Below are 119,193 nucleotides of genomic sequence, written 5' to 3' on the forward strand. Positions count from 1 at the left end.
GTAGACACTACTACTGATAATAATAATACCTTGATGAGTTGGGTAACTTTGTGAGACAGAGAGAAGCTCAGAGATGCCAAGAGACTTGTCCAAAAATACACACTGTAATGATGACAAAAATTTATAGTAACAAATTTAAATTCCTCTCTTTTAGCCATGGTTTCCTTGCAGCCTCCTACCTCCTTTAAGTTCATTATCCCAAAAGACCTCCTCAGTAAGACCACAGCCTTGGAAACTAGACCTTATAGAGAAGAAAAGGATAACCGGCAGGCTGGAGATCCAAGGAAGAGTTGACAGTGAAGCTTGTGACTAAAGGTAATTCTGCTGACACAATTCCCTCTTCCCCGAGGCAGGTCAGGCTTTGGTTTAAAGCCTTCATCTGATTGGATGTAGCCCGCCCACACTATGGAGGACAATCTGCTTAAATGAAAGTCTCAATGTTAACCTTATTTAAAAAGTACCTTCACAGCAACATCTGGAGATGTTTGAGCAAATATCTGAGTATGGTGGTCAAGCCACATTGACACATAAAATTACGTCTCACACCAGCAGGGGGTTTTGTGGAAAGAAGACCAGAAAGGAAGAAGGAGAGGGGACTCAGACACCCTATGGGGGCATTTGGCCAAGAAAAGAAAAGCACTTTAGATAAATGAAAGAAACATCCAGAACAGAAGATCTGGTTCTTCCTTTCACTCTCTGCTTGGGAGCTACCAGGCAGAGCCACCTTGCAGGACACCATGACGTCAGGACAGCCATCTCAGAATAAACAGGGTGTGGTGTGGTGTAAAGCCAGGGGAGGCTTAGAGGGTTGGCCCTCTCCAGCTGCCTTTGGTTCCTGCGGGTGGCCCAGAGTTGGGCGCTGTTTAGAGGGCCCGTCGGAGCAGGACCATGTGGTTCTGTACAGAAGGCTGCAAGAGGTAACAAACCATTTGGGCTGAAGCTGAATGGATTCACTGCCAGGCTTCACAAAGGTCTAGAGGAGGTGGGCCTGAGTCAGCCAGGGAGCCCCAGACCTCACCCAAGCAGAGACAGAGAAAGAGAGAGACACACACAGCAGACCTCAAGTTTCACGGTTGCACACTTCATATGCAAGCACCGGCAGGTCAGTCTGCAACCAGGTAGATCAAGGGGGTTGCTTCTGACGCCAGCATTGAACTGGGTCTGTGCCTCAGGGCCCCAGTGTTGCCCTTTCATCATGAGGCTGCGGAAACCACACCCCGGCGCCATCTTGGAGCGGAGTCGGGGACGGTAGGCAACACCATGACCTTAGAGATTGTATGTTTTCCACCCAGAGAGACTGAGAAGTCCCTGAAGAGTCTGTTTAGACCGTTGGCTGAAATGAAGTCTAAATTTCATAGAATGTAAGTCCATCTTTTATCTATGGCATGAGGAACTGGCATGAGGAACTAGCTTCGTTAGATATGGCAGTTGGTGTCCGAACCGACGTGTGACCTTGTTATATGTGTTGGGACCTTGTTATATTAGTCAATGGTGAATGAGGAGTGAAGACCAGCTCTTCGCTTCTCCAAAGCTTCATTCTGACCCCCAGGCAGTGTCAACATGATTAACAGACACTCTCTGGGAGCCTCTGTGACCACTGACCAGCTCCTACCGGCCTTGATCTTGCCTTCTGACCACCCCCTTCTAGGGTATACCTAACTCTGAGGTCAGCTTAGACTAACTGAGGGAAAGGACACATTCATCATTCTTGGTACAATCCATTGCTACATTCTGATTACTTTTATTTTGATAAATTTAAAAATTTCAGAAAGGTATAAAGAATAATATCACACATGTTAACACTATCGAAAGCAACACATAAATGCTAAGGTTGCTTTCAAATGTTTTTAAACTTAAACAAGAGCCAAACATTCCAGATGAAATCACTGTTCCCTTTGACCATTATCCCTAGACCCATTTCTTTTCTACCCAGAAGCCATCAGGTTCAGGCATTTGATGTGGAGTCTTCTAGTCTGTTTAAAAAATATGTTTATACACGCAGTTGCACACATCTGTGAAAAATGCAGAATATTTGGTATGTGGTTTTGAAATCTTACTAAAGGGTACCCAAATGTATATATAGTCTGATAACTACATTCTCCACTCAATCTTAATGAGACTGCATGTTAATCATTCTAGTTATGTATGTGCTGCATTTTATTTGCTGTCTTATTGATGGACATTTAATTTTTTTCTACTTTTTAAATTGGTAGCCAATATTTCAGTGGATACCCATGTATGTCTCTCTAGGGCATGTGTGAAGAGGGGTGGTGCTGGCTTCCTTACATGTGTGTGAGGTAGTTATCACACTAGGGGATCAGTAACCTTCGAATGTGTCTGTCTCTGCAACCAGACCAACATCCCTTGAGGTCAAGGGCTATGTTTTATTCATCTCATCTCTGTGTTGCCAGATAAATGATTAGAGAGATAAATGTGTCGAGATAAATGATTGGACTTCATTAGAGTGAAAGAAGTGTCTCCTGGTTTCCCAAACCAGCTTCCCCCTTGCCCTAGCATGATGACAATAAAGGGAGCTCCCTGCCACAACTTACGTGTGTCACTTGCATTGTCTCATTTAATTACCACAACTTTGTGAGATATGCCACCTTACCAGTGATAACATGGAGGCCCGGAAAGGTGAGTTCCTGCCAATACAAAGTCGTTAGAAGTCAAGGCTGAGATTTGAACCCAGGTCTTTCCAAATCAGAGCCTGTGGCCTCTTCGTTCCCTTCGGCTACCTCTCCAACAGTGGGATTGGCTCATAATGAAATGGTCTGATCTTTTGCCTTCACAAACATGACATCAGCCTCAATAATTCTCTCCTTTTGAACAAAATCTTTTTTCCCTTAGAGTCTGGGGAAATCACCTTGGTTAATTAGCCCACAGCTTTGAGTAATTAACCCGACTCTTTCTCTCTCGGGCCTTGAATGTACAGGTTAGAATCCTGAAGTGTTAGTGGTTGCTTTGGTATCACTCAGGGCAACCTCATAGTTCTAGAGGTGGGAAAGTGAGACCAAAAACTGAGGAATTGTGCTCAAGGTGACATAGCAAATTAGAAATCTAGCTGAGGTCAGTACCAGGTCTTCTGTGACTGGATCTGCTTCCCTTTGATCTGGCTTTTGGATTATCTGATGAGGCTGCTCTTCTCCACCAGGGAGGAGAGCTGGGTGGTGCTTGGCTTCATTGCCTCACTGATTTCCAGGGCAATGGGCAAGGGCTGAGGCCATGAACAGACATCATAGAAAACCAAGGAATGTGCAGTCAGTGAAGTCCAGCTTGGAAAACACCAGATGGAAGCTCCAAATGATGCTGAATCCACCAGATTGAGATCAGAGAAGAAAACCTCCTTGACCACAGAGGGACTGTATTTGCCAGGGTTGGCTAACTGCTGTAACAAACAACCCCGTGAGCATCCTGACAAAACACTATAATATGGTTTGCTCACGTCACGGGACAGTGCTATTGGTGGATTTAATCTCTGTTCTGTGGAGTTGTTCGGGGAATCAGGCTCCTTCCACTTTTGGAATATTTCCTGTCTACACAGCCTGCAAAGTCAATGTCCAGGCTGAATAGGGAGCCAGTGGACAGGCAAGGTCAGTCAAGGGCAGAGCTCGGGCTAGAGCAGGCATTCCTGGCTCCGTGGCCAGGGGCTGGTATTTCTATCACACTGCCTCTCAGCATTTCTGATCCTGTTTGCTCCTCTCTGGAGTGGGAATTATATGGGCTGCTCTACCCATCCTCAGCATTATGATTTCAAGGACTAGAATATGTTTCATGAAGGGGAGCGTGGACTGTAGACATAAGCGTGGCTGTAGGTTCTTTTCTAAATGACAAAAATTTGTAATCATCATGCCCACCCCAGCCTAGAGACCTTCCTCTTTGGGCCCTGAATGTAGACAACATATTTGAGAAACACTGTACAAGAATGGAAGGACAGTTGCAATGTGACCATGTAGGACACGGTCACTCTCACTGAGTCCAAGGCATAGGTAACATCTTCCCCCTCAGGCAACGCTAGTGAACCCAGGCTATGCATGCATTTTGACACCTCTGCCAGCTCCTCCTGCCTGCATTCCTCAAGCTCACATCTGCAAGGACTACAGCACCACTGGGTCCCAACAGGGTGGCTGGTTGACCAGAGCTTGCAATTTGGAATCCAAGAACTCCGGATTCAAGTCTTCATTCAAGTGCATAGTGAGCTCACTTTCCTCATCTATAAAATGGGGAGAATGACTTATATGGTTGTTTTAAGAATGAAATGAGCTCATTATGAAAACTGCTTAGCAGGTTGAAAATAGGCAGCACTCAGGAAAGCTGCGGTTATTTTCATGCCAAATCCATTGTGCTAGTGATAAGTTCTGGGCACTGGCAGATGGGCTGAGTCAGACCTTCACCTTGTGGCTTCCCTGGTGGCCCCATTTTGGTGAGCGGCCTTTTGCGTCAGTGTCCCTGCCCATCCCAGTTCTTTCCCTGAATCTTCACTGGCTTGGTGGCAGCCCAAGGACTACATCTGGCCCCAGTGAGGCCAGATCCCCAGCCATCACTGCCACCCAAAGTCCCGTTGGCTGGATTCGTAGAGCTGGGCTCCACCATCTTGACTACTGAGGCAACAGAGTCTGAAATCTAAAGCTTTTCCATGGTCTTTACTGTCTGGCTCATACTGACCTTCTGATTCTCATTATAATGATAATCTCATTATAATGAGTCTCAGCCCATCAGGACTAAAAAGCAGAGCCTGAGGCAAGAGTTTGGGAGATGATCCTGGATGCAGAAGTGAAGGCAAGAGCAGAGTGAGACCAGGAGGAAGGCTGGCCGACCTAGGCCTTGCTGTTTGGTTCCTGCTAGGACCCCTGTGGCTTAGTCCCACTGGGGTCCCTTGAGAAGACATGCCAAACACGCCTCCTTCTGTGAAAGGAAAGAAATCCAGGACATTCATCCAGTCATTCATTCCTGTCCTTCCTTGGCTGAGGGTCCCCAAGGCATGTCCCATCTCTCACTTTGAAACTGTCCTTGTGTTAGATGGGGGCGGCTTCCCAGGCTATGAGGAAAGTACCGAGGCAGATAAGGGGAGAGGCTGAGAGGCCATCCCATGGATCTGCAGCAGCGCTGACATCACGAATGGGGTAGGGCCCTGGAATGTCTGCTGAGGCCATGTTCCTTAGCAGGGCTGTTTCCCACTCTTGGCCGTTTTGGACCAACAGGAACCTTGTGCCGTGCTAGAGGGCTAGGTGCCAATGTTACCTTCCTATCTGAAGGAGCTTCCCTGTGGTCACTCCTTCCCATGATCCCATGATATTTTTCTTTCCTCGAACCTTTTCTGGCAGCCTGGCCAGTGTAGATTAAAGCCCTCTAGCTTGTGCATGTGTCCTGGTGTTGGGATCAGTTCAAAAAAGACCCATACCAGACTCGGGCTGGGCTCATTACAGAGAAAGAGGGTCAAATGCCAATGCCAGTCCAGGAAGCAAGCACCAAAGGAGTCAGGCACAGCAGGCAAGGCAAGCAATGAACAGAATTAACCAGGCAGCAAGACTGGGTGCTTAGGGCAAGGCCAGCAGGTCTGCTGTGATTTCCACAAACAGTGTCGGGCCAGTGGGAGGTTCTTTTGGGAATGCACAAGTGTCACCTCCTGGTCCTGCTTTGCCGTTTCAAGGGCACTTCCACTCCATGTATGTGGGTTCCACTCCCTCAGCGTGGCCACACCAGTGGTGATGTCTATTAAAGTTTGGGAGAAGTGATGACTTCCATTCACACCCCGTGAAGATGCATTTCCACTGCCATAGCTCATTCCAAATCCCTGATGGCGATGGGATCGTAGAACTTGGAAGGAGGCTCTTTTTTGAGTTTTGATGCACAGGCAAAACAGCCTGTTGTAGCCCCTGGAATTCTGGAGACTCTGGAATGCAGAACAGCTGGGCAGTACCTTCCTGCGCCCGTGGTTCTCCAAGCTGCCACTTCTGTCTCAGGCCAGCCCAGTAGGACCAGGTCGCTTGCACACAGGGCGCATCACCCTCCAGCCCTTGGGCTGGACCTGGGGCTGCAGGTGTTCCCTCCTCACAATCCCCATCTCCATCCTCCGCATTGCGGGAGAGGCAGCAGGTCAGAAAGAGCCGGGGGAGTGATGTGTTGGGTCTCTTCTCCTTCCAACCTGGATCCAACAGTAACTAACCCCCTGGCTTGCACGGTGTCTACTGTCAGGTTCTGCACTTCCCGATACTGGAATGTGACAGGTGGAAGGAACATGGAATTTACTCCTTCTCACGACAGTGGGCACCTGCGCTGTGTGGGCTGGCTCCAATGCCTGCATCTATAGCGTATTGATTATACTCATGGGTCCTAAACGATGAGGTTCTAAACAAAACACTCTGACCTCATTCGCCTTAAATAAAGCTCAACAGTGTGGTTTTGACATCCCCTAACCTTCCCATGCTTAGTTTCCTCCTCTGGGTGCCGGGTACAGTGATATCACTCACCTTACAGGATGCCACATACTGTTTTCTGACAAGGAAAGCCGAAACTGGGAATGTGTGTCATTTTCTATCTTTGAAATTGTTCTTGCTTATCTTTTTGTTTTTTTTCCAGAAAGATTTGTGGATTATACAGAAAGCAGGGGATCCCTGGGTGGCGCAGTGGTTTGGCGCCTGCCTTTGGCCCAGGGCGCGATCCTGGAGACCCGGGATCGAATCCCACATCGGGCTCCTGGTGCATGGAGCCTGCTTCTCCCTCTGCCTATGTCTCTGCCTCTCTCTCTCTCTCATTCTCTCTCTCTGTGACTATCATGAATAAATAAAAATTAAAAAAAAATACAGAAAGCAAAACCAGACCGCTGGGATGAAAAAGAGAACAGAAACTGGGAGAAGACACTGGAAGGATTAGATTCGACACAGACCTGAGCCATGATGATTGGAGTTAAGTGGGCAATGAGTCCGCCCTTACCGTCCTTGCCCCTGAGACAGTGAGGGGGCACATGGGGCACATGCAGTTCACTTCCCAATCACAGCATCAAATACACATTCATTTGCAGAAATGAATTCTTGGCAGTGGGGAGGGGGCTGGATGCAGTAAGAATGTATTATGTGGGTCCTTTAAGGGTACATGGCTTAGAGTACAGTTCATGGTGTTTGTATGTTCAACTTTATTAATGAAAAGGTGCTGAAGGCGTGAACCTTCTGCGAACCCTCCAGAAGATCTGGGCACTTTGCCTTTAGCAACTGAATGTCTTTTTTTTTTTTTTTTAAGATTTTTATTTATTTATTCATGAGAGACGAAGAGAGAGAGAGAAAGAGACACAGAGAGAGAAGCAGAGACACAGGCAGAGGGAGAAGCAGGCTCCATGCAGGGAGCCTGACGTGGGACTCGATCCTGGGACTCCAGGATCACACCCTGGGCCAAAGACGGTGCTAAACCGCTGAGCCACCCAAGGATCCCCTAGCAACTGAATGTCTTAAGAGGAAGTCGCAGCATAAATGAAAGGCAAATGCAACTCTTAGCTGTTTAGTCTCACAATTAGCTGTGATGTACTTAAATTTTGGATTTCCTTCTCTCCTCTGCCTCAAACTCTTCCAGGGAGCTGCCACCTGACCCAAGGCACGTGGCCTTGCCTGTCTGTGCTTCCTCCTCAAGGAACTGAGCTCATTCGCATTAGTTGCAACTATGGGTCAGCCAGGCAAATGTCTACCGGCCTTTCCTTTGTGTGAAGGGTGGCTCTAGCGGGGAGAAGGGGCGTACTGTTTGCTGAGCACCTACTATCTGCCAGACACCTTCTGGGACACTTGATTCGCACTATTGCATTTATTGAAATCACAAAGTAGTTACTATTACTTCTGATTTTGGAGACGAAAAAGCTTTTTAAAAAAAGATTTTATTTATTTATTCATGAGAGACACACAAAGAGAGAGAGAGAGAGAGAGGCAGAGACACAGGCAGAGGGAGAAGCAGGCTCCATGCAAGGAGCCTGATGTGGGACTTGATCCCAGGACCCCGGGGTCACGCCCTGAGCCAAAGGCAGATGCTCAGCCGCTGAGCCCCCCCCCCCCAGGGCGTCTCTTGTAGATGAAAAAACTTAAAGCCCCGAGAGTCACCCAACTCCACCAAGCTCACACTGCTAGTTCCGTAGCAGAGCCAGGGCTTGAAAGCATCAATCGATCGATTGATTCATTCCTCAGTGTAGCACAGAGCTGTCTTCCTAGCCAGGTGCTGCTGATGCAGAGTTTGCTAAGAATGGACTCCCACCTCCAGCACCCCCAGAGTCTGGTCGGGGGGGCCCCTCTCCTGCTTCCGTGTCTAGTGGTCTTGTTATAATCAATCTCCAGCCTGCACATTAAAAACATGTATTATACACACACACACAAAAACAAGAACAAAAAACAAAACGAAAAACAAAAGAGCATGTGTTGTGCGATGTCCATGAAGTCATTTTTTTTTTCTTTTTTTTTACACATACACAGAGAGGGGGGGGGGCAGAGACACAGGCAGAGGGAGAAGCAGGCTCCCTGTGGGGATCCGGATGTGGGACTCGATCCCGGGACCCCGGGGTCACACCCTGGGCCCAAGGCAGGTGCTCAACTGCTGAGCCCCCAGTGTCCCGGTCGTGACAAGTTCTTTTCTTATTTGGGTGCCATTTGTCCCATGTAGGTTTCAGCACGGACCCTCCTTCTCCCCTCTGTCACCCAACAGGGGACGTCCACCTTCTCTCTGCCACTGAGATTTCTCTCCGCCCTACAGAGACTCTGAGCCCGAGCTCCTGTCCCTGCTCGTGATCCCATCTCTCTTCCTCTCAAAAGACGCAGCGCTCTCAGTTTCTTCACTATCCGATTGCCTCGCGGAGCGGCACTCTAAGGATGTCATCTATTGAGTGAGGGCCATTCTCTTTCGGGCTGGACCTGCTTGTGACCTGAGAGCCCTGCCTGAGAACTTCCAGGCAGTTATGGGAAATTGATACCATACCAAGGAAATCTTAGGTGTGCGGCTACTGGGCCCAGCACTGTGAACCGTGGACGCGGTGCTGGAGACGCAGGGTGACCGCAGCAGGACCCGCTGGGCCCAGCCGGGCCCTCCTGCAGCTTACAGCTCCCCAGTGGCCCTGGAACCAGCCCCGTGTTGCTCTCAGTTGGAAGTTCTTTGCTGCCTCAGGACTGGGCTTTGGGGCGGAGATAGGTGCTGTCTCAGACCCAACTGTGACGCTCCCCTGGGTGTCCAGGTGGAGTGCAGGCCCCAGCTTCTGCTGAGCCGGGTCTACCGTGCAGACCAAAGCCCTGGGGCCTGCTCCACCCTCTCCTCTGCTTGGTGCTTAGAAGGCCTCGACCGTCAGCAAATAGATATACTTCTTTTTGGAGAAGCTCTTGAACCCACAATTAGGTGACTTTAGTTTATGATGCTTCTACCGTCCCTGGAAATTTTTCTCTGTCTCTGTCTTTGTCTCTGCCCCTGTCTCTGTCTCTTTCTCTTTCCCCTTTTCCCTCCGTGTCTGTCTCTCTCCCTATTATTTCAGTAGATTTTTTTAAGTTAATTCATGAAAATAAAAGGCTTGATAGGTCACTAATTTCACTCACTTCCCATCAACCCTTGAGAAATGATGGTTCTCAGCGTGGTGGCGTGGAACAGCCTCTGTCCAGCGTTGGGAGGATTCTCTCCAAGTGACCACATGTGTGGAAAGTCCCTGGACGAGTGACTTTGGTTGGAGACACACCATGCTCTGCCTTTGAGATGACTGATATTTATGGTGTTTTGCCTCTAACTATCCTGCTGGATTTCTCCCAATCTCAGCCCACAGCCTCTCCCTCCCGAGGAGAGGCTGCTGCCCGGGACTCTGGATAGAGCAGTTCTCCTGCTGTTTCTTTAAACCACAGGACAAGTGATGTGGGTGAGCAGGAACCGAATTGGAATCCATACCGGTTGCATGACCGTTCTGGGAAAAATCGCTGCTCTGAGCTTATTTCCGCTTACAATGATGATATCTAGGGGCAGAGTTGATGCTCCACGAGTTAAACAGAAAAGAAGGCGAGGCGGATAAGGCCTGTTTGCCAGTCTTCCTAGCACGTTGACACATTCGGTTAAGACGGAAGGACCGGGAAACCTTAGAAGGGCTCTCTTCTAGGTGCTGGAGGTACAGCAGGGGCAAACACATAGGAAGGCTCCGTTGTCACGAAGCTTCATTTCTAGAAGTCACACCCACCAAGTCAGGTGGGAAGATGTGCCGTGGAGAGAAGAAGAGTACAGGGGACGGGAGGCGTGCGTGCTGGGGCACAGACTTGCGCGTGTGGGGTGCACCTGCGTGTGTTGGCGTGGGGTGCTGAGGGAGGGTCTCACGGAGCAGACGGCTTTGGGAGGTTGCCCGAAGGAAGTGAGAACGCGGCTGTGACATGTTTGGGGGCAAGAGCATTCCAGGGGAAGGTTCCGAAGCGGGAGAGCGCTGGGTTCGAAGAACCGCGGGCGGGCCCGAGCTCCTCGAAGGCCACCAGACGGGGGTGCGTTCAGGGAGGTATCACGGGACAGAGCACCCAGGGCTCCCAAGGCCGCTGTATCGTCTCGGGCTTTGCTGGAAGCCAGAAGGCAAGCTCGGAGGGAACGAGGTGATGGGACTCAGCAGTTTGGGCAGACGGCTCTACACCTCTGTGGAGGGATGGGCCGATTCAGGGAGCCAGGCCCTGCGGACCCAGGGCCCTTGGTTACGGTCCCCATGCCCCAGCTGCTCGGGGTCGCCCAGCGGGATCACCATCCCAGCCAGGCTTGTGAGGAGAGGAGAAAGTAAAAACAGTAGCAACGACAGCCGGAACCAGTTCCCATTTCCAGAAGGGCCTCACTCTGTGCTGGAGGGTTAGGCGGTGGGCACGACGAAGTGGGGGGCTGAGGCGCCGGGGACAAGTCAGGGGAGCCAGCAGAGGAGGGTGGAAATTGTGTGGGCTGGTCCGTCACCCCCAACAATGAGGGGTTAGTGAGGGCACGCAGGTTAGTGAGGAGAGCGCACGGCCACTGAGCCGGAGGAGGGGCTGGGCCCTCAGACTCTGCGTGGGGGCCGGTCACCCGTGGGCCAGAAGCCTCCCTGTCCCCCCTCCCCGGTGCACATGTGCCAGGGGATATATAAGCAAGAGGGTCTGCAGTGTCGACCTAAGGTTTGGGGCCGTCGAGGGCGAGACAAGAACAGAAGGGATGGCCTGCCGTGCCCTGCGGTCCCTGGGCAGGGTTCGAGCCTCTCATGGAGCAGAGGATGGGGGTGAAGGCGGAGAAGGTGACTCCTTGGGTCCCCAGCCACGTGAACACATCCCTAGGAGCACCTCTTTGGGTGCCCCTACTAAAGCCGGAGGGGACTGCCATCTGCTGGCGACTTGAGGATCTTACCCTGATGCTCGGCTTGGGACCAGGGCCTCTCAGCTTTGGGGTTGGGGGGTGGGGGCAGGTAGGGTGGGCATCTTCTCCAGGCCACGTGCTGTCCATTTTCCTCCTTCAGATCATCACAGCTTCTCATCGGCGTATATCTTCTTCACCCTAATTTTAGGGATGCGCAGAAAAATTCAGCGACTGGACCGAGATCATCGAATAATCGGACGGCGAGATTCAAGCTCAGCTCCGACTGCGAAGGTGATTACTTCAAAGAAGTCAGGACAGCGTTGGCTATGCAAACTCCGAAGGGTTCGGAGGGCACTGGCTTGCGGCAGGTGTTCCTCGCGTGCCGAGCGGAAGAATATTGGATAAAGGAGTAAGTGTGCGATAGATGCTCCCGAGGCGCTTGGCCTAGTCGGAAGGCCAAGGCCGCAGTCCTAGGTCTGGCCCTTCAAGGTCAGGTGAACCTCAGAGAAGTCATTTCACTGCTCAGTTCCTTTCCCTGCTGCTGCAAAAGTACCGGCTACTGCGGGAGCTGCTCCCTGTGACTCTGTGTGTGTGTGTGTGTGTTTCTGTAACACACTGACATCTATTTTCCTGTCGTGCTGAGGTTGGAGTGATGCTCCAGAGAAGAGCCCTTGCCTGCTTCCTTCCTGAGCTTTAAATTCACTTTGTGGGGCAGGCGGTGGAGGCAGGAGGACCAGGAGTGAGCCCTCTGCTGGCCACTAGGAGGCCACACCCGCCCGAAATCCTGGCGAGGGCGGGGGTGGAGGGGGCGCCTGTGCGGGCGTCCAGCACCCCACTGAGGCCTTAGGACGCGCAGCAGGAGCAAATGCCTTTCTAGTCTGGGAGGGAGTCTTCTAAAGGGCAATGCTGACTCTGTCACTCTTGCCCTAAACTCTCGTCTGCACTCAGGACCCAAGGCCTTCGGGGCAACGCCCGCCTCCGCCTTCACCCTTCCCATTCTGCCCACAGCCTCGCCTTGGCATTGATCCCATTCTCACCACAGTAACTTCCAGGGAACCCCCCGGAACACCCCACCCTAAAGTCCGAGGAGCGATGCCTAGTACTCTGAGACCCTGAAGCCCTCCTGGTTCCTGGGGCTCAGGAGGCTTTGACTCTAGCCCTGCACACCCCTAATGAGACAACGGAGCTGCGTCTAGAAGACACCCTGTGCAGGAACTGGGAGCAGTTCAGGAACTAGGACGTGGACCTGGAGCAGCTCTGTGGGACCCCAAGTCCTATGGGGTCTTCCCTCTAAACGTCTCCCAGAACCATATGCCCCATCTCCACGACACCATCAAACCCCATCGAACCCCATCACCTTTCCCCTGGGCCCCTTCGGCACCTCTCGTCTTGCAAGCTGCAACAAAAAGATGGTTTAAAGAAAAGCTATGAGCATAATCCTGCCCCGCTTCAAATTCCTTAGCAGCTTCCCATTGCACTTAGAAAGAAGATCAGAATCCTGATCCTGGACCAAAGGAACCCCCAGGACCAGATTCCTGGCTTGCTTTCCGCACAGCCTGACCTCAGGGCCTCTAGAGTTGCTCTGCCCCTGCTTCCCCTGCCTTCTTCACTGGTTAGTGCCCACTTATTATTTGGGCCACGATTCAGATGCCCTTGCTCAGGGAAGCCTTCCCGGTCAGGGTCGGGTCCTCATTAGATATTCTCAGTGTCTCGGACTTGCTTCCAGAGCCTACCCTCTGTTTGCTTGTGTGACGCAGTGGCCGTTGCCAGCCTCCCCCGGGCATGGAAGCTGCACGAGGCCAGGGCCTGTGGTCATTTTGTTCACTTCGCGCTGGGCATCCGGGGGATGTTCAGTACTGACTTCTAAACGGAAAGGGAAAAGAGGATGTTGGGAGAAGAGAGGCAATCAGCACAGCCCACCGGGAGCCCCCACCCCACGCTTGGAGTTGCCAAGACGTGGTCGGGAAGAAGGATGGCGCCGGAGGGGCAGACGGAGAAAGGGACAAGGTGGGATCCCCTGAAGGATGGGGAGGTGTGGGCAGACCCTGTGGTTGGGGTGGGGGGAGCCAGCCTCATAGGCTCCTTGATTTGCATTCCTCGCTCGAGGCGGAAAGTCCCGCTGTGGGTATCAAATGGGCAAAGTTCCAGTTACGTGCCCTGGCTTCCACGGGAGGAGACAGAGGTCCCCTGTGGCTTCCGTGGAGGGAGGCCTGCGTGGAACTCATGGGGAGCGGCAAGCAGGCGGCTGCAGCCGTGGTGCCAGGAGCCCCGGGAGAGGCAGAGGCTGGGGGACTGGGTCCCAAGGGGCCGGCGTAGGTCCCAGGGTGGCAGCAGCCACGGTGCGGAATCACCCTTGGGCCTGGAGGCTCATTGCAGGGGCCGCGTGCCCGACACCGGCCAGGCGTTGTGCCTCTGCCGGGAGGGCGACTGTCAGCCGCCCTGACGCCTGGAGGAGGGGCCGCGAGGTCAGTGCCCCGACCCCTCAGCTCCCCAGCGCCCCGCCTGCAGTGTTCTAGCACTTTCCACCTGGGTGGCTAGCCCAAGACTTGAGGGTGCGGTACAACACGCGGAGGCTGGCCCTGAAAGGGCCAAGCGGGGACAAGGGGACAAGGGGGGTTGGAGGCAGGGCAAAGGGCAGGCCAGACTCCCCGTGTCCGTCCTCGGCCCAGAGCTTCCAGGGAGGCCGAAGTGGAGGAGGCCGTTCAGGAGCCCTCGGGGTGCTGGAGCTTGCTTGGACGAAGCCAGAGTCGCCGACAGAAGGACCGTTTGAGGACCGGCGAGCTCGTGCCATGGGGGCCCCTTGAACCCAGCTGCACAGCCCTGAGCGGCTTGGCTCGGGCCCTCCTGCCTGCCCAGCTCTGGGTGGGGGGCACCCACGACCCCCCCAGGGCCCGTCAAGGCCTCCCGCCTGCTGGGGCTCCTGCACCAACCAGAACTGCACGCCGCTGTGGCTCCTGGACCTCCTGCCTGCCCAGCCCCGGGGGGGGGGCACCCACGACCCCCCGTGGGGCTCCTGCACCAACCAGAACCGCACGCCGCTGTGGCTCGGGGCCAGTACGTTGGTGCCCCTGGTCTCGCTGGAGGGGCCGGGCGGCCCGGGCTTCCGGCTGGGGGCTCGGTGGCTGCCGGCGCCCGTGGTCGGGTTGACAGCGCGGCCGGGGTTGCTATGGCCCAACTGCAGGCAGCGAGTCTTGTGATCTGGGGCAGCCAACTGTGTATATAACGTGACAGCATTTATTAAAGCAAGATAAACTCGGCAGCAAAGGATCTGGCCCGAGCCATAAATTCTTCTCGTCCTCACATCTGAGCCATCACATTCCATTTGAATGAGGCCTATCAGCCCAAACGTTTCCTTTAAATCAGTCCATTTGCTGAAAATCTCTCAGAGGATCAGCTGGGGGTTGCTCCTCCCGCCCCCCAGCCCCCACCCTGCTCGCAAAGACGAACGTGTCCTGTGGGGTCCCAGCCGGCTATGCCGTGTCCCCTGGGTACAAACAGATGTGCTGTGCTTGGGGGGAGTTCCCGCCCCGCCAGAGGCATTCAGGCCGAGTCTGGGGACACCGGGGGCTCTGAGGCCGGGACGCGGAGATACCCCTGACACACACTCCTTCTGGCTCTACGACCTCGGGGTTGTCGGAGGCATCCACTGGACCTCCCTGCCCTTGATCATAGCTCACAACACACACACGTTTCCTCGGGGAAGGGGGACTTTTCATCAGATACCGAGGGACAGTGAGAATACTGGGGTCAGAGACCGGAGTCGAAATCCTAGCTCTAGGATTAACTGGGGGTGGGGGGTGGCCCAGGGCAAGTCATTGCACCTTTGTCAACCCCAATCTGTCACCGACAAAGTGATAGTAGAGACAGCTAACACCTGCTGGCACCTGCTCCACCCCCGGCACCATGTTAAGGGCCGCATCTGGATGGGTTTTTTCTTTTTTTTTCTTTGAAGCAATGCTATGAAGTTAAGAACTGTGAGTATCCCCCACTTTACTGATTAGGAAACTGAGGCACAGAGAGGTCAGCGAATTAGGAGTTGGTGGAACCAAGATTTGAACTCAGGCAGTCTGCCTCTGGGCATTTTAATCCCTGCTGGATTATCATCTCCTCATCTCCATCATGGAATTTCCAGGAGGTTACGTTAGAGGACGGATGTAAAAGCATCTTTGAAACAACAAACTCTTGGGACACCTGGGGGGCTCAGCGGTTGAGCAACTGCCTTCAGCTCAGGGTGTGATCCTGGGGTCCTGGGATCGAGTCCCACATCGGGCTCACTGCATGGAGCCTGCTTCTCCCTCTGCCTGTGTCTCTGCCTCTCTCTGTGTCTCTCTCATGAATGAATAAGTAAAGGTAAAAAACAAAAAAAAAAAGAAGGAAATGACAAACTCTTAGTCTTGAAACCATTGAACAAGAAGCCGAATCTGAAGTGGTAACCTTTCCCCAACTTCGTTCAACTTTGTTCAAAAAAGTGCTTTCTTCTTTCCCAGCCTGTAGCCCTCCCCCCTCCTTCCCCTCCCATCCTCCTCACCTTCCTTTCCAGCATTCCTCTCCTCTGTTCAAATACATTGACTCTGGTGGAATTTAGCATCAACAATGAAAGGCAAAACAACAGCTGAATTTAAAAGTACTTGTGCTTTTATTAAAAAAAAAAAAAAATACAATCAGGTACTGTCCAGATGTGTTTTGGAAAGGAAGATCTCTTTAAAAATTCTTAGTTTTCATCATCATTATTATTATATTAATAATATTAATCATATCCTTAAAATCGAAACAGTATTGCTTTTCTGGTTTTTGTTGCATGAACTGTAAAAAAAAAAAAAAAAAACTGGGGGACGGCCTCCCATGACACACACCAAATCACTGCGAACAAAAATAATGATAATTATACAGTTTTGTGTAAAATACAGCTGGTTCTAACACAAACTACCACTGTACAGCCTACCCCTCTCCTATTCCCAGAGCCACCTAAGAGAAGGACAACCACCGTGACGCCGCCACTGGAAGATTTTGCTGATTCAAACAACAAAACAGACACCTGTGGAGACTGTTGTCTTTGGTGCGAAGGAAGTACTCGCAGAGGAGGTGAGGCCATTGCTCCTGCCATTGGCCCCGGTGATCCAAGGTCAGCTTTAACTCCTGCCAAATACCCGGTGTGGCTTGATGGTTGGACGGGTTGTATTGAGACTTTGGTAAAATTTGCTTCTTTCTCTGGGCCCTACTCCTCTCCCACCCAGTAATTGTTCCTGGAATTTACGCCCGTTTGCGCCTGCCTTCGAGATTTCGGAAGTTGCTGGGCCTCAACTTCATCTCAGCAAACTGGATTGAATATTCGTGGCCCTTCCAGTGGAACCAGTTAACGCCCTGTAAAAAAGAGAAGACCTCCAGATTGGTTTCCACTAGTCCAGGTGCTCACTGACTGTTGCCGCTTAGTTGTTGGGAACAAAGGGAGCTCTGTTTCAACCCGACCATTTGTTAGTTCACAGCTGTCTCTTGCATCTCTATGGATCTGGGCCGTGAAAAGTTGCAAAGGAGCGGCCCGAATCCGAGTCCATGTTTTTTTTTTTTTTTTTTTTTTAAAGATTTTATTTATTTCTTCATGATAGTCACAGAGAGAGAGAGAGAGAGAGAGAGGCAGAGACACAGGCAGAGGGAGAAGCAGGCTCCATGCACCGGGAGCCCGACGTGGGATCCGATCCCGGGTCTCCAGGATCGCGCCCTGAGCCAAAGGCAGGCGCCAAACCGCTGCGCCACCCAGGGATCCCTGAGTCCATATTTTAAATTTCAGTCAGAAGCCACCCGCATTTGCATTGAGCTGCCGTCATGAGACAAAATGGTGGCCCATGGAACTTGCCATTGGTAGGAGTAGGCGCGGGGGGAATTCAGGTCACGATTGGAAGTTACAGGATTGACTAGCTATGTGCAGGGGAGTCTCTAATTCACTCCTGTGGAGTGTTTTAATAAAGGTTTCTCCGGAGTAGCAGGAAAAACCTAGGGGGGACACAAATCTTACAACCTGATAGATGGAGTTAAATCTTAAGGCTCTTACTTGAGACATAAATGGTCTTGAACAAGCTGTGCCCATTGTTACTTTTTTTTTCCCCCCATTGTTCCTTTTTGCATTTCTTTACAAACCTTTCTGGGGCTCAGTTTCACCACCTTCTCCCTCCCCTGCTTAGGGTCTGATAGGGCCAACCTAGAAAGGATACTATGAGGATGAAATGAGTTTGTAAAGGAGCAATCATAGTGCTGGGCACATTTTAGGTGCCAAGTATGACTTCTCTCATCTTCAGTAGGGAAAAATATCCTTGGAAACTTGGCCAAAGATTTTTACTTATTTTATTTTATTTTATTTTATTTTATTTTATTTTATTTTATTTATTTTATTTTATTTTATTTTATTTTATTTTATTTTTTTATTTTATTTTATTATTTCTTTTGCTCAAGAAAAGATTATATTTGTGTCTGGGCCCCTCAATTCCACATTTGACTCTTCCACAGAGTCTACAGATGGTAGAGTCTCCCCATCAAAACTCACAAGGCCCGTTGCCCCACCAGAGGAGGGAGGTCTACTTCCAGGAATGCTCCTATGAGGCCACCACCTCATTCTCTGACCCCTCTCCTCCCTAAGCTGAGTTGGGCTGTGAAGGGACATGGAGGAGTTAATGGCTGGTAAAATGCACAAAAATAAAGACATTTTATATGATTCCATTTTCTTTTTGGCAATCATTGATCTCAGGTAGTCTCAGAGTCTGACGGGGAGGTGGGATTGGAGAATGGCTGGTGCACCCCAGGAGCAAATGTGCCTGTAACTACTCAGTTTGGGGGAAGTACTGCAGCCTGACAGCTTGGTCCCTATGCTGACTTCCTCCGCCCTCGGTCTTCCCTCAGACGGAGGTGCAGAGCTGCAAGCAAGCCCTCCTCGTTCTATGCTGCAGCCTGAGGCCGGAGAGGGAAAGTGACTTCATGGAGTCACAGCTGCCAGGGCAGAGCCAGAGCTGGGACAGGACTCCTGACACCCCTTTTTATGTCAGTTCGTTCTTCCCATATTGGATGGGAGGAGGTTGGAAAAAGAAGTTTCTTTTTGGGCACGCGTTTATGTTTGCTCACTTTTTCCAGAAGGACTTTGTATCACTCTGGTGGTAGGGGATGAGGAAAGAAAAGTGGTACCATAATGCTAGAGTGGACGCGTCCTGGGGGCAACACAATAAAGTGGAAAAAACACCCCACTCTTGCCCCCACTTCACCTAGACGGCCTCCACTTTTATCTACTTTTCCTTCTGGAGTTCAGACCCGAGTTTTACCTGAGGAGAGCTTCCTGTGTTTGGGATCCACATGACTAGGGGTTTCCCCGGGATCTTCATGTGTTATCATGTGCTGTTTCTAGGATTTTACCTGACTTGCAGTGTCTACGAGGTTCCTCCTTTCTGGGAATAGATGTGCCACCATGTCCCAGAAGTGGCTGCCCCCAAGTCTCGGCCAGGACCCAGGGGCTGGGGTGCCTGCCTGTCACCCACAACCAGCTTCCCAGGCCCTGCCCCGGACTCTGAAAGTTCGCTCACCTGACTGTGGTTGTTGTCCCCATATCTCCCCATCAGGTTGACACGGTGACAGTTCTTGTACCAGAAAGCCCCCTTATAGGATAGGGCACAGTTGGTGATGGCTGAGTCCGTGTCCTTGTCGAAGGTAGAGAAGGATCTGCCATTGTGGTAAGCCATGGAGTCACCTGTAGTGAGGAAATATGGATCTGAGGAATCCCAGCTGGGGTTTCCTTGTGGGCTTAGAAGGGCAGGACCAGGGTGGCAACTGAAAGATCCTGGGGTGGCTGGCCTCGAACTTTGGACCCAGAATTAGTATCAAACACGGGACTGGAAGGGCCATAGGCGTGCCCCCCAAGGACTGATTTCTGCTAGAAGCAGCATCATGGGGGTAGACAGAGGCTTGTGGGTGGCTTTGGAGGGTCCAGCTTTCACTCCCTAGTGTCCCCTTGCACACGTCAGGCCTCCTGTTGAGCCTCCGAGTTCTAGAAAATGGAGCTAGCACATTGGTTCTATCCAGCTCAGGGTCCTGTTGGGACCCTCAAGGGGTATGAAGGTAGAGTGGTGTGCATGGTAGCTGTGATTCTTGTTACTTTTATCATGGCTTTTGCATTCCTTTACACGCTGGCGCTCAGAGAGCCAAAGGCAGGACTGACATTTTGAAGCAAGGTACAAAGGGCCTCATTGCCTTTTCACCGAGGAAGCGACCAGGAGCAGGTAAGTAAGGATGAAACAAGATGCCCTCCTGTGGAGAGCCAGCTGCCACCAGAGGATGCAGCTTTACCAGGGCTCCCTTTGTGAAGGGGCTTGGGAAATAAATGCAGAGAGGGGGGTGGAGGTCGCATTCCTGCTGCGCAGAGGCTTTGCTTCCTTCCCATAAGGATATCCTTCTTGCCCGAAGCCACTTCACTCAAAGAGATATTTATTGCCAGGTAATAAAATGTCAGAATTCTTTGAGGGATGCAAGAATGTAAACAATTTTGGCTCTTGGGTCTCTCTCTTCACTACCAGCACACTGGTCTCAAAAGAGCCCGGTCTCTCCTTAGACTGAGCCTGGCTTTCAGCAAATCTTTATCTGGAGACTCGGGGCTCAGAGAGGTTAGAGAAGTGCCATAGCTTCTGTCTTTTCTCTTTGCATAGACGTAACTGGGCGCACCCCAAAGCAGGTAAGGGTGGTGGGGGTGGGGTTGGGTGGTCATACCGTCAGACCTGGTCCCTCCTCGATACCAAGCACATCTATCTCCTGCCTGTCTGCCTCCCCCTGTGTCCACCTTGGGCAACTCATTCAACTTTTCTGGGTCTCAGTTTCCTCATGTGTGTTCTAGCACCATCTTCCTGGAACAGTGTCTGTGAGAATTGGAAAGGGATAACGCTAGTGGAATATTCCCAACAAGGAGATGCTACCTCATAGGCCTGAATGCATGTGGCTTCCTTATTAATTTCTCCTCTATGGTGAAGCCAGAAAAGCACACAAAGGCACTGCAGGTCAATGACATCTGCAAGATCTGAGCTACGTTGTGTATCACACAAGGACCGCGAGGGCCCTTGGAAGGGAGTGAGCTTCTGATCGTCGGGGGTATGTGGGTTAAGGCTGGATGACCATGTGGCAGGGATGTCTTTGAAAAGATGCAAGTGGGTGGGTGATGGAGTGGACTGTCTGCTACTCAAAGTGTGGTCCATAGACTAGCAACATCCCCAACAGTGGCATCGCCTGGGAACCTGTAAGAAGTGCAGAATCTTGGTGTGTCTGCACCCACACATTAACAGGATCCCTGGGGGTCAGAGGTACACAATAAATTTAAATAAATAAACTTAGATGCACTGGATTAGGTGAGTATTCAGGCCCCCAAGAGACTGCTCATCCATCTAAAGTTGATACCTAAAAATGGGTGAGAGAAAGATATATTTTTCTGATTCCCAACCCAACTCTGTGTTTTGGTGACCAAAATCTACCCAGATCTGTTTAGTTGCGGTTCTGGATAAGGATTTCATAAGGATTCATTTATTTGTTGATCTGATAAGTCAATGGATTGATCAAGGAAACAAGGGGGGAGGAATTAGTTAAAACACAAGGAAGGCTTTTGGGGTTTCAGAGGCCCGGAGTGTGCTATCCCGTACCTGCAGTTCCGCTGTACCCCTCCACCTTCAGCTTGTAGCGAGTCTTGGCATCCCCCACGCTGAACCTGTCATAGACGGCGTAGGCTGTCTTCCCGTGGTCCCGCAGGTCTACCCGGAGCTCGTACTGCCCTTGGGCTGTGATTTTGTGTAGATTGTCCAGCCCTGGGGAGGACAGGCAAGGGTTACAGAAGAAACCCAAGTGACTGAGGCTATTGTTTCTATTCCATCCACCCTATAGGAGCAGCAGTTGGGCTATAAAAAGAGGTCCTTCTCACATAGACCTAGGCTTTGCACTTTGGTCTGCTCCTCGATGGCATAACAGCAGATAAAATATAGGGTGCTTCTGAGCCTCAGGTAGAATCAGGTTGACACCCTTGCCCTGCTAGCCTCCTAGGGCATTGTGAAGATCAAAGGAAATAAGGTGGAGAAAGCACCTTTTAACCTCCAAAGCTTCTTGCAAGAGAGAGGCAGTGGATGCTAACCGGGTGGACATTCCCCGGCCCAGGTACCAGAACACAGAACAGTGCTCCTTGCAGAGAGATTGTTGAAAAAGTACTAGATGCATGGATAGATGGATGGATGGGTGGGTGGATGGATGGGTGGACGGATGAGTGGATGGATGGGTGGATGGATGGGTGGATGGGTGGGTGGGTGGATGGATGGATGGGTGGGTGGATGAATGGATGGATGGGTGGATGGATGGATGGATGGGTGGATGGATGGATGGATGGGTGGGTGGATGGGTGGATGGGTGGGTGGATGATGGCACTGAAGTGTTGTTTGGGGAGATTTCAAGTTGCAGCTCCACTGTTTATTGGCTAGATTCCTATGGGTATGGGACTTCATCCCTCTTTTCCCATGTTCAAGATGGGAATTTTGTACCTTGCACAGGTGCTACGAGGCTCAAGGTTATGGCTATAAGGCCCATCTCAACACCTGGAGCCCAGAATGAAAACAGTTAATAACATCAGTGAGGATGAGTCTATAAGTGGTTCAGTGAATGACTTCAGGCTAGACTCAGTCTGGTTGTTGGCTCGCCCAGGACCAGGTTTTTATTTTTAATGACCTAAAGAATTTAGAGTCTTTTCCATGGAAGAGCTGATATTCCGTGTCTACTACCATAACTATTGTTCCCTCCTGGTCTCTCTCTCTCCTATGGGGCGCTGTGGGTTAGGAACAATGACAAGGAGGGCAGAAATGGGCATCAGGGACGCAAACATGCAGGGCTGCGTTACCAAGCCAAAATTCTTCTCTGCGGTCCCCGAACCCAGCAGCGTAGGCTTTCCAGTTGCGATAGAAATCCTCACGTCCGTTCTTGCGCCTCAGGAACACCTGTAACATAACCAGTGCATCAGGGTGCGCTTTAGCTACTGCAAGAGAGAGAAGGCATCTTTTTGAGAGGAAGAACATCAGACCAGTCCCCGGCTTTGTCTGTGTAACTCTGGGCAGGCCACCTCCACGTGAAAAACAGGGATTAAAAGTACCACCCAGGGGCCCCTGGATGGCTCAGCGGTTGAGCATCTGTCTTTGACTCAGGGTCCTGGGATGGAGCCTTGCATCTGGCTTCCATGCTCAGCGGGGACCCTGCTTCTCCCTCCCTCTGCCCTCCTCCCTGCTCGTGCTCATGCTCGCTTGGGCTTTCTCTCTCTCTCAAATAAATAATTTTTTTAAGTTTATTAATTACAAAAAAAACCCCCACTATCCAGTTTGAAAAGTAATGAGACTGAAATAATTCATGTAAAACTCTTAGCACAGTGCCTGCTAGATAGCAAATGCTAATTAATCCACATAATGGGCTCTACAACCGTCATTTTTACGCATCACAGAGTCTTCTGAGGATCAATCAGATAAATTACAAGAACATTATTTTCTCCTAGCTTTTATCCCCAGCTTCTTTCTCATTCCTTTGTTTAAGAGATGGCTCCTGAGCATCTCTGTGTGACAGGCACTATCTTGCAAAAACCTCAAATCCTGGGTGTGTCTGAGTGCACGGGGAGGACCTGTTCCCCTCCCCACCCCTACTGTGCCCTCCACCCCCTTGCCCCATGCCCCATGCCTGAGAGCCCTGGATACTCACGATCCATCCACCCCCATCGGAGGTCATGTCACAGTAGACTTCCAGAGCCTGGGCCTTATCACCATTCAGATAAATGGTGTAGAGGCCGGAGGTTGTGTCTCCATTCAGCATTGCTTGGGAGCAGTCTCTGGGGAATGGGTACAGGAGTCCAACTGTGGGAGAAGAAGGAAGAGTGACCTCTTAGACTAGGAGGATTGGGGTAGGAGCTTTCAAACTGCAGCTCCACTGTGTATTGGCCAGATGCCTATGAACCAGCACTTACTCTCTCTGAGGCTCTGTTCTCTTGTGTGCACGATGGGGATAAGGCCTATTTTGAAGGGGTGCAATGAGGCTTTAGAAGTTAGGGATATAAGGGACCCAGCTCAGTCTCTTATATTCATGGCAGTGGCTGATGAGCTCAGTGGGAGGAGAGCTAAACCACGGTGATGAGTGTGTATCAGGCTGACCTTGATCTACCTTGAGCAGCCAGGCAGCACCTGGTGCAGACCTAGGTCCTGGCAGGATGGCCGGGTCTCTAGCACCAGTAGGAGGCGTGCTGTGGATCAGGACGCTCTCCTGGGCATCTAATAACAGTGCATCCCAACTTCTTCAGAGGATTTGGGAGCCAAAGACAAGGAATCTCATCCCGAACTTGCCCTCCTTTGCCTCAGGACACTGGAGAAGTCATTTAACTGCTCTGAGCTTGGGAATCTTAGAGGGAGCAAACAAGAATGTCTGGGGAATCTCCAAGTGCAATAATGTGACCAAAAAAAAAAAAAGAAAGGTAAAACTTGATAGAAATGGATGATCTTGGGGTCTGCTCAGCAGACGGAACAGAGAACTGTTGGTTCTGATCTGACCTGACCTCCTCCTTGTACTACCCCTTTTCCTGAGGCTGTACCATTAGCTGTGTCCTTATTTACCTCCCGGCTCTCGTCTGGGAGCATCTTTAGGGCAGACTCATATTTTTGTGTTCCCAGCACCTGGCGTGAGGTCTGGCAAGAGAGATTGTTGCTTCTGCACCTCCCTCGGCAGGTGTGTGCAGAGTGACTTGAGTGAAGGGTGAAGGGCAGGAGGCAGCTCCGGGATGCACTCTGTGTATCCCATGGTCAGGGCTTTCCAAAAGCCAACTCCTCCCTTTCTCAGAAATGCATGCTTCCTCTTAATTCCCTGTGAAACCTTGCCCATTTGCCATCTGCAGAAGACACCCGGTGGCAGAGTGCAGGGCTGGTTCTCTGGGCTGGGACCGCTGAGCCGAGATCTGAGTCTCACTCATACTATAAGCATTTAGTCATTGGGAGCCTCTCCTTCTCCCACCAGAAACCTGGGCCCTGATTATTCTGCCAGCTTGGGTGGAGGACTGTTTCTGCTTTTGAGCATGGACAGACTTTGTAAAGGCTGACATGCTGAAGGGGAAGAAAAGGGACACAGCTTACAGTGAGCCCTGCCCCCTCGGCTGGGAGTTCAGATACAACCCAGGGACCTGCACAAGGTCCTTGTGAAGAAGGGATCCTCGTGATCCCATTGTAGATGAAGGAACTGAGGCTTGCAGAATGGTGGTAACTTGCCTAAATCACCCAGAGCGATGGGGGAGACGGGGTTTGTATCCAGATGTCTCACTACTGGCTTTCCTTCCCGTTCACCTCGGGAAAGGGAGGCCCTTGCCCTCCTGCACCCACATTCCTGGGCCTTTCAGGTAGTAGCAGGCATTGAGCCTTTTAATGGAAAAATTCAGTCATAGTCAGAGGAGAAGTGGAGGTTTGACTTAGTCTCACAAAGTTCCATCTCAAGGCCCTGTTGCACCCTGAGTCCCTTACTTGTGGTAAAGCTGGTCTGGACCAGCTTGCTCCTCAGGGGCCCATTCAACGCTTGGATCTTGGCCGTGTAGTGGGTGGATGGGCTCAGCTCTGCCAGGTTATAGGAGGTGGTTTCTGGACCCAAAATGACTTCCTAAGGGCAGAAGAAAGAATATAATAGTTTTTTTTTTTTTTTTTTTTTTTTTTTTTGTCACTTAAACCCTCAGGGTATAGCTGATACATGCATTCATTCACTCATCCATTCATTTCTTCATTCAAAAGAATCCACTGAGTCTCACTGTGTGTCAGGCTCCATGCTCACTTCTGGGACATCAGAGATGGGGAGAGTGAAGTATGAGCAAAGGTCCTGAGGCCAAGAGAGGCATTAAAATAATATGCAGAAGTAAGGACCTACCTCGACCACAGTTTGTTTCAGGTGGTGGAGTGGTAGAAGAAGTGGACAAAAACCAGGTTACAAAGGGTCTTAAGTGCCAAGCTGTGGAATTTGAAGTTTATCATAAGGAACGTGGATTCCCCAAAGGTTTTTGAACAAGTGAATGATGTGAACCAAGAAGCTTAGCTTTGTAACAAGATGAACCACACAAATGGCAAAAGGATTAGATTTTGAGACCTGTCATATCAATGTCCCTAATATGGATCTTTTTCACAGTCCTCTGGGAAGCTTTAAAATAAAACAATGCCTGGCCTCCATCTCAGACGGGCCGCATCGCCTAAGGGCCAGAAGTGGAGCTTTGCCAAGTGCATATTTAAGAAGATTCCCACACGATCCTGTTGCAGTGACTCTGGGGCTCTCTTGAGTCAGGGGTGATTGCAGGAGCTTGGCAGGCATGGCGGGAAGCTGAAGCTGACCCTAGAACAGAGATGTCCAGGAGAGGCATGCATGCCTCTCACTACCCCTGTAGTTTGTGATTGCTCACTGGGCTGCTCTCCAGATTTTCCTCCTTTTCAAATTCTCTTTCTAGCTTCCAATGCCTGTGACTTCACCTTTTAGCAGATGACCTTGGTGTCTTGGTGTCTGGGATTGGAATCCAACCTACACTGCTGGCAAACCTAACCCAACAGTGCTGTCTGCAACCTGCAAACACAGCCGACAAGGCATAGACAATAATGAGTCATGTCAGGACCCTGTAAGGTTCTCTTGCATCTTCATGCTGGGCTGGTGAGGTTATCCTGATTCTTCCCATGAAGGGTGGGGGGCTGACTTTCAGAGAAGCTGAGGGACTTGCTCTCACTCCATATTTTGTTGGTGGCAGACGTTAGTCTCATCTCCTGTCTCCTAACATCCTGTCTAGGACTCTCCTCCTACACCAGGTTGATTCTCTTGAGTGAAACATGCAGATTTGGGGATTGGACAGGCAGAAAGGTTAAGTCAGTAAGCTGACACCAGTGACCTTTATGTGGCCCCCAGGTCTGGTCCCTGGGGAAGGATCAAGTCTAAAGCTGAGTTCATTGAATTACTTGGGGGATACAGTGACGGCTCAGCTCTCTAGGCTGCTGTGCAAAGTCCTTTTCTAAGCAATCAGGGTAGATTGAAATGAGGCTCAAGACTTCAGGTAAACACAGTCCTAGAATGCCTGCTGGGAAGGGACTTTCAAGATTGGTCAATCCAATGCACTCATTTTAGTGAATCAATGCACTAGTTAAACATGGCAGATTGGACATGCCAGTTTAGCTCTACTTTCTTCTGGAACCCGCTACAATGAGAGTAAAGGGATAGAAAGTACAAGTCCATGAGGATGAAGTGAATGACAGATGAGACACAAGCATGCAATGTCAACAGTATCTTGAGAGATGGGAAGGGAGTCATGGAGTGACAACCCCGGGGGGCGCAGAACTCAGAAGGCTGGGGGATAACTGACTGAGTGGGTGGAGCCAGTCAGAAGCTGGTTGATGAGTGCTGCTGAGCCCAGCAAGTTCAGGAATGGAATTTTTACGAAAGCAAAGACGCCTTTGAAGGCCAGTGTGGGGCATGGGTGGACAGAAGTTTGTTTAAAAAGCTTAAATAAAGAACAGACTCCAAGCTCTCCCCAATCCCCCCCCCCCCCCCCCCCACGGTGTGGATGACTGGCTTTCCCTCCAGATGAAACAGTGAGGTTAACTCTCTGGAGACATTGACCAGAAAGAAGACTGTGGATTCAAATCCACCAGGTGGATGCACTGGAAACAGAAGTGAAGGTATGTACACAGTAGGGTCTCAGACTCTTCCTCTGATTACTCTCCTGGCAGCTTGTTTTGAAGGGGTTGGAAGAACTCCAGGGAGGCGGGTTAGCTCCAGAGAAAAGGCTTACAGAACTGCTACTTGAAGTCCCCCAACAAAATAGCTGGGTTCTTGCCTACTCACTCTATGGTGACCCCCATTAGTTGACAAGGCCTGTGTCTGCAATCAGAACTCCCAATAAGCTGTTTTCATTCTTGGCTCAAGTACAAAAGGATCATCAGACATTGGGTGGAAGTCTCCAAAATGAAAGATAATAGCAATGACACAGACAGAGAAAAAAAAAATATAGAAGAAGAATTTGGAAGAGACATTATGAAGGGTGTAAAACAAAATACCAGTTAACATCTATTCTTAGAGATAAAGAGAAGATAATGATACGTGGAATACAAACCATACGCTAGAGAAAGGTGAACGAGCAGGGAATAAGTAAAAGATCTTGGACAGGTAAAGAGCGATGACTAAAATGAAAAATTCAGTAACGGGTTCAGAAAATAAAGTTTAGCGGTCAAGTTCACTTGTATGAAAGGAAGGGCTAAAGTCATTTCAAAGAAAGTAAAAGAAAAGAAGTTAATGGGGAGAGAATACAAATAACAATTGCTGTAAATAGTATTCACAGTTGATGTCCTAAGAATGTGGTGACGTATGTTTCAATACGTAATGGAACTATGCCATCTGCAAGATAGTGTATATACGGCAAAGATGCTAAAGAGGCCCTTGGCTTCTGCTCAATAAAACATTAAAGGACCACGAATCCAGCTCCTAAAATGTCCTTCAGTCTTGTGAGCAGTGGTTCTTGACCTTGGCAGGCTATCAAAACTGGAGTCTGGTTAAAATGAGACAGGGAGGCTGGAGCATATGATTCAGAAGACCTGGCATGGCATCCAGTCCCTATTAATTTTTTTTTTTTTTTCCAGCTCCCTAGCTGTGCTGGGATGGAGAAATAGCCCCAGGGTAATTCTTCTCTCCTTTGAGGGTCATGTACAGGTTTCAAACAGCAGCGGGGAGTTTATAGACTTCAACATACCTTGACTGTCCCATCCACAGATTCATATACCAATAGGTAACCGGTGACAGATGCCCGGGGGGGTCTCCAGGTGAGGAGGGCAGTTTCTGACTGAACCTCAGTGGCAGTCAAGTCTCTTGGAGAATCAAGGTCTGCAGAAGATAAGTCATCTGTTATCAAGTATGTCAGCAACTCTAGGACAAAAATCCCTGGCTGGGTTATCAGGAAGCCTGGCTTCAAGTCCTTTTCCTATATGACCTATATGACCTTGCGCAGAACCTTTCATCTGTAAATGCGGAGATTGAGTCATGTGATCTCCAAAGACAATTCTCTGTGGTTTGTTTCACCTGAAGGGCCAGGTTTTCCTCAGCCCAACATACTTTTTTTTTTTTGGAGACCAACATACTCTTGATTGGCCTTGGGTGGATTTGCGGAGAAAGACAGAGCTGTGAACATCATCCCTAACCCCCTTGCTCCTCAGTAAGCAGATAGATGAGTGCAGATATTGGTGTTCACCTCTGCTGAAAGGATGAGTATTTCCCCATTTGCTGCAGTTTGTAAAAAGATCTCAATGTATAAAACCCAATGGACATCCAGGAAAATGTGCCATAAAATCTTTCTCTTAAAAATATTTCCCTGCCTAGAATATGGATCATTAAATACTGGGTTTAGGGCCAACGGGGACTGGTTTTTCACTTAAAAAGGCCATCCTCTTAAAACTGTTTCCTAGTCCATGGGGAGAATAAGGTCATTTCAGTTCAAAAGGAAATGGTGTGTGTCTTAAGGTCCTGATTGAGTGGGCGCTGGTGAATTGAGCTGGTGCTGACATCATCACATTGCAAGGATCTGACTTAGGAAAGAAGGCTTGGAGAGCATGACCGTCTAAGAGGGAGGCTGTGGGTGGGCGTCTTCGTACCTGTTGTGAACTTGGTGGTGATGATTGAGCTCTTCTGGGGCCCTTTCTCTGCAAAGATCCTCAGTGTGTACTCGGTGGCAGGCTCGAGATCGGTCAGGGCATACTCCACCGTGTTCCCGGACACTGTGCGTGTAATTTCTGGCACTAAACATGAAATACACACCGAGGTGGTTACCTCTCCCTGTGTGAGCCATCAGCACACGTGGCACACGGCGCACACATCTACTTCCAGCGGAAACTTTCAGTGACCCTGAAGAAAAGCAGGTCTGATTTCCGACTCACACCCTTGCCTCTCTCTTGAGTGCTCAGCTCACATATAAAGGATTTATCATATGGAGACTGGATTTTTCCAGGCACAAGAACAAGAGGAAGCTAACGAGGCTAGCGAGCTAACGTCTCCAAGCCTCGGGCTGCCCAGATTTAATGCGTCCCGTTACATGGTCTCCCCTCTTGTTCTCTTACTCTCGTATCCCTTTATAATTTGACAAATGTTGTGTTGAGAACCACAAAAATCAGGCAGACACAGACCCACTACAGCCTGGTTACTACCTCTCAGACCTATTGGGTCATGTCCAGTGGTGGAAACCAAAGCACGGTGCTAGATGCATGTGTTTATTTTCTGATCTCAGGTGACTGACCAACTTCTCTGGCTTGCGGAGGACTGAGAGATTTCCCAGGGCATGGGGCTTTTAGTGCTGGCACTGGGAAAGCCCTGGGTAAACTGGAATGAGTCCATCATCCTGTTTATCTTCTATGAAACCTGCTTTCCTGGACCAGGCCCTTTTCTAGATCTGCATCTTCTGGTTCCATAATCCCTGTGAACTATATTCTGATTTGCTGTTGGTGTTATGACATCAGCTTCCCTGACTCTAAGGAGTTCACTCATTGGGAATATTTAATAATTGAAGAGATGAATGAATGAATGAATGAATGAATAAATAGAAGAGTAAAAAAAGAATAAACCCCCAAATCTCTCTTCTCTCGTTCTCCAATTCATTCTATGCTCATAAAGAACTCTCTGAGGTTGAGCCCAGGGAGGAATTAAGATTTTCAGGGGCCCCAGGTATGGGTTATGGCACCTCCTCATGATGTCACTGCAAGTAAAACAAAACCGAACCATAAAATATGAAACTTACACATACTTTGGGATTAAGATAGTAAAGTCTTTGTCTAGGGTAGTTCATTACAAAAGCATGAGTTCATTCACTGAAAAGCAGTATCTTTCTCCTCTCTCTTACTTATATTTGATCTTATGTTTTGGTGGCCATGGAGTATTGCTGCCCTGAATAAGTGTCTAATAGGCTAACTGAATAAATTAATTAGCATAGATGTCTGCAAAGACAGGGAGAAATAATTTCTGATTTCTCAATCTCATCTGTTACAACTGGCCTCCTCTGTAGACCTTAAGAGGCCCGGGCTCCCCAGTGCCTCCTGAAATAGCCTGTTTAAGACTCTGGGAAACGAACTAGGGGTGGTAGAAGGGGAGGAGGGCGGGGGGTGGGAGTGAATGGGTGACGGGCACTGGGGGTTATTCTGTATGTTAGTAAATTGAACACCAATAAAAAATAAATTGAAAAAAAAAAGACTCTAGATTCTAGGGATCCCTGGGTGGCGCAGCAGTTTAGCGCCTGCCTTTGACTCAGGGCGTGATCCTGGAGACCCAGGATCGAATCCCACGTAGGGCCCCCGGTGCATGGAGCCTGCTTCTCCCTCTGCCTGTGTCTCTGCCTCTCTCTCTCTCTCTCTCTCTCTCTCTGTGACACTATCAAAAATAAATAAAAATTAAAAAAAAAAAGACTCTAGATTATGAACTCATTCTTTGTAAGAGATTGGGGGAGCTGCCTAGAGAGGAAGGCTCACAGTGACAGGCAGGGAGACTAGCAGGAGAGAGGGGACGGACTGAGGAAACACATGCAGGCTGGACATGTGCCCTTTTTCCCCTTTAAATGGCCTGCTGGCCTCCCTTGGTATAACCACAACATTGATGCTCTTCAGTTGTCAACAAGCAGAGGAGGATGGCCACCCTCTGGCCAGGCCCCCCACGTCGACTTACCCAGCCCCTGCCTTCAGCCCATGATTCTATTCTGAGGTCGAGAGCCACAAGTTACCCATGTATTTTTGCCATCCTGGGCCAACATGACAGGGAAGAGGGATAACTGCATGACAGACACTCCTCCTGGTGGCGAGGGTCTTAGACATGACCTTACCTCTCTCCCCTGTGTAGGAGATGACATAACTGTCCACAGGGGCAATGGCTGGCTGCCACATGGCCAGGGCTTCCGTGTCGGTGACATTGGCTGTCACCAGGCCAGATGGGCCATCCAGAGCTGCAAAGAAAGATGATGACATGTTGGAGAGATAGGCAGTCATGGGCTAGGACATCAGACCACAGCTGATCTGCTGTCTCCCTGCTCCTGGACTCCTGGTGTTGGGACACAGTGCCTGCTGCATGGACAGTTCCAAGTCCTGAGTCTGGGGCCAGGACAACCTGGGTTTGAGTCATGATTCCTTCCCTTGCTGGCTGGGTTATCTTGGGTCTCTATTTCCCCACTTGTAAAATGAGGACACTAATTCTGTCTGGCTTTACCCTCAGTGTTGTTTTGATGCTCACATGCTATGATAGGTGGAAAGGAGCTATATAAACTGGAAAGGGCTGAACACATGGTGAGGGTTGTCATTATAATAGTTCATACCACTTTTCCCAGTGTAAGAACTTACAAAAACAGGGAGCCTTAGAGAGTAAAGGCTGCTGGAGGCTCTTTTGGGCTTTGAACGATAACTCTAGGTAGGTGGCTGGTGGGCAACAGGGACCCAGGCCCCAGAGGCTGGCAGTCCCTGGTTCTATCGTAGCTTCTCGGGCTAGTGTCTGTGTGCCCTTCTCCAAACCTCATTTCTTCAGGTATCAGAGGGTGGCTGCTAGGATGAACTAGTCCATGTACGTGTGACGTGTGCTAGGGCAGTGCTTGCTCAGGGCAGCTGCTGTTCTTAACATGACTATTAACATTGTTGGAGTCTTAGATATGCCTCCCAGATGACTTGTACAGACAAAGAGTATGGGCCTGTTTAACCGACCACTGCTAAGACCTAACATCCCTTTCTCAGAAACGAACCTGAATATGACTATTATCCTCTTGCATTTGCATTTATTACTCAGTTATTCCAGAACAACGGCCCTGGAAGGGTGGAGGGCAGCTGTCATCAGCTCGTTTCAAAGATGAGGCTCCTGAGCTCCAAGAGATGTGAGAAGTAGGAGAAGGCAGAGTGATTTTGGGAGCCTGCATGGTCTACTCCAAGCCCCTTCCTGCTTGAGCCTGCCTGTACAGAATCTCCTTTAAATACCAAGGACAATGGGCCTCGGGAGGAAGTGCAACCAGCTTTTGCAATCGGAGAGTCCATGAATGAAAGAGTTCTATGGGGGAAATAAGGGCCTGTGTGGCAGGGCGGAGAGGACTCTGGGTTCAGATGGGATGTTTTAATTGCATATAATCAACTTTTTTCGACTATTAGGATATTTTTAAAAATTTCCTATGAGGCCCATTCTTTGGATCCCTTAATGGATTAGACTGGATAATTGGTCGTCTATCAAAGGATAAATTGTTTGGAGACATGGCTGCCTGAAGAGAAATTTTCCACTTCATTCTGCTTCAATGCAATTCATTATTTCCCCCTCCTTACAGTATGCTGCACAAATCAGGTTATAATAGGAAAATAATCCTCTATTTTAGAAGAACACAGGGCTTGGAGTGAGACTGACCTAAGTTCAAATTTGCTTCAGCATAACTAGTAAGTGGTGTGGCCTAGGCCAAGGTATTTCATTTCGTTGGATCTCAGTTGTTTCCTCTGTAAAATGGGAATGATAGTAGCCGTATTAATGGTTTAAATGCAAAGGGTTTAGTTACAGTGCCCAGAACACAGTAGCCACTCAATCAAGTGTAATTACTTTATAGCTGTCACCATTGCACGTCTATGTGATGCACCTGCTTGAAAGGATTCTCTCAATAGGCAGGGAGGGAAAGAGGTGGATCAACGGGCACAGTCATTTACATGTACAGATGCTTTACATATATCATTTCATGTGATTCCTACAGCACCCTCCAAAGGAAGCAGAATTGTACCCGTTTTACAGAAAAGGAAACTAGATCCTAGAGAAGTTAACTGACAGCTCAGGTATCTAGAAGTTGTAGACTTGGCACTTCAATCCAGGTCAGTATGACTCCCAAATGTGTGCTCTTTCTTCCACACTAACCCAAGAAATGAAGGCCCAGGGAGGTTAAGGATGAAGTCCAGGCTACCCTGCCCATAAGAGGCCAGGGACAGGCCAGAAATGAGGTCTTTGGGCCTCAAACTCAGTCCCATTTTCCACTAGGATTTCCCAAATAAAAGAGCTTTTTTCCAGCGGCTGAGTCATGAGCAATTATGTGGAAGGTGGGAAAAACACCTGTGGTGAACGATCCTGAGACTGGTTCACTTTCCTCGAAGCCCTTCATGGCGATGACACTGACAAGGTACTCTGCTCCGGGCAAGAGCTTCATCAGCCTGGTCTGGGTCTTGGTTCCATCCACATTTACCACTGAGGATGTCCCTGGAACATGGCAAAAGCAAGATCGGGAATGGTGAACCTCACTGAGATTTACCGTTGCCCCAAGAACGGGTGTATCCTATTTGGAAATGAAACTGTATCTTGATCCAATACCATTTTCTTGACTTCCTCCCATTAGCTCCTACCCTCTGGCATAAGCGAAGAGGTCTTACTTTTTGTATAATGCTTTTTTTCCATCCATGCAGATGCCAAAACCCAAGCCAGGAGAGGAAAAAAACATGAAGTCACAATGTGCTAAAAATGGCAAGTTTCCGTTCAGTAGAGAGCTGGCATGTTTTTATTTATTTATTTTTTCCCACAAAGAGTATGAAAAGCTCACTATGTAATGTATATTGGATATATTTAACCCTTTGTCTTAGCTTTGGAATGTACAGGCTCCCTTACTCGCCGAGATTCTACTCTTCAAGGAAAGAAGACGGTCATGGTCAAGTGTGGTACTCTTATATTTGCCAAAAAGGCCACAAGTTATATTTCAGGACGAGTTAGGAGCTTACATACCAGCCGGCCAAACTTCCGTAGAGCTGCCACAACATTCCTCCAAAGAGATATCAACCATCCCTTCTGTACATACTTCCGCTTGCCAGGATGGCTTTGGGCAGATTTGACTGTGCATGCCCCCTCCCCGCCACCCCACCAGGGTCTTTGTAGCCCCCGGGTGCTGAACTAGGACTCCCAGTTCTACTACCAAAGTCACAGCTCCCCATCTGTGGGACAGACAGATTTTGAGACCAAAGGGTAAAACCCCACATGCAAGCAGGTCAAGATGAGTTTCTCAGATGAGTGTGCTCAGATGTATTTAGAGTCTCTGCCATTGAGTGAAAACAACATCGGAGTCCATTTCTCATGGGAATTGAGAGGTTCAAGGCTGGAGAGGGTCTTCATAAAATGACCCTTCACAAGGCAGTTCTTCCAAAGATCTTACAGCATTTTACAAATGAAACCTACAGAGAGGGTCTCAAATAGAAGGAAGTAACTTTCTTTGGTTGTGTTTGGGAGATGGGATTATCAGAGGCCCTTCAGGATCCCACTCAAACAAACCCTCCAGGCTGCTCCTCCCCTCCTGTCTTGGAGTGTCCTACCTCCTGCAATGGGCACGTAGGTAATCCGGAAGCTCTCCACCTGGGCTGAGGGCGCCATCCAGCTGACAGTGGCCGAATCTTCAGTGATGTCTGAGAAACTGATCTCCTTGGGAGAGCCCATGGCTGTCAAGGAGAAAGCACAGGAGAAGCCCAGAATTAGTCAACCATCTTGCTCCTCAGAGATTCTTCCTGGATTCCTTATCCAGGAAACCTCAGCCTCTAGAGTTTGTGTCTGAGCCAAGCCTTTCAGATGGAGAATACGGTGATCTGCGGTCAAGTTGTGGCTTAAGAGAAACTATTGCTCTCTCATTCAGGTAGAGGGCCCAGAGCCTGAGAGCAGCCATTAGGTTTCATTCAAGTAGGATGCTAACACCACAGCTGATACCTGAGGAAATGAGTCTGAGCTGTGTCACAGCTTGGGACAATATGCCATCCTACAATTTTTCAGTTTTAGCATTTTTTCCCCCAAACCTTAGCTTTCTAGTTCCTTTTATAAATGATACCAAGAGGGATCCCTGGGTGGCGCAGCGGTTTGGCGCCTGCCTTTGGCCCAGGGCGCGATCCTGGAGATCCGGGATCGAATCCCACGTCGGGCTCCCAGTGCATGGAGCCTGCTTCTCCCTCTGCCTGTGTCTCTGCCTCTCTCTCTCTCTCTGTGTGACTATCATAAATAATAAATAGAAAAATTAAAAAAAAATTTATAAATGATACCAAGACTTGACAATTATGTAGTTCTTTGTAACCGATAAGGATTAATCCTCATTGAGAAACCCCTGAGTAGAAGGTATGGTTGTAGTCATTTTACAGAGGAGGAAACTGAGACTTGGTTCTCCAACACACGTGGTTGTGGTGTCACCTTTCTGGGTCCCAGGACTGCTGCAGCAGAGCGGTGCAGCGTGGGGATCCTGGAAGTGACATTGACAGGGAAACTGACCTCGACAAACCCATTCCCAGAACTGGATGGAGGTCCAGAGCCAGGTGAGCAAGCAAAGGCAACACCTCTGCGCGCTGGGTCTACCTGCAGGGAAAGCCATGCCCACGGGACAGTTTCTGCTACATAAATACCTTCCCCCAAAACCCAGTTTCCGTTGGCTCTCCTCTGTGTAGTTTTTGGCTTAGCTCTTTGCCCTCTTCAGCTGACCATGTTTAACCAGAGAGATCAGGAAACAATTTTCAGGTCTCCGGGGAGCTCATTTCCTCATCTTTTCCCTCTCCAACCCACGTTGATCATTAAGTTTTAAAGCCCACAGCCCCCTGGGGGAGATGTTTTTCCCCTCTTCATTTTGGATTCTCTCCTCTTTTGGCTTTCTTCTGTGACCTTTTCTCCTGGTCATCAGCCTCTGTGGCTGCCTGGGGTTTTGCCCTCTCCTTGGAACCAAGCTTTGGAAACCACAAGGGCTCTGGAGCCTGGAAGATCTTGATTGTCCAAATACCAGAGAGGGCGAGGGCAACCGGAGGCGGTTCCCTTCACTTCTGTGAGCCTCCATCTGTCCAGTGGGAAAAGTGATGCCCACCTACAGGAACAGCTTCAGGATTAGCAGAGCTCATGGATATAAAACCCCTAAAAGAACCTGGCACCGAGTAAGAATTCAGTGAATGCGATTGTTCTTTCTTTATTTCTTTTCCCATATAACTCTTTTCCCCATGGGCTACCCTGGATTTTGAAGTATCTCCCAGGAAAGATCTAGATAGGCTGGCTGAAAAAAAAAACAAAAACCAAGAAACCAAAAAACCAGCGAGGTGTGTAAACGCAGGCACTGTGCTCTCCCACAGCTAGCCTGGTCCATGCCGCCTTTCGCTCCGACTGCAAACCTCAGCACATTTTAGATGTATCTTTGTGGACACGGCTTTTTTTCTCTAGACACCAGGCTTTCTCATCTACAAAACAGCAGTAAGCTCTGCCCGTCTTGGAAGTCATAAGAATTAGTAGCTTCATACATCAGAGTGGGATGTGCTCGATCAGAGTGGTGGTAGGAAAACAGCTATGTATAATAACCCAAAGGAATGGCACCGTAGTGATGGAATTCTAGGCTCAATGGTGTGGAATTTTTGGACGATAGGCCTCCCTAGGTGTGAAAAACTATTTGTTATTTTAGCATATCTCCTTCTGTCATAAATAGTGCCCATAAGTCTCCAGCACCATCGTAGAGGAGATGGTCAATGGGAACATGAAGATAGAGCCCTACACAGCAACTAAACCCTACTATTGAAAAGTTGGGAAGACCCAAGAAAGGTGATGCCTGTGTCTTCCCAAGTGGGCGCTTGGTTTTCAATAAAAACTCCATTAGGAAAACATTTGGAATTGGTAAATGTAAATTGCTTCTATCTGCAATTTGCATAAAACGTTGCCTCCTCAAATCTGTAGCAAATGTTCACTGCTTTAATTATGTGGCCGTTGACAACCATTTTTAAAAATTTATTCTCCTTCCCACATATTTTTACTGAATATGTCATATGTCCAAGGTCCCATATTAAGCTCCAGGGGACAGCTACTGTAGCCAGTATGGTTTAAGAGCAAGGATTTTGGGGTCAGATTGATCTGGGTTTGAATTCCATGCTGACCTTACTAGCTAAAAACGCCTTACCCCCGTAGTTCTCAGTTTCCACATCCGTGAAGTGGGGCTGAATGCGGCACCCACTTGGTCTGGCCGTGTCATGGCGAATCATGGAGATGAAAGTGGGTCAGTTGCCCTGCTGCATGTGGCAAGGAGTGCATGTGTTTATGCTTCATGGGAGTCAGAGCCAGAGGCACCGAGCATCAAGAGCCTGGTTCACGTAGAAGGGAAGGGAAGATTGCCAAGCAAGGGTCTCTGCAGACCTGCTGAGTCAGGTCCCCGGACACATTGCCATTGTAACTTGGTGGACTGTGGTTTCAAGTGCATCTGAACTGGAAATGGGCAGAGGAGTTTCAAGGTTGTCTGGCTAGGAGAGGAACAGTAGGATGGGCGGGGCACATAGTGGGAGTTGGGAAGAAACACACATACGCCAGAGCATGGAAGTGTTCCCCTGAAACGATTCTAAAAAGCGTACAGATTTATTCCTGATTTTGTCTATTTGTAGGGACAAGAAAGTGCTCATGTTGACCGCCTCTGTAGAGAGGAACTAGGGAGCAGGGACAGCATTGAACAGGGACTTTGCTCTATATCCTTTTTTAATTTTTGAATTTTGAACCAAGTGGCTCATTAAAAAGATGAAATTCATATAAAATCACCCAACCATAATAATAGTATTGTTACAATGGATAAGGAAACGAAGCACATGACATTCATGATCTTATTTAAACCTCATGGCTGAATTCTGAGTTAAATTTTACTTGCCAGATGAGGGGACCAAGGCTCAGAGAGGAAAGGAGTCCTGCCCAAGGTGACACAGCTGGTGGAGCGAGGCTTAGATATATTCCCAGGCATGGGCCCAGAGGCTCCAGGCCAAAGCACTAGGTCTGCTGCCCTATGCTGCCCCCAACCTCCGTCTCTGCCGCCAGGCACTCAAGGCTGGCAGCTTGTGCCCAGGGAGTGAGAGAATCTGCAGCAGCTTTTATGAGGACAAAGAGGAACAGAACATCTCAGAGAAGGGTTTCCAACTGTGTGGGGGAGGAAAGAGGAGGAAGGATGGAAAAGACAAAAGGGGCGCTTTGTGAAACTGCTCAGGTGATGGTGGAATTAGACGTATGCTGTCTGATGGAGTCACCTGTCCTGTCCTGTCCTCTCCAAGTACCGGAGCAAGGGGGTGCAGGCACACGTGTATACACACACGGGCACACGTGCACACACACACACACACACACACACACACACACTTCTCCTTGGCTGTGAAATGTAAAGCCCCAAAATAAGACCTTAAAGAAAAGTCTTTCCAAAAGAGCAGGGTCTCTTTTATTTTTCCTTCTTACTTTCTTTCTTTCTTCCTTTCTTTCTGTTCTTAACAACCAAAAAAAAAAAAAAAGAAAAAAAAAAAAGCTCTTGATTATTCATTCTCTCTCTCTCTCTCTCTCTCTCTTTTTTTTTTTGCTTTAGAACTGCAGGACCTCTAGCAAAAAAAGATTGGCAAAACAAAATCAGTGATCAGAAGTAAACTTTGAAAGGCAGTGTTTATAAACCAAGGTCAAAATCAGGTTCTGTCTCTGATCTGGAGTTGTTTTATGGGCAGCCACAGGGAGGAGGAGACAGGACCGGCATCCCAAGGATAGGGTGTCCGAGTTAATAAGAAACAGGGTTTCTCCTCTGACTGAACTGCCGTCTGCACTTCAGCCTTCCCTCCACGCCCACAGATACTGATTATGGTTTCTGTAGGTGGCTTCTCTGAGTTCAGCAGGTCCTGAGACTTGACATCACAATACACCCAACTCTGGGCAAAGAGAAGGTTTTGGCTAATGCTGTGCTCTATGCCCGTCAGAGATGGCACGTATATATATTTGTTGGTTACCTGTCATCCAGCCTGCTTACATTTAATAGAATTAAAATAAGTTGGTGTTTGGGTTCTACAGCAAACCCGGCCATGTGATGCTAGGCAAATCACATCTTCCTGGGCTTCAGGTTCTTTATGGCACAAACAGAAGAGGCTGAGCTGGGCTATACCCTTTCTCAGGTCCCTTTTACCTCTCTCTGTGCTTTTGTGATTCTTCCTTCTGATTCCTCTTTGAAGCAGTGGTCTCCAGGGAATGCCATGCTTCTCTTTGTCCCTTAGTTTCAGGAGGGAATTCACCCCACCTGTTATATAGGTCTTTCCCTCTAAAAAGTCCTGTTACCAATCAACTTTCTTTTTTCTTCTTGAAACAACTCATATGGGAAAGGGTTTGCATTTCCCCCTCTAGTGCTTTTTAGAGTTGCTATGAGTATCTATCGTATAAAATCATGAGCTTCATGAAGAGCAGCCTGTTGACCTTGCCAGCTCCCTCCTTTGATCCTTCCTGAGCATGGTACTGATTATTCACACATAGCATCTGATAAATATTCATCTTTATAGGTGGAGGTACCACTTCTCCATTATCCTCTGTATACTGTAAGGTCAAACATTTGACCAGAGGTACTTCTACACACAAAAAAAGGACAAGATAATAGGGTGAAAGAAGGCTCTTTGGAATTTTAAAAATGCAGTAACTGTAATGATGATGATGTATTAATGAAAATAATGAAAATCCAAATAGCTTTAATTTGCTGAGCCCTTGCTCTGCACCAGATCCTCTGCTATGGGCTTGCCACGAATTATCTCATTCAATCCTCACAATCCCATTAAATAAATCGCATCACACTCTTCTTGCCTAAAGGCTTAGCCAAATTGTCCACACTCACACCGTCTATAATTGAAACAGCTTGGCTGCATTTGAAGCTCTTATTATTTTGCTGCCCTGTGAAAGAAGACCCCCAAGTCCCGACTTTTCTCTGTTATCTCCTGTTTATGTACGATACCTGTTGTTGCTATGGCACTGACTGGTTGGGATCGCCTTCCACTGCTTATTCCATAGAGTTCAATTTCATACTCAGTGGCCTCTCTGAGACCAGTTATGTCCCTGGTTCGTTCGGGGGCAAGTAGGGTTATTTCCAGTGGCTCAGACTGCTTTTTGGTATCTCTGATTTTGAGAACAAAACTGTCGAAGACCCCCTCATCAGCTGTCCAGGACAGACGGAAACCATCTGGGGTGGCGTCTGAAACCAAAAGGTTGTCAACCTCTGGCTCGGCTTCTAGAGGAGGAGAAAATGGTGGGAGGAGGAGAGAGAACATCATTTACCAGCCTGTGCAATCTTCTTCTTCGGTTTGGAGGGGGGGTGTCATTAGGCAGTGGCCCTGGCTCTCAGAGATAGAAGTGTCCTGAGATACCGAAAATAAAATTATTCAACACAAACAAGGAGAAGGGAAAGATGGAGTTCACACATTCAGTACAAGCCAAGTGGATGCTTGCATATGTGAGTTTTGTCTAAAAGCGATTCTATAAATCCACATCTGGACTCAGCTTTGGCCCCTCCCAGCATTATTAAACAAGTTCAAAGCCAGTAACTTGTTTACATTTGCTGTCTTCCAATGGCTGAGTGCCCATCCTCTGTGAGACCTTTTTCTTTTCTTTTTGAAAAGACAAATAAACCCGTATTAACGATCTGTAGAGTTGCCCATGAAGATACTGCTGGGTGTATTTCCCTTGATCCTGAGCAAAATGGCTTTTAAAATTTTATAAACGTTATGGTCTTTTGCTTTTTTCTTGGAACTTTTGTACTAAAGAAGGCTCCTTCTCTTGACTTTTTTGCTTGCCTTTTAAACCATTAGATAAGTGTTCAGACAGTAGACCTGAGGCCCAGAACCTCTTGTGCTCCATACTTTGGACCCAAGGCATTATCTTGGATTGCCTTAACTAGACAAAACTCAGTGTCGAGGTAAATTTAGAGCTGAGTTTCCCAAAGTGTACTCAGAGCAAACTATTCCTGTTTGTTCTTCTTCCTTAAAAGGCACCCAATACCAAAAAGGTTTGGGGAATACTGCCTGGGTAAGTCCCTCTTGGAGAGACACATGCACATTGGGATATTCTGTGAAGCCTTGTTGTCAAGGATACTACTAAACTATGTTTAACTGAGTGTTTCCAAAACTTATTTGAACATGGAACTTCTTCACCAAGGAGGACCTTTGAATATCCTATGGAACTAGTGAACTCTAGAAAGACTTTGGGAAACACAGGTTTCTGATTGTTAAAGTTGTTAATGCTATATGTCTCTAGGAATTATTATTAGTCTTAAGAAAATTATGGATTTAGTCTGTGTCAAAGAATCTCTATGACATTAGTGTTTACCAGTACAATAGGTTCGCAGTAGGTTTCCAAGAAGGAGCCCACCTGGTAAGTTTATCAAGATCACAGCTGAGATTTTGAGGTGGCAAATGCTGTAAATAGGTTTTTGAAATATACTCATTGGTATATTTCTTTTGAGAAGGCTGAAACATAGCTGAGGACCAGCCAAGATGTGCACAGAAGAGGGTGATGTGGAGTAAGCACAAAGAACTGTGGACAAGACATGGTCTAAAGGATTTGGGAGGCCAAGTGGCAAACATTTCGACCTTCTCATTTCTGGAGTGGGAGAAGAGTGCTCGGTAGAGACATAAGACAAGGGGGAATGTGGGTGAGGGGAAGACAAAAGAGCAGGCCACAACTATGGATTATGTAGAGAAAATGGACAAGGATGTTAAAGCCATGGTGATGAGGTAGATGGATTACACAGAAGAGAACCAAAGAGGGGAGAAAATGGCTCACTTGAATCCAAATACCTGTAACAATCTCAGCCCTCAAGGGCTTGGTTTGGTGCCCTTGGCTGAAGCCAGAGACCATAACCTCATAGCCAATGCCAGTTATGAGGCCTCTAAGCTCCAATTTCCTCTGGGTTCCTGAAAGTGTGAATTCTTGGGGGTCCAGCAGCTTCCCAGAATCCACCACCGTTACTAGGAAGCTGTCAAAGGCATTCTCCGATGCCATCCAGGAAACTGTGAACCCGTAGGGATTAATGTCGGAAATGGTTAGGTTTTCCAGAAGGGGCAGGGCCTCTGAAAGAAGGGAGGAGTGAAAATAACTCAGGTTAGCAGCAATGACCCTGCTGGGATAGCACAAGTCTCCATGAATACCAAAGATACCCAAATCAAACACTAAATGTGTTAAATTCTCAGAAAATGAATATTTAGTAAAAGCTTATTGGGTGCCAGATGATGTTATCTTGTATCAATCTCTCCACAGGCCTATGAGATAGACATTATTCCCATTATGCAGGCAAAAAAAAAAAAACCCTGATTTCCAAGAGGTTGATTGGCTTGGCCAAAGTCACAGAGCTCGTAGGTGATAGAAGCAAGGCTTTTAGCTGGGTCTCATTCTAAAAGCCATACATTTTTCCATATAAAACTGGATATCTTTTGTTGGGTCTAAAGCCCTTTCTCTGCTTCCCACTGTCTTCAGGTTGAGAGGAAGGAAATAGACTCCCCCCGCCCCTCAAATATGCTTATATACTTCCTTTTTGGTATACTTCATATGTTTCTATTCCAGTCCTAGTTTGCATTTTGAACTAAGGTGATGAGGCCCATTAGTGACATCCTCATAAGCTGAAATAGAGGGAGGGAGTAGGATTTTTTCATGAGTCAGAATTAACAAATCATGGTTGTGACCCAGTATGGAATATTAGGACTCGTTAATTCTTTTGCTGTTTGTTTTCCTGGATAAAGTCAGGAGATAAAGACAAGTCTGGATCTTTAGTAACTTCTGATGTCATCTGTTCATTCATTCACCAAACATGTGTCCCGGGCACTCGTATTTCTTAGGTGCCAAGGGGTTTTCAATCACTGAGATTTCCCAAAGGACTGAGCTCATTATCAGCTAAGTGCCAGCACTTTCCAATTGACAAGGCTTCAGGTCCATTCTCCTATTGAAGCCTCACAATGACACTGCGAAGTAGATATTGCTACCTGTCCCTTCACCCCCATGACATCAAAGGAAACGGAGGTCAAGGACTTATCCAGGATCATATATCTACTGGATGGCTAAGCTGACCTCCTACCCAGCTATCTGATTCCAAGCTCAATGCTCTTTCCACAACCTAAGCCAATGTCTAATTGGTCAGCCCCATCAGGGCTGGCAGGTCTGGAGGCGTAAGCAGGATCGATGAAGAAGGTCCAGCGACTCCCCTCTAGCAAAACAAAATGTGATATCGGTGAATGTGTTTTTCATTGGAGGGGGCATGGACCTGGGCATTCCATGACCAAGGCTGCTTCAGCTCCACCTCATTTAGAGGCACCTGCTCCATTGCTTCTAAATAGAAACTTTCAAAGAGATAAATGACCTTACACTAATCCCCAGAGTCTAACCCATGGAATGTAAAGACAAATGTTTAAAAAAAGAAGATTTTGGTGACTGAATGAACAAGTGAATGAATGCCCTCAACCCTGCTTTCATCTGAAGCAGAGATTTAAATTTTGTTGTGGCTTGGACGTCCTATATATATTTAACACACTTTACATTTGTTTTGAGAATTTTTTTTTTTACCATGTAAAGATCTAAAAATCATAACTCTATCAAAGGCAGAGATGAAATTGCATACACTGTGCAAACAGACTTCTTTGTCTGCAAGACAAAGATCTCAAGTTCTGTTGCTGAGTTTTGTTTAGATAAATGGCGCCTCTTTTGATAGCTAGCCTCTTTGCACCTCCACCCCATCAAAGCAGCAGGTTCCAAAAAAAAAGGAGGGTGTTCAGGCTAATTAGTCAATTAAGGCCTTATTTATAGTCATTCATGTTCAGCCTTTTTTTTTTTTTTTTTCTTTTTAAAAAATATGCTTCTTTTAAGACTCAGGGTCTTTTCACTTCAAGGATTAGCTGAGACAATGCTGTAACCAGATCTGGGATTCCCAAGACCAGCACTCCCAGCCTGCCTTTCATCTCTCTGTTCTGTGGGAGGTCCTGTGAGAGGGCGACAAGTAAGGGCCTGACTGACGGGATCTGTGGCTGGCCATTCCTCTCCTCCTGCTCTTCTCATTGCTTTGGGATGCAAGAGAATAGAAGTCCCCACCTCTCCCTCCCCAGCCCCACTCAGAAAGGAGCATGTTCTGCATTTGAAGACTCCTCTGAATGACTAAATTCACAAAAGCATGGAACAGAAAAAACAACCACTTTTTGATCTCACATTAAAACACATCCTCTGTTCTCTTAAAAAAATAAGAAGTCACGATTTCATAATAGTAGTTGCCTGGTTTCTATCTAGACTTGTTGCTTATTTTTAAGAACACCACTCCCTTCCTCCCTTCCTATTGCTAGGAAATAGAGCCCAGGAAGACGCCTGCTGGATGCCAGGCAGGTAAACTCCATCATAACCATTTAATTCCTGAGACAAGGGCTGCTGGAATCAGCTGTGGGTGTCCATTCTTCATTCATAAGGAAATTGGAATTCAGGGCAGTTAAGCACCAGCCAAGGTTATGCAGCTAAAGAAAGATGTGGGAGAAAATGAGAAACCACTCAGGCCTGATTTCAAGACCCTCATGCTTCGAGGTCATCACGGCTGCAGTCAATTAAATATTTAATTGAACGTATTAACAAGTCTTATTGGCAGCAATTTAGATGCTGGGAGAGGCCTGGTTTAATGTAACAATCAGAAGGCAAAGCCGGTCTCCTGAAAATTATCATTAGTGGAAAGCAAGAGACTTCTAAATATTTGTCACGCCTAGAGATTTGGTAAATCAACACCGTTCGCAGTCTTTGCCATTGATTTGGGATAATCTCAGGCAAGAAAATGGAAAGCCATATCTTTTTGTAATTCTTATGTAATTCAAAGAGAGGTTAGAGGTCAAGTTCAATAAATGGGTAAGCTTTAATTAAGTTTGGATTTGTCTGCTATCCCAGGTCAAACTTTCAGTAATCTGTTGTAGGTGTTGATTTAGGACAAAGTTTTTGTTTTGTTTTGTTTTTTGTTTTTGCTTTTTGCTTTTTTTTTAAAGCAAAAGGTAAATTACTGCATTTCTGGGGCAGGTGGTTTATGAACTGCCTTACATAACCTGATTTATGGACAAAATTCCTGCTCTTGGCTGTTACTAACTTAGAACTCATTCTTCAGCCAGAATCACTAAAATATGGATCAGCCCATATAGCTAGGCAGGGAAATCCCTGGAAGCTTTATAGAACTGTCAAGTACATGGTCTCCATTTCTCACAAATGGCTGCAAAATACCCCTTTTTGCAATAGGATCTGCTCTCTCCAAACTTAAACGTTTACATTTGGAGTGAAGACTGTATTTGGTGCCGAGTTTCCCTTTAGAAGGCCTGTCACATTTCCCTTCCCCGTTCCCCATCTCAGAATTCTAAACGGATAAGTGGACAAGCAAGAACCTCTGAATGAGTACCTGTCACGACAAAGGCAGTGAGGGGTCTGGTGGGGTCCCCAGCCCAGGTGGTCCCTGCCACACTAACGTCATAGCCAGTGTTCTCCACCAAGCCCGTGATGTGAGCGTGCTGTGTGTCTCCTGAGACCGTGAATTGCTGGGGCTCATACAGCGAGTGAGAATCGCTAACATTGACAACAATCTTTGCAAAAGGCCCGGCTCGAGTGGTCCAGGACACGTTGAAGCTGTCGGGAGTAATATTGCTAAGGATTAGCGTGCCCAACTGTGGCTCTGGCTCTGAAGGGAAAGGGGCATGGGTAAGAGAGAAAGAGAGAGACATTATTAGAGGAACCGGTGGATTTTTCCAGAATGTAGCCATAGGACATGAAAGTGCCAATCCCTCCAAATATTTTCAGAAAGGTCGTATATTAGGCTGTGGCTACACTTGCATTGACTAAAATGCTAGAGAATACATTGATTTCCCTGTAGACATCGATGTGCATTCCTTGTAAGTATGTGTGAAGAAAATTAGAATGGGAGACAGGAATAATACAGAATATTAAGGGTGCGTTTCTAAAGTTTGCAGTGGGGCACTACGTGCTCTAAGAAAAATAGCTTTATAGTGAAGTATTTGTGGATATTCTATCTCGCTCTAGAGATTCACAAAGCACGTTAGCATTTTATAGCCTCTGAAATGCTGGTTCTGTAAAGAAACTTACTGAATTTTGTGTAGCCCAGAATTTCACAGACTTACTGATCAATGGATACTCTCTCTGAGAAATATTCTTTGAACATCTCAAGGAGCTGAGCACATCTTAGAAAATGCTACTTTGAAGTTTCCTTATTTAGTGTTCTTTTGATCTATTTGGATTGTACAAATTAAAGGCTAATACCCGCACAAGAGAAATTCTCCACAGTGTTTAGGAATCTAAAGGTCTCCTATATACCTTGGGGAAATCTGCATCCTACCCGAAATACTGTAAAGTAAAATGGCTTTCATGAATTTCCTGACGAATACAAAGTGAAAAGAAAGTTTAATTAGGTGTTGCATTTTCTGACTAGAAAATTCACTTACTGGATAATTTGCAAAGACAGCCGTTTCCCCTGGGGGTTAAGTTCCCCTTGTGCCTTAAAGACTGGGAGATCAGGGATGAAGGCAACTCATTTTTAATGTAGGGGGCCTGGGCTGCTAATTTCAACCAGGATGCGGACCGTCAGGCCTCCTCAATGCTCATTCATCAAGTAATATTAACATCAAAATAAGTTCAACTCAAACTGTATTTTAGAAAGAGGCGGCAGTCCTGGAGGGTTGAGGTACCAGGGTCGGCATTTAGTGTTAGGAAGAGAAAGACTCTTTCTTCCAAGGACTTAGGAGTCGTTTGGCTGCAGCTCCAGGATTAAGAGGAAAGGAGGGACTCACTTGGAGAAACTTTAACTGGACAATCGCACAGCATAACTTGATGCCATGAAGTCTCCAAGGGCAAAAAAGGCTCTGGCTCAGAAGCAGAAGATAGCTGTAGGTAATGGCACACAATCTCCTACTTAGCAATTAGTTTGAGAAGCTAATGATGCTATAATTTTTAGCCACAACATTGGCAAATTACTTCAACCACACAAAATAGGCCTCTGTTTGCTCTTTCCCTGTATTTGGCCGTGGAAGCAATCTCTCCGTGTAAGGATGTGTGTTAGGACCCTTCTCATGCTACCAGACAGGGACTGGCAGTGGCAACACATTCACCATGCAGAGTAATACCTAGGTTTTCATGACCAGCCTGGCCTCCAGCTGTCTCCCAGTGGGTATGACCAAGCTGGAAAGCGAGGTGCAAGAGGAACCCCAAAGAAAGACAGAGAAGGAAGTTATGGTCAGTGTTCCATGCAAGCTGGGACATCTTTCTCTCACTATTTCTAACCCTTCAAAACATGCCATCTGCTTCCTGGGAACAACAGATCTTTTCAAGAATTTAATGCTCTGAGCGTTCACCACATGCACCAAGATTTGGACAAGATGACAGATGAAGGCAAGACTGACATTTTGTGACGGATGTCAGTAGATGACAAGGCATGCTGGACAGGGGAAAGGTCAAAAGAGAACAGTCTGTTTGCATGGAAGACAAGCAAATAAAAGTCTTAAGAACAAGGTGAGACCCCTGGGTCCTCTCACGTGGTTCCGAGAGCGTGCATTAGGGTCTTTTCTCTGCATGCTCCTGGCTTTTTAGAGTCTCGGCGGGAGAGAAGGAGGATGTAGACCATTCTGATCAGGGAACCAAAACTGGCATGCACGCACCTCTTTGAACATGACACAGGCGAACTTTGATTAGACCACAAGCAGATGATAATGGGTGGAACTGGAAACGATTATTCAAGATCAGATGGAAGGAGGGTTTAGAAATTCAACCAAAGCAAGTCAGGTTAACTCTATACAAACAAACAGAGCAGCTCCAGATGTGAGTGGCTATTTAGGAAAAAAAGAGGTTGACATTGAAGTTCCTTAATTTGGGGTGAGGGTTTTTTTTTTTTTTTTTTTTTTTTAGTTTTAAAGCTCTGATTTGGGTGGCCCTATCAAATTGGAGAAAGATATGGAAGGAAAGGAGGATGGAAAACGAGTAGCAAGTGTTTTTTGTTTTTTGTTTTCTTTAAATGCTCCTCAGAAGAAGTTCAATGGAGACTTCCAGAAGAAGCCATCATGGGAAATACCTGTGGTTGCCTGGACCGTCAGAGTCTGAGCAGGGTGCCCGCCAATCAGCCCATGAAGGTGGGCAGTGTAATTAGAAGAAGCTTTGAGGTTGGTGATGACAGAGCTGCGAGCCGCTGCAGGCACAGAACGCACCACCGTCTCCTGGCGGTGGACGGAATTCCTAACTTCTATAAGAAAGCTATCAAAGGTAGCCTCCTGGGCTTTCCACGAGAGGGACACACTGGCCCAGGTCACATTCGAGACAGTGAGGTGGCTAAGGAGAGGTTCGGCTACTAAAGCAAGCAGAAAAAAAAATATGAAAGCGTGTCAGTTCAAAATACGGTCACAGAGTCAAAAAAACCAAAACATGTAAGACTAAATCCATAAAGTTTCAGACTTCATCCTTTGGAAAAGGCACTGGTCCTTGGTGGAAACCCAGTTCAAGCCATGAGAAACAAATGGATTGGGGTTGGGTGGTTTTTTTTCTCCCTTTGGTTTGGGTGGACTTGAATCTGGGGAGGACGACAGCTCGACCACCCCGCTGGCCCTCTGTAATCTCACATCCAATGGGGACAGACCCTCCCTGGGCCATGGGTGACTTAAGTGATAGATGAAGCTATGATGTCAACCCTTTTCTTGGATTCACTGTCCAAAACATGCTAAGGATGCTACTTTGAATGGATAACCTTCTCCTTTCTGAATTCAGATAGAGAGCTCTCTTTTGCTGCAAGCCAGGGAGCGTCTCGGGCAGCATGTGTGCCACACATACTAAAAATTTCAGGAAGAGCAGCTTTTGACTACTTCTGTTTTTGAAATCCACCATTCGCTCCTCTTGGGGGCAAGACAGCATGCTCAGATCTTTGCTCCTAGAGGTCGCAGTGGCGCTGGGTCTTTCTGGATGGCACAGATTACTTGTGCACCCATCTGATTAGAAATCTGCTCTTAAAAAAAAAAAAATTTCCCAGTTGAAAAAAAAAATAAGAGCACCAACACAATCTCATTAAATCTTTGGGATACTTGGGTAGCGGGAGGCCGAAGACACTAGGATAACACAAAATATAATTTTTAAGACCTCTTTGATGGAGACACCTTTCCAAATCAAGGGCAACTCTGGCTTTTTAGGTACAGAAGGGCAAAATTCTTTTCTCCAGATTCCATATGGCAATCGGAACCAGACTACGTTTAGTGCTGCGCATGTGCTAGGTCAGTGGTAGAGCAGACAAGGGGCTTCGTGGAAATCCACCATTTGGGCTGCTGTTGGAAAAGAGTTATGTTAAGTGGTGCTCCAGCCTAGCGTCCTGGAGGAGTTACGTGCGCTACGGCTTGTGCTCCAGTGGGCGAGAAGGAGCAGCTTCACCTTGCAAAGAAGACTCTGCAGACCTAGAGAGAGGGTATCAGACATGGGAGGAAGCAGATGTACCTGTGGTGGCCGTGGCACTGATGATTTTGGTCCGGATGCTGGGAGCGAGCCCCGAGAGGTAGATAACAAAATGATTATTAGGGTGTAGCCCTGAGATGTGGGCAGTTCGTTCAGTGCCAGAGACATTGTATTCCATCGTCTCCAAAAACCTATTGGAATCAACAATTTCAATGGTAAAGGTCTCGAAGGCCCCATCGGTGGCTGTCCAGGAGAGATTGAAGCTCTCAGGAGTTATGTCAGAAACAGTTAAGTTTCCCACTTCAGGTCCTGTGGCTGAAAGGGGGGGGGGGGAGGAGAGAAGACAAAAATGAATCGAGGGTTAATCATTTGGCTCGTGTTTTAGGACGGAGGCTGTTAATAGAACGGCGGCTGGGTAAAAGGATCTGCTAGTTCAGGGTTATAGGGAAATGCAGCGGGTGTTAGCTGTCGGTGCCGAGGGGAGAGAGAAAGGGGACTGGTCAACAGGAGAAGACACAGAGGCAGGTGGGGGCAGCTGGATTGCCCTGCTCTGGAGCTGCCGCTGAGATCCTGCGTGTGAGAAGCCACGTAGCGGAGGCCAGCAGGGACCTTGGGCCTGCGCTCATGCTCCCCCCTCTGCAGGGCTGCTGGCTGTCCGTCAAGAGGTAAAGGAGTGCTGGAAGCTTCCAGTCTCTGCCCTTGGGAGACCAGTTACTCAGCTCCCTCCTAGGGGCATCCTTCGCTTTGGGGGAGCTCCCATCTATTTAAATGAACACTGAGTGATTCTGATGCCATTACTCCCCCCCAAGGTGGTACCTTGAGGCTTCTGATTTTGTGACTTGAAGGGAACTGGCAACTTGTCAGTACAGTTCTTGGGATTGTCTCCGTCCTCCTGACAGCAGCCAGCTGTTTTCATACTCTGCTAGAATAGCCCGTCCTCTCCTAACTGCCTCTGCGCGGGCCAAGAAAGCTACTGCTACCGCGTTGCCAGCCAGGGGAGCCGAGCCGAGGCCAGGCATTCAGGGCCTCCTCCTCAGCCAAGAAGTAGCATTTCGTCCAGGAGACAGTCCTACCAGTGCTTTTCCACGCAACAGGAATCAAACAGGCAGAGGGCGGGCGGAAGCGGGGTGCGAGGAGCTAGTACTGCTTCTCTAGCAGGGAAGGAGAAGGCGTCCCATCCCAACAGACGTGGTGAGACATACATCAGAGGGGATTACGGCTTCCTCCCCTCATTCCAATTCCTCACAAACAAGCATGCTGCTCTCATTAAAAAGAAACAGAACAAAACTGGACACACACATAAAAGGGCACCCAAACCGCAGGATCTGCAGGAAGGATCAGAAATGGCAGGTGATTTCTCTTGCCTTCTGGGAAGAGATGACTTATGGATGTCAGATCCAAGAGCCCTGGGTCCACCCTGGGCAGCCTCAGCTGCAATTTCTGGGCATTTCAAGGTCATCATCCACACAGTGGCTGTCTGTATAGTGCTTGTCTCAGCGAGGATTATTGAAATGATTGAGGCTAAAGAGTAGAGCTCTGCTTTTGCTAGAATCCAGGAGGTTGTATCGGTTTGCATGGCAGTTTCGTTGTAATAATTATCTAAAAATGGGGCAGGCGTATGCAGACCCAAACAGGACAACCTCTGCTGAGCATCAGGCCAGTGGGGGCACATGGGAAGGCGAACAATGGAACACGGTGCTGGGGGACGCTGCTCACTGGCGCAGGCTCCTGGGGAGCACGGAAGGCCCTGCCACTGGGTGAGTACAGTTCGCCGCACCCTCCTGGGCCAGCGCTGGGAGGGCGCCGCGCAAGGCCAACACTCCAGGGAGCAGCTCTTGATTAAAAGAGCAAAAAGGGCATCAGAGCTTTGACATTCATAGCCTGGGACATTCCTTGTTTCAAATGCTGCTGTGTGGATGTCTCCTAATGAATGGCTTTTTCTTTGGTACCGTCTCCAGTCATAATTGTGTGATTTTTTCCCCCCTTTTTGGTCTAGCTATTTGCTAATTTGGTGTTCTCTAACAATGACTCAGTATCTGAGAGAATTGCCCAGAGGAGGGTAATTCAGTTCTCTTATTATACTCAGTGCATTTTAAAGAAACATTTAAATTAAAACATTTCTTTTAAATGCAAGAACCACGGCGCCCATACCCTTGAGGGATTTGGGATGGTAAAGCACCCGTTTCCAACTAGCAGAAAGACTCTACAGTAAATCATCGGTGCTCTACCCGAACTCACACGTGGCCAGGGGTGGCTTTTAGCTATGGTGCAGCACTGGAGAAGAGAATGAAAACCACCAGGCTGTCTCCTGAAACAGAAAGCCAACATTCAAAAAGAGAGGGAGTGGGAGGACGAGGCATCAAAGTCTGGGAGAGGCTGGAGGCTGGAAGTCAGAGAAGGCAACATCTCTATCATTCATTCTCGAAATGGCAGAGGCTTGTAGACCACAGCACAGCTCACAAGGACGTCCCCGAGCATGCACAGCCAGCCACTAGGAGGCAGGAGGGAAGGGCCCAGACGCGGAGGGAAGCTGATTTTCTGCCCAGTCTCTTGGAGAGGAAGCAGGGGGACCCGGGGAGGGCGTGGACAGTGGGGAGGAAGGTACCTGTGGAGGCCTCGGCAGAGAGCACCGGTGTTCTATAGCCCCGGATCACCCCGTAGATGGTGACTCTGTAAGGGGTGGCGGCCTTGAGGCCCGGGACCTCCACGGCCCGCAGGCTGCCCGGCACCGTGAGGTTCTGAGGTGCCTCCACCAGGTTGGCCTCCTGCACCTGAATGACAAAGTGCTCATAGGCCGGGTCAGCTGCGGTCCAGTTGAGTCTGAGGCCGTCCCAGCCAGCCTCGGTCACGGCTAAGTCTCCTAGCTGGGGGAGCTCCTCTGAAGAAGGACAGAGAGGTATTTGTCAGTTCTGCAAACCAGAAAAGGAGGAAACCAAACGTCCCCTAGCCCAGCACTAGGGAAGAGAGAGAGAGAGAGAGAGAGAGAGAGAGAGAGAGAGAGAGGCAGGCATGAGCATTTTCCTGGGTATGTGTGGTCATTTGCAGTCTCTGGGCATTTCTTTACAACTTGGACTGCCATAACCTAGCCACAGCTTTCTTCAGGAGTTGAAAAAGGCCAGGAAGGGGGAAGATCCTTGGGGTTCATCCTTTAGAAGGCAATGCCATCCGAACCACTGCACAACCCACAAGAGGTGTCTGGGCATGCGTGGCCAGAAGCTAAAGGGCAGTTGGAAAGGTGGGATTGTGGGCCAGGGAAAGGGGGGATTGTAGGTCAGGGAAAGGGGGGTAGGGATGCTTAAAGTGCAGGCTTTGCAGGCAGCTGGGCTGCGGTTGGAATTCCAACAATGAGACATCAGCTGGGTAGCCTTGGGCCTGTCACCCAGCTCATCCCTGAGTCTCTCTCCCCTCACCTACAAAGAGAGCTGATAGTGCCCTATTACTGGACCATGTGATGGCTAAATCCCGTTTATAAAGCCCTGAGTGTCGTACCTGACCCACACGGAGTGCTTAGTAAGTGGCAGCCCAACAGATACATCATTATTTAGATGCGTCTCCCTGGCACGTCTCAGCCATATTGGAGACAATGACCTGCCTCATTTCACGGCTCCACGTGGGAGACATGGTCTGACTGCTGGCCACCTGCTATCAGACTGGCTTTATAAAGTGTGTGCGGTCTCAGTCGGGGCAAATGTGATGTTTTATCTCTGGACTTTGCTCGGCTTTCAGGGATCAAATGTTCTGTACTGGATTCTTGGCTCGGTTCGTTCCCTCCTACCTTCTGTGAGTACTTTGTGCCTGAACGAAGAACGGCTGTATCATGAAGCAAAGCCATTTGTGCAAAATGAGGGGCCTACTTTTAATTAAAAGTGATTATGTTTTGCTCGGTAAATGGTGCAGAACAGGGCCCACTATTTATCTCTCTACCGCGTAGGAAGGAAATTTAATGTAGTTCTTATTGCTGATTTAGAAAGTCTGGATTCGGAATGTGGCAAAGCCCACTGTTTAGCGTCACACCTCTCAGGATTAAGTGCAATCTCTCAGACTCTTTTTTAAAGGCTGCAGTGGCCATGGATTCAAAGTTAGAAAAGAAAATACCTGTAGGGATTTCAGCCAAAAAAAAAAAAAAAAAAAAAAAAGTGCACCGGAGGTACTTATTCTCAGGTATTTCAGGATTCGGAGCACTGTGAGAGTCTGAGCAAACTCAGCCTAGTGGAGGGGCCGTATTCAGGGCCCCATATTCAGGGGCCGTATTCAGGGGCCGTACCACATCGCCATGGTGCTTTTGCAGGAAAGCATCAATGCAGGAAGTCCCCTCTGCCTCCCTACCTCACCGAGGAGAGCTGCCACTTATCTGGGGTTCACGTAGTAGGGTTCCTTGTAAGATTTCCATGTACAAAAGGAGTTCTATTGCTAAAAACAAAAGTTTACACACTACAGGTAGAGACTGTTAGCACCCTGTATCCAAGTCGCTCGTGCCTCAAAAGCCCATTTTGCTCATTTGGTTTGAAGGCCTTATAAGCAGCACAGGACAATATAACCTGGCCAGCTTAGGTGGATTGCGATATCACCTTTCTTATTTTTTTGGAATTGTGTGTAGCTTCTAGCAAGGACCAAATTTATATGGTATATGTGAACAAGAAGAACAACTTATTTGAATTAGGTTATTTGGGTGCTATTATCAAACCGCAGGATGTATGGAGAAAGGCACGGATGGAGGGTCCAGCATAAAAACTCTATTACCAGAAATCTGGCCCATTTGCCCCTTTTAAGGCTGTTTCTAAAAACTTCATGAACAGCACAGAGTTTCCTATAACAGATGGAACAGCATATTTCCAGGGGACAAATTGAGATAAATTGTTTTTCCTCCCCAAACTGAATGAAAAACATTGAAGTCAAGTGTGGCTGTTCTTTCTTGGAAATCTGCCGTGAGTGTCTGTTAAGGGGAGAGAGAGAGAGACTCGAACAGTTTCAGCCAAAGATGGCTAGATGGTTTCAAAGTTTATCCCATGGAGATATGACTGCAAGTTGGATGGCAGTCAATGACTCTGAGGCCACTAATGATAAGATTTCTCTAGAAAGTTCCGACCTCATTCTTGTGCCACAGCGCTACTGTGTCTGCTATTTTCATTATGATACGTTGGCTCTCTGATAGACTTAGCTCTTTGCTGTTCAGTATTTACCGTAGGATGGGACCTTTGCTAAGCACTTCCGGCTATTGTTTCATTCACTACTCAGGACGATGTTCTGAGGTAGGCCATTATCTCTGATTTGAAGGTGAGAAGAGAAGGCTCAGCAATGTCAAATGATAGACCCAGGAACATCCAGCGAGCAACGTGGAATTCCAACCCAGACCTCCCTGAGTTAGAACCTGCGTTCATGCTGCTCATTAGGAACATCGAGATAAAATTCTGATGCACGGGGAATGTTCTCTATTCCAAAGAAAGGTTAGCTCAGTCATGTCTCTGGTGTGGGAGGAGGGTCCTATACCTGTGATGGCCTCCACCACAAGGGGTCGAGTGCTGTGGCTCCCCACCTCGCCGTGCAGAGTGATGGTGTAAGGGGTCCCAGGCCTGAGGCCTGGGAATTCCACAGAGCGCAGGTTGCCAGGAACCGTAAGACTGTGAGCTTCCTTGGCCTGGTCAGCCTCCTGGATCTCAATGACAAACTGCTCATAGAACCCATCGGGGGCGGTCCAGTCCAGAGTGAGGCCATCCCAGCGAACCTCGGGCACTGTGAGGTTTCCCAGATCTGGAACCTCCTCTGCATGAGGACACAGAGTTGCTGAGTTACTAAAAAAGGTAATTGCATGCTGGGATTCAGGTAAGATGACGCCTTGGCTGAGGTTGGGATGAGTTGTCTGGTTAGTGTTGATTACAGATGCATGATTTACAGCAGGTGCTGAGCACACTCTAATTGCTGGCACTAAAGCCAGGGTTTTTCTCTTCTGTCTCCGGGAATGAAAGATAGTTCTAGGAATAGTTCATAACTTCCATTCTTAACATATAAATGGGGCTTTAGGGAATCTTTTAGTGTGTTCTTAAAATGAGCTCAGACCAATTTTTTTTTTCCACTTGCAAATTGTGCTTTCCAATTCCTTAGCTATTATGACTGAATCTTGCTTTGAAAGAAAAGTCAACTCTCACTTTTGTAAGGGAAGAGTAGGTGGAATTTTCCATGGAATTGGCTACCATGCTAGACTAGGACTTGGCCAAATAAGGGATATGACATTTGGATGGAAGTGGGGATGATTCACTGGTGTTCCCCAATGTGGCGGGGCCTAAGCCCAGCTTGCAGCAGAAAGAGCTCTGATCCCTCCTGAGCAGAGAAATGGGGAGGAAGAGAATTAATGAATTAGTCTAGAGTACCTGTCAAGACTTCAACAGAGAGAGGAGTCGTGCTGAAGTCCCGCGTGAGCCCACGGATGGTGACGCTATAATGAGTGGCTGCTTTGAGCCCAGGCAGGTCCACGGACCTCAGTCCTCCAGGGACCGTGAGGTTCTGGGCTGCCTCTACCGAGTCAGTCTCCTGCACCTGAATGAAAAACTGTTCATAGGCCCCTTCCGGAGCGGTCCAGTTGAGTTTGAGGGCGTTCCAGCCCACCTCGGACACCATGACCTCTCCCAAATTGGGAGTTTCCCCTGGAGAAGGACAAATAACTAGTTTAATGATCAAACCACACAGCAGGATCCAGGGGACCTTTACGACAAGAATAGCTTTACATTACTTAGAAATACAAGACTTTCATTAGAGAGACAGGTATCATGCAGCTTCCTGAATTTGAGAAATAGAGCAAAGAGCATGACGTCTAGAAAAATATTTGTTATCTTATTAAAGGATTGCCCCAACCTTCAGTGGGCAGGGAGATTAATTATGGGATTTTTTTTCTCCCTTTTAAATATAATGCCTTCACATCCCTTACCAGTAGGGAGTCTGGCTATGAAGGTAAAGATGCCCACCCCTGGGGCTGCGTGTATAGTCCCCAGGCAGGACTCTGCACAACCCCGAAGGGTATGGTTCACATGGGGTGCAGTGTCAAAGGTGCCCCTGGAGTCGTAGAGCTTGGTAGCTCCCCTTTATTAGACACCACAGCATGCTATAACTTGGGGCAGAGCAAGTCCAGTCAAAAGTGAGCTGTGTCTGATGATCCGTGGGTAGTTTCCTGTTAGGAAAAACAGAAGCTAGAGACAGAAGGGTGAGAGGTACCTGTGGAGGCCTCGGCAGAGAGCACCGGTGTTCTATAGCCCCGGATCACCCCGTAGATGGTGACTCTGTAAGGGGTGGCGGCCTTGAGGCCCGGGACCTCCACGGCCCGCAGGCTGCCCGGCACCGTGAGGTTCTGAGGTGCCTCCATCGTGTCGGCCTCCTGCACCTGAATGACAAAGTGCTCATAGGCCTGGTCAGCTGCGGTCCAGTTGAGTCTGAGGCCATCCCAGCCAGCCTCGGTCACGGTGAGGTTTTCCAGTTCAGGGGCATGGTCTGGATAATGACAGAGACGGGTCAGTTAAACCATGCCTCAAATCCTTTTCCTGCTGGGAACCCCAAAATGGCAAACCCACTGCCAATGCTGAAAGGCCTGCGGTGGGGGCCGGGGCGGGTCGAGCACCATGTTTCTGTCACTGCCTCCCCTGCAGGTGTTGTCGCCATCAAAACATCAACAGAAAAATCAATATAATGGTTATTTTGCCTTGTGGCCTGTTTGGGTGTGTCTTATGGAAATGGTATTTTTCTACTGACCAGTATCCTGTGGACCTAGAAAACTCTACACATCCATGTTAGTAGTGGCCTAGGCTTTGGTTTCCATTTTGGAAAGTGTCTCTCATCCTAAGGATGAGATCATAAGGAACAGCCTTTGGCTCTTCTCAGGATTCTTGGTTTGAGCTGCTCAGCCTTCTGTATTTTGAGAAAATTGGCTCCTCTTAGATTCCCTTCCTTTTCATGCTCCCTCAGGCTCGTCTGCAAGGGCTGCTTTATAGTCTCTAAGAGCTGGGATTTCTGTCACTCTCTAGGGCTCAGGTCAGTTTATACAAACCACTTGAGGAAGATCAGAGATCAATCAGCACAGCCTAAGTAAGGGCGTACTGAGGAAGGCGAGGAGCCTTGGCAAAACAGTCCCTCGCTGGAAAGCAGGTCTGAGGCCTGGGACGGACAGAGCTTATTAAGCTCAATTAACACCGGAGGTGCCATCGTCATTCATCTCCTGAACGTACCATGTACAGCAACAGCACACCTGTCTGACTATGCCTTCCAGGTGATCACTTGCCAGGGGCTGAGTGTAAGCGGGCTTTGTGTCATGACCTAGGAAGAGATGATTTTCTCTGGAAATGGATCCTGTAAACAACAGAGCAAGAACTCCCTCCAGCTCATTTAAAAGAACAAATTGTTTCTCTATTTATGCCTCCCATCGGCCGCTAGTTTCAAAAGAGCCCTATGGGTCCATTAAAGCTGGCTCCTAACCTGAAAATTGAAGCTATCCTTTCCGAAGGAAAAATGTTTCTTTTCAAGAATCTAATTCAGACTTTTCCAAGTTCTGGGGAAAGTTCTTTTTCATGTTTCATATTGACAAAGCTTGCACGCCTTCAAATCTTGTTTGATCTGCAACAGGGGGTCTGCAAACTATGATCTGATGGTCAAATCTGGCCTGCTGCCTACTTTGGTAATAAATTGCTAACCATAGTTTTTCTATTTTTTAATACAAAACTGTGGCAAAAAGAAGAAGATTTCATGACATATGAAAATACCAATGAAATTCAAATGTTGGTGTCATAGATAAAGTTTTATTGGAACACAGCCATGCTTGTTCACTCATGTATTGTTGATGGCTGCTTTTTGCTCTAAAAGCACCCCTGAACAGTTGTGACAGAAACCTTCTGGCTTGAAAAGTCTAAAATACTTAATCTTTGGCCCTTTACAGGAAGTATTTGCCATACGTGATCTTGAACTACATTCGGTGGGCTCCTCATATAACCCAAATCCATGGACAAAAGCTTACCCAAAGCCCTATAGCAGTTCTTAACCACACAAACATGATCTGGAAGAGAAAGAGAGGACCCAGCATATCTCGTTTGGGGGAACGAAAGGGAGAGTCAGCCATCCTTAAACCCATTGGCCCTGTGAGGTCAAGAGCAGTGCTCCTGATATAACAGTTGCCTCTTTAACCTTGGGATTTAAGCACAACTAAAATCAGGAGTGTGTCTTTTTCAAATATTCCAGCAGTCCTCATTGAAGAGATATAAGGCAAAAAAACAAAAACAAAAACAAAAACGAAAACAAAAAAAAAAACAAAACAGTCTAAGCAATACTTTAAGATTAGGGAGATTAATCCTATCATCCACAAATGCCCCCTATGATTCATCCCACTTTCCTCTCTTTTTCTCCTCCTGCTGCTTGTCAGGAATGTAGCTGGCATCAACAATTTTCCCCTTTAAGTGAATTAAGCCACTGTCTTTCCTTCTCAAGTAGCTGCTTTTTAAGTTGTCTCTCTACTCCTGACATAAAGCTTTATCCTCCCCACCTCCCCCATGTGACAACAATGCCAGGGACCAGCTTGTAGGAGAGGTAAGGAGAGTTACCTAACTGGGGTAGGGAGGAGGTGATTATGGATTGTCTATGAAAGTAAAGATGGATGCAGTAAAGATGGATGGAGAGAGGACAGGAGGGGATGCGCGGTGGGAAATAGCTCTTCCTGGGGAAAATGATCTTTTCTCTTCGGATTGGCATTTTTTTTTATATGCCACTGACACTATTATATGACACCCCTTGTGTCCTGGTTCATCTGTTCTTGCAGTTGACAGAGTGATTTTCACATAATGTCATGTTGCTCAGTAAATAGGAATAATCATGGTGATGATATTTCCACCAAAAGGTTTCACTGTTCTTCCACTTTTTTTTCTTGAAGTAAATCAAGGAAGACTATTAGTTTATCTTTAGTGAGTAGTGCTGTGACTATCTCTGTAATGGGTGCTCTCCACAACCTTTCACTAAACAAATGCTAGTCAGATAAATAAAAGGTGTAACTTCAATGGAGGGAATCGATAGATAAGTTAAAGGGAGAGAGATCATAATTATGAAATTAAAGGGATTGATATGAATAAAAAGGTGGGGACCAAGAAGTTTCACATAAACGCAGACTCTACATTTCAACAGCAAATGACATGCTGGTGGCCTTACTGCCCCAGGAGCCCAGCGTTTCCGCTGTATAGTTCCACATTGCATTTCTTGGCATTTCTTTATGAAAAGGCTGTTGTCTTTTTTTTACAGCTGTGCACTGGCATCTACCCTCTGAACAATGCCAGTGGGCCTGGGAAATCAGAATTTCGAAATCCCATTTCTATGCTCATGGTGGGTTGACCAGCTGGCCTGGAGGAATTTCTGGCTGTGCCAACTCTCAGCCTTCAGATGTTGCCAACTTTAAATCTTCCACCATCTTGTAGATGGTGGTTACCGAGTGCTAGCTGATTAGGAATTCACTTTCAGCGTCCACTAATGGGAGAGAGTGATTCTCCCACAGCAGGTGGACGGCCAAATTCAAGCCTGAGGATCCCAAAGGGTAGATTTAATTGCTTTGATCTTATCTTGTAAAGTCAAGAGAATTAAAATTAAAAGCCTTGACTACTTTAAAACTTTTCAGTGACTCTTTATAACTGTCAATTATTGAGTCCAAGCCCCTTAGCATGATATTCACTGCCCTTTTTAGATAGCTTCTGATAATGTCTCCAACCCCATACCTTGCTGTGCTGCTGCTCCATCATACAGCAGGACGGGGCAGCTTGTGTTCCACTAATATGAAGTTAGTTGCTCACGTCTGTGAGCTTCTCACATGCTGTCCCTCCTGCTGGAAATGTCATTACCCCCTTCTGCAATTCCTTTCTCCTTTTCCTCTTTGAGGACTCAGCCAAGTGTCACATCTTCCAAAAAGCCTTCTCTGATAGCCTTCCTTCCCTTTGCTTAGGTCTGGAATGGTTACTTAAGTTTTTGCTCCCAAAGCTTCCCACATTTCCCTCTAAAGCAGACTAGTTATATTCTTATATTTCTGGTTTTGGTCTCTTTCTCATTGCAACGTGCATCATTTTTTTTATTTTTATTTATTTATGATAGTCACAGAGAGAGAGAGAGAGAGAGAGAGGCAGAGACACAGGCAGAGGGAGAAGCAGGCTCCATGCACCGGGAGCCCGACGTGGGATTCGATCCCGGGCCTCCAGGATTGCACCCTGGGCCAAAGGCAGGCGCTAAACCACTGCGCCACCCAGGGATCCCGCAACGTGCATCATTGTGTGCCTTCCTGTTCTATCTATAGATACACCAGCATTGCCTGACCCATAGCAGTTAAGTAATAAATATTTGTTGGATGGTTAAATATTTGAATAAATTCGAGTTTGCTCCATGAATGAATCAAAATGGCATCAGAACAGAATGTTCTCTGTTACTTGCAGACTATAAGCAAATTTCCACCTTTCTGCTTCCCAAACCCATGAGAATTACTGGGGTGTCACTGTTGAGTCTTATGCAAGTATGGAAAGATGCTTTATTGGCCTTTCGTTTAACATATTCTCACTGTTTTGTGTCTCTACTGCTCACAGCAAATTCATAGCAGTGTTACTGAGTTATCAGAATATAAATGGGGTGCAGGGGTGCAGGGTGGGAGAGATGCCTGGCACACACTGATTTTCCTCAACACTAATGTCATTCTACCTCTCTCTGTCTGTCTGTCTCTCTTTCTCCTTCCCTCCTTTCTTTCTCCCTCCCTCGTTCTCTTCCCTTCCTTCATCCTCCCTTTCCTTTCTCCCCTCTCCTTTCTTTCCTTCCTTTTCTATCCAGAATAAGCTTAATTAAAGACAGCAGAGTAACTTCCCTTCCCATTGTCCTAAAGAGAGAGAATTTGGGTTAATGCAGAGGTAGAAGGAAAAAAACAAGGAGATTCAATGGAAACACTGCCCCTCTGGTGCAGCGGGAATCCCCAAATGCTCACGAAGCACATGCTTGGCTGTGTCTAAGGCACTGGGGATGCAGCCCTGAATAAGGGAGACAATAGAACCAATTCTGGTCAGTAGAAGGAGGCAGGTCATAGGCAAATAAACCAATACTGAATAACATTAGGCCAGGTAAGTTGTCATGAAGAATTCTGGAGTAGCATGAAGGGATAAATCAGGATGGGAACACCATTTAAGACTTGTGGCCAGAGAGGTCTACTGAGAGGACACTCCAGCTGAATGAAATGAAGCAGATGCCAATGAACCACTGGGAGAGGAGTGGTATTTATGCAGCAGGAACAGCATGTGTAAGTGTCCTAAGGTAGGAGCAGGCTAGGCATACTCAGGGACAGCGAGAAGGCCAGGGGGACCATGGTGAAGTGAACAAGAGGACGAGAGTCGGGAGTGAGGTCAGAGAGATTGGAAGGGCCAGAGTCTGCAGGGCCATATAGGCTGTGGTAGGGTCTTTGGATTTTATTTCAGGTGTGAGATGGGCAGCTGGCTTATGCATATGTTTAATTTGGTTCTGCATTAAGGAAAAAGTTTGCATTTTGGCTCAATTCCGTGGCTAGAGCTGTGGAATTCCCTGGGAAAAAATGCTTTGGGGACAGCCAATTCCACATTTTCTCCATAAAACCCATGGATAATCAGCAGCACTTTGCAGACTTCTGTTATTAAGAATCTAGGGATGGGGCTTCCTGGGTGGCACAGTTGGTTGAGCATCCAACTCTTGGTTTCAGCTCAGCTCATGATCTCAGGGTCATGAGATGAAGCCCTGCATTGGGCTCTGTGTTCAACGTGGAGTCTGCTTGAGATTTCCTCTCCCTCTCTCCCTCTGCCTCTCCTGGTCGAACTCTCTCTCTCAAATAAATAAATAAATCTTTAAAATAAAAGAAAAAGAAGAATCTAGTGATGCAGAACCAGGACCCCCTTTCTTTTGAGGTTTGAACCTATAGCCCTTTGATATTTCAGGACTCACAGCCACATGATACACTTGCCCAAGAGCTCCCACTTTATCTGTTTCTTTTTTTCTTTCCATATGTTTTTTTTTCCCTATATGTGTAAGGCTAAGTGCCTACACTTGTACTTATTTCCATATTCCTCAACACAGTCCTGTTTGCCTTTATGTGTCTGTGCAAAAGCTTCCTGCCATTTTAAGCCTTTCCTGATGCCAGAAGTCATCCTGCACTTCTGCTCTACCCTCTGTACCCCTAACTCTAGCAAGCAGAGTGTTCTGTTGTTGTCTGTTCCTATGTTTACCCACAAGTCCCCTGGAGGCACAATCTGGGCCTAATTGATCTAGTATCCATAAAATTTAGCCCATAGAGCTCAGTTGTAAACGTTATTGGTCAACTAAATGTTGAAGACTTGAAAAGATAGAATTTAGGAGAAGGAAAGAAACATCCACCTCACTTTTAATAAAATAAAGCTGTTACATGGAGAAAGCCACAGGGAAAAATATTCTGGAGACTGTGGAGGAAGAGCCAATAAAAGGGACTCTGCACATTTTTTTTTTCCTGAAATGAAGGATGTCTTTAAATAGACAACATGATTTTTATGAAACCATACGAAGGATTCATGACTAGGGAAATGAAACCACTGAGTCTTTGGGATGCCAAAACTGGGCTCTTAGTCAGAGACCAAGTAATTCCAGCCTGTGGTTCCCTTCAATGCTTTCATCTTCCGGAGCCGCTGAGGCCTGGGGCTTCCCCTCTGGAGACAGGAGATAACCTAGCTATGGCCAGAGGGTAAAATGATTGAGTAAAGATAGGAAACATTCAGATATAGCATTTGTCAAACTCAAGGAAAGGTGAAAAGAGAGAGGGAGAGAGAGAGAGAAGGAAGAGGAGCAGGAGAGGAAGTAGAAAAAGAAGAGAAATACCTTCTCTCTTGTTTTTCTGGTTCATTTGCTGTCCCTTGACATCTTATGACAAGCTCATGTTTATAAAGCTGAAACATTCAAATCTCTACCATAGATTTTTTTCTTCTGGAGTTTATCTTGCCCCTCCTTTATCTAGGATTCAACTGTCCCTCCAGATCACCCTTGATGATCATCTCATAGCTGGGTTGGAAGCAGTACGTGTGCAGAGTCAATAGAATTGACCACTTGAGCTCACCATAGACTTTCTAAAGAAGCTACTCTTTGTCTACCAAATATCCCTTCTCTCTCCCTTATAAACAACAAATTTATGTGGGCAGGAATAAGCTGAACTAGACCACTTTCCCTAAACTTGCTTATAGCTTGGAGTGGCCCATGAATATGAGCAGAAGTCAATGGTGAGGTTTCCAGAAAGACTCATCTAGGAGGTACTCCTTCTTGGTTTTGGTTCTTCCTCCTTCTGGCTGCCTCATTCAGAGACATGAAGGCTGTACTGCAGCAGCCATATTGTGACATGAAAGTGACCTTGGGAATGGACCAAGCACTAAGAATGGTGGAACAGAAAAAGAGAAGGAGCCTAAGTCCCTGATAACTTGGAACTGCTATGCCAGACCTGAACCACCTAGTCTCAGATTCACCTTAGGAGAAGAAATCAACTTCCATTTTGGTTAAGTGACATTTTTTGAGTTCTCTGTTTTTTTGCAGGTGAAGGTACCCATAAATGACAAAGACTCTTCAAGGCATTTACAAATTTGCCCATCATTATGACCTCTTTCCTGCTTATTGAGATTGTGTACGACTAACATCTCTGCCATGACCCTTTCTCTGGCTGCCCCTGATTCTCCCATTCACCCCCTTTCCTTGACATTGTTCTGTCTGACATTCCGACTATCCAGTCTTCCCCACTGACAGGGAACACATGAGTAAAAATAACAATGCCGAGTACATGACCCACTTCCCCCTCAAATATCAGCACACTAAAATGTATTCAGTGGGTCCTCAATAAAGACTAATTAAATTGAAATGAAAAACTATTACTTGCCAAGCCCTGAAGAATTAACATTTTCCACCTATACTTCTTGAATAGTTTGGGACCACAATTATATGTGCACATATTTTTTCATATAGGAAGAATGAAATTTTTTTTCCTGATTATTTTTTCAACTTGGCTACTGAGGAACTGTGGCAGCAGGTACAAGGAATAGGATAATCAGGAAGAAGGAACACTGGCAATCAGGATTTAGCTGTCATGGAAAAATCAAGTTTGCTTCTTTAAGACTAGGAGGAAAGAAAACGAGGATGGTGCTGTGCAAGCCTCAAAGGATCATATGCAACTTCTCAGGTAACCTTAGAGGGAAGCAAAAGACCTGAAATAAAAACATTTAGTGGTAGGGGTGCCTGGCTGGCTCAGTCAGTGGAGTACACAACTCTTGATCTTGGGGTCATGAGTTTGAGCCCCAAATTTGGGTGTAGAGATTACTAAACATAAATAAATAAATAAGAAGTCAACTTAAAAAAACATTTAGCAGGAAATAATCAAAACATCCTTACCAAAATCTTGGTCATCTTTCTTGAAAAAAAATAAAAAGTGAAAAGTAAATTAATTGTTAGTCTCATGAAGGGGGCCAAAAAATAAGAAACAATTTAAAAGACTCTGTAAAATGCACAAAATTAATTAATTTAAAAGAAGAAGAAGAACAACAACAACAACCACCACCAAAGATAAACACAAACCCTGATGCTTTCAGTTCTCTTGGGAAGAAATATCTTAAAAATGCTAGTGATTTCCCAGCAAGAAGACTGCTGAATCAGCTGAGAGAGGAAATGGTAAGTGAATATCTCCTTCAAAGTGCTCCGTAGAAGATGCATAAGTAGAGAAAGTTGTTTGTTCTCCTCCCCTGACTTACCCTTATGAAGATGGCCCGACTTATGGGTGTGCGAACCTTAGACCCCACAGAGGGTCTGGAGGGAGCTCAGAGGCTGACCTCACCTGTGGATGCATTTAGCCGTGCAGGCTTGCTCTTGTGCCTGCCCTTCTCTGCTGTCAGGAGGATGGAGTATCCCTTCCCAGGTTCCAGGCCTCTCAGGTCGTAGGAGGTGGTATCTCTGGGGAGCTTCACCTCCACTGGCTGGCCTGAGGGCAGGCTGTAGTTGAGGCGGTAATGGTCAAACTTGGCTGAAGGCTTCCTCCAGAGTAGGGTCAGGTGGGTATCTGTAGTTTCAGACACCCGAAGGTCCTTGGGTGCATCCAGGTCTGGGAGGAAAGCAGGGAGATTAACACGCCTCTAAGGCTGGAAGGCAGGGCTGCTTCTGGGGCTGAAAGGGAGCTGGGGGCTCGCATTCCAGCTCTGCCATCCAGGGGCTATGTGGCTGCAGGTGGCTTTCCGTCTGAGTCTGTTTTCCCCTCTCTAGGGTGCTGTTGTACAGTGCCTTGTTGGAATTTTGGAAGATTAAAAAGAATACGGAGGCGTATGCATACCATGGAATACTACTCGATTGAAAGCATCTAAAAGAAGGAACTGACTATTGACACAAGAAACAATTTGAATGGACCTCGAGAGAATTATGTGGAGTTAAAAAGCCAGTCTCTGCAGGCTGCATACTGTATGTATGATTCCTTCTATGTAGCATTCTTGAAATAACAACATGACAGAGATGAAGAGAAGATTAGGGATTGCCCAGGGTTAGGGAGAGGGGGCGGGAGGGAGGTGCCCATGGCTATGATAAAGGGGACAAAAGTGACCCCAGTGATAGAACTATTCTGTGTCTTAACTGTATTGATGGCTGCTTATGATAGAACCACATAGAACTAAATACATACACATACAAAAATGAATGCATGTAAAACTAGTGAAATATGCATAAAGTTGATAGATGGTATCAGTGTCAGTTTCCTGGTTGTGCTACTGTTCTATGGTTACACAGTTGTTGACCTTTGGAGGAAACTGGGCAAAGGGTTTAGGGGGATCTCTCTGTATTATTTCTCACAATAGCATGTGACTTGACAATTACTTCAAAATAAAAAGATGAAAAAGAATAGGTGCGCAAGTGTTCAGCATTGGGTCCTGCATAATGAGGAAGCCCCGTGAGGCATGATCTACATCCTCTTTGCACACTGGACCTCTTTCTTCACAGTCCCTGGGGGAAGTAAGGAGGAGACTGGTGGAGAAGTAGAGGGAAGAGTTTTCTTTTCTTTAACAAAATTTCCAGGTGGAAAAACAACAAAGCAAACCTTGAAGAAAGAATCAGTGGCTTCAAATCATACAGCTCCTCACCACCCTCATCCAGAGGCTGGAGCTTCAGGATGTAATGGGTAAGAGCAAATGAAAAAGAGCATTTTCAGGATGAAAATGGGTAAAGACTGTGGACTCTTATCCATAGTCTGAAACTATGTTCCTGCTACTTATCATCTGTAGGACAAGGTTATACTATGAAAGTCAAGTGTTTTCTAAGAGAAAACCTCCCAGATGTGTTTTGATTTGTTCATGGTTTATTAAAAAATTGAACTGATTACTAGCTTAAAAGATTTCTTGTAAAATCTGGTTCCAATTTCTCCTAAAAAAAAAATCTCATTCCCCTTCAGTATCATTTAGATGCCGTGTGCTTATGTTACTTTTGAATTAGACATCTGGGCTAAATGATGTTAGGGGTCCCTTTCTCCTCTGAGCATGTACTGTTCCTTTCAAAGTACATTTTCTGCCTCCTGAGCCCCAGCACATCTGCCAGCACCAGCCCAGAGGTGACGGGGATCCAGGGGTGTCTCACCTGTGGCCGCGTTGATGGTGGCTGGATCGCTCTCCTTATCTGCCTTCACAGCAGACACTCCGATCCCATATTCAGTTCCTGGCCTCAGACCTAAGAGAGAACATGCAGGTGGATAGTCAGCCCCAAACTGGAAAGACTTTCAAAGGATCATCAAAATAGCTCTGAGCTGCCTGTTGCTGGAAGCTATGATTTCTCATTGTCTGGTATGTTCTACAGACTGTCTCCCTGAAGTCCAAGTGGGAGGGATAGCTGGGAATTGCACTATTTTCTCTATGTGAAGGGCTACAAAACAAGGACATGCCTCCTGACGGGTCGGCTGGGTTTGGGAGGTGAAGCTCACCTGTGAGTGTGGTTTTGGTGGTGGCTTGTGGGCTCCTTGGGACTTCGACCTCGGCATGGTCACCTCCAGAGATGGGAGCGTACTTAATTCTGTAACTGTCAACAGCTGCCTTGCCATTCCTCCATTCCAGGGTGATGCTGTTGTCTGTCTGGGAGACACGACGGAGATTTCTAGGAGCATCCAGGCCTATTTGGAAGAGGAAGGGACATTGATATTGAAAACACAGGTGCCCAGGAGACTGGGAGTCTGACAATTCAAGCTGAGACATGAAAGGCACCTGCCATTGGAGCAAAATGACAAAATCGTCCCCACCCACACAAATACTTGATGCACAGATCTAAATAAATACTACATATTGGCACCTTTCCCCATTATTTTATTTGATTTCATTTTATTTTTTTTACCTTTCCCTATTATTGATGTATGTGATACTCTAGTCATTCACAAGCTCCTCAGATTTTATGCTTAAAAAAACTACATAGAAACTTACAAATAAATAAGATCCGTGAATGTTAAGAACTGGTCTATTGTGCCCATCACTGTATTTCTAATAACTCATATGGTGCTTTCTGAGCTCCAAAATATATTTATGGAATTAGTGATTGACACTCTGGGACTTTCAAAGGAATGCCACAGGCTAAGAGGTTATGGGTGTCTTTGTCACTATGCTTTATTAAACTATACTTCATTATGAAAATATTTATTTGAATTTTATTTTAATCAGCACTTTTTTTTGGTCTGAGATTGTGAGACCAGCATCTTCTATGTCTGCTGTTTTTTTTTTTTAGAAGGTTATGTGGGTATAGTTTTTTTCCTTTAAAGTCTAACTCTTACAATATTTTAAAATAAACATTTAAAGGAATGAAATCTCCCTTTCTATTTTCCTACTGTCAAAGGAGCCTGGAAGACACAATCCTTTCTTTCATGGCTGTTGACAGGGGAAGGCCTGTTACCTGTTGTGAAGGTCTCTTTGGCCGGGTTGCTGGACATGTCACCTCTACGGGAGATGAGAGACACCTCATACTCGGTGTCTGGCTTCAGGCTCCCAATGGAGTACTGGTTCTCATCATGTGTGAGATCGATGGTGGTACGGTCACCAGGCACATCTTTGATTCCGTAGGAGAGTTCAATGCCGTCAATCTCAGCCAGGGGCTTGAACCAAGTGATCAGAGCAGTGGTGTCCGTGACATCTTTCACCTCGATTTGGCTGGGGGCATCCAAGCCTGTGACAGGCAAATGACAGAGTAGTTTCAGAGATTGGGGCCAGCGTCAGGCACTGAGCAGAGAGGGACTTACAACCAACCGTCCAGTTCCATTTCTGGAGAGTTCAGTGTATACTGACCAACTGACCTTATTTTGTCTTTCTGAGTCTTGATTTCCCATTTGACAAGCTATAGAGAAAGATGATGACAACCACCTTGCAGGGTTTGTTTTACTGAACATTAAAGGAGATAATGCTTGCAAAGCACCTAGCACAGAGCCTGGAGCATGGCAGTTACATGATAAATGCACCTTGCCCTGTTATTATTATCACTACGGTTCTCATGAGTTGAAGAAACATGCTAAGGGCCTTTTTCATTTAAAAAACAAAACAAAACAAAAAAAACATTGATTTAGTCTCTCTGACTTTTTAATTAGGCAAAACTCCCTGGATGGTTGGTAACTTCTCCATCAGAATTATGGAGCCCAAAATTGAGGCCACCCCTGCCTTGGCCAGGTGTGGAAAGTTACTTATGAGGAAAGAATTCAGGCAGAAAGTCACCGCTGTCCCAAGTCTCGCTATCTTTGTGCCTCCATCTCAGCCCTCCTCCCACCCCACCCACCCTCCTGTTGTCGTGTTGTACTGTGTGTGTTCTGTTGTTGTGTTGTGATGGCAGGCATGCCATGCTATTTCTAGCCTCTTGGCCTCTGCACTTGCTGTTCCTTTGTGTCTTCGTCCTGAGATTGATCCTGCTCCCTCTAAAAATCTCCCATTCATCCCTCGAAACCCCACTTACGTGTCCTCTTTGACCCTTGTTGTAATCAGAGGAGCACATACACCCTCCTCCAAGAAGTATAAAGTTTCAGTTATGTATGGTAAGTTCTAGAGATGTGCTGGACAACACAGTGTCTGCAGCTGACAACAGTCATGAAGAGAGTAAATCTCATTCTAAATAGTCTTAGCACAATTAAAAATAAGAGAATCCTCATGCACTTTTTTTCACTCTTTTGTAACATATTTCTCTATAGTTTATTCAAGCTGTATTATTCAATTTAGATAGGGATCTAAATTCATTTATTTAGAGAGTGGGTCTTTGACCCCTTTTAATTCCCAGCAGAGTGTCAGACTTTGTCATTTATGTCTTAATTCTTTTTTTCTAAGTATATAAACCATTTTAATGCACACATTAAAACAGACCAAGCATTTGGTAAATGCCTAAAATTAAGATATTTAGGCAGTTAGTCAATGTTTCTTTATTTCTTCAATTTAAAAATAGCTAAGTTTGTGTTTTCAGCATTGGTTGAGGAGATATCAGATGAAAGGAACTGCAGTGTTATATGGAAAATGAGAAGAAGGGATAAGACATATCTGATTATAAGAAACCTGCAGAGTCTATTTTTTGACTTCTAAGTGTTTAGCGCATCAGTCTCAGCTTATGGACAATGAGCCCACAAGATACACAATGAAAACAAAACTACAATGCAACAGTGAACCTGCCTGTCCTGTGTTCTTACAGATGCTAGCAAGCACCCAAACCACGCCTGCTACTAGCCTTAGCAGCTGTTTTGTAAGAAGTTGGGATTGAGTTATGCTCACTGATGTTCCCCCTCACCCCCCCAGCGACCCTTGAGACCCTTGAATAAGAGGAGATTAGCACTGCTGTGTGCTGACTACATGTCAAGCACAATGCTTTGTCATGTATGTCTTAACTCTCATGATGACCCCACAAGGACACTATAAACCCATTTTCCTGATGGTAGGTCATAGGATTAAAGAAATAGAATTGCACAAGGTGATGGTGAGCAATGAAGCTGGAATTCACACTCAGGTCTGTTTGGGTCCACAGCCCATGCTCTTGCTCCTTTAAAGGACTCTCAAAAGCATCCAGGTGCCAGAAACAGTTATGATACAGTCTTATACAGATAAGAAGAGAGGAGGAGCCAAAAATGCTTTGTTACCCAAACTTTAAGGCTAACCTTTAAACCTGGATAAAGTTCAGCTATCAGCAAAATGAACACATAAATGTCTGCCTCTCAATGTTGATATTTATGTGATTATGGAACTTCAGGTGTTGGGATGTTTGTCCTGCAAGAAGAATAAAGCAGCTAATCCCCGGAGTTAGACTAAAAAGAAAGAGGCAGATAAAAGAAACGGTGTTTTTTTTTTTTTTTTTTTTTGGTGTGTGTGTGTGTGTGTGTGTGTAGTTTCGGTGTGCCTTCTCTACAGCAGGTAAGCATTTACTGGGTCTTTTCTATGCCTTTCTGGTGATCTAATGATTTTTTTCCTGTTGATACCACTCTCTACCTACCACAGAGGGATGGTGTCAGAATGATGGAAAACACTTGCTTATAGAGGAGACAATCTAGGAGTTGGCTCTGAGCTAGGCAAAATGTGCAAATATTTAAATGCAAGATGTTCTTTCTTGTCATTAGTCAACAGATTTAATTTTTCCAACAACTCTTGCCAAAAAGAATCAATTCCTTATACAGTTGGCACATACACTATCCTGAAGGAGATAAAGGTTTTCCCAAATGGCAGTGCAAAATAAATTTATTTATTTATTGATGTTCATGATTTTGCTTCTTGGTAGAATGATTCCAAATTCAGACTTTCTTCCCCCCCCGCCCCCCCACCAAGGGATCTAGTAGTGCCGAATTCTGATCTACCTCCAAGAAGTTCTGACATCTTTATTATTGAGTGACACTTAAGTTTCTACTGGAGATACGGGATGGACACTCTTCATAGACCAGCTCCTAGTCAATGCCAGTGGTAACTGAGGTGAAAGTCATAAAACTAGATCCTCACTGACAATTGTGGCCTCGTGGCGGCCCGTTGTTAACCATGTGGTCTTTGTTAGAGTGATTTAGGTTCCCAAAGTCTCAGTTTCTACTCTTGAAAAGTAGCAGCTATAATATGTGTCCTACCTCTTTCACAGGACTGGAGTATTAGATGATGTGGTGGGTTATTTACCGTGGTCTCTCTTATCTGTCTTCCTATACCTGTGCCCCCTTTGAAATCGCTTTGAGGCTCCTTTCATCAAGGGATGGGTCTGTTTCCCCACCCCTTAAGTCTGGACTGGCCTTGAGATTTGCTTTGACAGAGTGATACAGTGTCACGTGAGCAGGCCCAGGTTAGCAGGCTGGAGGCTGAGAGAGCAGAAAGGCACATCCTCGTTGAGGCCACCCAGGGCCGACCAGCCCCCAGCCCCCACAGATGCATAAGCGAGCATGCAAAACATGGTCTCAAACAGAGTTGCCCAGCAGAGCCCAACCCCAAATCACCAATGTGCAGAATCATTGTTTTAAGCTTGTTTTTTTTTTTTTTTTTTTTTTTTTTTTACGTAGCAAAATCTGGTCGATGCAGAAGCTATGTAAGAGGAAATGCTATCGAGCGGAGGCACTAAGGGGGACAGTCAGCTATGTCACAGTGTCTACGCTACTAAAGGTGGTACTCACGGGTTGTGGTCACCCTCTTCAGGCCTGGGCCCCGGGTATTATTCTTCACGATGTGCAGAGAGATCTCATACTCTTGCCCGGGCGCCAGGCCAGTCTGCCGGTATGTGGTCTCTGGCCTCCTCAGGCTTTTGGTGATCTCTCCCTCATCTTCTTTATTCTGGAAGACAGGAGGACCTTGGTAAGACCTAAAGGAGGTGCCAACCTCTTCTTCTCTGTGACTCATTCCTTCCACATCCACTTCTTCGCTAAACTCTCACTGGGCTGCCGATCAGCGTGGCAGGTACTGGGGACACACAGATGATAAGGACACTTCTCGAGTTGACGTGTCTCTCTTGCTAACCTCTCTACTCACTCCTGTGACATTTCAGCCAAGGGACAGAATGTGAGAGCCAAAGTAGCTCTAGAGCCACAGATTCCATCTTTCCCATGACAGACCGAGAAGCAAGCATCAGAGAAGTTGGCTGGTTGTCCCATAGGCACCCAGTGAGTTAGTGGCCGGGCTCGGTCTCAGGAACCTGATTCCCCGCCTCTTCTGTGCTTTAAGGCCCAGACAGAAAGGATGCTCAACCTCAGATATGCCTGGGGCATCGGGAGACAGAGGTCATTTTTCCTCTTCTTTGTGTCTGAGTAGAAATTTGCCAGAATATGAGGAGCAGAGGGGACCCAGAGATGGCTTAACATCTACTTGAGTTCACAGCCCTCAGGGCTACGCTTACCGACTTCTTGAAACCCCTTAGATATAGGGGAAAACATGCGGGGGCTAACCACAGCCCTGTCCTCCCCCAGAAGCTAGGGAAATAAAGCCAATATGAGTCTGTAGAGCCCTGGGACCGTCTTTCAGATCCTCGAGGCCAAATATGCCTGCTCCTCTGTGCTCCTTACCATATTCCGGAAGATGATCTCCCAGGTTTCAAAAGCAATGTCCAGAGGATCCCACTCCACTTCCACAGACGTCTCCTTGATGGACTTGAACTTCAGGCCTTCAGGTGCCGGTAAGTCTGTCAGGAAGAACAGAGGGAAGGATGGCTGCATATCTGGGGTGGTGGTGGTGACAGAGTGATGATTCCCCCAAGCCCCACTGGTGGGTGCCCCAGCCCTGTCAGAGCCGGATTCTATTTCTGACCACATCCGGGATGCTGTTTACCGCCGGGCAGTATGAAAATTAGCATTAGGACCCACCATATGGGTAAATACTGGCTGTTTCACAGGGTTAAGCCATGTGAACACAGGGTTTGGAATCAGCCAGACTTGGGCTCGAATCTAAGCTCCGCCACTGCAAGTTTTGTGTGCAGGGACAAGTTGCACGAAGCGCCCAAGCCTCAGCTTCTTTGCTCAGGAGGAAGAGGTACATAAGGGAATGTAAAGAAGACTCAGCGATGTGCTGCCTGTAGACCGCTGGGCATGGTTCCTGGCCCACAGCATACGTTCGATACGTGGCGGCCCGTGGTATATTTACTAAGCAAAAATAAGGACCAGTTTCTAGCCACAACTTGCTCTTTAGGTGTGAGGCTAATTGTGCTGAAGTTGGATTCTTAAAGGAGTAACTGGAACCCTAATGTTTCTACTCTTTGTTTTATTTTTTATTTATTTATTTTTGATATGTGAACAATGAGCGCCCTAGAAAGGTCGTGGTAGAGTGGTTAAGAGCATAAACCTGCAACCAGACCGCCAGGGATGAAATCCTACTTCCAGCACTTATTAACAGTCTGATTTTGGGATGCGATGCTGACCTTTCAGCCTCAGCTTTCTCATCTGTAAAATGGGTTAATAATTGTCCTGATCTCACAGGGTTATTGTGAGTTGAATGAAGTAGTAGATGAGGGGTTGCATTAAAGGAGGTTTCAATGGGCTGGACTGGATGCCAGGGTCCTCATCGGTGCAACGATGGAAGGACAGCGGGGCAGCTATGGGGGCAAAGGTGAAGCAGTAAGTCACGGGGGTGGGTCGTGTCCTGGGCAAACCAAGGGCAATAGAGGCTGTGGAGGCTGGGGGAGCCTTCTGCGCACTCACAAGTGGCCACTCGGGCGCTGACGGGAATGCTCTTCTTGTTTTCCAGGATGGCGAACACGCGGATGAAGTACTCCACGCCGGGCTCCAGCTCCCGGATGGTGGTGGATGTCTGGTCCCCGGGCACGCGGAACTGCATCTCCAGGCCGTCCTCATGGGTGGGTGTGTAGGTGACGAGGTACTCCGTGACCCGCATCTCGTTGTCCCAGGCCAGGTTTACGGTCTCTTCCGTCACCTCTGTCACGATGAGGTCTTTCGGAGGGGACACTGGCAGGAATACGAAAGGACGGCTGGGGTCAGGCGGGGTCAGTCGGGTCCCCTATAAAATTCGCTGTCGGTTTGTTTCCCTTCACTTGTCCCTTCCACTGCCTATCACAGAGCCCTACAATCCAGCTCCCATTCCCTAAAATGAAAAACTCACCAAGGACCTCCTGCTGTGACCCGACCTGAAAAGCTTTGGTGGCCTTCGGGCTCAAGTCCTGAGTCCGCAGTGCGGCCTTCAGCTTTCCTCGTGACCTGGCCCCTCTGAGTTTTCTACTCTCTGGACCTCAGCTCAGCTTCAGGCCGCCTGAGTGCAGCTCCCTGCTCTGAACTCAAGGTCACCCCTCATGTGCTGGAAGGGGACCTGGGGCTGATTTGGTCCAATTCTTTCATTTCCTAGATGTGAGCGAGGCCGAGGGACTTGCCTAGCTTTGCTCATCTCATCAACTTTGGGACTCACACCTCCTCCCCGCTAGCCTGGCGCTCCTCCCAGCTAGGCTTCCCTGCCTTGGGCACATTAGCCACATTTATTTATTCATTTCAACCACACTTTAGTCAGGGCGGAAATTCTCTATTACAGCAGGTATGGTGTGGGTGGGTGAGAGGACCACAAACAAGACTCTCACCCAACGCCCGCAGTGTCATTCTTTGCTGTATTTTTACTCAAACCGGGTTTAGTGAGCGCTTACTGTATACTGCGCCTTGGGCTGTCTGGATAGCGCTCCTTTCAGGAGCCTGCAATCCCTGGGGTCAAATATAGTCATGAAAAACTGAGTTAAGAGTTAGTCACGACCTCCCTGCCTCCTAAGTGATTCACTGGCCTTTATTCTCTAGCTGGGTGTGCGTTTAAAACGGTTTTACGTAATCTCACTGTCTGTTCAAATTGTGCTGAATTTCTGCTTCCATTCAGACAGAGGGATTCAGGTTCTTTGGGGTTCGGTGTCAGTGGGGAGTAGGACAGAAGGCTCACGTCTAGCAAAACGGCTGTTTTCTTTCATCTCCCTCACCACAGGGCCCCGGGGATTACACTTGGTGTAGACCAGGGGGGTAGACTCGGACAGCAGCTCCGAGGTGCACGAGCTAGGGGTGGCCTTGGGACAGTTCCAGGACCGCCCTGAGCCTCCGAGCCCTCCGGTGGGTGGCCCAGTGACAGGTGGCCCGTGCGCGCGTCATGCGCTGCGGCTGTGCAGGCCGCCCCGGGACGGGCTCCTGCAGCAACTCACCCTGGGAGCAGTCCTCCCCGGCGTGGCCCTCGCTGCACACGCAGCGGCCCTCCACGCACTGCCCCCAGCCGCTGCAGCCGTTGGGGCACGAGCGCTGCCCGCAGTCCGGGCCCGTGAAGCCCTCCTGGCAGGTGCACCGACCGTCCTCGCAGCGGCCCCGGCCCTGACAGTCGCCGGGGCACCTCCGCTCCTGGCACGTGGCGCCCGTGAAGCCCTCGTGGCACACACACTGCCCGTTCACACAGCGGCCCTGGCCGTGGCAGTCCGCGGGGCACGCGAGGTCGGCGCAGTCGGGGCCCGTGAAGCCGTGCTCACACTCGCACCGCCCGGCCACGCAGCGGCCCCGGTCGCTGCAGTCCCTGGGGCACCGCAGGTCGCGGCAGTCCTCCCCGGTGTAGCCGTCGTCGCAGACACACATGCCGTTCACGCAGCGGCCGTGCTGGTGGCAGTCGTTGGGGCAGCTCATGTCGCTGCAGTCGTAGCCCTGGAAGCCCGGCTCGCACACGCACTGGCCCTGCACGCAGCGGCCGCGGCTGTGACAGTCGTTGGGGCACCGCAGCTGGCCGCAGTCCTCCCCGGTGTGGCCCTCGTCGCACACGCACTGCCCGTTGACACAGTGGCCGTGGCCGCTGCAGCCCCTGGGACACTGGAGCTGGCCGCAGTCGGGCCCGCCGAAGCCGGCGTCACACTCGCACCTGCCGTGCACGCAGCGGCCGCGGTGGTGGCAGTCGTTGGGGCAGCTCCTGTCGCTGCAGTCGGGCCCGGCAAAGCCCGGCTCACACACGCACTGGCCCTGCTCGCAGCGGCCGCGGCCCGTGCAGGCGTTGGGGCAGCTGAGCTGGCCGCAGTCCTCGCCCGAGAAGCCCTGCTCGCAGTAGCAGGTGCCGTTGACGCAGCGGCCGCGGTCGAAGCAGTCGTTGGGGCAGATGAGCTCGCTGCAGTCCTCGCCCGTGAAGCCCTCGTCGCACACGCACTCGTTCTCCACGCACCGCCCGCGGTTGTGGCAGCTGTTGAGGCACAGAGGCTCGCTGCAGTCCTCGCCCGCGAAGCCGTCCTGGCACACGCAGCGGCCCTCCACGCACCTGCCGTGCTCCTCGTTGCAGGGCACCGGGCACACCTCGTCGCCGCAGTCGGCGCCCGTGTACCCTTCGAAACACACGCAGACCCCGCTCACGCACTTGCCCTGGTCGTTGCAGTCGCTGGGACAGGCCAGCTGGCTGCAGTCCTCCCCCGTGAAACCCTCGTCGCAGACGCACTGGCCGTCCAGGCACTGGCCTCGCAGGTGACAGTTGCCGGGACATTCGGGCTCCGAGCAGTTGGGGCCTTTCCAGCCCGGCTCACACACACAGCCACAGCCTTCCGTGCTGAAGTTTCCGCGGCCGCTGCACAAGGGCCTGGTGTCCAGGCGGCCTGCAACGACAGAGCAGAGGCGGGCAGCTGAGCAGAAGCTGCGGCTTTCCCTGGCACTGCCTGCCAGACCCAGATTCAAATTCAGCCAGAAGGCGGTGGCACTCTCAGGTTTCTATGTGGCTCGAAAACTGGTTGCCTTGTGCGCGGATGGGTGGGAACAGACATCTGACTAGTGGAGATACGAATTCTTCACCTGCACACTCATGCAAAGATTGTGTACTTATGTGTGTAGCTCTGTGTGTGTGTGTGTGTGTGTGTGTGTGTGTGTGTGTCTGCACCCCTCTACCCCCAGCCCTGGAGGGGATCCATAGTTTTTATCAAATTTTCAAGTATTCCCATGACCCCAGGGATCACAAATCATTGCCTCGTGGAATGTGTTATGCTGGGCTCTGTGATTTCTCCTGCACCTAGCCAAGGTCAGACACATTAAGAGAACAATTGTTTCACACAAGAAATATTTGTTGATCTGAGCTCAATTCTGATCTGGCTCAGGAGCTGTGCTGCATTTGGAAAGGGAGTTAGATGCTCTGGAGATCAGCTTCTTCATCGGTCAAGTGGGACCAATAGCCTAGTTCCCTGCGGTGTATCAGGGTTAAGCGAGGACACCACAGACCTACTGTTGTTCTCATTGTGATTTTCTCTTGCAGAGTTGGATTTATTTTTTTGGGGGGGGGGGCTGACTCAAGTCAGTATGTGGGTTTATGACGTGACCAAACTTTCTAATTTTCCGTAACTGAAATGAGGCTGTTCAGGAATGGCTTTCTCATTCTGTCTCTAGGACTCTCAATGTGGCTCTGCCCCCATAGCACTCCTGTGCGTCTATCTATCTTTTTTCCTCCTCATCCCGAAGGCTGCAGTGGTGGGTTAATCTGAGAAAGACATGGTCAGGGTTGACATGACTCCAGCTCTTTGAAGTCTACATAATGTCTTGGCTCAGCTTGCAGGAGTGACTGGTGTAGTCTCCATGGAGCCAAGGAGAGGAAACAAAGCTCACTCCATTTTCTCTGCACCCAAATACAGTCGCATTAATATGTTTTTTCTCCTTCCTCACAGCAGGGAAGAAGGCCATTAGAACAAATAGTTTGAAAGGTGAGAATCTAAACATACGTTTTCATGCAGGGGAGCCGCTGGACACATGAGGCTAGTAGGAAAAAACTGGATCGTGGCTAGTCTGAACTGAGATTTGCTACACATGGTAATACATACGGCATTTCAAAGACTTAGTTTAAAGAAGGGAATGCAAAATGGCCATTAACAATTTTTGTGTTGATTCCAGGAGGAAAATTGGATGATTTGGTTACACTCAGCTAAATAAAATAGTTGATTAAAAACTATTTTCACCTGTTCCTTTTTTAATTTCTTTAATGTGAAGACTGGGAAAAGTCAGGAATACATATCTGGCTCACGTTATATTCCTATTGGGCAGCACCGCACTAGACGATGACTTCAACCCCTTCTTTAGCGTTCATCGTATTGTGTAACTTCATCTGCTTTTTGCCAGGCAGATGATGAAAGTGGAAGATAAAGTAATCTGTGCCTAAAGAAACATTTTCCCCCCTCCCCTGGAAACTTAGAGCATGTCCTATAGTCCCCTCCGCTTACAGGGACTAGGTCCACTCTTGAAGGAACTTATCAAAGTGCTTTCTGGTCATTTTTTCAGGGTGGCAGAAATAAAGATGTTCAGCTCTGATTTGAAGCTGACAAAACTCCCATAGCCCTAACTCTAGGCAGTGAAGATGAAGATAATTCTAAAGTGTCAAAATCTCTGAAAAAAGGACCCAATGGTGGGGGAGAGGGGGGTGCGGTGCGTGAGCTCCGGTGCATTCAGAGTTCCTCTCTCTCATTACCCTGGTTGTCATGATGTGTCAGTTGGTTAACTTCTTTGAGTCTCAGCTGTTAGATCTGTGGAATGGGAGTATTCAACCTTATCTCAAAGGGTTGTTGGAAGGGTTCAATGAGGTAAAGAATGACAGCACCTGATGCACAAAGAGGGCTCAATGCATATTGTGATCGTGGTTGTTGGTGCCTTTAAACTGGAACATTTTTCCAGTTTCCAGACTTTGCATGACCACAGGCAGCGCTGTGTCTTTGTGCGAACACCAGGGTGTGGGAGATTGTGGTTGTGGTTCAAGTCCTAACTCGGCCACTTGTGGCAGGACCATGAGGCATCCTACCCTCCTTCTGGGCCTTAGTTTTCCTGCTGGGACAATGAGGTGATAGGGCCATAGACGAGCACTTTTCAGAGAGTGATCTGGGGTCAGGAATTTCATAATGTGCTTATAGGTTTTGGGATAGAGAATGTGTAGATCTCATGGTCAAATAGGTGTTAGAAACCGGTCATTAAAGTGAAACAAGGTTTTTCCGAGCAAGACTTCTCAGGGGCCTAGAAACTCCTCTGAGAAGCATTTGTCATCAAGGCTCTCTAAGAGCAGAGTGGAGATGGTTACATTCCCCACATTTATCTGACCATATAATCTCTTCTCAATGAACACTTTGTGAGGCCAGTCCCCAGGGAAGGTGCTTTGGAATCAAAGTGACAGATCTGGCCATGCTCATCACTTCTCCCATCTGGGCAGTGAGGGGCTGGGTGTACCTTCGGCAGGCTGGAGACAGCAGCCAGCTCCCGTGGTGCACTGCTCTCGCAGGGAAGACACAAGATTCTCCAGCTCCTCCAATCTGCTCAGAAGCTCCTTGACATCAGGAGCTGCCGCGCAACCACAGGCCCGGCGGGGGATGTTGATGCGGTGTGTGAAGACAATTTGGTTTTCCCCGTCGACCGTGTGCTCCTGGAAGCTCTCGCTGGGCTCTGAAGGTGGGGCCAGCTCTTTCTCCCCACTGGCTGACTCCAGGTCCACCGAGCACTGGGAACCTACGGGTAGCTTGATGTTGTAGACGTGGTTAAACACCACTGGCTGGTGTTCCTCGGACAGAGTGACATTCACTCCACTCTCTCGCTTGTGCCGGATGACTTTCTTGAGGACCCCACCTTCGGTTGTGAGGGTGAGCAAAGCTAGGAGGATGCCCGCCAACAGCCGAGTCGCAGCCCCCATGGTGGAGGTGGGTTTGGCTGGGGGATTCTGCGTTCTTGATCCTGGGGTGTCTCAGTCTCAGGCAGATGTGGGGACGTGGAAGCACAGAGTAGAATCCCGATCAGCTTGTTCGTGCTCTTCTTGAAGAACTCCCCTCTACAAGAAGGTGAGGGAAAACAACACGCTTGTTAGTATCTAATGCTCATGGAATCTACTGAGTATTGTAATTCCCAGGGAATTCTGATGTTCCATCCCTGGGGTGTTGATGCAAACTGGTCTCTAAAAGAATATTACCATCTCCAAGGGATGATTTCGCTCACTTTTCACTTTCCAGAAGTACATGGAGACAGCAGGGAATAGAGAAAGGGGCAAAACTTTGGAATAGTACAGACCAGACCTGGATTTGGATCTCAGCTCTAGGTCTAAGACATATAGCTTTTCTTTCTCCTATTTCTCTTTCCATACAATGAACGACTAATGTTGGGGTTAAAATGATAGGAGTAAAGACTAAGTAGAAATCTTTCCTGTATTTATGAATCCCTTCAGTATTTACTGGGTGAGCCCACTGAGTGAGTCACTGTAGTGATATGAGGCTGTAGGCACAATAGATGTTCAGGTGGTTCCTCTCTCTGCACTGGGAGGCAGAGCCTCAAATGATGAACATGCTTAGAAGGCACGGTGAACTTTAATTCCAGCCCAGCTCCTTAACTGTTAGGTGGCCATTGGACTAGTACTCTACCTCTTTGAGCCTCGGTTTCCCTTCTCCCTGCTTTATTTCTAAAACCTTAAAAAGTCAGGTTTTTTCGGAAAATCTGATAGAAGGTTTCTAAACCAGTAGTCCCAACTATGATGGAGGGTAAGAGATGGCTCAGAAAGAATGTCCGTGAGCCTCTCTGGTGTGTTCTCCGATCTCCAAGTACTTCTACAATTCTCACTGCGTGTTATGGACTAAATCCTGTCCTCTCCTCCCCCCACATTCATATATTAAAGCCCTAAGCTCTCATGTGACTATATCTGGTGATAAGGCCTGTAGAGAGGTATTTAAGTTTAAGTGAAGTCATAAGGGTGGGTCCTTAATCTGTTAGTGCCAGTGTCCTTGTTAGGAGGGGAACAGTCACCCCATGACAGAAATCTCCCTCTTTCTCTCTCTCTCTCTCTCTGCTTGTGCATGAAGGAAAGGTCATGTGAGGACACAGTAAGAGGGCAGCCATCTGCAAGCCAAGAAGAGAGGCCTCACCAGAACTGAATTTCCCAGCACTTGATTTGGGACTTCTATCCTGTAGAACATGCAAAAATAAATTGTTGTTGTTCAAGCCAAAATAAGAGTCTGTGGTATGTTTGTTATAATAGCACAAACAGACTAATACACTGATTTTTCCGCAATAATCAGAGCTCTGTGGGGGCTGAAATAAACATAAGACCAAGTGCCTACCCTCAGAGGCCTTAACAATAGACTTATAAATAAAATGGAATCACACATTCAGTACTTAAGGAACTAAGCAGGATGGAATGCAAATTGCTGATTTTGTGGTATAGAGTACAGCTGGTTATGGAATTTGGGATAAAAATGAAAAGAATTGTCAAAATAATGGTGGTCAGGAAGGACAGAATTTAAACTGAGCCTTAAAGAGTGAAAGGTTAGATGCCAACAAAGTATGGAGGAGATTATGCTACTGTGAGGCAGTACTGACTTCACTAAATAGCCTTATTCATCTGTCTTATGACTATTTATTGGTATGGACAATCAGGGTAGCAGAGGAAAGGGCTGTTGTCAAAAGTGGTTGAGAAATTATTGGGTAGATAGGAAGACATGGTTAAACCTTAGGTGGTTATAATATTGACCTAAAGATGCTCTGGATGCATGTGAGAACGATATATACAGGAAATGAAATCATTCATACTCCTTTTTTTTTTTAAGATTTTATTTATTTATTCATGAGAGACACAGATAGAGAGAGAGAGAGAGAGAGAGAGAGAGAGGCAGAGACACAGGCAAAGGGAGAAGCAGGCTCCATGCAGGGAGCCCAACACGAGACTTGATCCCAGGACTCCAGGATCACACCCTGGGCCAAAGGCAGGCGCTGAACTGCTTAGCCACCCACGGATCCCCCCATATTCAGTTTTTAATCAATCATTTCCCAAATTGGCATTTTTCTATGCCCATGCTATTATTTTTACACTTGCTCATTCAGAATTAGCTACATATGTCAATTAGATGCAGTGTTTGGAATGAGTACCCTATAGAGGTTCTTTAACTTTTTCTTTTTTTCCAGAAAGATCTTATTCCAATGATAGAATGCATCAACATGATCCATGTGATTGCCTCCTGCACAACAACAGAACGTCTTTGTGAACTCTGGAGAGGGATTATGGCAGGGAAAACAGAACCGAGAAGCATTTCTGTAGGACTGAGCAGGGATCTGGGGACTTAGAACGCACCGGCTATGCATTTAATCAAGAACTTCCTATCCACACATCCTCATCACATCCTAATTATATTCATACTTGATATTTTTACCAGCTATCCATGTAACATCTACTTAGGGCATCCGCTCCCTGGTTAGGCAAAAACAAACAAAACCCCAAAACAACAGCAGCAAGAAAAGGAAACAAACACTTCTTTTGAGTATGCTTTCTTATTCAAATTAGTTTCCTAAATAAGAATGTGTGTATCTGTGATGTAGGCCAGCCCATTGAATAAAAATTATTATGAAGAGAAACTTGGCAAGTTCTTTTCTTTTAAAACAGCATAGCCCATCTTATTTGTTTACTGGACAAATATTCATTAATTGCACACTCTATTCCAATCACTTTAACTCTCTTTGCCTTCCACAAAGTCCTTCCTTCCACCCTCTTCCCATCAATTCTTAGCTTTTTCTTTTTCTTTTTTTTTTTTTTTTTTTTTTTTTATGAGGAAGGGCCACAGGCCAAGCCTGAAATGCTTTTGGACTTCTATCCAACACTTTTTTGTGTGTTGCTAAATGACTTAAATTTCCATCTAAAAGGCCATTAGAGTTGCTGGTTGAGACTCTGAGGCAATGAGTCTAGGGTAATAATGACCAGAGTATGGGTTGAGTGAGGATTTTTCACTGTGTATTTAAGAGACGTTCCCTGGCACAGCCAAACGCTGCATTGTTTGGAGGAAGGAAATGTGTTTCTTGCGGGTTGTGTATTTCCCATTGGCTCAGGGTGGTCTGAGGGCAGGTGGATATTTTTTGCCCTTTGGAAAAGACCCATTACATCTTCAGCACAGAGGAAAGTGCCCGGGCTTTGGAGCTACGCACACCTGGGTTCAATGCCACTCACTAGCTCTGTGACTTTGACAAGCTACTTATCCTCTCTAACCATGACCTTATTTGTAAATGTGAGTTGAAGCCTTTCCAAGGGGAATTATGGATTAGAAATCAGTACAGAAAGCGCCAGCATGGGGTAGGGCCCATAGTAGGCGCTCATTAGAGAGTAGCTGCTATTGTGTTGCACAACCAGGAACAAAATGAAGCATGAGCCCAGGTCAATAGTTTCTCTCTGCTTAAGCTTGAGCTTGACCTCCACATTGAGTCCTGTCCTAAGCTCTGTAGCAACCTGGATATAGATGAAAGAGGCACTGTAGAAATTGCTGATGGGGGAGGAGGTAAACTTTATAAAGATAAATTTTCTAGAGCTGGAAATATTTATGCCAGAGAGGAAAAAGATAATGAGCAAATAATAACCTTTAAAAATGTAAAATATTCTCACGCAGACAACTGGCTGTTTAATGTCTCCTTTGAGGATAGAACTAGGGGTAATTACTTTAGATTGTAGTTTGCGATCTTTAGGTCAGATATGAAGGGTCATGTTCTGGTGGTAGGGCTTTTAAAATTTCAGAATGAACGACTTACTCTATAAAGACTCCTTAAAAAAGCACAAACAGATTCTTATCTTTATAGGAAGTGATCAGGTGATAGAAGGTCTGGAAAATATCTTGTAGGAGGAATGAGTGTGGACCGTGTGTGTTTATCCTGTAGTTGCAAAAGCCAGGGTTGAGAGGGACAGGATGGCCGTGTAAATATCCTAGGGAAGCCAGAACTGGCTGGTCCCTTGTCCTCTCAAAGGACAGAACAAGCGCTGATGCATGTTGATGTTGGGGATGGGGAGGGGGGTTGGTTACAAGAAGGCAAATTTCAGCACAACCGGAGAAATATTTTTCTACTTGGAACTCTCCAGCAGAAAGGGCTTCTTTGAGAAACTATAGCACGGTCCAAGGCACTGGAATGTAGACTAGTGTGGAAAAACACAACTTCCGTAGACAAACTATCTTGGGTTCCAGTCACTGTTCAACTTTCTCTTTCTTGGGTAAAATATTACCTAGTATCCTAAACCAGAGACACATCATCATTTGAATGTGATACAGGGATTCTCAGGAGAGATTTGTTGTGAAAAGTGCATGACATCCTTTGTCAGCAACAAGAGCTCATCAAAGAGAAGCTTTTGTGGTGAAAAGTATGATCTTCAGTGAATATTTTGCCTGGAATTTTCTTTCTCCCAACTCTTGAAATCTACCTTGGCGTATGCAGATCTGTTTTTAAAGCAAGGATAAGAGTTCTGCTGCGAAGTAGAGATTTCTCTTTCAGAGTTCCCAGACAAATAGGCTCTGGAAGATACAGATGCAGATGTAGATCCAGGTCTACCTACATTTTACAACAAGATTAAAGGATCTAGTGAGTATTAGTGTTTGCAAAGGAGAACAGCAGGAAGAGACACAGCTCAATACGTAGATTGTTGGGGTTACACATTTGGGACAAATGGGCTATTTCCAAACTTTGCATGTTGCCCTGCTCTTCATCCTGTCTAAGCATATATTCTGAGTGCAGAAAAGTACATGCACAGATGAGACTTTGCTTTGTATTTTTACCAAAACCAATTTTCAGGTCCAAATGAACTGCTGTGCTTTATTTTTATGAGACCCTTTAGATCCCTCCCTCCTTATTAATTTCTCAAAACAAAAACTAATCGGGAGCGAAAAAAATACCATAAGCATTTCCCCATGAGATAGAAGGTTCAAGAAGAGGTAGAAAACGTGGAATTAATTGATCTAGAGTTGCTGTGTCCAATATGGCAGCCACTAGTCAAAGGTGGTTGCTAAAATTAAAATGAATTAAAATGAAACATAATTAAAATTTCCATTCTCCGTGGTAATACTCATCACCCACGTGTTTTATAGTGGCATGCGGCCAGGGACTATAACATCAGTGGATAAAGAACAGTTCCATTGTCGCAGGAAGCTCTATTGAGCAGGATTGGTTTAGAGGGCTGCTTGGTGATTTTTTAATTTTTTTTTTATTGGAGTTCAATTTGCCAACCTATAGCATAACACCCAGTGCTCATCCCATCAAGTGCCCCTCTCAGTGCCCATCACCCAGTCACCCCAACCCCCCACCCACCTCCCTTTCCAGTACCCCTTGTTCGTTTCCCAGAGTTAGGTGTCTCTCATGTTTTGTCACCCTCACTGATATTTTCACTCATTTTCTCTCCTTTCCCTTTCCCTTTATTCCCTTTCACTAATTTTTATATTCCCCAAATGAGTGAGACCGTATAATGTTTGTCCTTCTCCAACTGACTTATTTCACTCAGCATGATACCCTCCAGTTCCATCCACGTCGAAGCAAATGGTGGGTATTTGTTGTTTCTAATGGCTGAGGAATATTCCATTGTATACATAGACCACATCTTCTTGATCCATTCATCTTTCGATGGACACCGAGGCTCCTTCCACAGTTTGGCTATTGTGGACATTGCTGCTATCAACATCGGGGTGCAGGTGTCCCGGCGTTTCATTGCATCTGAATCTTTGGGGTAAATCCCCAGCAGGGCAATTGCTGGGTCGTAGGGCAGGTCTATTTTTAACTCTTTGAGGAACCTCCACACAGTTTCCCAGAGTGGCTGCACCAGTTCACATTCCCACCAACAGTGCAGGAGGGTTCCCCTTTGTCCACATCCTCTCCAACATTTGTGGTTTCCTGCCTTGTTAATTTTCACCGCTTGGTGATGTTAAACCCGTGGTGCAGACAAGGAAGCTGAAGCTCAGAGAATCTGTATGATGTTGCTAAGTATCCTGTCTAATGAAAATGGGTGAGTACCTCAGGCACAGGTGCCAGGAGACTAGCATGAGAAGATGGCGTCTGTGTGGTAACTCAGCTAAACTAAGCAAATAGGCATGTGCAGTGTAATTTCCATTATGTTTTTGGACCTTACATATTCAGACATATCCAGATACAAGTGAGAATGGTCTTTCTGGCTATTGTCCTCTTCAAATCTGAAGAGACATGCACCTCGCCCCAGACCAGTATCTTTCTCCTCTATCCCTCTATCCTCCATCCTACCCTTGGGATAAGAAATTTTCTTTCTTTCTTTCTTCCTTTCTTCCTTTCTTTCTTTCTTTCTTTCTTTCTTTCTTTCTTTCTTTCTTTCTTTCTTTCTTCTTTCTTTCTTCCTTCCTTCCTTCCTTCTTTTTCTTTCTTCTTTCTTTCTTCTTCTCTATCTGCATACTTTAGAACCTCAAGTTCTCTGTGAGTTTCTTCTTCTTAAATCAAACCAAAGATAAACTACTCCAGGGACCACTCTGGCCATGCCTAACATCTTGTCCTGCTCTGCTCCACCCTTCTCTTGCAAGCTAGTAGAACTCGTCAAAGATAAGTTATGGTTCTCTTTCTGTTGACAGAAAGAGAGCTTGAGTTTTTGAGAGGACTCAGTCCATTTACTTCAGCAATATAAACCATTCTATGGTTGGTGAAGCAGCTGGGTGTGGGAGAAAGAGCCTGGTCTTCAGAGAGAAACCGATCTAAATTAGAAACCAGCTCTTCCACTTAGTAGGGGCTTCTCACGGCCGTTCACTACCCCCTAAGTCTCACTTACCATGTGATTCCCTACATGGCTATACATATGTCTATGTCATGGTGCTTTGGAAGAATGGAATGAAGTGAGATATATGTTAAGCTACTAGCATAGTGTCTGGCATACAGTAGGTGCTTTATATATGGTGGCTAATAATAGAAGCTATAACACTGATCAAATAGAGAATGGATCAGAAAGAAAACTGCATCTACAAGAGATGGGAGAACCAGTGAGATACATCAATAATAATAATAATAATAATAATAATAATAATAATAATAATATAATAGATAACAAGAGAGATTGGCTAACCTCAGTCTATGCATGTGGAGGGAGTCTCAGTCTATAAAGTGGAGGGAGGCTGCATTCTTTTGGCGGGCTTAAGAAAAACACTTTGAAAGGTGCCATTTGAGATGGACCTGAAAGATGGATGGCAGTTTTGAAAAGCAGAGGGATACGACGGCAGTGGGTGGGCCACCTTCAAAGCCTGTGGAAGCCTAGAAAGGGACCAGAGAGAATCAAGGGACTTGGAATGCATGACTGATAAGAATAAAGAAGATGACAAATGCTCCCCTTTGTGGCTCTCTGCTAGAGGCAGAGGTAGGGTGATGTGGGTGGAATACTAAAGAGGCCTACTGCGGTGTCCAAGAGTGGTAGAGCCATAGTGAGGTGTCCAGAGTTGGTAGAGCCATAGTGAGGAAAAGGAATACATGAAAGGCCAACGAGAATGGCTGGCACCGAGCCCAGTAAGCAATGGTTGTAGCTCTCTAAGGATAGGTGTCTAACTGCTCAGTGTCCTCTGTGGAGAGGCCTACATAGAACATGGGATTTTGTCTTTAGTCCCTGGTCTCCAAATACCTGGCATATTTATGGGTCCCCCTTCCAAGTTTCAAAAGATAAAAATAATGGTCCTGACGCCTTTTTTTTTTTTTTTTTAAGTGGGGGAGGGCCTTAAAATGTTAGGACTTCATTACTGTTGCTAGATAAAAATTAGTTCTTGGTTCATCTTCTTTGGAACTAGATGTTGCCAATGTAGGATCATTTTCCAGACCTTCATTTTCCAGGCCTTGGCATTATAGATTTTTATTCAGAACATTACTCTGAGGCAACCCTTCGTTTAACAGGTGAGGGAAGCAGGGTCAGGATCATGGCAGCCATATCCTAAGGACTTTCTGGTTAATAATTTCATACTTTAAGGTGCCTCTTGTCTGTTTATCAGATCTGCCCTGACCCCAACCCCAAGAAATGCTGTTTGGTAGCTAACCTTTTGGAAGCAGCATGACATAAACTATCGGTTATTTTTAAGCTCTTCCCCATAGGACAAAGACCTTTGCTGGATGAAGGAATCAACAATCTTTGAATTTTTTCCTGGTCACAGCTGGAGAATAAACAATTTCATTTTTAGATAAAGATAAAATTTCCAACTGGTTAGAATCATATTTCAGAATTAGTTACTTATGACTTCATTTTTAGTGGCTCCCAGAATATATCTATCTTGTTGACTGAGGCACGCACATGAAATATCCTAGGTTGGGGGCAGCGAGGAGGATTCCTACTGTTTAGAAATGCCGATGAATCTCTTTCCACTGTATTTTGGCAACACAAGAGGCAGCTCACACCAAATTTTTCTTCTTGCTTACAGGCAAGAGAATTTTATCGCACACAGTCATTTAAGCACGGAGGTGCTTACATGGGCGTTCTTAAAGGTTCTAGAAATTCTTCACCCCTTGTCCTTCCCAACACCCATAAATTCCTTCTTGGAATGTGTCAGGAAGAGAGAGGAGCCAGGAAACAGCCTTAAGTGTGGATTTTTTCCGAGGACATCTGATCCTTACAGTTGAGTGAGGCCAGCACAACCTGTCTTAAAAGAATTAAGAGAACTCTGACTGCCAAACCAAAGCACCTCTAAGCCCTAGGTGTTTGAATCCTGGCATTGAAAAGCATTTATCCATTCATGTAGCTTGGTGGCTTCATTGGTGCCCAATTCGGATGCTACTGGGGCCAGCCATCATCCCAGAGGCCTGAGAATTAATTCATTTGAAAAATTACTCATTCTTGCATTCAACAGAGATGAATTGAATGAAGGCTAAGATAGCCCAAGGGACATTAAGGTATCTCAGAGACCCATGATGGATAATTCTTGCTCTCATTGAGTTCATGGTCCAGTAAAGGAAGCAGACATGTCAACAGATCATTACAAGGAAGAATGATAAACGCTAAAATTAGGACAATTATCCAGGGAGAATCTGCACAGTGTTTGAAAAGATCTGTTCTAGAATCAGTCAAATACTATTGAACCCTGGTTCTGCCGCTTGCTGTCAGTTGGACCCCTACGGAACTGCCAGTTGTGTAGGTCGAAAATCGTTAGATAGAAGGCAACTTCATATGGTTCCATCTAGTATCTATGACCTTGGATATGTAGCATTGCCTCTCTGGGCCTCAACTTTCTTGTCTGCAAAACAGTGACACTAATAGCAACCCGGCAATAAAGTGCTTTCCACTGCAAGTGGGAGAAAATGAGATTAAGTGATAATTATGCCATTTCATTATTATGAGAATATTTAGGACAGTGCCTAACAGGGGAGAGACCTCAGTAATCTGTGTGTCTTGTTATTGTGTGATGGTTTGTGTCCTTCGTTTAGAGAGGGCAGTTAGCAGAAGGCTAGTCTCTGACCGATGAGAGATTCATAAGGGAATATGGGAGCGTCCCCTCTTGTCCACTGGTGCTTTTTCCTTGGAAATGTATCATTGTTAGTGCTTCAGTTTGTTAAGTGACGGGGATACTATGAAATTCATAGGGGAGTGAGGAGGCTGAGGCTACGGCCCTGGTTTTCCTCCTGGTGTATTCTCATTCAGTAGCAAGAAAAGCAAATCAGTGAGCCTAGGGTGGAGCTCTTTTCTGGGAGGTCAGTACCCTGGCCAAGAGGCAGTGCTGCTACTGGGATGGTTGTCCATGATGCTCTGCCAGAGATTTCTCCAGAAGAGGCTGCTTGTGGTTTAGTCTTTTAAGACATTGCTCCTGACGGGAAACGTTTGGCTCAGCTTCTCAGCACTTTCCATAGACACAAACAGCCATGAGATGATACAGAGAAATCAGAGTTGAGCAGGCCTTAGAAGCAACTGTGGAGGATCACTGAGTCCAGAGGTGGCAAATCTGTGCACCAACACACCTCCTTCTAGTATACGTGGCAGGCATTGCTAATCCACACCTATCCTTTTCTTTGGAGCCCCACTTCAGAAGTGTTACGAATACCTCGCTCCAGGCAGCCCCGTCTGAGTAAGTAGAGGTAGTGCCTGCCATGAAAGGGAATTACTGAGCTGAAACACCACAGAAGGTCGGTAGCTAATTCGTGGTAAAGTTGACATTAAAACCCAGAGATCCTCCCTCTTGGTCATTGCATTCGATTGAGGTTTATCTCTTCCCCGAGGCTACTGAGAGCCCTTCAAAAATAAGTGCATAGAAGAGGCTTCTAGTAATTCTTAGTATGAGGTCATTGTAAAGATTCCCAGAGAGAAGTATCAGCAGCAGTATCTTGGAGAAACTCTGTGTTAAGAGATTTCTAGCATTCTTGGTCCTGTAAGATTTCTTCAGTTCTCCACCCACCCACCCATCCATTCATCCATCCATCCATCCACCCATCCATCCAGCTATCCATCTTTTCAGAACATATTTGTTAAATACCTGCCATCTGCCAAACGTTGAAATAGCAATGAAGAAGATCAGCATGTTCTAATCATCAAGCTTACAATTTCCTTCTAGAAGGAAATGTCCTTCAAATGCATTTTATTTTATTTTTATTTTTATTTTTTTAGAGAGAAAGAGAGACTGTGTGGGGAGGGGTAGGAGAGGGAGGGAGAGAGAGAACCTCAAGTAGGCTCCATGACCATCAACAGACGGATCCGAGCCTTAATCTTACAACCCTGAGATCATGACCTGAGTTGAAATCAAGAGCTAGAAGCTCAACTGACTGAGCCACCCAGGTGCCCATAAATGCAGTTGATTTTAAGTCCATGAACTATGGATTTAATAGTTGTGATATTCTTACTGCAGATTGGGAAAGTGGCACTTACTCTTAAGCTGATGGCAAGAGTATAAATGGTAAGATTCTTTTAAGGGCCACTTCTTGTTTACTTTCTATGGGCTGCACAGCATGCTGAGTGCTAGGGATACTAAGCAGAAGAAGGACTTATTTTCTGTTTCCAGAAATGTCAGAAGCTAGAACATACATAGCAAGGTTCAATAGCAGCGCTGGTCTGAATGAAGGAATTGAAGAAAGTGTCATTCTGAGCATAGAAAGTTCCCAGAGGGCTTCCTGGAGGGGGAAATACTTAGAACAACCAAATATTGATTGAAAAGGCCTTGGAAGATAAGGAAGAGATTGAAATCATAACAGTGATGATAAAACTAATGAAAGTGTCATCTACGACCATTCACTGTGTACTTTGCCAGTAAGCATCTTGCGTTTCCAATTTTAATTTTTCACAAAATGATATGAGGTGGTATCTTTATTCTCATTTTGAAGATGAGGAAACCGAGGCAGAAAATAATTATTTTATTTTATTTTATTTTATTTTTTAGAAAATAATTATATAGCTTATGTAAGTTCAGACATTTATTAAGTAGTGGAGTCAGAATTTGAACACAAGTCCATCTGAGTCCAAAGTAAATGCCCTGAACCTGATCTTCTACAGCCTTTTGTGCTGGAGGGCTAAGGAAGAACGTTATGGTTCAAGACCAGTCCCAAGCTCTGTTTTGATTACTCTCAAACGCCTGGTAATTTTTTCCCTCTGAATTCTCTGAGTTCTTGATTTGGTATGATTTCCATCATGTATCATTCTAAAATTGATTTTGGGGTGATTTTATTATGTATGTATATGTCCCTCTTTTAAAGTATAAGCCAATTCTATCTTGTATTTATGTTGGACTGTAAGGAGTCAGAATGTATGCAATCTATCAGCTCCATGAGGGCAGGAACTGCTTGTGGTTGACATCTGAGTCATTCATCTTTTTTTTTTTTAAGATTTATTTATTTATTTATTTATTTATTTATTTATTTATTTATTTATTAAGCTCAGTGTCTCCAACATACTGAAGGCACAATATCTTTATATTTACATGAAATAAAGCTGGATATATTTCTTGATTTGAACTTACACATAGCAGGGGCTCATATTCATGGGACAACTGAATGAACTAATACTCTTATTTTCCTGATGGCTCTCATGTAATGAGTTCTCCTGTGATCTCTTCTAAGACAAGATGTATCAAGGAATTCATCATAGCTGAATTCCCAGAATTAGTTCATTTTTTTTCACTTGGCTATTCAGTGAGTACATACTAAATGTCAGATACCACACTAAGCACAGGGGTTGCAAGAGTGCCAAGACACACTGGGCTCCTTCCCATGAGATTCTAGTCAATACCTCAAAGGCTCCTGAGAGCCCAGTACTGTCCACTTTGAGATAGACTTTCCATATGATCAAAGTAAACTCAACCAGACCTTTGGCAGGAGGTGAACTCAACCAGGCCTGTGATATACTCAGTGTAAAATTCTGGTTTCAATGTGAATGAAGCCTCCTGGGTTATTAGTCAGCAATTCTTCCCATTTCACTGCAGTATTTGTTGATGTTTAAATTTAGGTCTCTCTTTTGGAATTTTGAATTTTCACTACTTATTTTTCGGTTTCCAGAGATTTGAGACCGTTCTGAGACTGTGTGGTGGGGAATGCAACAGGTTGAAGGGATAGAAGATGAGCTTTGAAGTACAGTCCTGCCAACCACTCACTCACTGTGGGTCCTTGGGCAGGTCCCATCACTCTCTTATCAAATAAGCAACAGTGTATGTCCCCAGTCCTTGACTCTTTGGTTCTAGGGACTTGTGATCCATCGCTAATTTGGCAATATTTTCTGCTGAACTTAGATTTGGATTTCATTTTAGATCCATGTCAGGTAGCAATATTAAGGACAACTCCCCAACCCCCCCAATACTGTTTCTTTCTTTAGTTGTTTGCCTGAAGCACTGGTGGTACTTTGTGGCTTCCTCCTTCCCATCCCCCAACAGAGGTTTCATTACTAACCAAATTAAGCTCACAAATCTTAATCCATAAAATATTTCCATCCAGACACAATAATGAGATTCATATTTGTGGTTTAGTATACCTAAGAAAAGCTCAGATGAAATATGACTAGATCCATTGATACATTCAGACCATAAACTGCCCTGGTGTGGTCTGGTTTCAATTTTTGAAATAAAATTTCTGCAGAGCACTTGCTTTCTCGCTCCTCTTTCTTGCCTACACAGAAAGGAAAATAAAAAGGGGGTCTGACCAAGTGGCAACTATATAGGTTCCTATAAAATTCTGGAAAATTGTTTCAAATGTAAATTTTAGTTCATTTCCTAAGGGTACAATGACCTCCTCTGGTGTTCATGCAGAATTTTAGGAAATCTAGTTGACTCTTTTGTAAGTACTGGAATTAGGTTCTTGAGCTCTTGAGCCAAAGTCAAGAGATTAGATATTTGTCTAGCAAGGATGGGTTACAGACTGACTTTTACCTCAATGTTAAATAAGAGACCTTCTAGAAAGGGCTCTGTGACATGGTGACCTCTGTGAAACTGCTGTTAGCTGCCCAGTGCCAGAGATGTAGCCTTGAAAGCCTGAAAATTCTTAAGGATGCACTGTGATGGGATAGGGAATAATAGAGCCTTTAGAGCAGAAAGCCTGGAGATCAAACTCTACTTACCTGCTGGGGAGCCTTGGACTAAATCCTATAACTTTTCTGAATTATGGCTTCTTTAGCTCTAAAACAAGGATCTTTCCAGGGTTGTTGGAGACAGTGAATGGGATAATAGAGTTATAAACGCTATCCAAATGTTAGTATCCATTCTGCTTTTCTCTCCTCTTCCTCTGTGGCTTCCCTTATAGAGATCTCCACAACATCGGACATATTAAAAAAATAGACAGTAATATTGTAAAAGTGGTTCAAACATTCATTGACTGAGAAGTTGAATTGGTTTGGGATGGCAAATGAGCTTCAGTTTACGTGTCAACCTCAGTGAGCTGATATGGCCATCTGGCACCATGTTGAGAAAGATTCCATGGCCTCGTTTGGACTCAAGGGGGGAAAGTGCTATGATGGGTTAGCAATGAATGCCATGGGTACCGAAGTGAGGGAGTGTTGATATGTGTGCCAAATATTTGGCATAGCAAGGCTAGATGTCTTTGGAAATCTTTTCCAAGTCAATGTGCTGATATTCAAATGAATGGAATGCTGTTTGAGGCCTGATTCAGAGGGAGCCAGATGGAGCCTCTGACGATATAAAAGCCTGTATGAATCAAGGGCAATAAAGTTGAATACACTTTGATAGTAGTTGACTCCTGAAATGAAATTATGCTTCTAAGATTGGAAGCAGGAAACTGGACTCTCAGGGAAAACTAATACTGCTACAGCAATTAATTTGTGTGATACCGTGCAAGGAAACATACTTTCATTGTCTGCTTTCTCTTTCTCAAATGGGGCCATTTCAATGCCTCAATAACAGCTAATGTTGATTGAACACATCTGTGCCAAGAATTGTGTTACATGTCTTACATGGGTTATTTCATTGAATCCTCTCCAAGACCTATGAAGTACCTACCTTTATTATTATTATTATTATTATTATTATTATTATTATTTTTTTTTTTTTTTTTTTAGTTTAGAGATAAGGAAACTGAGGCTCACAGAGCTTCAGCTCACCCAGCTAGAAAGGGGCAGCAGGGATTTAATTCAGATAGACTAACTCACATGTCAGAGAGCCAGGTCCTAACCCTCAGCTTTGGTGCCATCCGTGACTGATATCAAAGTGTGATTTGCACAACAAAAGTAAAAAGGCAGACTTCAAAAGGACCTGGTGGTCAGGGTCCAGAGCAACCACTGGCAATGAAAGACCTTTATGACTTCCAGAGAGAGTAGGGGAAGCTGTACCTGAGGCTGAAAAGTAGAGATATTTCTAACCTCTGACTTGGGTTAATTAACTGTATAACTTTCGACAGCATTTTGTAAAGTGTAATCTACAACATGTTAGCAGGTATTAATGCAAAGGAAGAAAAGATTTCTTAGTTAAACATGTTTGGAAAATGCTATTTTTAAACCAAACAAATTATACAGCTTTGTTTATTTCAGTGTCTTTAATGGGTTTGTGTTCATCGGAACTCTCCAAGACTGGGAGAGTTTATAGTATTTTCCAAACCTACTTGATTATTTTGTGTTTAAGTACATCGCGGGATTAGGTTTGGTGGCACACAATGGGGAAAGTGCAGATTTGGAACAAATCTACAACCTCCTCTTTCCATTTCCTTACACATTAGATGGGAGTAATGATTACATCCGACCATGGCCAACCTCTGAGTGAGGAGCTCATGGATGGAGACTCTTCCAATGTAAAGCATGGGTGAGATAGATAGTGTCACATGTATTCTGTGCCTGGAGCTATACAGATGCTGTTTTTGGTGGGTTTTCTTTTTTCTGTTGTTGTTTTAAAGATTATTTATTTATTTGAGAGAGATTGAGAACATGAGCAGGAAGGACAGAAGGAGAGGGAGAGAGAGTCCCAAGCAGACTCAGCACTGAGCAGCAATAAGAGCACTAAGCACTCAGCAATCTCACGATCCAGAGGTCATGACCCAAGCTGAAACCAAGCATTGGATACTTAACTTACTGTACCACCCAGCTGCCCCCTCCACATGCTGTTTAACTGTGATGGCAACCTTATGAGTGAGGAAGTGCTATTCGTATTTTACTGTTAAGAGAGCTGAAGGTTTCAGAATTAAGAACTCAGTCCTATAATTCCAAATCTTATGCTCTTTCTGCTACACAAAGTTATCTTTTTTTTTTAATTTTTATTTATTTATGATAGTCACAGAGAGAGAGAGAGAGGCAGAGACATAGGCAGAGGGAGAAGCAGGCTCCATGCACTGGGAGCCCGACGTGGGATTTGATCCCGGGTCTCCAGGATCGCTCCCTGGGCCAAAGGCAGGCGCTCAACCACTGCCCCACCCAGGGTTCCCCCAAGTTATCTTTTTAAACAAGATTCATTTTTCAGTTTAAGCAATTAATATGTATGCGATAAATATCAGAAGAACACCTAGTATCACTGATACAGGTAGAAATGTTGGATCCCTAAAATGAGGCCCCTTGGGAGGGTGGGGCTGGGGAGCTGGAGTGCACATAGACATTTTATGTATAGTTTTGTACTTGAGGGGAGGCACAGAGCCAAATGCACTGTAATATCCATGTCTCAGGCAAATCTTTAAAGCCTCCGGAAACAGCTTACTCTCTTTGAGTCTGGCCTGGAGAGAAAGTGAGTAAGTGAGAGGAAGATAAAGTGAGAAGTAGCAGACAGAGGAGCTTAATGAATCTCTCCTTTCTGGAAAACTGGCCCTCATGCTATGTACAACCAAAAAAAAAAAGAAAAGAAAAGAAAAAGAGTATGGTTTCAGTTAAGGCATGAGTGTCAGAGGGTCTAGAAATTACAACTTTCATTCTTGAGAGAATGGACTTATATGAACAAACAAAAATATACGGAAAAGGCAGGAGGACCCATTCTGGACAGCAACATTTAATTCAGCATATCGCAGGAAAGTCAAGAAATTTAGCCTGAGAAAGATAAAAGGCAGAGATGGTTCTGGAGAAATCAAGGATGAATCATACAAATGTGTAACTCTTCTGTCATTCTTTGACACTTCTTTCAACATCATGTTTTGGGAGGAGGACTTACCAGATAAGCCTTTATTTCTGCTTCAATCTCTTCATATATGTAAGTATAATATTTTATACCTTGCTAGGTTGTGGTGATTGGAAATTATGTATCTAAATTTAACACACTGGCAGGAGCCAATAAATTTATTTCTAAATGACCAGACAGTAAATATTTTAGGTTTTGCAACTAGATGATCTATGTCACAAAGATTCAACTCTACAATTACCGAGAAAGTAGCCATAGTCATGGCATGAATGAATGAACATGTCTGTGTTTCAATAAAACTTTATTTATAAAAATAGGCTGTCACCTGGTGGTTTCCTGAACTTTGCTGGAATATAGTAGTAAAACCAAATACAGACTGAAATGGACAAGAAAAAAACTACCATTTTGTTGAGAGCCTACTATATACCCACTGTGTGCCAGGCCTTATGCTAGATGCTTTTTATACATGTATCATTTATCTCATCATTTGTCATGACAACCTGTTGAGATACGTATTATCTGGAAGTTAAATTGAGACTCAGGGAGATTCAATGACTGCTTTAGAGGGGCAGTCAGCATTTGGACCCTAGCCTGCGACTCTAAAATGCATGCTCTCAACTACTACCCTGGGCAGATTCATCAAGCTACCTCCTGCAGTTCATACAAGGTGAAAATGTAAATTAGCACTGCTCAATGAAGAGAGCGATTAGAGCCCAAGCAGACACCTTCACCTTCCATTTCCTAGATCTTTAACAGCAATCTGGTGGCTGTCTGTGTTTAAGCACTGAAATATTTGACCTCTGTCTTTCTCTTGGAGCCTCTGGCCGGACCTCAAGTTTTATACACTTCCCCTCTGGAGAATGCTTAAGCCAAGGTGTACTGTTTGCAAACACTTATTAGCTTTTAGGCAGATGTTGGCAAGTTTCCTTTGGCCTGAGATGGGATTCCAGAGTCTGTTGAAGCCTGGCTGCGCTCATTGATCATCTCAGCCAAAAAGAGTTGCTAATTAGGGTGACACCCTGCTTTTCTTTACCTCTAAAACTAGGTTTTTTTTTTGCTCCAGGCATGCTTATTTCAGACCAAGTGGTTTGCTGGGCTTTTTACTATAGGTCTAGATGAGTGAGAGCAAATTTATAGTCCTTTTAAAAATCTATGAAGCCTTGTGCTCTAGTGAAGAATTTACCATATTACATGCCAAGATGTTTTTAGGTACATGTCCTGTGGAAAATGGCATCTGGGGTCAAATAACTTGGGGAGTGATACTGGGTTAAACAAAGCTGAATAGATTAATTGCTATAGGATTTCTTAGATCATGTACTCTTCTCCCCCAGATTTCCCATTGGCTTCTAATTACACTCAGAATAAAATCTCACTCCTACCCACTATCTACAGAGCTCATTTTCCTATTTTATTCTGCTCCCTGCTTAACTGTCATCTCTATGTCTCACCCTATTTAAAAGATCACCCTGGGCAGCCCTGGTGGCGCAGCGGTTTAGCGCCGCCTGCAGCCCAGGGTGTGATCCTGGAGACCTGGGATCCAGTCCCACATCGGGCTTCCTGCATGGAGACTGCTTCTCCCTCTGCCTGTGTCTCTGCCTCTCTCTCTCTCTCTCTCTCTCTCTCTCTCTCTTTCTCTCTCTCTCTCTCTCTCTCTCTCTGTGTCTCTATGAATAAATAAATTTAAAAAATTAAAAAAAAGATCACCCTATTCAGCACCACCTCATTGTTTGTTCCCTTACTGTGTTTTATGTTTCTTCTTAGCAAATACTTGCCTGAAATTGTACTCACGTTTATTTGATTCCTTGTAATTATCTACCTTCTTCCACCATAATGTAAGCTCCATGAGGAGCTTAAAAGGATCATGCACATCCTCTTACCTACTGTATCTCCATCTTTGGAAACATGTATTGAATATGAGCTAAGAATTCCCAAGAACAGGACACAATGCCAAGGGTCTCCTAAAACCCTTTGGCCACAGAACACCTTTTCAGTTGCATCTCATGAGAATGCTGCTTCACAGGCCACAGTTTTGGGAACCACTTCTCTAATGGAGCCTTATTACCCATGACCATTTCAACAACAGGTAGCAACAACGACAATATAACATTTATATCTGAGTGTCAGTTCTGTGCTAAGCAGTGCACTCACCCTTATGCCATTTAATCATCACGATAACCTTCTGGAGTAGGTGCTACTATTTTGCCTTTACTATGGATGAAAATGAGGGTTAGAGAAGTTAAGTAGAGAAGCTAACATGGCCAACATCACGTTGATAAGAAAAGAGCAAGCACTTGAACCCAGCGCTAATGGCAAAACCATACTTTTACCATTAAGCAATCTTCCCCCTGCACTGTGAATTTCTCCATGTCCTAAGATAGAGAGCTCTTTGTCTCCACCCCTCCCTTGAATCCTTCCCTTCCTCCCACTGGTTGTAGATTGATCCTTGTCATAACCTCCAGATACTAGGATCTCTTGTGACTCAGTCTCGAATTCCCCTACAGGCCTCCTCTGTCCTTGGTACTGGTTTTTTCAAATCCCAGGCAGGGCATGCTTTGATTCCAGAAGCTTCCTCTGAAAGCAAGGGCATTCCTTGAAGAATGAGTCCTAAGATAGTTTCCTGTCCCAGAACAGGGCTGGCTTCCTCCTGTGATATGTTATGACATCACTCTGCACAGTAGAGAGCCCAGAGGGCAAGGCATGAAAACAACTTCAAGTTCTAAGCTTTCTGAATAAACTCTGGTGAGGAAGAAGCCCAAATCTGGGACACAGTAAGGACTCTTGTCTGTGGTTAAAGATTAATTTTATTCCAATTGTGCTCAACTTCAGATGAACCAGATACAAATTATCTTTTCAAGAACTTCATTGACAGAAGGAGTTGATCTCTGAGCAGACCGGCAGTTGCAGGATGATAAGGTTGATGACAGAAAAAGATATAGGGTAGAATGGATTGACAATAAAAAAAACATCTCATCTACCCAGAGGAGGCAGGTGGTTCCTGAACTGAATTTTAAAAGGAGATTATGAGTAGATGAAAAACATAGGGAAGGATATTCTAGGAAAGGGGGAGTGGCATTTGCCAGGGCACAAAAAGCATGAAATAGATGGTGCTGAGAGCATGGATTACAGCTGAAGTACAAGACCTGTTTGGAGGCTGGAAGAAAACCATGAAAGAATTTGAAAAGTCAGGCTGGAGATATGATTTTTTCCTGTGGCTAGAAGAGCATCATTTGCAAATATTTAAGCCTGGGATTGTTTACCTACAACCCCAGTTGAGGGATAGATTGAAAGGAAAGCCTGGTGGGATGGGAGCCAATGGAGAAACTATTGCTATGGTCCATCTGTGAGATGCATGACCTGAACTGGGATGATGAAGGAGGGGTGGAAGACAATGAACTGATTTACTTATTAAGGCAAAAGAATTTACAAGATTTGAAATATGGTGGCTTAGTAAGGAAAAAGTGGAAAGGGAGCAATAATTAATCCTAAATTTTTAATCTTCATTATAACTGCTAAGAGAGGAATAGGTTGAGTTTCAGTTTTTGTCACTTTGAATACCTTGCCTTTGAGTGAAATACATTTGAAGTCATTGCCTTGGAAGGCCTTGTCCTGAGATATTCAAGAGGAATTATGTCTCCCCAATGAACTAGTACATCTAATGCAAAACATCTGGCTCCCCTTTATAAATGAATGGAAAGCTTAAATAAGATACAGCCCACTCTAGTGGCTGCCATAATTATTGATTGCTCATCAACAGAAGTGTAGGTGGGTTGGGTGAACTTGTTATTGTTAAGAAGTTGTCAGAAATAGGTGACATTGGAGCACTGGGGTGGCAGAGAAGCTCTAAGAGAGGCCCCAATGATATACCCCTGCTATTCACACCTTTATGCAATTCCCTTTCCTTGAGTGTGGGATGGCCTAGTGGCTTATTTTTAACCGACAAAATATGGCTAAGGTGATGGGTATCACTTCCACAATTAAGCTGTGCAAGACTGTGATGTCTATTTGCTTGCAGACTGCCCCCCTCCCCCCCCCCCGTTGGCTTTGATGAAACAAATGGTCATGTCGGAGAATTCCATGTGGCAAGGAACTGAGGGTGGCCTTGGGTCAATAGACCTCAAGAAACTGAATGTAGCCAACAACCACATCAGTGAGCTTGGAAGCTAATAATTCCCCAGTTGAACCTTCGGATGAGACCCCAATTCTGGCCAACATTGTGAGTGTAGCCTCATGAGAGACCATGAAGCTGAACATCCAGCTAAGTTATGCTCAGATTCCTAACCTACACAAATTGTAAGATAACAAATTGGGTGTTATTTTAAATCACCAAATTTCATGGCAATTTGTTATGCAGCAAGAGATAACAAATACAGTGCACTCTTGCTTCACCCCATGTGTGCTAAAGCTGTTCAGAGAATAAGACTCTACTAATTTTTCATTTGTAAATAATATATTAACTCTGACTCTTTTTTTTTTTTTTTTTTTTTTTTTTTATATAGTCTCTGGCTTCCAAGAGCAAGAGTCAGAAGACCTCAGACTGAGTCCTGACCCTGTTGCCAACTGGCGTGGGATCTTAGAAGGACTTTTCCCTCCTCTGAGTCTCAGTTTCACCATCTTCCAAATGAGGGAAGTTAAACCAGGCCAGCAATTTACAAAAAACTTTAAATTTATTTATTTATTTTTTTTGCCACAGAACTCTTTCACCAAATGACATTTCATAAGGAAGCTCTGTGCACAAAACAGATACAAGTGAAGGGGCTTAAATTAAAGTAAGATTGAATGGAGCCCCTGCTTGGCCTCACCATCTCTCCATGGCAGTCCCCAAATCACCTTGGAGGAGTCTTTCGAATCCTGTCTCCAAACCTGTGGCTTAGACGCTGCCGATGAACCCTTTTAATTCCAATATTCTACAGGTTCTAACAAAAAAAAAATTTTTTAACAAACTACCTATAATTTAGAGCACTCTACTCTGACGTCTCTGCATCCAGCTTCCTCGGTGTGACTATCCCAGGACCCAGGCCATCCATTTCCCAGAGAGAAGCCACCCAAGCTTCCCTTGGGGACAGCACTAAAAGTGCAAGGGCCTGGCATGAGCTCATCTTCACTTCCCGGAGCTCCCCAGCAGGTGCGTTTTCTCCTGCTCCTTAGGTCTGCCTCTCCCAGACTGTTTCTTTCCTAGGTGGAAAGTCATGGCTTCCTTGTCTGGATGTACTCACAGGCTCTATTATTATTGCTGCTGTGGTGGTTATTTTGTATCTTGGTGCCTACCCTGGATGCAGTATTTCGGAGAGTCTCTGGCTGGTAGAGTGTCCAGTGCTGCTTCAGGCTCTCTTGTTCTGGCTGTGGTGCGTCACTTTCTGCAGTGAGGCTGCATGTGTCCATAATGCACCCCATGCCTACAGCAAAGTTCCCCAGCACACAGTTATTAGCCAGGACTTCTTTATACTCCATTTGTAGCCTTAGAGTCCTCAACAAAAATATACTGACTTGCACTCAATATTCAGTCCCTGCCATGTTTCTTTCTATCAAGTATGGTTTTGTCCCTGAAAATGTCCCTAGGTGATAAAATTTGAGTTCTGCTACCCCACCAAAGTAGACCCTTGCCTGAAAGGGGGGATACTACTGCCAATTATTTCTCGGTTAGACGTTGCCCTCTCTTCTGAACAACCCTTCAAAAATGAAATATTCCTCTAGAAAGCAGCCTGCTTGCTGCCTTGAACCGTCTTATCTGAGAAATGGGAATAAGACCTGAGTGCTCAGTGGCACAGTGAAAGGAGCATAGCTGCGGGAGTCGCGAGTGACATCACTTTGCACTTTGTGCAAATGACAGCTTTTCTAGGCCTCTTTTTACTTACCTGTAAGGTTATCTATAATTGCTGGGACCATCTGAGAGTGAGGCATAGAAAAGCTATTTTATACATTTACTGATTTATGTGTATCCTACTTTGAGAAAAATTGATTCAGGTTATGAAGATGCTTCAAAAACCATGAGACACAATTCAGAAGCAAGGCAGTGCTGTGCTATTGTTCCATTTCCTTTGGAACGGCAGAGAGGATCTCCAACAATAACCTACTGAGGGCCTGGCACCTGTCAGCAGCTGGCTAGGCTTTGGGGAAAATGAGCACCAGTGAGACATAGTTCCTGCCTCACGGATGACCTTGACCTCAGGGATGTGCAGTTAGGTGCGGTGGGGTGGGGGGTGATTATCTAAGTATTTATGATACACAGATATCAGTGGGGGAAGCAGAAAGTTCTGTAGGAATTCGGAATTCGGGTATTTGAGCCAGCCTGTGGGGCAAGCATGGCTTCGTCAGGCAGCACTTGCTTAGTCTGTGTACACGCTTTGGGTCTCAGGCTGGTGAGGGGCCCGGGGTGTGGACCAGGCTTCACCCTGGGCTGCCTAGAACCCAGTAGCGGGAACACATTACATTAGCCACTACACACTAATTATTTAATTACAGTTTCCACAGGAAGTGAAATCAGGAGGAGCAAGTCAGAGATATTACCAGTGGCTGCTCTGTGGAAGAGAGCACTGGGGTCTGAAAGATGAGCTTTTGACTCTTTCCTAGCTTTGTGATGTCCAGCCCTCTCTGTTGTCAGAAGACAAATACAATTAAGGCGCGGAGCGTCTATCCTAATGGTTAGAACCACATGTTCAGGCCCATGAACTGGGTTTGGGCTTTGGCTCCAGGATTTACTATCTGGGTGGTCTTGGGGAAGCTACTTAAACTTTTTGAGCTTCAGATTCCCCGTGTTTGAAGGGGAGGCAGTTACACTTGCTGGATGGTTGACAATTCGAAGGCAAAATGCCTGTAGAGTTGTTGGGAAATGTTAGCTATTACAATCACCCCAACACCGTTGCTAGAAGAACTTTTTGGACCTGTTTACGCAGAAGTTCATAGCAGCCAACTCACTGCCTCCAGGGCAAGAGTGAAGCAGTAGCTAGTCCTGAAGGAAAGATGTTGACTTTCAGAGCTTACCAAATCTCTCTGGCTCTTGACATAGGATTGTTTCTCATGGAGGGGGGTGGGGGTGGAGGCCAACCAAACAACCTTTGGTTGTTAAAGGACCAACCAAAACTATTCGAGTTACTCTGGCTACATAATTAAGAACCTGTGAATTTCAGGAAATTTCAAAAGATCAGAGACAACTCGGCATGTTTTTTTTTTTTTTTTTCACTTCCATCCACAAATAGACTAGAAATGAATATGGTGAATATGGAAGGGGTTTTCCTCACACAATCTGCTTTCAGCGTGGGCAGTTTGCTTTGATTCCTTGATGGAGGGTCAAGCGATACAATGATAGTGCTGAATTAGGTTGTTGCTGGATAGAGGCTAGAAATACGAGACGAGGGAGAAGGAAACAGGACAAACAATTCTAGACTTAAGGGCATTACTGAAATAAAAGTCTGGTCACCAGGGTTAAAGTCAGGGAGGCACACAGACTCTTCTTCTCTACCAAGGAGTCACAAGGTATGCACAGCCCCTTGGTGGTAGGTCAGGCCACTGCGGCCCTTTATTTGGATGGAATTAATCCTGGAGATGGCAGGAGTTGGATGGGGTTTCCCCACCTTGGAAGAGAGCCTTCATCTCATGTTTCCCACATGTTGAAGATGTTCAAACTGGCCGGGTTTAGATTCACGGGAATCCCCTGTGATCTTCTCAAAGCGAGAAGTGACTGGACCATAGCCCTCATGTCTAAGACTTCAGGGGAATTTGTGGCTTGGAGCCTACAATCATTTCCTGATCACGCTGAGGTTCGCTGCCCCAGGGCTGGGCAACCTGATTCACTCTGTACCCCCTCACCCCCATCAACCCTTATAAACCAGGTGCTTGGTTCACCTGGCTCTCAGAGAGGGTGCGGACACAGGTACGGTCCTGCTTTTCCCATCCGAGCTCCCACCTGCAGAGCCCAGCAAAGTCTGTGCCTCCTTTCCTGGGATGAAAATCAACAGTAATGACCTGACGGCTACCTTTAGTGTCATTCTTCTCTCCCTCTCGGGGCTGAAATTTGAACTTTGCTGTGTCCAGGCAGAGAATTGTGCCACTATAAGCTGACCTTTCCTGAGCACCACGAAAAATGATCTAGGCAGGGCTATTCTGTAGAGTCAATAGACACCAATGCCAGTTGGGGGCTTCTCCACCGTCTGGCCGATCACTGAAAGACATCATTCAAGGTTCGATATGAGGTCAGCCCTGCCCTTCAGGAAGCAACGCAGCACAGTGGAAAGAATAGTAGAGTTTAAGCCAGAAAGTTTGGGTTCAAAGCCAACCCCTGCTCCTCACTTATGGAAAGCCCTCATTGAGCCACTTAGCTTCTTTGGGCTCTTGTTCTTTGTCCATAAAATGGGGCCATTTGTAACTTATCGTGTTGGAGTAAGAATCAGATGAGAAACAACAGGCTCCGCTATCTCGCATGTGCTACACGGGTAGCTCTTCATGATGATCACCGTGTGTGTGTGTGTGTGTGTGTGTGTGTGTGTATCAGCACCCCGAGGAGCCGTGGATTTGGAGTGAGCTAAATGTTCGTTACCTACTTTCTACTTTTTCAAACTATCGTGACTTCAGCGTGGGGGGACTTTACGTCAGCTAGATACTTTTCCCTGTAAGAAAACACGACCGACCGTGTGTCTCTGGAAATCCCGGGGAAGGAGGGACTAGGTGTTCTTCGTTCACTGTGAGCATCAGAAAGGGTAGGATTAAGGGGGGACGTGTTTTTCATTCTGTCAGCTTGAATTCCCTTTCCAAATTCCATTCTGGTTATACGATCAGGCTACTGCTGTATTTATGGGTGGCCACAGTCTGGCTGGAGGGGTAGAGTTAGTCAGAGTTATTTTTCCTTTTCCCCTTCTAAAGGCAGCAAGCGCAAGAAGTAGCAGCATTCTGGAGGAACACAGGGAAGTGTGCTTCTGATTTGGGGATCATCGGGACCTGGGGCTGAAAACTGGCTCCATCACTCTGTGTTCTAGGGCTCTAGAAAAATTATTCATCCTCTCTACTCTTCAACCTATGTCTTTGACCACCAGGCATGGTCCGTTTCTCAGGGACGTATTGTGGATATTTAGTGAGGTGATGCACACAAGGGGGCTGTAGAATAAAGTAGGCTTTCCATGTATTGTTATTTATCATCAGAATTAATTAAAATAATCGTCCTCCGTTAAGCATTTCATACTTCCCATGTACTTGTCTACTGTACTGCTTGGGGAACTGCACTGACTCCTGTTACGGGTGGAGGGACACGGAGGGGCAAACATCCCCACTGAGGTGCAAAATCGCAGCCTGAATGTGCACTGCCCGGCTTCATGATTTTTAACTGTGTTCTGTGTCCTTTAAGGTCCTGTGCAAATGCCCTGGGGGTGGAGAACAGTGGGGTGAGTTTCAGACCCTCCACCCCACTTCAACCAAAGCAGCCCCACATCTACCTGTCATATTGGAGGCCTGCCATCAATTTCATCCAAGGAATATTTCAGCTAAATATATGAAAACCCCTGTCTTAGAGCACGAATTTCAGATAAGTCCTTATAAATCGATAAGCAAGAAAACCAAGAAAAACCTCCATTTATGGAGCCCTTGCCATGTGTCAGCTACTGAGTCCGCCCTGTATTATCTCCTTTGGATGTCACGAGAGCCCTGAGGGATAGAGATCGTCATCCTCTTTGCACAGACAACAAGACCGAGGGCTGGGAGATCAGTGACTTCTCTGGGGAGAGGAGTCAGTTAGTAGAAGATGAGATAGGGAAGCTAGGTTTTTCAAACAAGGCATAGAAAAAAAAAATCCTTCCAGACTGTAGAGTTGGTAATATCCCCTTTTAATCCTTTATCCAATGACACTGTTCTGAGCAAAACCGAGAATATTCATAGAGCGCACGCGTTTCTTCCCCCAGACGCCGTCACCTACCTGAATCACACGTATGCTCAGGGCACAATCACGTCCACTGCAATGGGCTCAGCTGCACACGACACCAGCAAACTTTCCCCCGGTTTCTCTAGCGCCGGACAAACCTCCCCCCAGTCCTCTGTTGGGCTTATGGAAGGCAAGGCGGGAAGCTGGCGGGGGTGGGCAGCGGGTTTTATTATTTCTAAAGCACATATGGGAAAGCTTCATAAAAACGGGGGGGAAGGTCCACAAAACATGAAAAAGAGGCATTCATTCTTCAAGTGGGGCTCCCTGTCCCGCTCTCACTCTGGACGGAAAGCATTGCCAAGGAGCAACCTCCCCCCCACCAGCAGCATCGATGAATCTGCAAACGCCCCAGCCCGAAACCTTGTGCATTCTGGACGCAGAACTCAACGTTTACATCCAGCCCCGGGCTGCTCCCTTTCCCCTGACCTGTGCCAAACAGCCTCCTACTTAGAAAATACAGCCAAGCCTCCGACCTGCCAGCCCAGCGAGACACCCTTAGATGGGGGAGATGAAGAGAAGGGGGTTGGGGGGCAGGGGTGAGGCGCACAGGGGGACCGGCCCCAGACTGCCTAGATGCCTCTCATAACTTCCGAGGAGGTCGATGACAGGGTTTGATAGTGACAATGATTATCTGAACTTCCGGTTACTGAGCACTCGCTCTCCCAAATGCTTTGTGCCCTGTTTCCTCCTTGGAATGACAACCGAGGTTGTCGTCCTCATCGGAGAGAAGTGGACACCGAAGCTCATAGGGGTTGCATAGTCTCATCAGGGTAACGTCCTTGATGGTGGTGGTGGGGACACCAGAATGGCAGACCCCCTATCGTCAGACCCCGAGCTCCGGGTCCCCACTGATGAAGGAGAGGCTCAAGCTCCCCAGACATGCACAACTACCCGGCCCAAGGATCGGCGAATCAGGAGTCCCCCGCCCTCCAGAGTGGCAGCTGGTGCCCACCCCTCCCACCCTGTCCTCCGCAGCTGCTCATCTGGCCCCAGCAGTCACCTCCTCCCTCCTGTCCTCCAGCCCTCATCCCTTTCTGCGTCTCGCCACAGGGAGCGTGTTGTGGAATAAGGGATGGATACAAAGCTTTGGTAAATTGTGAGGTGAGCACTGTTTGGAGATACAATTTTATTGTTCTCTGCGTAATCCTCTCTCAACCTGCCCCTAACCTGTCCCAGCGTGAGGCATGAACGGTTTCCACCTTCCCATCATCCTACCACTCTCAGTCTCAAACAAAAATATTCACAGGTGACTCAGCCAGGGGCAGGGCGGGGGGCAGTTAAGAGAAAATTCTTACTTTTTCTGCGAAGAACACAGAGATATAAACTTTACAGAAAGTTCCTTCCAGGTGCGACTGTTCCTAGAACTAAGACAACCCCCCACCCCATCCCCAAAGCCACAAGACGGGAAGGGGCAAGGAGAAGAGTCAAGGTGCATCATCCCAAATACCCCATTCTGGCAGCAGCGAAGACACAGCAAAAGTTGTCTAATTATTATGACCCCACAAGCCCTTTGGTACCAAGAATGCAAACCGTGCGCCCTAAGGATCTTAGGTGATGGGGGTGAAACACACTTACCTTTCCGGAGTTCGGGAAAGACCTAGATCCTTGAATGGACCAGCTCCATGGAAGAAGTAGCTGGATGTGAGCAGCGGGGCTCCCACGTGCGCTGCCCCCAGGGTCACCCCGCGCCGCAGGGTCCTTGGGCGAGGAGAGGCGGGCGTGTGTGCGCCGGAGCCGGTGACAGTAGGCAGGCTGTGGCCAGCGCAGCCAGCTTTGGCTGGCTTATATAGCAGCTCCTTCCTCTGTAACGGGACGCCTCGCCTCCAGACATCCTTTCCTACTTTTTCAGTTGGTGAATTAAAGGAACAGCCCTCCCAGCGGAACGGGGTTAGCTCATGAAAGACGCACTCCCTCCCTGCTCCCTGCCAGGAAAGGAACCCATTTGCATACAATTTATGGCGAAAGTAGGAATTCCAGCTTCCCTCCATCGGCCTCCTCCCCTTCTCTCTCCACCCCCCCCACCCCCATCCAGAGCAGCTGTTCGCTAGGTGTGATTTTTGCCCGGCTCCCCAAGCAGATTTTCTGATTGTGAGACCGAAGCCCCGGGAGGAGCAAGGGGGAGCAGGATCGCAGCCCGGGCTCTGCTGCTCAGGCAAGGCTGGAAGGGCGCCCCGGGGCTCGCCCGGGCTCTGGGCGGCAGCTGCTCAGGGGCACCTCGGAAAGCCAGCCAGGCCAGCCCGGTTCCTGGAAAGAGGAGATAAAGCCCTTCGGAACCCAGGATTAGCTCCCAGCAGGTGGGGCGGCCGGCCTGGGTGGGAGGGAGCCGTGCCCAGCTGCCCCCAGGCTCCCCTGGGCAGCCCCAGAGCCCCTGTGCCCGGGCCTGTCTTCTAAGCAGCACTTCTGGGGAAAGCTCTCTATAAACTTTTCTCCCCGGTGCAGCAAGGTGCCCAGCAAAAAGAAAAAAAAAAAGGTAACAACTCAATCTTTGAGACACAAGCTGTGCCTTTGCTCTGCAGCCTGCTGTGGATTCTTTCCAAGCTTTGAGTCACCCGGTGGTGCGGTGGTGCGGTGGTTAGCATGCGCTGAGCAGCCGCAGGGCACACGCAGGCTTTGAGGAGGGGGCAGCAGCTGGGACAGGGCGCTCCCCGTCAGCTGGTCACAGCACACCGTAGTTTGTGACCACGATGGGAAACGAGGCATCTTGTGACCTGAGGCCACCCCTGGACCCGCCCCTAGGAAGTCTGTATCAGGTGCGCTGCAAGGTACTTCAGGGATGGTGTCCCGTTACCTGCCCGTGGACACCACGCAGGTGTCGGGCCCATTAGACAGATGAAGAAATCGAGGTTCAGAGAAATAATGTTACGTCCACTTAGGGAGTATACCTGGGAAGCGTTCAGATGACAACCCTGGACTCCGTCATTCTTCCTACAACTGCACAGCATTGCCCACGAACATTGGCAGAGGGTATTTCAGTGTTTTACACCCTACTGAATTATAACACTGCTTGTACAAAGATCACTGCTGTCTCTGAATGTGGAAACTGTATTTCTTTGTTCCGTAGGAGCTAAAGTGGAGATCCTTGGTTTGGTTTGGGTTTTTAAAAAATTCATTGCTAATAATGGAGGCTTCAAGTATCTGCCTATTTTTAATAATGAATGATATAATTCCCATACTCATTATTATCGCAGTGGGCCTCAGTTTCTCCATCTGGAAAAAGTGGGATGAGGTTAGGTCATCCCCACAGTTGCTTATGGCTCTGGCATTCTAGGATTCTCTGCTTACGTGACCCTCCCAGACAGCAAGAAAGCCCATAAATAGTCATGTCACAAAACAGCTCGTTTGAACTTTTAGACATTTTGGCTGATTCAAATGTTGGTTGTTTTGGAAGTTTTTAATTCTGTGTTTTAGCCAAAGTATGCTGCAGTAGCATGAGACCGTGTCTTTCATCTAGTAGCGAATGCTTCCATGCCTCGTGGTGTCCCAGATTCCACCAAGGTAATCTCCCGGCATTAGGGAATAAAAGAGAGCGGTGTATGGTCCATTTCATATGGCCTGGAGGCTGTGTTCGCATATAACATGGGATCAATACATGCTTGCAGTTGTGTGTGTATTTAACTGAGATAAGGAAGCATGCTAGAAAACTGGGTAAGAAATATGACTTCTGGGGATGTCCCAAACCTGACTGCCCACCCCCTGCACACACACCCCCCATCCTCCTACTATTCCACAGCCATTGACTAGGGTCTACTACAGGTGGCTTAGACAGTCAGAGGGAGAACAAAGCCAAATATCACCAGGCTGGCCCTCGAGGCAGGAATAGGCCAGTGGAACAAACAAACAAGAATATTATGAGGCATTAAGTTACTACCAAAAAAGTGTATTCTGATAACACAGAAAAGAGATGAGTGGCTTTATTTACGTGTCTTTAGAAGAGAGAGGAATTTTAAGAATTTTCTCCAAAACCCATGCGGCGTCTTGAAGCCATACCTTGGTTTTTGAGTCGGGGTGGGGGGCAGGGGGGACCCAGACAAGGACTCATTTCCATCCATCCCTGGGCCTTTTGCAGCCTCTGAACCTTGGCTAATGCTCTACTTTACCTAGAAACGTCACCTCGGCGTCCTCACATCAGCTTATGAACCAGTTCTGATCTAACTCTACCATAGAGCTTCCTAGATATGTTCCATTAAGACGTGACTCCATGCACCACAGCATTTGGGGGACTCTGTTAGGACATGCGTTGTCTGTATATGGTACACATATGTCTAGTTTTTATTTACCTCCTACACTCTAGACTTCCAGAGGACAGGGATCACACCTGTGCCTAGCACAGAGCCTTGGGTATTGCCGACACTTGGCAAATGTTCACTGAATGAATATAGTAATGGAGGAACACGTGAATGTTTGACATGCTGTGCTTTATCACTAAAAATCTTCCTTTCTCATTCATAGAACATGAGACGGAAGGAGATTATTGTGTCCAACACATCCATTGCACAGATGAGGAAAGGACTCACAGAGGAGAAGTGACTTGTCCAAGGCCACCATGGTGGCTTCCACCCTAGACATTACAGCAGAGGATGTTTATAGAATTAATAACCATTCATCCTCCTGTTTGGCAGATGCCACACCTCTTGGCATCCAGTCTCTATGGTCTTGTCCTTCTTGATACTATAAGAGCTTTTCTCCACGTGAGAGTGTAGAGTGAATGCTTGTAAACACCACCTCTGCATGGGGCTCTTTGCCAAAGACCGATGTTGTTGCCTGTTTGTGATCCTCCCTCACCGGCTGCTGGTGGAGGCTGTGGTTTGGAGGCCAGAGGGAGCATGAGGTTTTGCCTCAGGTGAGATCATTCTCATTTCCTTGAAGGTCTGTGAAATGCAATACTTCATTTGTTTTTCAGATAGAGCAGCCAGTGAGTAGAAGGTTGGCCAGGACTAGCAGTATCTGAGACAGTCAAGCATCTATTTCCTGGAGAAGCCTGGCACCTCCTTCCCACAGGACCCCTTGCTTAGCCACTCCTTTACTGTTTCCAACCTCCTCCTCTTCTTGGGATTCATTTAGTGTGCTCACTTCTGTCCAGAAATCCCACATGGCTCTACAATTGCCAGAAATCTCTCCCCAAAGCAATGAAGGAGCTTTGACCCAACACAATGGGCTAGTCATTCAATTAGATGCATTTGTTTAGAGGCAAGGTTCCCCAAACTTGCTGCCTGCAAGTCTTTCTTTGTTCAGTGCTCTTCTCCATCTCTTCTCATTTTTCCTGAGACAACAAAGGACAAAAGAACTCAAAGGCATCATTGAATGAGTCGCAAGCCAGAGGAGAACTTTCCTGTGTGATGGAATAGCACAAATCAAATCAGCTGCATAGTCCAACCATTAGGAGGATTTTCTGGTCAGTATAGCAGAGTGGATGGAGCTTTGGCCTAGCATGGGTTCAGGTCCTGATGCACATCAACTTACTGTGTGACTTTGGGCAAATCCCTGCCTTTCCTTGGCTTTGAGTGTCCTAGTTACCAAACAAGCCACACCTATGATCTTAGCAACTTAAATTTTTTCAAAAAAAAAAAAAATCAAAGAAAAAGTTTTGAGGGCCCTGAGACTTTGCATATTCAATTCCCTGTCCCTTGAACAACCTTTCTTCCACTTTGTCCATATGGCAAATTCCTGTACTATTTCTTATTTTACTTCATAGTGCTTCCAAGAACATTTCCATGAGCTAACAACAAGAGAGAAGGGCTTCTCTTCTCATCTAGACTTTCATTTTTCATTTTTAGCACATTGTATATTTTATTCCATTAGACGATGAACACTTTGAGGGCAGGCACCATACCTTTCCTCTGCTTATTAACAGATATGTCTATAACCAGCGTTTGTTCATGGTTGGTTCCTATGCCATACCACTCATTAATTATTGTGAATATCATCCCGCACATTATGGTTCTTAAAATGCCATAGACCCACATTAGATTTTGGAGGGAAATAACAAAACAAAAACAAAAACAAAAACACAAAACAAAACAAAAAAACAACTTTCTTGGAATGATTTATTAGATGATTAGAGACTTTATCGTTATCACTGATTTACTCATCAATTTCCCCACTGGGATTGTGAGAGCTTCTCCAGGACAAGAATTCTGCTTTCCATCCCAAAGCACTGGGAAGTCAGTTAACATTTCCATGAAATGACTGACTAACCGATTGGCTAGATGATGAAGAGACATAAGACTGTTAGTTTGGGGTTTCATCAGCTTGACTATTTACAAGGTGAATTACCTCGAGGAAATCATGTCTGTTCTTTGAAATCCAGATTTCCCATTAGTGAGACAGATAAAAATTGCTACCCGTAGTACCTTTCAGTGTTGGTTTAAAGATGAAGGAAGAGAGTGGAAGAGAAATATGCCCACATATATTTACTAATAACATCATAAGGCATTAATGAATGTTACTTCTTTTTTTTAAGATTTTATTTATTTATTCATGAGAGAGACAGAGAGAGAAGCACAAACATAGGCAGAGGGAGAAGGCTCCCTGTGGGGAGCCCGATGTGGGACTAAATCCCAGGACCCCGGGATCATGCCCTGAGCCGAAGGCAGATGCTCAACTGCTGAGCCACCCAATGACCCCAATGACCATTACTTCTGTTCTCACACCTAGGTTCCCCCTACATTACCGGGGTGAGACTGAGGTGAAGAGAAATCAAGAAACTTGCTTAAAGTCACATAACCAGTACATAAGCAGGGTGACAGAGGGTCTCCCCATGCGAAATATTGGTTTTCTTGGTTTCTGCTGTAGAAACTGTCTATATGGAGTATTATTTCATCAGTTTTATGAGTACGGTGGCATAACAGAAGAAGCCTATCATTTGAAACTGGACAGACTTGGGTTTGATCCCAGTTCTGCCATTTATTAGTGTGTAAAGTGTTTCAAATTCCTTCACGGCTGTGAGCCCCATCTGTGTCGCTGACTGTAAAACCCGGGTGAGAATACTCACTTCATAAGTGGGCAGGAGGACTATGGTAGGCTGATTAATGCTCCCCCTAACCCCAAAGACGGCCATGACCTAATTCCCCAGAACCTATATATGTTACCTTATATGGCAAAAGGGACTTTGCAGATGTGCTTAAAGTAAGGATTGCATCATCAGGAGATTATCCTGGATGCAATCACAAGTGACCTTATAAAAGGGAGGCAGAGGATGATTTGACTGCAGGAGACTAGAAGGCAGAGTGACCAGAGATTGAAGTGATGTGGCCACATGCCAAGGACTGCTGGCCCTTTCCAGAAGTTGAAAGAAGCAAGGAACTGATTCTCCCCCAGAGCCTCCAGAAGGAACCAGCCCTGTGGACAACTTGATTTTAGCCCGATAAAACTCATTTTAGACTCTGCTCTCCAACTCTATGAGGAATAAATTCCTGTTCCATGAAACTGGTGCTGATTTGTTACAGTAGCCGTAGGAAACTAATATGAAGACCCAACGGGACCATGTCTGCCTGGTGCACAGCAGGGCCTTTAAAAGGATCATTCCGTTTATCACTGGATTTTGAAATATCTTCTTATTGCAGCTCCTTTAATATGACTTTTTAGATACTGTTTGGAAGACAGGGAAAGGAATGGAAGCTGGAGGGAGCTCAGCCTCCCCCAGTAGCCCGACAGTTTTGAAGGGGCCTCTTGATGTGGGAGTTTTGCGGTGTTGAGTGATTTAGCTTGGAGACAGGGGTGAACCTGGACTTACACATTATATCCTTATCATTCTGGACCCAGCCCGACCCTAATAAGTGTCAGGCTTATCTGGGTGGTTGCTCATCTGTAACTCCGAGGACTCCTCTCCAGTATACTTTGTCAAGCTGAAAGAGCTACGAGATCATCGTGCTCAGGGAAGAGATAAGAAAAGGAGGCTCAGAGCAGTGGCCGGCTTTGCCCACACACTGTGAATTGTGGTCAGCTGCGGCTAAAATCCAGCTTTGCTGACTCCCAGAGCAATGTTTCAGATGGAGGAAGCGACTGGTTTGGATTTCTTTTTTTTTTATTTTATTTTATTTTATTTTTTTTTATTTTTATTTTTAATTTATTTATGATAGGCACACAGTGAGAGAGAGAGAGGCAGAGACACAGGCAGAGGGAGAAGCAGGCTCCATGCACCGGGAGCCCGATGTGGGATTCGATCCCGGGTCTCCGGGATCGCGCCCTGGGCCAAAGGCAGGCGCCAAACCGCTGCGCCACCCAGGGATCCCGTGGTTTGGATTTCTGTTAAGACTCACAGAAACCAGAGGGGTTTATGTCTTAGAAAATCCTTCACATGGAGTTTCTTCTACTTGGAAAAGACGTAAGGGGGTGATTGAGAAGAGGGAGCACCTCTCTGCTTCCCTGCTACGGTGCCCAATCCGCGAGTCCTCTCTCACCTGCTTCCCTCAGGTTTCCAATTCACTTGGTGACAGATGGAGCTGTGGTATCTGGGGACTAGAGGAGCCCCAGAGTGAGATGCCAAGCCAGTCTTTCAGATGCTGTCTCAGAGAGCCTCCTTCGTAAGGGAAGTTCAAAGGCTTTCTAAATTCTTTAGAACACCTGCCCAGGCCAGGAAGCAGCCTGACTCGCAGAAGGATGGTACACGGGGAGTACTCTGCAGTAAGTATAGATACATGACTCACTGTTTGAAGCAGATGATGGAAGACTTCCTCCCTGGAAATACTTTATAAGGAAGTCATGGCGAAGCCTTGATAATCCCCATGGACGGCAGGGGCGTGGGGGCCAGAATGAATCAGTGAGACAGCTGCATTGTAGAAGCCAGCAGAGGGGGCTTACTTTGAAGCCTATTCCACCAGTAGCTCGTCTAGGCTAGTATAGTGTTGCCAGTGAGAGATCTTCTGGGAGCCTGGTTTAAGGAGCGGGAATGGGTAGTGAGTGGATGCTTCTAAAGGATATGGAAGTACTTTGGTTCTTTGGCCAGTTGCAGTCTTGTTTGCACAGTTAATCTAACATGATTTATGTGAAACTGCTGGCATTCGACTACATTCGACCTACAAAGATGGCACTTACATATTAGTTCAACTAGTGAACTTAGGCCTTGCTAAGATCCCAGCACCACAGTGCACAGAGCACTGGGTGTGCACAGAGCAGAGGCACTCACTTCTAGGAGTGCAGGCTTGCACAGCGACGAAATCTGCCACAGTCAGAGCTGAGGGAAGTATACAGTGGTTCCTAGATATTCTGGGACATGTAGGACCCCTGGACACCTGAATAAACCAGGAACAACTCCCCATCAGAGTTGAGATTGAATTTTACCAGATACTTGGTGACTTTTATTTTATTATGATTACTTTTTTTTTCTTCCATTTTAATAGTTACCTGGGTGAGGATGTAAGAGCAGAAAGGCAGGGTTGAGAGAAATGAGATGTTTCCTATGCTCCAGTGTTACATGAGGATTGTATCTACTATAGGGCTACAGACACAAAGCTACCATGCAGACAGACACGGAAAATGCCAATTTCCTTCTTCCTTCCCATGGAGAACAATCACAAATGAAGTCATGAAGGAAGTTGTGTGTCAAGGGAGTTACATGATGGTTGGACAGATGAGACTTATAAATCTGCCAGACTTCCTGATGCCCAGGCACCTGCTTTGGAGTCTACCTTGTGGCTAGGAAGTATCTGTGGCTTAATAACTATTTTCTTTGTGCATGAAGAGTTCCCTTCTCCAAAAGCACTAAGGTCAAAGGATGGAGAGTTTGTCTCCAAGACTTCTGAGTCCTTTTGTGCTCTCTAACCCAAACAATGCAATAAGAACTTCCGGTTTCCTTTGGGTAGCTGAGAAGAATGCCCCATGGCAAGGTCATTCTCTAGGTCATGAATGATCCAATGAGATTTAACCAGCCCCTTGCTAAGTGGCTGGCACACAGTAAGCACTCTGTAGACATTTATTTTATTAATGGTTGAATCTAAATATCTTTGAATCACAAGCTTGGATGTGAAAAAACCTGCTTACACTTTTTCCTTATAAAATCAGCCAATTTCATTTAATAGAGAATTATTGATTATGTTTTTCTGTAGAAATAAAAATAATGAATGCAATCCTTTGTTCCTGATGGTCGGATGTTGCATGAACAGAGTTGGTAGCAGTTAGAATTGCTGAAGCCTAGAATTGGTGAGTTGAATAGGAAGATATCAGAGTGGTAATTTTGTCTGAGTTGTAGTCTGGTCATTGATGCCCTCCCTCTAAGACGTCAATGTCTTTATTTTATCAACTTTATCTACTGGATTCAGACATATGTCCCACCATGGGTATCAGTAACGGGGCCATGTCACCATGTCACAGAGATTAAAGGTGATCTTTCCAGCTCTGTGGTTGTTTATCACCCCATAGGAGAAGACACACAGAGAAACTTAGGTAATTGCAGAACAATGTGATATGTGTTGTAGTGAAAGTCACCATAAGAGGCTGTGATAGGACACAGAGGTATAGAGAACCTAATGTTTTCCATTGCTTCAGTGCTTCCGGGATCAGAAGATTCATTATCTTACAAGAAAATGCAGGGAGAAAGAGTGCATTAACGTTTTCTAATCATTCAGCTTTTTTTTTTTTTTTTTTTTTTAACGAATATCTATTATGTGCGAGGCACTAAGTCAGGTGCTGGAGAGGCAGTGAGTAAAAGGCACAGTCCTCACTCTCAGTGAACTTTCAGATTCATGGGTGAGATGACCATTAAACACATAAATACACACAGAAAGCATATAGTCATAAACAAAACAGTGATGAGTGTGGTAAAACAAGAACCAAGTGGCTGTGATGCTCTATATTAGTTCCCATTTCCTGGACTTAGTTCAATCCTGAGGGGTGAGTATTTTTTAAAAATTTGTATTAAAAAAATAATTTAATGACCCTTTGTAGACAAAACTAATTTCTGCAGAAAATGCTTAGCCATTTAAAAATACCTTGCTATTGATAGAAAAAAAATAACATAAGCCATTTTTCTTTATTCATGATACTGGTTTCCTTTGCGATTTTCACAGTGGGGATGTGAATTTTTACTTTATTCATTTAAAACATATTGATATAATATTTATTTTGTGTTATGGACTTTAAAGCGTTACAGGTGCTAAACTCATTAAATCCTCATAACCTATCAGAGAGGTATTATTATCATCACTATTATTTCCACTTTTTAATTAAGGAGATAGCTTAGGAACTCAGAGAAGTTAGATAAGATGTCTAAGGTTTTAAAATGGAAAAAAAAAAAAAAGATGTCTAAGGTTGTACAACTGATAAGACTAAGGGTGAGCCAGGACTCAAATCCAGACTATCTGGCCCCCAGAGTCCCTGCTTATCACCACTGTACGGCTGCCCTTTGAGGAGTTACCAAGGCAGATGAACTCTGAAATGTGCCCATCTAACTGGTGTGAGAACTGAGTGTTTTAGTCTCTATTTTGCTGAGGAGTTAGCTGAGGCTCCCTATGGTAAAGTGCTTTGCCCAAAGCCACACAGCTGGTAAGTGTCGGAGCTGGAATTAGATCCCAGCACCCTTCAATGCCAAGTAAAAGCCGTCGGCTCCACGTCATCACTGAGGAGCCTCAGGTGTACCGGCCACCCAATTCAGGGACAGAATATTAGAAACCCAATCTTTGAAACATGCTCTTTCTCTTCGTCCTACTATTTATTTTCTATGCCTTTAACGTGTACTGCCCCCTTAGGGGTTAATTATGTGCTATCTCTTGTTGACTTATAAACGTGGGTTGGTTACTCTTGCCTAAGTAAGAGCATGGGAAGTCTGATTCTTCCACTCAAATCCACCCACCTCTGTCTAGGCTGACGCTGAGTGTAGTAGTTCTCATCAAATACTCACTGGTTTAAATCACAGACTTTAAAATTTTTATCATGTTGCATACACGACTCCAAAATAACGCCCTAAGATAACCCAACGGCTCTGAATTTGTGCTTTATATCATGCAGACCTGGGTTCAAATCCCAGCTGTTACTTTAGAGCTGAATGCTTTGGGCGAGACTGGTCATCTCCCCAAGTCTCAGTTTTTCCCTCCATGAAATGGAGGTAAAAACAGCTACATGCAGGGCTGTTGTTAAAAGTTGGTGAGATGGGGCACCTGGGTGGCTCAGTTAAGCATCTGCTTTCAGCTCAGGTCATGATCTCAGGGTCCTGGGATCGAGCTCTATGTCAGGCTCCCTGCTCAGTAGGGAGTCTGCTTCTCTCTCTTTCTTTGCCTCTCCCTCTGCCCATGCTTTCTCTCAAATAAATAACAAATAATTTTTAAAAAGTCAGTGAAATAAAGCACTTAGGACACATGAAGTGCTAAATAGTTGGAAATTATTATCGCTTCTAGATTTTTCTCTTTATTTAACAAATATCTGAACAAAGCTTCCTTACCAGCTTTTACTTCATTTCTAAAACTAGATAAGGATCTGGGGACTTAATGTATTTTGTTTTCCTCTTGAATTCTTTCTCCTGTCTTTGATAAAAAGGGGTTGATTTGTTTCACTCTTTGGTTTATGCCAGTGCTTCTGACCTGGGAGGGAAGGCATTTTCCTCCCCAGGGGGCATTTGGAAATGACTGGAGATATTTTTGGCTGTCACAACTTGGGTGGGAGTGCTACTGGCAACTAGTGGATAGAGGCCAGGGATGCTGTTGAACATCCTGTAATGCGTCCCATGCAAACCG

The 119,193-nt window shown here is 46.4% G+C and overlaps 1 protein-coding gene across 10 annotated transcripts; it reads right to left on the bottom strand.

Moving 5' to 3' along the window:
• Positions 1–15,900: 15,900 nt before the first annotated feature.
• TNC (tenascin C) lies at positions 15,901–108,341 on the bottom strand. 10 transcript variants are annotated; one of them, XM_072842521.1, is made up of 30 exons: positions 108,107–108,341; positions 79,601–80,192; positions 75,598–77,007; positions 74,117–74,380; positions 72,989–73,104; positions 72,107–72,263; positions 68,404–68,673; positions 67,451–67,636; positions 67,111–67,200; positions 65,336–65,599; positions 56,704–56,976; positions 55,866–56,138; positions 54,988–55,260; positions 52,106–52,378; positions 49,543–49,815; positions 48,143–48,415; positions 45,470–45,745; positions 41,868–42,140; positions 40,031–40,303; positions 34,626–34,748; positions 33,385–33,528; positions 31,154–31,273; positions 28,947–29,090; positions 28,052–28,182; positions 24,810–24,942; positions 23,014–23,165; positions 22,172–22,268; positions 20,937–21,098; positions 18,843–19,006; positions 15,901–16,644 (listed from the first exon to the last, which is right to left on the bottom strand). In XM_072842521.1, the coding sequence occupies exons 2-30, from the start codon at positions 80,055–80,057 to the stop codon at positions 16,534–16,536; spliced, it is 7,155 nt and encodes a 2,384-aa protein (XP_072698622.1). In that variant the 5' UTR covers positions 80,058–80,192; positions 108,107–108,341; the 3' UTR covers positions 15,901–16,533. The 10 variants fall into 10 exon arrangements, with proteins under 10 accessions (XP_072698622.1, XP_072698624.1, XP_072698625.1 ...); XM_072842523.1 differs by lacking the exon at positions 55,866–56,138; XM_072842524.1 differs by lacking the exon at positions 54,988–55,260.
• Positions 108,342–119,193: the final 10,852 nt, after the last annotated feature.

Source organism: Canis lupus, chromosome 10, assembly GCF_048164855.1.
Source record: "Canis lupus baileyi chromosome 10, mCanLup2.hap1, whole genome shotgun sequence".
NCBI classification, from domain to species: domain Eukaryota; kingdom Metazoa; phylum Chordata; class Mammalia; order Carnivora; family Canidae; genus Canis; species Canis lupus.

What these genes read in the sequence shown, in the direction of transcription:
- TNC (XM_072842521.1), bottom strand. Translation starts at nt 80,057, where the DNA reads ATGGGGGCTGCGACTCGGCTGTTGGCGGGCATCCTCCTAGCTTTGCTC. An exon ending in CACCAAAACCACACTCACAG is followed by an intron (nt 67,201 to 67,450) that starts GTGAGCTTCACC and finishes GTTCTCTCTTAG; the next exon opens with GTCTGAGGCCAGGAACTGAA. An exon ending in CACCACCAAGTTCACAACAG is followed by an intron (nt 28,183 to 28,946) that starts GTACGAAGACGC and finishes TATCTTCTGCAG; the next exon opens with ACCTTGATTCTCCAAGAGAC.